General features: G+C 41.3%; 17 protein-coding genes across 24 annotated transcripts; 10 read left to right on the forward strand and 7 right to left on the reverse strand.

Moving 5' to 3' along the window:
• Positions 1-8,558: 8,558 nt before the first annotated feature.
• Positions 8,559-16,853, reverse strand: LOC308110217 (B-cell receptor CD22-like). Of its 2 annotated transcripts, XM_080464387.1 has the most exons (11): positions 16,770-16,853; positions 15,102-15,461; positions 14,778-15,002; positions 13,360-13,707; positions 13,036-13,272; positions 11,922-12,191; positions 10,698-10,730; positions 10,538-10,616; positions 10,391-10,445; positions 8,809-8,963; positions 8,559-8,714 (listed from the first exon to the last, which is right to left on the reverse strand). In XM_080464387.1, exons 1-11 carry the CDS (start codon positions 16,822-16,824, stop codon positions 8,660-8,662), a joined length of 1,872 nt encoding a protein of 623 aa, XP_080320513.1. In that variant the 5' UTR covers positions 16,825-16,853; the 3' UTR covers positions 8,559-8,659. The 2 variants fall into 2 exon arrangements, with proteins under 2 accessions (XP_080320513.1, XP_080320514.1); XM_080464388.1 differs by lacking the exon at positions 10,698-10,730 and having other exon boundaries at positions 16,770-16,852.
• A 3,528-nt stretch (positions 16,854-20,381) lies between these two features.
• On the forward strand, positions 20,382-45,031 carry LOC308109240 (uncharacterized protein). Of its 7 annotated transcripts, none has more exons than XM_080462683.1 (16): positions 20,382-20,532; positions 34,141-34,223; positions 34,376-34,468; positions 34,683-34,742; positions 36,305-36,490; positions 36,904-37,020; positions 37,183-37,228; positions 38,538-38,628; positions 38,710-38,851; positions 39,373-39,477; positions 39,811-39,898; positions 41,056-41,089; positions 41,414-41,488; positions 42,387-42,489; positions 43,596-43,735; positions 44,435-45,031. In XM_080462683.1, the coding sequence occupies exons 1-16, from the start codon at positions 20,487-20,489 to the stop codon at positions 44,562-44,564; spliced, it is 1,539 nt and encodes a 512-aa protein (XP_080318809.1). In that variant the 5' UTR covers positions 20,382-20,486; the 3' UTR covers positions 44,565-45,031. The 7 variants fall into 7 exon arrangements, with proteins under 7 accessions (XP_080318809.1, XP_080318807.1, XP_080318808.1 ...); XM_080462681.1 differs by having other exon boundaries at positions 20,399-20,532; positions 36,278-36,490; XM_080462682.1 differs by having other exon boundaries at positions 20,399-20,532; positions 36,904-37,038.
• Positions 45,032-46,142: 1,111 nt separating this feature from the next.
• LOC308109538 (histone H4) lies at positions 46,143-46,454 on the forward strand (the record flags this gene model as incomplete). Its single annotated transcript, XM_080463147.1, has 1 exon — positions 46,143-46,454. The coding sequence occupies one exon, from the start codon at positions 46,143-46,145 to the stop codon at positions 46,452-46,454; it is 312 nt and encodes a 103-aa protein (XP_080319273.1).
• A 1,818-nt stretch (positions 46,455-48,272) lies between these two features.
• On the forward strand, positions 48,273-48,647 carry LOC308109536 (histone H2B 1/2-like; the record flags this gene model as incomplete). The annotated part of the gene is made up of 1 exon (XM_080463145.1): positions 48,273-48,647. The coding sequence occupies one exon, from the start codon at positions 48,273-48,275 to the stop codon at positions 48,645-48,647; it is 375 nt and encodes a 124-aa protein (XP_080319271.1).
• A 1,011-nt stretch (positions 48,648-49,658) lies between these two features.
• On the forward strand, positions 49,659-50,045 carry LOC308109531 (histone H2A; the record flags this gene model as incomplete). The annotated part of the gene is made up of 1 exon (XM_080463137.1): positions 49,659-50,045. The coding sequence occupies one exon, from the start codon at positions 49,659-49,661 to the stop codon at positions 50,043-50,045; it is 387 nt and encodes a 128-aa protein (XP_080319263.1).
• Positions 50,046-53,662: 3,617 nt separating this feature from the next.
• On the forward strand, positions 53,663-54,268 carry LOC308109530 (histone H1-like; the record flags this gene model as incomplete). The annotated part of the gene is made up of 1 exon (XM_080463136.1): positions 53,663-54,268. The coding sequence occupies one exon, from the start codon at positions 53,663-53,665 to the stop codon at positions 54,266-54,268; it is 606 nt and encodes a 201-aa protein (XP_080319262.1).
• Positions 54,269-55,846: 1,578 nt separating this feature from the next.
• LOC308109301 (histone H3.2) lies at positions 55,847-56,257 on the forward strand (the record flags this gene model as incomplete). Its single annotated transcript, XM_080462782.1, has 1 exon — positions 55,847-56,257. The coding sequence occupies one exon, from the start codon at positions 55,847-55,849 to the stop codon at positions 56,255-56,257; it is 411 nt and encodes a 136-aa protein (XP_080318908.1).
• A 1,355-nt stretch (positions 56,258-57,612) lies between these two features.
• LOC308110057 (histone H2B 1/2-like) lies at positions 57,613-57,987 on the forward strand (the record flags this gene model as incomplete). Its single annotated transcript, XM_080464100.1, has 1 exon — positions 57,613-57,987. The coding sequence occupies one exon, from the start codon at positions 57,613-57,615 to the stop codon at positions 57,985-57,987; it is 375 nt and encodes a 124-aa protein (XP_080320226.1).
• A 2,619-nt stretch (positions 57,988-60,606) lies between these two features.
• LOC308110375 (histone H2A) lies at positions 60,607-60,993 on the forward strand (the record flags this gene model as incomplete). Its single annotated transcript, XM_080464628.1, has 1 exon — positions 60,607-60,993. The coding sequence occupies one exon, from the start codon at positions 60,607-60,609 to the stop codon at positions 60,991-60,993; it is 387 nt and encodes a 128-aa protein (XP_080320754.1).
• An 823-nt stretch (positions 60,994-61,816) lies between these two features.
• On the forward strand, positions 61,817-62,128 carry LOC308109440 (histone H4; the record flags this gene model as incomplete). Its single annotated transcript, XM_080463001.1, has 1 exon — positions 61,817-62,128. One exon carries the CDS (start codon positions 61,817-61,819, stop codon positions 62,126-62,128), a length of 312 nt encoding a protein of 103 aa, XP_080319127.1.
• A 1,229-nt stretch (positions 62,129-63,357) lies between these two features.
• LOC308109535 (histone H2B 1/2-like) lies at positions 63,358-63,732 on the forward strand (the record flags this gene model as incomplete). Its single annotated transcript, XM_080463144.1, has 1 exon — positions 63,358-63,732. One exon carries the CDS (start codon positions 63,358-63,360, stop codon positions 63,730-63,732), a length of 375 nt encoding a protein of 124 aa, XP_080319270.1.
• Positions 63,733-67,642: 3,910 nt separating this feature from the next.
• On the reverse strand, positions 67,643-68,236 carry LOC308109534 (histone H2B 1/2-like; the record flags this gene model as incomplete). The annotated part of the gene is made up of 1 exon (XM_080463143.1): positions 67,643-68,236. One exon carries the CDS (start codon positions 68,234-68,236, stop codon positions 67,862-67,864), a length of 375 nt encoding a protein of 124 aa, XP_080319269.1. The 3' UTR covers positions 67,643-67,861.
• Positions 68,237-69,431: 1,195 nt separating this feature from the next.
• Positions 69,432-69,842, reverse strand: LOC308110112 (histone H3.2; the record flags this gene model as incomplete). The annotated part of the gene is made up of 1 exon (XM_080464203.1): positions 69,432-69,842. One exon carries the CDS (start codon positions 69,840-69,842, stop codon positions 69,432-69,434), a length of 411 nt encoding a protein of 136 aa, XP_080320329.1.
• Positions 69,843-71,460: 1,618 nt separating this feature from the next.
• On the reverse strand, positions 71,461-72,084 carry LOC308109529 (histone H1-like; the record flags this gene model as incomplete). The annotated part of the gene is made up of 1 exon (XM_080463135.1): positions 71,461-72,084. One exon carries the CDS (start codon positions 72,082-72,084, stop codon positions 71,461-71,463), a length of 624 nt encoding a protein of 207 aa, XP_080319261.1.
• Positions 72,085-75,692: 3,608 nt separating this feature from the next.
• Positions 75,693-76,079, reverse strand: LOC308109533 (histone H2A; the record flags this gene model as incomplete). The annotated part of the gene is made up of 1 exon (XM_080463142.1): positions 75,693-76,079. One exon carries the CDS (start codon positions 76,077-76,079, stop codon positions 75,693-75,695), a length of 387 nt encoding a protein of 128 aa, XP_080319268.1.
• A 1,037-nt stretch (positions 76,080-77,116) lies between these two features.
• Positions 77,117-77,491, reverse strand: LOC308109537 (histone H2B 1/2-like; the record flags this gene model as incomplete). The annotated part of the gene is made up of 1 exon (XM_080463146.1): positions 77,117-77,491. The coding sequence occupies one exon, from the start codon at positions 77,489-77,491 to the stop codon at positions 77,117-77,119; it is 375 nt and encodes a 124-aa protein (XP_080319272.1).
• A 1,824-nt stretch (positions 77,492-79,315) lies between these two features.
• Positions 79,316-79,627, reverse strand: LOC308109539 (histone H4; the record flags this gene model as incomplete). The annotated part of the gene is made up of 1 exon (XM_080463148.1): positions 79,316-79,627. One exon carries the CDS (start codon positions 79,625-79,627, stop codon positions 79,316-79,318), a length of 312 nt encoding a protein of 103 aa, XP_080319274.1.
• Between the last annotated feature and the right edge of the window lie 64,552 nt (positions 79,628-144,179).

Below are 144,179 nucleotides of genomic sequence, written 5' to 3' on the forward strand. Positions count from 1 at the left end.
GGGTTACATACAAATGTTGCACTCATTGTCAGCTGTGTTGTCTTATTTGCGCCATATATCTTTTGTTAAACCTTTTACATTCAAAGCACTCGGGTGGCACTGGCTGACTGAGCTTGTCCGGGAAACATAAGTCAGCAAAATGGAAGCAGGCGTACAAATACATCGTAAATCAGCGAACATCAAGCACAAAATAAAACTTGAGATACAAAGTACTTTGACACATTTTGAGCAGGTAGAAAAACTGACAAACATATGTCAATAAATACAAAGTATTTTCAAAAAGTTTTAACATTGATCTATAAATAAAATACATAAATAATGACAAAATAGAGAATTCTGAAAATATAGCATAGGTTCAACAATGTAAATAATTCTTGTCAAACTATGTACAGGTTCAGGCCCTGGGCTACCCGAGGTCTAGGTGAGAAATTCGATAAAATATATCAAAAAATTACTTACGTAACTTTATGAATGCATCCTAAATTTTGGTTTGTATAGCAATTCTTTTGAGGATTTTTATTTTTATTTGCGAGAATTTAGATGCTTTGAGGCTCCATATGAATTTTATTTGGTGGTAAATCACAACAATTTTTCTTTTATCCATTAAGGTTGCAGACCCCTGGTATAGGCTACGTACAGATAGAGCATTTGGACTTCATGATCAAGTCTTCCTCTCAACTGCCTTAAAGCTATCAGAACCTTTGCTTTATAGCTTTTCTGGAGGAAAACTCACCAACGACGTCCTTGTAATCTGTCTGTTGGAGAGTTGTGGAGAGTTTCAACAAACTCCTTCACTGATGCGACCTCCGCGCCCTCTAGTACCCCATGCATCTGGAGATTGTTTCTTCTGCCTCTCAATTCCTTTCAGTTTTCCCTCCAGTTTTAGGCCACATGGTGACGCTGTATAACCGGAGAGTTCGGTTTTCCCTACGGTCCAAGAAACATGAACCGGGGGTCCCTAAGCAAGACCTTCAACTTTCCTCAAGTGCCGAGTTGTCTGGCTGCTACCGATTGGTCAATTCGTTGAAAATAGGGGATTAGTAAAAGTACGGTTCTTCTTCTTCTTCTTCTTCTTCTTCTTCTTGTTTTGGTCCTGTACTATTTGCTGAAGAACAGCATTAGCTGCCGCACTCCACATTTCCATTTCATCGATCCGTGTTGCCACTTCACAAATCTTTTTGCTCCCCTTCTGCATGGCCAACATTTAGTCTTGAGCTGTTGGCTAACATCTCGCCTGAAGTCCAGAAACTCTTCTCTCATATCACGGTCTTGTTTGAACTGAAACTGAAAGTTGCTAATCTATTTATTGTTAACTTCAAACCCTGTGCGTGCTGCAACGTTTGTTACATTCAGTTTTTCAACATCTCAGACTTTGTGTCTGTGACCTTTTTGACCAAAACTTAATTTTTTGCATTTGTGTTTTAAGACTGGACAATATGTTTTATAACTTGTTCCATATTAAAGGTATTTTTCTCACATTTGTTACATCTGTGACTCTTATTTATCATTTTCCAGGTGTCCATGGTCGTTATTGTCACAGGTTACTATGAGAGGAGAATCTGTGCCTTCATCAGATCAACAGTTGCTGTTTCTTGCACTTACTACAACGTGGCAAGAATTTACAGTCAATCCGTGTACTGGTTCCGTTCTGAAAGCAAGGAGTCAAACCGCTCCAAGGACCTGAAAAAAGATGTCAGATATTTGAATCGTGTCCATTTCTCTAATAAGTCGAGAGTCCACACTCTAAAAATCACTGACTTGAAAGAGAGTGACTCAGCAGAATATCGCTCCACATTTGAAGCAGGTCATTTCAAATGGGGGACTGATTTACCTGGAACAACGCTGACTGTCACAGGTAACAATGTGCACAACCAACACAAACACTGGGGGTGTTTTCACTGATGACTCACCGTCACTGTGATCATCACTGGTTCATGTACAGATTTGCAGGTGCAGGTGAGCAGACTCTCAGGCAGCCAGACGGACACCTACGCTGAGCTGCAGTGTCACAGCAGCTGCAGTCCTCCTGGGAATCTCTCCTACTTCTGGTTCATCAATGGAAGAGTGATCAGCTCCATCAATTCAAAGACGTACAGCGGCTGGGTTCGTGTCAGGGACAACATCTCATGTGCTGTGGGGGAAAATCCTCAACATCTGCATTGCAGCTCTCCTGCAGTGTGTGAGTTTCCATCATTGTGTAGCAGAAGTGGACGGGTCAAACACAACCACACACACTCACATTCACACACACTGGCAGTTCAGGGACACCAGGTAGTTTCAAATTCATGTTTTTAGACTGTGGGAGGAAAGTGGAGGACCTGGATCACATGCACGGGGAGAATATGCACGCTCTTATTTTACTTTTGGTAAATATTGGAATTTGTCTACCATGTGAAAAGTATGAGGTTGCAGGAAAATAAACAATATCCAATCCAACTTTATTTATAAAGTCGTTTTAAATAACCAACGAGAACCAAGAGAAAACAAACAGCACAATAAAATAATAAAGAATAAATAAAATGATAACATACAACAAAAAAGTGCATAAACAATATGGCTCACACACAAAAAAATGTGCTTCTTGTCTGATACCCCTGATTGTCTAGAAACATTTCTGCCTTGTAGAAGTTCCATCAGAGCAGAGTTGCTTTTGCAACCACAGTGTTTTGGCCTGGTATCGATCCAGCAGGAGCAGTCTGCTGTAACAAATTCTAATCTATTCTAATTCTAATCACAAAACTGTTCTTCCGCAGTTGCTCATCATAATCCTTTTTTTATTTTCCAGATGTTCTAGAGTGTCCCTCAGTGTCAGTCAGTCCCTCTGGTGAGATCGTGGAGGGAAGCTCAGTGACTCTGACCTGCAGCAGTGATGATAACTCAACAGCTGAGTACAGCTGGTACAAGGACAATGAATACTTATCAAATGCATCAGGACAAAACTTCACCATCACTGACTTCAGACCTGAACACAGTGGAAATTATCACTGCGAGACCCAGAACAGCAAAGGACGACAGATCTCCACCTCACATGTGATAATATCTTCAGCGAACAAAGCAGGTAAGTCATTTTAATAACCTCCACCGACTGTAACCACTGTATTAAAGACGGTCAACTGGCTTCACATGGTCTTGATATTTAAACAGTCCTGCAATCGCTATTGCAAACAGTTAATCAGCTTACATTTACATTCACCTACAATATGGAAATAAACTATTTCACTTATACTTCTCAAAGCTTTCCTGCTTTGCAACTTTTCTTCACAACTGCCTTAAACTTTTGCGCTGTGCTCCATCCCACTACCACTGTGCTGAAAACTAATACTTGATTACAGTAAGCGGTGGAATTACGCTATTTGAATCACTGGAGTTCAGCTGCAGTTTTCAGTTTGCGGTGCACACAGACTGTTTCAGATAAAAGAAAAAAGCGATTTACAACTTTGTATTGGATGTGTATCTAATGTGTAAATAGTATTATTGGAGTGTGATGTGTCACACCAGCTGAGCTGTCAGCACTGTGTCGGACGGTGTAATAATTCATTCACTGGAGGTTTTGCTGGAGGTGGACAACACTTAAGATCAACTTAATTGCAGTTGTTATGGTTAAAACAGCAGCAGGCACATTTGTTTCATGTCCATAAACCTCCTTTGGTCCAGTCTGCAAACTGCAAACTTCATGTCATGACTTAGTTTAAAGTTAAAGTGCTGAGAGCTCACATGAGTGTGGTAAGACCGTGGAGAGCAGTTTTTGCTTTGATCCGTCCTCACAGATTCTCCTATTTTCGCCCAGCCGATAAAAGACAGCCAAAATCTTTGACGTTCCGTCTCCATTGGAACTATGAAAAACTTCAGCTCTACATTCTTTAAGGCTTTTGCTGAACACCCATTAATGCAACAACTCCTGAGCATACTGATAAAACTAAGAGAAATTTAGTTTTCCGAGAGCTGAGAGAGCCGACGACTATTGTTTTCCCCCAAACATATATGGCGGCCAACGTTGCCCGGGAGGGACTTCACCATGTTCCCGGATGTCCGACTTCTCAAATACAGGAGAAAGCAAAGGAAAGAGAGAGAGAGGGAGGGGAAAGAAATATTTTACCTGCAGTTTTTACAGTTTGACTCCTGGTCAGCCAACATGACAAGCTGCTGTTGTGCTGCACAGAATTACTTTTTCTCGTAGTTAAATTCAGCTTTACAAAGTGTTCAAACAACTTTCTCTTTCTCCAATTTCTGAGGTAAAATGTTTTCTCCAATTGTGAGGCGGGTTTCTGCTGCTCTGCAGCCGGGTGGGGCTGCTCATGTGACCAACGGTTAGGGAGTAAAAAAACCCCGGATGAAAACAAAACTGAGTTAATTTTTTAAAAGAGTTAAATTCACACATTAATTTTGGAAGTACTAAAACTTTTTCATGCCACACTTTTGTCTTTTTTATGTGTTAAAAAAATTACGTTTTGCTTATGTGGCACTCTTCCACCTCATTAGCAGTCCCAAAGCGCTTTACACTGTTAATCACATCCACCCATCAATGGAGGCGACTACCATGCAAGGCACTTAGTCCATCCAAGGACACCTCATTGGAGATGGGCGTTAAACCAGCGACCTTCTGATTGGGAGACAACCGCTCTACCAACTGAGCCGCGGCCACCCTAAAAAAAACGAACAAACCTGAAGGTCATATATCACATAAAATCCTGATGACCCTTGTTTTTGAAATGTGACAAAATGTGGAAAAGTTCAAGAATCAACACTGTTGCAAGCGTCAGGCCACAACAGCTTAACAAGCATGACAATATCTTTTGTCAAGTAGAGTTTGATCATTTAAAAAAAAAAAAAAAGGTTTGGAACAAAATCAAATTAAAAGAATAAAAAAGTCAAATTAAAAATCTGTGCAAATGAGAGTATTCTCCTCCAGATCCTCCAAAGCTTCCCATTGGTTCAGTGAGTCCTTCTGGAGCGATAACTCTAACCAGAGAAATTACACCGGATATTTACAGGATGAAGACACAACTGAAGCACCTGGACAGATTTGAACTATTGTTAACTTTAGACGTGAACACAGTCACAATTATTCCTGTGAGGCTCACAACAGCCGAGGAAGACAGACCTCCAAACTTTTAACTTTAAACTGTTGTAACAAGTAAAAACTGAAGCTGGTCTGAATAAATTGTGTCACTGATGAAAAGACAATAGTGAGACAATGTTTTGTTAACTTAAGAAACCTGATTGTTTCAGAGACTGATGAGACTAAAATAGACAGAATCATCTGGTAAACTTGTTTCTTGATCTATTCTCACTTCTGAGACTGAACTCCTTGATTTGTTCTTTAGGGACGTCATTAAAGATGATGAATATCATCCGGCTGATTCTGGTGGTTCTGATGCCGATTGCTCTGGCCGTCCTGTGTCTTTGGATGAAGTAAAACAATACAACAATATTTATTTTCATCTTCTTGCACAGATCTTTAGTTTTGAAGTCACAACTTCATATAAACAAAATATGCAAATTGTTGTTTGCTTCAATCCAGAAAGAAGAAATCCCGGAGCTCACAAACTGAAAACAATGAAGGTGTAGAGATGATCAAGGTGAGATGTCCTGGTGACAATATTTCTTTTAAATAAATTACAAGAACTGTAACAGCAAGATGGAAGGGATAAGCTCATGCATTGATTTCAAACCAAATAATCTGTACAGATCTAGAATGTTTTCAGTGATGATATGTTGGTGAATCAAAGTGTTGAATTGAATTTCACCTTTTCATCTTTCCTCATCAGCTGGACTCTCATCCTGTTTGTGAGAACACTGAAGAGGAGCAGAAAGACCAGCAGTAAAATACAAAATGGGGTGTCAAAATCCTTGTAAGGGGTTCAATTCTTCGATGAGGCAGCAGTTTTTTCAAGAATTCATTCATATGTGTTTATTATTTTGTGTTTTATTCTTTATTTTTTGATCGGCATCCCCAGTGGGTGCTCAACCTTTCCAGTGGAGACTCGAGCGTCCATGGAAAGCTTTGTTTCCCCTGCTTCCCTACTGAAGTTATTCTAACTTGTAGAATATTCTAAACGGGTCAGTAAATAAATTCCAGTGTTTGCATCCAGTCATGCTGACTATTGGAGACCTGGAGAAATGCACTCCATTCATTTCACGCTTTAGGCGTTTCTAGAGGGTTGTTAATACTCAAAACATCTTTGTTGGGGCTTCTGGTGAACTCCTCCAAAGTCAGCATCTGTCTGTCCGTTAAGTGTGTTTATACTGAAGAAGGTCCCAAAGTGAAAGTAAAAGGCATTGATTCAGATGAAGGATGAACTGAGTCGTTAGCAGTGGCACCGTTCTACACTGTAGTGTTTCCAGATATACTCTCCATAAGGGAAAAATACACAGATGCCTGTAGTCAGATTTACATTAGCTTGAAAACGTGTTTTGCATGTTTTAGTGATTCTGTTTTGATAGTTTGGTTGTGATTACATGATTCATTATCATTTAAAAAAAAATATATAATGTCATATTTACCTTTTCAACCCTTATTTCAATGTCGAAATGAGGCCTATTTGAGTATTTGAGTTTTTCTCCAACTCTTTTGAGTAGTTATTTTCTGTATTTTTCTGTATGGTTGGTTGTTCTTTGTTATACCTAAGGTGGCGCCCGGCATGGGACACGAGTCTACTACCTTGAGATTGTGAGTCTCATGCTCTACCAACTGAGCTCGCCAGGGGCACCTATTCAAATCAATCAATTTTAATTAAGGATTTTACAATATTGTTTTGCAACATTCACTCATTTTCTTCTGCTTATCCATTTCCGGGTCACGGGGGTGACAGTCTGAAAACTGTCACCCAGATCACAATGCACCATTTAAGAACCTTCCTGCAGGTGGTGAGCCCACGGGAAGGTGGCGCCCGAAAACTAAAGATCTGTGCAAGAAGATGAACATAAATGTTGTTGTATTGTTACAAGAAAATGTTTTATTTCTATTGACTCTACTTTTTGATATTTGATGATAAAACTATGAATGTGTATGAATGTCCATTGATTAGATTTCAACTCAGTCAATCAATAAATCAATGACTCCAGAGGTGTGGTGGTAGCACACTCACCTCACAGCGAGAACGTTTGAGTCTGGGTTGGGCCTTACTGCGTACAATTTGCACGTTTGACCTTTTTGTGTGTCTGGATTTTCTTCAGTTGCTCTGGTTTCCTTCCTCAGTCCAAGATAATGTGCAAGGTTACTGAGTGACACTGTCCGGAGGTAAGAGAGTGTGTGTTTCGCTGTGACAGACTGGTGATGTGTCCATGTTCAGGAATGAATATGCAAACCAAACACACAGAACTAAGTGTCAAAGCAGCTGCTGGAGCAGATGTAGGGGGTCATGAGATGGAGACACGCGCTTCAGATATTGAAAGGAAATAATCACATATATTTAGTCCATGCACGGCACAGCTTTGAGCCACGAACGACACGCGCTTAGTTCATCGGACGTTGACATGTTGACTCCAGTGGAATTTCTTGAAGAGCTGCTGTGTGACACTTCAAGGTGTTGAACAGTCTCTCAGACCACCACCGCCTCCAGTGCTGCTTCTGATTGTGCCTCAGGTACCAACATTAGTTGTAACTCCTGCTGTCTTTGTTATCTTCCTTCTGCTTGCCTCTAAAATGAAAACATTTCTTCTCTGGTATTTGGCCAACTGCTTGAAGCACACATACATGTATTCATGTGAATGGAGAGAAGAAATGAGCCTTGAGTCCACCCAGAGATGTCCTGTGGTCCTGTAGCGGCTTTGTCTGGTCATTGAAAGGCTTTTTCTTGTTGAAGAGTTTCATATGAACATTTTATGTGCAGTGTCACCGTACGGAAACAAGAAAACAACCACCAACTCTCCATCCTTCAAACATCACAACTCCTTTTTCATCTCTTTAGCATTAAAACTTTTAAAAGTCTCATAGCTCAAGCACATGTGTTCTGAGAGTGTTGAACAAGTTGATACGTTCAAACTTTCAAAACTGTACATTCTGAAAAAAGAACATGATATGATGAAAGACATTTTCCATGAATACTAGTTCTCAGTAGAACAGCACTGGGAACCTCACGGCTGTGTCACTGCAATTTTAACAGAAAAAAAAATCACCAGCTTAAATAATAATTTGATAATTGGATTTATCTACATAGTTGATCTTTAGCCTGATTTGCGAACATTGCAACGGCAGCTTGGTATGACTGTCTGCCTCACTTACGTCTTCTCTTGCAGGAATGAGGAAGCATTTTTATCTAATGAAAGCAGCCGATACTTCCGGTTGTATATACAGTACTGACATTGAAAACATTTAAATCTTAACTTAGTTTTTCACTGAAAATCATCCCCCATCTAATTTATTTATATATATAGATAATTTTTAGGAACTTCACAGCAAGGTACCTGCCTGAGTCTGAAATGAATTCAGTATTTACAAAATAACTATCACTGTAAAGCTGTTGGATTTTCTTTTAAAGAGTTCAAATAGATTTCTAGGTCATCCTAAATGTTCACTTCCACAGTGTTCACATAAAATGTCAGGTTGATTTCCTGCATGTTTTCCCATTTAGTTCACGTTTTAATTGAGGTTGCCGTCTTCATGGAAATGTGATGTTTGTGTGCTGGGATGAGGGGCACGGAGTGATGGTTGATTCAATCATTGCGGTTTGCGGATTAAACTGTAAATGTCCACAGATTCTTCACTTTTCAATCTGGGAATTAAAAAAAAACAAAAAAACACACTTTATGGATAAACTGACAGAATTAAAGGATTTTGTCTGGTGTGTGCTGAGGGGTTTGACTCACCCCGCGGTACGACTGTGAAATTTGACGGACGAGTATGCGGTATCTTCCTCCTCTTTGCGCGTTTGTCTGCCAGATGGTGGAATGATGGAATGGACAGGGTCTTCCTGGTTCCGACGAAATGTCACGCTGCCGTAGTTTAGTTCACCCGGCTCCTCCTGACGTGCAAAAAAAGATCAAACTTGTTTTTGTCTGTAACTCAGCATGAACCATTCAGGAAAATAAATTGAAGTGGTTGAGAGGGGACTGCTCCCTCTACGATTATCAAAGCTTTTGTCTGCATAACTTTAATAAGTCTTACAGATGGAATTTATTTGACAATATTTGCTGTATGCACAGAAACTTTCTGAACTAAACAGCCTGATGGGAAGTAAAACCTTTGACTGCTTGCTGAATGCTGAAATGCCATCATCTCTTGCAATAGATAGAAATAACACAGAGAGCGTGTTGCTCTGAGTGCAGTTCTCTTGTGCACTGCATGTGAATCCGTCCTCACCACCTACCCGAACCAGGGTCTGTATCCCTACCCTAATCTGTCTACCTGTCCTATCCTTTTCTCTTCTCTATCCTCTCATCACAACCGTAACATCAGAAAGCCGCCACCTCTGAGTCTGGTTCTGCAGGTTTCTTCTTGCTTGAGGGACTTTTTCTTTTCCACAGTTGCTTATGCGAGTTCATGTGGATTTGTTGGGTTTCTCTCCGTAAAAAAAGCACCCACTAATAACTGTATTGTATTTGGTGCTATATAAATAAAGTTGAATTCACTAGAATTTAATTTTGAACAGTCATATCCTGATGTAGTGGGCAGCATGGGACTCAGTGTGATAACATCTGAGCCCATTCCAATGATCATTAAGAGACATCAATCCAAAGGGTCGTGCTGTAGAAATACAGAGATCCTGAGCCAGTTCCGGAGTTCAGGTAGGTTTCACATTCATATGACGGACAGCATGAGCCATTGTGACATCATAACTGTGGGTTTCCAAATGAACATCGGCTTCCTGATATCACTGATATGGTAAATTCGTTCCCTCAATTCCAGCAACTGGGATAATTTAGAAGAATCAAAAAGTTAAAACTAACACATTCAGACGTGCAGGAATGTTAAGCTTAGTCTGCTGAAGTTCAAACTGAGCAGTATGATGGAAAAAGTGGCCATCGGCTTCAACCTGCAGTCTGACTTGATCGTCTCTGAAAACCAACACAGTAAACCTTTGAGACAATGAGCTGCAGCAGCAGAACAATACATCAGGTGTGACTTCTATCAGCTAAAAACACGAACATGAAGCTTAAATTCACAAAGGATGCAATAAACTGGACAAAAGAAGGCTGGAAGAACATCATCCGATGTGATGATTTGATTTCTGCAGGAAGAATATCATACCATTGAATTGGTATTTACTTAGTTCACTATTTGGAATAAACACCATGACAGCAGAGATCCACCCTGCATTGTGCCTTCATGAATACTGTTCTTGTGTCGAAATCACAGAAAATTCATGGTGAAGGAAGAAAAAAATTGGGGCACAAACACTTTTCAGATTAGTTTTTGTTTCAGAAAGACTAACGTGTCGCCTTTCCTTACCTGTACTCTGCTGCCTGGCGTCTCACGCCGAGTCCTCTTTAATGACCTCTTTCTCCTGGATGGGACGATGAATGAAAAGAAGACTCATCACGTTGAATCATTAAACAAATGTCTGAACTTAAAAAAGGTACACACTGAGCCACATACCTAATCCACAGGAAGGCAAACAGGAATATAGCAGCCAAAAGAATGAGAGAGACCAATCCAGCGAATAATAACATAACATCTGAAAAAGAGTGATTACAAACTGTTATTTAATAACTGATTTATGACTGTTACATCAATAGATATTTCAAAGAATACTTACAAACTTTTTCACTGGTGGGTTTTGCCAAACCCCCTGAACAAACAGAAAGTGAAACATGTTTTGCTTGTCCTCATGAGGCTACAGATGTAAGATTCTTATGAGTTAAATGTCAAACGTGAGCTAAATAAACCGGGAGTTCAGGAGCTCCTTTCTGATAGCAAGAAAAAACATGGCTGGTGTCGTCAATACAGATATGATACTGATATGATGACACAACTTTGTACAAAAGCCTAATTATTAAAGGAGTGGAATGAGATTAAACAGGCATCACTGTCTTTCACTATTATCAAGGCAAACAGTTTCCATCTTCTTCATTTCAGCTCCGAGTATGACTGTGTGTTCAATCAGCCGCCATCCGAACAAACACATCTCAGCCTCTGACTTTACAATGTTGGACATTTATAAAGTCATATCAGCATCACTAATCACTCCTGAACGAGAGGAAATTATTGTAATAGAATTTATTTTGAGGACAGAAGCGCGGGTCGATATGTTAAATAAAGGGTCACAATCAATATTCTGACATGAGAATCAATCTAAAAGGAAACATTCTTGGTATTTGAAGTGTCAACATTTTGGTATTGATCTGCGTGTCTCAAACTGGTGATGAGGAGTCTCATGAAAAATGTCTAATAATACCACTTCTTTTGTATGTGAGGTGCTAGTTTCTGATTACTACTCTGACATGTATCATGGAGCTACACTTACTGAGGTTGATGTGAGCTTCTTACCTGTTACTTTAGTTTCGTTTACATATAAACAGCTGTCTTTCTTTGTCTTGTGTCCTGCTCATTACTTATTGGAAGCTGTGTAATGAACCACTGCTGGGAATTGCTGATACTCTTTGTTTTAGCAGGTGTAAATGTAAATATTGTCCTACAATAATGTCTGAAACAGACTGTGTGTGCCACAAACTGAAAATTGCAGCTGAACTCGAGTGAATCAAATAATATAACTCCACCACTTATTAAAAAAAAGAAGCTGTAATGCAGGAAAGCTTTGAAAAGTAGAAGTGAAATTGTGTATTTCCATAATGTAGGTGATGAAAACGTGATAATGTGGGATAGAAGCTGATTAACTGTTGTTTTTTTGTGCAAACAGTATTTATTTGATCATATATTTGCAATAGCGATTGCAGGATTGTTTAAATATCAAGACCATGTGAAGCCATTTGACCGTCTTCAATACAGTGGTTACAGTAGGTGGAGGTTACAAATGATTTACCTGCTTTGTTTGCTGAAGATATCATATGTGAGGTGGAGATCTGTCGTCCTTTGCTGTTCTGGGTCTCACAGTGATAATTTCCACTGTGTTCAGGTCTGAAGTCAGTGATGGTGAAGTTTTGTCCTGATGCATTTGATAAGTATTCATTGTCCTTGTACCAGCTGTACTCAGCTGTTGAGTTATCATCACTGCTGCAGGTCAGAGTCACTGAGCTTCCCTCCACGATCTCACCAGAGGGACTGACTGACACTGAGGGACGTTCTAGAACATCTGGAAAATAAAAAAGGTATTATGATGAGCAACTTTGGAGGAATATTGTTGTGATTAGAATTAGAATGGATTAGAATTAGTTACAGCAGACTGCTCCTGCTGGATCAATACCAGGCCAAAACACTGTGGTTACAAAATCAGGGATTTATTTATTTTTTTTATTTATTATAGCACTGTATTAATTGCCAGAGGGTTAATTCCGCCCCGAATTGACTGGAGTACCCAGAGGAAATCCACGCACACACAGGGAGAACATGCAAACTCCACACAGAAAGGGCAGATTGAACCACAGGCAGTCTTGCTGTGAGACGACAGTGCCAACCACTGCAGCACTGTGCCACCATGTGACTTTAACTTTTGCCGTTGTGGCAGTGCATATTTCTATAAAAACAAAAAATAATTATCACTATTTAAAAAAACTTTTCTTCAACTTGAAATGAAACCAGCTGCTTCATCTCGACTTTTACTATAACACTGTGTGAAATGATCATTTTATCTGCAATCTCAGTATTTTACGATATTTTCTGCCTTTGTTTTTATATTTCTCTGTGTTTTATTCTTTACGCAGTTTGTGTAAAGCCCTCTGTGGTATTTTAGAGTGTTTTATAAATAAAGCATCATAAAAAAATTATAATATTTTCCCAAAGTAAAATAAGAGCGTGCATATTCTCCCCGTGCATGTGATCCAGGTCCTCCACTTTCCTCCCACAGTCTAAAAACATGAATTTGAAACTACCTGGTGTCTCTGAACTGCCAGTGTGTGTGAATGTGAGTGTGTGTGGTTGTGTTTGACCCGTCCAGGAGGTCACAGTGTCGCTTCTGCTACACAATGATGGAAACTCACACACTGCAGGAGAGCTGCAATGCAGATGTTGAGGATTTTCCCCCACAGCACATGAGATGTTGTCCCTGACACGAACCCAGCCGCTGTACGTCTTTGAATTGATGGAGCTGATCACTCTTCCATTGATGAACCAGAAGTAGGAGAGATTCCCAGGAGGACTGCAGCTGCTGTGACACTGCAGCTCAGCGTAGGTGTCCGTCTGGCTGCCAGAGAGTCTGCTCACCTGCACCTGCAGATCTGTACATGAACCAGTAATGATCACAGTGACGGTGAGTCATCAGTGAAAACACCCCCAGTGTTTGTGTTGTTTGTGCTCATTGTTACCTGTGACAGTCAGCGTTGTTCCAGGTAAATCAGTCCCCCATTTGAAAAGATCTGCTTCAAATGTGAAGCGATATTCTGCTGAGTCACTCTCTTTCAAGTCAGCGATTTTTAAAGTGTGGACTCTCGACTTATCAGAGAAATGGACACGATTCAGATATCTGACATCTTCTCTCAGGTCTTTGGAGCGGTTTGGCTCGTTGCTTTCAGAACGGAACCAGTATACAGATAGACTGGGGTTTTTTTTTTCAGTGTAGAAAGTGCAAGAAAGATCAACGGTTGATCTGATGAAGCCACAGATTCTCCTCTCATTGTAAATCACTCTAGAACAGTAATTATTACGATGGGCACCTGGAAAATAAAAAAATAGGGGACACAGATGTAGCATGTTAGAACAAGTGAGAATCCATTTTGTCCCGTATTAAAATGCTCAGTGTGGTCATTAGTTCAGAAATTTGCAGTGCTGTCAACTCCCACACACTGAGTGTGATGAACTGCAGGTATCAGTTCAATGCCAAACTTTCACATTAAAAGATTAAGATTTAGATGGATGTCCAATCAGAGGAGACATGAGAAGCAGAGCCTCAGTTTTTCACATGAAACATAATGAACAAATCATATTATTACAAATATTATTAAAATAGTATTGCTTGTACAATGCATGTGCCATAAATTAATTCATGTGTGATTCCAAATATTTTTAATCATCAAAAATACAGAATCTGTGTATTTCCATTTATAATAGTAACAAAAAACATTTACAAAAAAATTAAATAAACAAAGCCAAAGCCCTGGAAAGAAAAAAAACAGATGAATTTGCTGAAACTACTAATCACCTTTTTCTTAAAAAGAGTCTAAACTGATAAACTTTTCGAACGAGTCACAGTGTATTATATAGAAATGGGCTTTTTTAATTAATTTTTTTAATATTTTTCTTTCCTTTTCTTTTGTTTTTCATTTGTTTCATCTAATTTTAAATTGTTCATTCGTTCGAAATAGATAAATGAATAAATCAAATCAAAACAACGATAACAGTTCAATCAGTTAGAAATGACTCAGTGACATAAAACAGTTAAAACAAAATGTCATCAGTTCTGAATTATTATTGAGAAATTCTATAAATTAAACATAAGCTATAGTTCTGATGTGGCACACTTTTATATAAACAATAGATAAGCTTTATAAGCTGTGTTATTTTCGGTTTAAATAAGTGAACAACATTTCTTTCAGGATAAAGTGAGCAAACACAAGTTTTTGGTCTAAAATATCAAAGACACAAATCATCGATATTGAAAAATGATATGAATGTCACAATTGTTTCCCCGCCCTCTTATCTGACTGTTACTTTGAAAGTAGTTGTGTATAAAGCTGTGATGTGGTGATGTTATAGACTGTGGTGAGAGAAGACAGAGGAAACTCACACACTGTAGGTGAAACTGCAGCTTCGTGTCTTTTCACAACACAGGAAACACTGTCGTCAAAGATAAAGGGGCCAGAATATTTAGAGCTGCTTGATGAGCTGATTTTGTCTCCATTTCTGTACCAGACGTAGGTGGGACTGTCAGGTAATAAACACCTGCTGGTACATTGTACAGTTGCTGTAGAGCTTGTTGGTGTTGAGATGATCTTCACTGTTAAATCTGGTTCTGTGGAAACAAAAGAGGAACCGTCATCAGAGGAACATGCAAACACACGTTATATTGATCTGCACATGCTGAAGATTTGAAATCAATGAAAACATGAACCTGTGACGGACAAATCCACTCCAGTTTGAGCAGTAAATGTTCCACCTGGTTGGTCGGTGATGAACCTGATCTTGTAAACTGCTGAGTCAGTCTCTCTCAAGTCTCTGATTGTGAGGTTGCAGCTCTTCGAAGAACAATCGTACGACATTCGACTCCTGTTCTCTTCTTCTGTTTGCAGATCCACAGGTTCTCCTTTGTGGTCAACTTTAGTAAACCAGTAAGTTCTGGCGACTCCACCAGCGTTTAGATTAGAAATGTGTGGATGTTCGTAGGTGCAGCGGATTCTCACAGTGGCTCCTTGTGAGGCACAGATCTGAGTGGAGGAGTAGGTCACTTTCCAGTCACTGCCACCCTGGACCACTGGAACCCAGAGACACCAGAAAACACAGAGACAGCACATTCACAACAGCAGGAGGGCACAGAAACTCACATTTACACTCAAATATCTTCATCGTTACTGGATCTAAGTCTGTTTTCAAGGAATGCTGCTTCACTATTATCTGAATTTTCTTCTTCTAATATTCTTCACACTGGATCATTTCTTCTTTCAACTTCTACAATCGATATCTTCTAGATCAGGGTTGTCAAATATAGGCTGGCGGACAGAAGCCGCCCACCAGAGGGTTCAGTCTGGAATGAGGAATTAAAAGTGTAAAAATGATCAAATTAACTCACATTTTTAATATTAATATGCAGATTTGAATCGCATCAGTGCCAAATCTTGACTGTGATAATGGATTTGTGGAAACATGTATGGAGAAAGAGTGATGAATGGAAACACATGTTTTTTTTTTTTGTTTTTTTTCTAATCTCACATATCACATTGTGGACGTTCGATAAGTTTTTACAGCTCAACCAGGACAAGACTGAAGTTCTAGTCATGAGTTCTGAGACTCAGAGAGACAAACACCTGAATTACACACTTTTTACTATAAGTTGCTGTGTTGATTGAATTTTGGCAAAGTGCACTAGGAAAGGTAATAAACTACTGAACCAACAAAATCATTATGTATATCAATCTTAATAGTATCTGGCAATACATAAAAAACATACAAAAGGAATCAAATCAGTTTTGTTACTAATCTTTAATCCAAAACTCTAAAAACCAACAAATCTCCATCCTGCAATGTTTTTTATTTCACTTACAGTATTTTTCTGTGTTTTCAGTAAGCAGGATGAATACTGAAATATATCAATAGGACTTTAAAGGCCTAAAATCCTGAAAATAATTTAATATTTGTAGTTTTCATTAGCTTTCAAGATTGTTAAGTGATCTATACAGACAGTTGAAAAAGATTGATTTATGTTGATTTGGTTGAAGGCTTTTTTTTGGGACTTTACAGTATTTGCCACGGGCAAGATGAGAGGGTGAAACATCCATGTCAGTGGATCTTTAGCCACAAGCTTTAACACAGTCAAAATGATCACTAAATATCAAAAACAAGTTATTCAGAAGAAATTAACAGAAATGGCCCAGGAGAGTTTAACGGCTCAGCAAAGTGACAGCAGCTGCACATTTCCAGGACTCTGTTCATGTCTGGTAATAATTCTCTGAAGGTCATCAGACATTCAAAGAAAAAGAAATATAAATGTCCGATGTTGCAGGATATGCATCACATTGCACAGCGGCTTGAACTTCAATAAAAATACAAATAAAAGTGAAGATACCTGGTAAAGAGAGAAGAAGGACAAGAAATCCTCTCACTGCTGGAGATCCACTCATAGCTGCTGCTTCCCTTGGAATACTGCAACACAGTGGTCACTCCAGACAAGTTAACATGACAAGAGGAGGGTGTAGAGTTTGCACCTTGGTTTGTGGTTGGAAACTGTGTTTTTACAGAAAAGAGGCAGTTGCATTAAAATGTCTTCCTTCCTCTTCACACAAGAATAGATGGACACCAAAGCCCTGAGCTGAAATGAGGAACTTATCCTTACTCGTGTTTTTCACACAGTCTTATCTTTATTCTCATGAAGTCAAGTCGTTGTGAGGTTTTTTTTTTTTTTTTTGCAGAACTTCCTCAACAATTGATGGTTTTTATACTAGAATTGTCTAAAACTGTAGTTTGCATAACATGCTCAGAAAATACCCCAGGCTCATACTTGCAGATAAAAATCAGATGTTCATGTTTCTGTTAAAACTGTTTCTGCAGAAGAGCAGAAGTGTCAAAGCTGATAGTCTGTGGTCTCATTATAATAAACACGTCCAAGCTTGTGAATGCAACTTGAAGTAGAACATGAAGTTGAAGTTCCGACTGTCAGTTTGTGGAGCCCTAACGCTCTCCTTAGTCGTTTTTGGACAATTTTCAAAACTATTTCATGTAACTTTTTGCTGCGTTAAAGTTTGTGTCATGCATTTTTGCAATAATTGTTCTTTTTTAGTATTTAAAAGAAAATCCACTATCTTTAGCTGTAAAAAATGTCAAATTCACACTCGCGGTGCATTTTGCAGTTTCTCTTGTGTTTCTCTTGGTCAAAAATATACCTGCAGAAAAACTGAACAAATGTTAGTACACCAATATTTTATCTGCTTTTCCCATGAATCACTTCCATATGTTCAATCCTTCTCAAAAGCACAAAAGATGAGGTCATTATTTTTAGGACTTTAACGTGTTAAATGCTATGTATTTCAGTATTCAACATGTATATCAAAAACCACTTCAAAAATATATTTTCTCTACAATATGGAAGAGTAAAATTGAGCTTTGGTGATTTTTAGACTCTTGAATATGTCAAAGATTAGAAACAAATTTGATTTGATTCCATTGTGGCAGGACAGCTTGTGTGGCTTCTTGGCCTCCAGAGCGAGGCTGTTGAGAGCAAAAGCCTCCTGGTAGGGTGACCCAAGGTGGACAGGTCTGGAGGGAAGGCTAAGACAAACACATCCTCCAGTCTCACCATAGATACAGAACACCAACAATCATGTACTCTGCTCAGAGAAGGGTGATCGGGACTCAGCCCTGGAGTCAGGCTTCTGGGTTGCTATTCGCCGACCGGGGCTTGGTGCACGAGGTAGCTCACGTCTACTGGTCAGGCACAACCGAACAAGCGACGTGGCAGAGCTAGCTGGACACACCACCCACCAAGTCCAACATGGGGGTGTGGTGCACTGCTCAAGCAGTGTAAAAGCCACCTAGTGTCTGGGCCCCTGCAGCAGAAACTGGCTCTTGGGATGTAGAATGTTACGTCATGGAGGAGGAAGGAGTCCGAGCTGGTGCAGGAGGTTGAGATGAACCAACGACATATAGTTGGACTCAACTCCATGCCCGTGACGTGCAGTCAGTGGGGGCATGAGCCTCAACAGTCTTCATGGAAAGAACATATTTAATAAACAAATTAAAAAAATAACTATATCTATCCAGTGGTGTGCACTATAAATTAATATTCTAATCAACCTAAACAATTTTGGCCGTTTTTTCTAGAAATTTCAGATTCTTGTGCAGTTCCTGTTCAAGGATGATGACAAATTGTGCACACACTGTAGGGAGGGGCTGACTGAGCCTCACTCTGTCATGCCATTCATTGAGAGTGTGCACCTGTATCCCCGTATGTCACCAGTCAAATGTGTCAAAATGCAAAATCAGGTGTGAACCTTCTGCCTTTAGGTATTGTCACAATTTGCTGCTGCTGCAGTTCTACTGAAGGCCAGACTCTTAGAGTACCTAGTAGAACCACCTTGTGGTAGAATGTGGAATTATAAGGACAATTGAGCTGTGACAAGCTGTGTGTGTGTGTGTGTGTGTGTGTGTGTGTGTGTGTGTGTGTGTGTGTCTGTACGCGTATGATGATTATATTCTTGTCGTCTCCGGCAACTTCTCTGTCAATCAGTAGCTTTTGTTTGGCTCCTTTCCTGTGCCTCGCTCTTACATTGAGCTTTTGTCCAGTGAACCTCAGCTGTCATGAAGCCTGCATGTCTTCCAGAGAAAGGTCATCAATTGGTTGTTGGATGAGATGGTTCCGTCTGGGTGTTCTTCATGATTAGGACTGTTCTGCCTGAGGTTAACCACTGTGGGACCTGCATGGTTTCAACCCGCATGTATGGATCAGATCAGGGCCTGGGCCTGTCCAACTCTTCATCTTTGACACTCTTTCTTGGAGTTCTGCCACACAGATGTTCACTGGTGCATTCTCTGGGAAGTTTTGTGGTCAGTTCTCAGACAAGCCTTGTCTGTGTGGAGGTTGCATGTTCTCCCCATGCATGCCAAGGAAAATGGACAGCAGGTGGAGAGTTTCTCACTAAAGATGTGTGGGTGTGTGGTGTTGAATGCAGATGGGAGGCCTGCATACAGGAGTCTGACTCTGGTGTTGGATATATGACAGATAGGACAGGCTTTATAATGAGTATTTTTGCACAGTCAAACCACTCTGTTTCGTATCTTTATCTGTGGAGGATTTTCTTTTTTATTTAAATGCAAAGAAATTGTTGTTGTGAAATTCTGAAAGCGTTGAACAGTCTCCAATGCTTCCTCTGTTTGTGTCTCTGACAACAACATTAGATGTATCTCCTGACGTCACTGTTCACATCCTTCTGCTTGTCTCTGAAATGAACTCAACATTTCTTCTTGGTATTTGGCCAACTGATTAAAGCACAAGTACATGTTTTTTGTGTGAATGGGGAGAATGAATGACACCCAGAGATGTCCTGTGGTCCTGTAGCTGCTTAGGTCTGGCCATTTAAAGGCTTATTCTTGTTGAAGGCACTGACGTGTTTCACGTCAACATTTTATCTGCAGTGTCACAGTAAAGAAGTCTGAAACAGGAAAACAATCGTCTCTCTCGCTTACAACATCCTTCAAGCAACATAACTCCTTTTTCGTCCCTTTAGCATTAAAACTGATCTTTTAATTTCTCATAGTCCAGGGTAGTACCGTGGAACTTTTACGAGTACGAGTACCTTGTGCAGTGTTGGACCTGATACCCAATACTGGCATAGGTGTGGGTGAATCTCTAATAATGATAATACATGACAATAATGATAGTGCTAGTAGTAGATTATGTCAGTGGAACAGTTATACTTGTATACAAGCTTGAAAACATAATAGTTTGGAGTACTTTTTTGGAAGTATCTATAGTTTATCATGACAGTATCATGAGTATTCATATATGTATGATAATTTAGAATACATAATGAATCTAAATTGCAGGCCGGACCCGTAGATGACTCTTCATTAAAACAGTTTTATTTTAGTGCTCACAGTCGGAAGTGAGTGCATTTTATTGTGGCGAAATCTCACCGGAAATGCAGTCTGTCCTAATTAAAGGTAACGGACGGCTGTGGAGCCCGGAGCCGGAGGTGGGGCACACTGAAGTGTGTGGCCGGGGTGGCGGTGTCAGGTGAGCGAGGAGCCGTGACGGAGCAGGTCGCCCCGCACCACACCGGACGTCCCGATGAAGTTTACCCGAGATATCTGCAGGCTGCTCGGCTTAGGAGGCGGTGAGTCCGGCCGTTTCTCTCACCCCACCAACTTCCACTGTTTACCGTTCATTCATTATTTATTACATTCTTTAGTTGTTTGTGGTTGTTTGCGCATGTTTAAGGCTTAAAGGGATTCATATGACATGTGAAGGATCTGGTTATTTTTATATTTCGGAATATTTAACCTACATTCAATCGTAATTATACTCCAGTCCTATATAACACAATGTAAAAATCATAATACTGGTTTTCATCCGGAGCTATGTTTCCACCTTGAAAACCAGAGATTGATATTTAATATGACTGACTTAATTAGTTATTTAAAAAAAAAAAATATATAAAAAAATTTATTAATTTATATATGTATATATATGAATGTTTTGCTTCCTGTTCCTAAAGTCAGGACTAAACTGAAAAAAAAAAAGCATTCAGGTTTGGGCTCCATTTGCTTGGAATGAACCACAACAAACCTGAAACTGTTGAAAAAGAGATTTGTAATCGTTTTTTTCTGGTTAAATTCAGGTAAATAAAAAAGTCCAATAGCGAATACACACTTATACACAACATTCGTCTGGACAGACAATGACGTCCAAGGAGAATATGGACTGGGAGTCATGACACTCTGGAGGAAAAACATTCTTATTGTCCATCTACTTGCCCATGTGAAGAACTGCTTATAATAGGAATTAATTGAAAAGTTCATCTATGGAGGTTCCTGAACAACCGTTTCAACTAAATCAAATAGCAAATTGTGTTTGTTAAGCGTCTCAGGCACTTTACACTGTGCGGTGCACTGAAAGTTTGCATTTTACATCCATGTATCCATTTTCAACATATTCAATCAGCCTCCCAAACCCTTTACCCTCATCTGAGTGTAAACCGATCCTGCAAGATCATTGTCATAGTGAATCACAGTGTCTTCTCATACGAGGTGGCATTACAGCGTCTCTGGGTAAACATTGTCAAACGAGCCACTGCTCAGTGTTTGAATCCCTCGCTGCTGTTCCTCTTCCAAGAAAATTACAGGTTTCAGTATCTGTCAGTTCGTCAGTGATTCTGTGTTTTTGAAGACACTGATGTGTTGAATGTGTGACACCGATGGATCTGGACTGAACGGCCGTATTTGGGTGGAGAAGTCCTGAGAGCCTCCGTAGGGATTCATACAGTTCGCTAAGATCAGTTTCTTTGTTGTCTGGTTGTTTTTGAATATTCCAGATATCACACTCAGTGTAGGAGTGCTAGATTAGAAAAACAAAGGTTGAAACAAGTGTGGGAAATGCAGTTTCTCACAAAAAACTCAAGTTTGAGCTGTACAGTACATCAACAACTCTAAAAACAGTAACTCAGAAACACACCAGCTGCATTTCCTGTGGAAAGTTTACATTTCTGACAATACATTTATGGTAACCTATAATTTTAGATGCCATGCAGTATGTATTTCTGTCCCAGTGATTTCACAGAAGTTTGTAGTTTTTTGGGCTGCTCCTAAAGCATTTTGAATGGAGTGAATTTGATGATCAGTAACTTTGCTAAGCCTATACCAGGGTATACTTACAGTCAAATGACTGCAGGTATTAAAAGCAGCCAAAGCTATTTGACAGGCAAAGTAGCTGCTCAGCAGCCACATTAGAATGGACAGAAACTGGTTTGACCGCAACAGCAGCTTTTATCTCCATGGTCAACCCTGGATGGAAAGATTTCTCACAGCCTGAAAGAGAGGTGGGACTGAAATATTACTGATATCACAACCATAACAGCTGTGAGGCATTTCTACAACAGAAGCTGTATGATGTTTGACGTATACATTATGAACCATGAAACTACAGCAGGATAAACAGTTTAGACGTGCTGCCCAAATGCAAACTACTTTCGATGTAAAACATTAGATTTTCTTGGAAAAGGTCCTTTATTTATTTATTTATAAAACAAAAGTCGCAGTGTCGGTGAACCTCCTCTTGAAATCTTTTCCACATCGAATGCGATAGAAGCACTCATCTCCTGATATCAATTGCTCCCATTGAAAGAGAATGCAGCAAACAGTTTCCTGTTGTTTTTAAGTGCATTATTTTGCACTCCATCCAACATTGTGGTGAAGTCTTTTTAGGGAGGACAAGCTTTCCCACTGTGAAGCATCAGATAATCTTGTCATTGTTCAGTCTGTGAGAAATAACCAGCGCCGAGAGTGTGTTTGGTTTTCCTCACATAAGACGTGATAAACATGTTCTTCTGTGGTCACGTTGTGTCGATTGAGAGATACAGGGATTGCCCAGGTTGACAAGTAAAGCAGTCAATAAAAATCAAAGCAGATAGCTGATATATTTCCGGTGTGCTTATAATTTTAAGAGTAATGAAAACAATGCAATGTCCCTCACATCAAAATGGGATTTCATTTGGATTTCTAAGAAAATTAGCTCCATATTAAAGTTACCGTGACATCCTTCCTCACATTATGTTGCACTTGTATCATCCTCCACTTGTGCTGCACAGCGCGAGATGCCCCACTCTCTGCTCTAACAAACGCCTACGTCCTAAATATTGTCTCTTCCTGTCATCTTCCTCTTCCCCACATAAATTAGGTTTATTTCACATTAGTGTGAGTTTCCTACCGTGTTCATCATACCTCGTGTCCTCGGACTGTCTCATTGGGACACAGCGTCATTTTACAAGAACACTGACACTATAATGCACAGAAAGAATATTACAATTGTGTGTATCTATCTATCTATCTATCTATCTATCTATCTATCTATCTATCTATCTATCTATCTATCTATCTATCTATCTATCTGTCTATCTGTCTGTCTGTCTGTCTGTCTGTCTGTCTGTCTGTCTGTCTGTCTGTCTGTCTGTCTGTCTGTCTGTCTGTCTGTCTGTCTCTATCTATCTATCTATCTATCTATCTATCTATCTATCTATCTATCTATCTATCTATCTATCTATCTATCTATCTATCTATCTATCTATCTATCTATCTATCTATCTATCTATCTATCTATCTATCTATCTATCTATCTATCTATATGTGTGTGTACAGACACACTGTGCTGTTTTGGTCTCATCTGGACAGTAGAGCAATCGTGAGCTTATCTTTGATTTTGAAGTCTGTGGTTGGTGTCATGGTTGTGGGTCCACAGCTTCAGATAATCTACTGACAGCTGTCGGAAACATCAAGACGAGTCCGATTTGCTGCTACGAACTCCAGCCACCATCAAATAACCGGACTGCATCTAAAAAAATGGAGGAATGATGAAGTTTCACAACCACATTTTACGCCTACTACTTTTGTACCCAACTCATTTCCTGCAAATGAGAGGGCGGCTGTTGGTCGGATGGTAAAATGATTGTGTCGCAATCAGAAGGTCAGAGGATTCAATTCCCTATCTGACCACGTGTTGAAGTGTCTTTGAGCAAGACTCCATTATCTGTTAGCCTCATTTATATATTTCATGAAGGTACATTGATGATGCACATGATAACGTTTACTCAGTCACCAAAGGAGAGAGACAGTCACCTGGTGCTGTCGTCATCTTTTTCATAAGCATGTCAGACAGTCGGAGGTTTTGCAAACGCACAGATCAGGAATCCCAAATATTAACAACAAACCAATTTGAAGCAACGCACCTGTATTGTTTCAACAAAGCACCGAGCTCATCTAATATCAATCAAGTGGACAAGTGCGTCAGCTCCTTTGTTCACATAGGACGGGGAGAATCTTTTGATGAGTCACAGCAGGAAAACTTTCATTACCCACGTTAAGCAAGCTGTTTACTGTCTTGGGTGTGTCGCGTCTTTGTCGCTTAAAAAAAGCATGCACGCCCAAAGAGTACACATGACTCTGGGGATCAGAGGGTTGCTTTTTCCAGCATTTTTTTCCAGCTGATTTCTGAGAAGAAACAGCAAATAATTGGAGCGATAAACTAATAGTCAATAAATGATTGATTTTCAGCACTGGATCTTTTTTCTGTTATTAATTTGTTCCACAACATAAACGAAATGCATAGATAAAAAAAAAAATTGCATATAGATCTATACTCAATGTACACATGCCTATCTAGACATACTTAAACATACACATACATACGCATATAATACATATATATTCTAACTTGAATGTCTGAAAACTAGATATTTGTTGTGGGTGTAATGGAGACAAATAGCAAAGCAAAATCAAAAAGTCAAATCCGGGATTAAACAATTCACATGTCATTTGATAGGGGCTTGTTTCAAGAGTCCTCACACTGAATGAGATTTAAAATATAGATTATTGATTAAAAGCCTCTATTATTAATCAGTGTGTGACACAGTTAACTGTTGAGTTCCCTAACATAATCAAACATCATTATTAACCGAAGGAACAGAGCGGATGTTACACTGAAGTAGCCGGTTGTCTATTCCAGTCCATCATAAATCTGAACGGCCTGTGGACAACATGTCAGACTGTTGGAGAAAGAACAGTGAACAGTGATCTGAGGATAACGGAGCCTGTCTGTGCTGTGAAGTCGTCTGTTTCTTTGACGGGGCAACGCCCCTCCAGCCGTCCTGCACATTAAAGGAGTTTCCTGCGTGATCAGTGTGGTGAAAAGGTTCATTTAAATTATAGCAGCTAACGGTATGAGAACAACGCTCAGGGGCAGAAGGACATACTAGCAGCATGTGGCTGTTGGGACTCTATTCATCTCTGCCTTTATTTGTTTGAACAAACTATCAGTGAGCCTTTTCGAATGATGACAGAGGATACATTTACTTCCTGTACAGCTTTGATTTATGTTGATTGCTTTTCTTTTCTTTTGTCCCTGTTCTGTTAAACATGTGAATGCTTGAGGATCACAAGAAGAGCTTTTACTTTTCAATCTGTGAAGTAAAATTGTCGAACATCATGTAGAAGAATAAAAAAAAATCGGTTTAAATATAAGACAATTGTCGTAATTACAAACATATTGGCATGGGACACGGATATCGAAAAGCAACAAACATGTATAAATGTGTGTGCGTGTGTGTGTGTGTGAGATATTCCATATATAATTCGATATAATTGTTAATATTGATTGACAGTTCAGACCAGATCAATGTTAACTTTTGAGTCATATGAAACGACACGAAGAATGTAAATGACTCTTTTTAAATAATTTTTCTGTTGACCTGTTCGTTGTGTTTATAGTGTTATGTTATGTTAGAAATAGACATGGATAGATAATGTTATAAATAGACAGACGGCTGACTTGGTGTGAACTGTGAAAGACATGATTGAATCGAGGAATGGAGACAACCATCAGGTTTGAATGTGGAATGGAGCAGAACTTGTATATATTGTGATGACATTATATAACTTGCTTTTCAAACAGGAAACACTCTGAGCTTGTTGCCCAGTAACCATGTCTGGAGTAGTGTGGGTAATCTATAATCTGATGGATTCTCAGATCAGTTAGTCTGAGATTTCTTGTTTGTTTGGTCTGAATTAATAAAGGTATTTCAAACCCATTTGGCAATTTATTTGTTGTGCTGGACAATTAGAGCAGGACTAGTTTCCTGGGAAAGCTTGGAATTTAATTAGAAGTACATAAATCTTTCGACATGGGAAGTTCATTGTCACTTTTGCTTTGAAAATAGCTTGCCTCTGTGGACACCCCGAGGCTCCGTGACGCTTCGTGTCAAAACAAGCAGCCTCTGCTAATCCAGTCGCATCCAAAAAGTTAAGAAAAACACTGCCTAAGAGGCATGTTGTAATTGTGTGTAGTTGACTTTTTCAATGTAGATCAGTTTACAGTGGTAACAGTTTGGATCCCTCAAGAAAAAGCTTTCGAAGCACTGTGTTGGATCTCAGTAATAGTGTTCTGTTGGAGTATGAAGCCTATGTAATGTCAATTAACCACTGATTACATAATCTAACCAAACCACATCAGAAAAGAAGTATGTGAAAAGGTTGTAATCAGAGTAAAGTCCTCCGGATGTTGTAGTTCCATTAGCCGAGGACCTTTGGAACAATCTATACAGTGCATTGTTGTGTATTACTTATACAAAACAGATCTCAGTGTTTCTTTGGGAACTGCACCAGATGCCAGAGAGAAGATGCCAGCACTTCTTGATCTTGTTTAAAAAATGGAAATGTCTCCCAAGGTTGACCTTCAGCTTGCATTTGGGTCTCTCTGTGTGGATCCTTCACAGAAGGGTTTCTGAAGGCATTTTGTCAATTTATTTATTTCCATGCACTTGGGGGGAGGTAGTTGTCCATAGCCCTCACCCTCGCTTTGTAGAGATTACTCCAGACCGTGTGTGAAATAAGTGGAACTTGTACTGTTTTTAAGTAAATACTAAAATGTTATCATTTAAAATTCTAAATTTAAATGACACACCCCATCACAATCTTTCTTTCGGCAAGGGAACGGAAAATAAGCCTGTAAAGTACTTGATTAATCATGAATCTTCTGGTTAGCCCTCACTTCTGCTTGTTTTCTCAACTGTACATTGTGGAAACAGGAAGGCACTTTTTTTAAAATAGCGATCTACTGATATAGATACCGGTATCAGGTCCGATACTGCACAAAGTACTGATGCTCATTACAGATTCCCATACATGATGTCGTGCGTCAGCTCCGTCCCCTACTATTCAAAGGAGCACGAGTGATGTCCTCGTTTTGGAGATTCTTTAATGTTATTGAGAATGGCAGAAGTAAGATAGACTGTAAATTAAAGAAGTGGTATCAGTTCATCCCTAGTTGAAAACACTCGTTTTTGGCTTGTAATATAGTTGTGTGTTCGGAAGAAAGCAAGTAACCACAAGGGTAACCGGTCCAGCAGACCTGACAGCCAGATGTCACAGCATGTGGTTTTCATAAACAGTTACACATGTTTGAGTCATTGTGGAGTAACCCCACTTTGAAAATAAAACATATCACCGTGACATCAGATATGACCCACGGTTTTCACTGAAACGAAAGAAGTGCCAGCGAGTTGAGGCCTAACAGATCAAGCATCGGCTCAAATGTATGCGACGCTCCTCGACATGTAGAAACCTGCCTTCAAAGAGGCTTTCAAAGCCGATATAAACAATTCCATTCTGTTAAATCTGCTGAATAAATATGACAGACCTCAACTGGATAAAGGCCATTTCTGGATCTTCCCAGCATGCCTGTTTCCACAGAGGAGTCTCTCAGCCGTACAGCAGTCACCACGTGACAGCACAAACATAACCATTTAATCTAATCATGCTATCGGACAAACAGCAGAACCTTTCTAAATAGATCCCTTGAGGAATTCTGCTCATGTTGATGGAGGCAGCCTGGATTTAAGCTAAAACAGTCTGGGATGGAAAAAGTTAAATACCCATGACTGTATTTTCCCATTGTTTCCGTATCTTCTGTATAAATGTGACTCTGTTTACATTCTCATAACATGGAGAACGTTGAGTGCTCATGAATGTTGCCTTATTATCATTAAATGTCGTAATTTGAACTTTTACCAGCATATTGGCGGCTGTGGCTTCGGTTGGTAGAGCGGTCGTCTCTCAACCGGAAGCTTGCAGCTTTGATGTGACGAAGTGCCCTTGAGCAAGACACTGAACTGCGGATGGCTCCCAATGGATAGACTGAGCGCCTCGCATGCCAGCTACCGCCATCGGTGTGTGAATGTGTGAAAGTGATTAACAGTGTAAAGCTGCTCACATGGTGGAAAAGCACCATATAAGTGAAATTCATTGAACAGTTATTACCATTACCACAGCCCACATTCATGAACCTGGACTGTAAAGCAGTTGTGGAATTTCTTGTTGAAAAGTAGTCAACATAAGAAACTTTAAATACAAGATACTTCATAACTTCTGAAAACTTGTGGTAGTTGTTATGTAAGTGAATTGTCTCTTGTGGGTCGTGTAGAACGCATTTCTGTCTCAATCTTGTAATTGGGCCTCGGCTAAATGTGGGGTATTCTCTACAAGCGAGCCCCCCCCCTTCTGGTTTCCAGTCTTTTGGTCACGGAGCTCTGAGTGAAGTTGTGTTGCGTTGTAATGCCAGATGAGCAGATTCAGTTTCTCTTCATTCCAGAGGAGTCTGAACAGACGGGATATTCATGGACAGTTTTCTTCTCTCGCTTTTCAGCTGTCAACATCTTTGCTTCTTATCTTTCATTCATCAACACATGCAATCCATTCACCCGCATCACTTGATGCCATTTCACTTTCGAAGAAAAGATTTTCTACACTCATTTATTGTGATTACAACATTCTTTGCAGCCTGTGTTTCTTATTTCAATGCAGATAATCTCAGTCACACTCAAGCTGTTTCCCTTATGTTTTCATTGGTTGAACGTATTACAAAGTTATTAACTTTAATTGAGTACAGCAGAAAAATGCAAAACATTCACACAGAATTAGTGTTTTATTATATGCAACATAATTCCATAATGAAATAAAACTGACTTTAAAGAAGCCACATTGCACACACACTGGGGCTGATTCGTTTTTCAAAGTCAGTTAATCACAGTATGAGTATGCATTTTTCCTGCACACGGTCCCAACCTGCTCCCATGACAAACACTTGAAAACCTCAGTAATAAGTTAGTAAGTAATCAAGTGAAAACACATTGTTTTTTTGTTTATGTTTCAGAAAGGTTTGTGTTTACTCTACAAAGTTTTGAATGTCTATTCACACGGAAACGGCAGAAATGCCTTACTGTGAGGCGAGAGTGCTAACTACTCCACCTTAAGGTCTCTCCAAAACTGAATTATTTCAAAAGTGATTTACCACAACCGGGGGGATAGACAATGTTTTGCAAAATACCAGAGGAGGGACTCTGTGAGTGACTTTTATTTTCTGAAAATATTGATGCCAGCCTACATCAACTTCCAACCCTTTGCACACATCTCCTGATAGTCCATCCATCCATCCATCCATCCATCCATCCATCCATCCATCCACCACAACTGGCCCCTCTCAATGTGGAGGAGTAGTGACTCGACTTTGATTTTCCCCCGGCTGGCTGAGCTCCCCACTCCATCGCGGAGAGTGACACCCTGTGGAGAAAACGTTTTGGTCCCTTGTCCGTGGGATCTCATTCTTTTGTTCATGATCCAAAGTTCATGATCATAGGTCAGGGAGGGGATGTCGACCGACCGGAAAACCGAATGCTTTGCTTTATGGCTCAACTCCCTCTTAACCACAACAGTCCGGAACTGTAACTGCATGAATACAGCCGCCTGTCCAGCTCTCACGATCAGCCACATGACTGTGTGGCCAATCTCACACTCCCTCCTTCAATCACTTGTGAATAAGACCTTGAGATACTTTTACTCATCCTCCGGATATTCCAGGCTAGTTAAATTAAAGAACTGGCTTTTGCAGCCAGGAGAAGATCATTAGAGCTTTTTGTAAAAGGGACAGCAGTGATCTTTTGTACAGTCCAAATACACACAGACAGTTTCACAGCATCAGTATCCCTGCTCAGAGTCCAGGCTTGGGGGACGTCACCCTCCCAAAACCGTGTTTCCCTGACTCTTTATTGTGTGACTGAGTTTGTGTGTGTAACAGTGTGTGCAGTAATGTGTGTAACAGTGTGATGGACTAGTGACCTGTCCACGGTGTTGTACATGCTTACTTCACTCATAGCAGTTGGGATTGGCTCCAGGGCCTCCCGACCTTGAGCTGGATAAGGCAGTGTAAAAGATGGATCCAGAAGACATCCTGTCGGCCGTGGTGAATACGTATAGGTCTTTGTGGAATGCTTTCTTATGATGTGGGAACAAGAGTGAAAGTACATTTCTGCACTCTCGGGGCCTTTTAGATTTACCATTGCTGCATAGGCAAGGCAAAGCAATGCACATGTATTTATAGAGCAGCATTCAAACAAAGTGCTTTACAAAGAAATCAAAGAAATGAACTAAATACAGAAAAGCATTACAAAGAAATCAAAGAAATATTAATACAATAAAGCTCTAAAAGAAATGAAAGAAACACATTAAAACAATTAATGAAGAATCTTAATCTACAGATCTTTAAGTATTTTACTGAGTGTTTCCCACAACCACTGACCATACGGCCTACTTATAAATTGTGATTCATTGCATGTTCCTGAAATAAACTGTGATAAAATTAAGCCTGTGGCAGAAATGTCATAAGACAACATGTTTATGTATTGCCAAACAGGATAGTTCACAGTTTGTACCATTATATGTTGAAATATGTACTGTGAAAATGTATCTGCCTAGCAGCAGAAGCCTCTCTCGACCTTGAGGCTATAAAACTTTCTACCTCACAAGATCTGGCGGTTTCAGAGTGTTTCACACAGAAGGATGATAAAATAAGACATTTCATGAAAACAAGATCACTCCCCAGCATGCCCCACTGACTAAGCTCCTGTCATGGCAACTTGAGTGCTGACTGACTCTTTTATTGCAATGAGGACAAGCAAATACACACTTCTCCCAAGACGACGCTTCTAGTTTCAGTGAATCTGAAATGATCTTATCGCAATTTGGGAGTTATACCCTCAATGATTTGTGTTGTGTAAAAATTCTGCAAAATTCACAAACTTTAGCTCTTTTTTCCCTGTGGCTCCGAGCACTTTTGTTGCGTAAACAGAACTCAAAGCCCAACAAAAGTTTTGTATTTTCACTTGAAATCGCTGTCGTGTAAATGGAGTCTTAGGACTGACCTGTGATTATGATTTTGAGCTGGTACTTGTGTAGAGGCTGATCGTGTAACGTTTACATTTGGCAGGATATTAACAAATAATGTCTCCGCCAAACCATATTCTGCTTTCTTGGCCAGACTACTCAAACACCCATTATTTAAGGTTGGCGTGTATGCAGACTGTGCTCATGTCCTCCACGAGGCTAAAATGTAACCAGTGTTGGTTAAAAGTTACCAAACTGATGTGAACGCCTCCTTAGAAGCGGCTGTTGCAGTATGTTGCAGTATTTAAAAGACTCCATGTCATTTTCTTTGTGTTTGTCCAACTTCTGTCATCCTTCATGTGCAACAGCTTAGAATCAAAGACACTTGCGTCCCTATAGTTTTATGGCTTGATGACCAGATGTATTCTCCAACATTTTTCACGTCTTGGTTAAATCATGTTGAGTCAGGTTTTGTGTCATTTGAAGGTTGGACAAATCTCCAAACTTTTGCCTTTTGTTCTGGATTCTCAAGTTGAAAAATGTCGACCTTTTTGTAAGACCTTTAACATACTTTTCAGCAGCGTCACTGATTGACGCTTGATTTTTGAGGCCAATAGTCGCCATCAATTTCAATTTGTGCTCGTCAGCTGGGTGAAATTTTGTTGAGGATTCTTTAACACATTCTAAATAAGAGCTGCTACTAATGAACACTTTGATCATTGATATCCCTCCACTACCCATCCATCCATCCATCCATCCATCCATCCATCCATCCATCCATCCATCCATCCATCCATCCATCCATCCATCCATCCATCCATCCATCCACTATGATTACATGACTCAATCTGGAAAGACTCTGAGTATGTGAGCTTGAGGTTGTTTTTGGATTGAACCTACCTTGCTGTAGGTTGGTTTTAATTGTTAATTGTTAACTGTATGTAAGCCAGATGCCATTCAAACTGCAAACTTTGAGCAGTCTCAGCAAGACTGTATTGATTAACCAGTGTTGTAGATTTGATCCTGGTGAGGGAATTTGGTCCTGCTGTTGCTTGTTAAATACAAAGAAATCTTTGTGTGGAGATCCTGTTTTCGGTTCTCCGCTGTTACTTTTTAATGGATCTGTTAACTGTTCAGCTGAGCGTAAAATGATCTGATAGCGAGTGTCTGGGCTTTAAAACATTGATTTACTTTGAACTGGTTGTGTGGTTTTAAATATCTTTTAAATCATTAAACAGAGAATTACTCAGTCAAAATGAAATCATGCGCAAAACTGTGAAATATTTCTTAAATGCTTCCAGGCGTTTCTGTTGGGAGGCCTTCGGATATTTCAGGCATGGTGAACTTTTGGCCACTATATCTGATGAGGCGAGGATGGATTTGATTCTGAGATGTTAACGATTAATCGTTTTCAAGAAAATCCCAAAAACCTGCAAAGAAAAAAATGTCCCATACAATATTCCATGAGAAGCAGCTCATGGAGGAGATCAAATGAGATGAGCATCTGTTGCCATAGAGACCACGAGGGGGCTGCCGTTAGCCATCTGTTAGCACACTACTAACTCTGCTCCCCACTCCCCGCCCCCCTTTTCCACTCTCAGCCCATCACATGCCAACTCACTCTAATGGTGCGTTCAAGTAACACAAAAGAATGGGAACCAACAAAACATCATCATTAAATCTTAACATTGCAAGGTGGCGTTGGCGAGGGTATGTGCTCTACTGAGTGCCCATTCTAGTCTTCACAATTTACATTCAGGTCCTCACTACAGAAGGTAACAATTGATAAAAGTGCTTCAAATGAAAGTTTTCAATTGGAATTATTAAGGGACAAAATAGACAAAGAGTGGCACACACCATGAATTTAGAGCAGCGGTGTCAAACACAAGGAGCGTGGGCCAAAACAGGCCAGCATTAGGCTCCAGTCCCGCCCAATAAAACACCAAGCAAATGGTGAAACTTCAGTGAAAACATGGATTTGTTTAAACACCTTTCTTAAGAGTAGCGAACATAACAGAACATTGAGACCTGAGGTGAGATCAGTGATACCGCCATGAGAGCTAGCGACCTTGTTGCTATCAAACTAGCCTCAGAGCCAGGCTGTCAGGGTGAGTTTGTAGAAACATGCATAATGCAACAGTTATAGGAGACGTTTTTGGACATTTCACTGTATTTTGCACCACAAGGTTTAAATAAAATTTGTTTTATGTCCAGATTGTAGCCATTTTCTGGATTAAGTGTTTGGCTTTGTGAAAATATCTATATTTTCCTCACGTATACTCTGCACCACAACAACATGGCACTATTTTAATGAAATCGGCCTGTATGTGGCGCCTGAACTAAAATGTCTCTGACACCCCTGTGTTAGGACATTCACCTTCATGATTATAGAATATCAATTAAGTGCACCAGGCTGTGCAAAACACCGATTAATGATCAACACTCAACGTGATTTACAATATGTGAAGACATTTGTGTTGTTTCATTGAGTCTGTTTGATCATGTTTAAAATCGGTTCAGCCTTTAATAGATATTCCGCTGTTTCAGTTTCAGATTCCGATTTATTTGCTTTCTACGTTCGATAACTTTATTCCACCTCCATGGTATCATATCTAATGTCGTGCTTGTGGGAGCTGCTCCATCCACTTCGTCTGCAAACTCAAACAAACTTATGTTTCCAGCAGATAATTCTTCTGTCAACAAACCTAATACATGCAAACCCTCATTCAATACACTCTTCTGCATGGAACCGCACTCCTGGTGTGAGTTTTAGGCTCCGTTTACAGTACACCATTTATAGTGTCTTCATGTGAAAATGTAAACCTTTTGTTGAGTTTCGCATATCGAAGGACCATTTTAGTGACCTTCAGAAGCAAAAGATTCATCAATCTATGAAAGTCTGTGTCTGAAAATATGATAAAGGTTTTGAAAACACATTCAAAAGATGTGCAGAAATTTCAGCATTAAAAGCCGGCATGTTTCCTTTGCAAGTAAATGTAAATCTAATGAAAGTGTGTTGACAGGTGGACCTGGAGAGGAGAAGATGGAGGTTCAGGATGGAGCTCTCGACGCAATGGACAGAAGAAAAGATCAAGGTTTATCTCAGGTAGAGTGAAAGATGACTCGACCGAGTCACTCTGGGTCAAATAGAAGAGGCTTTTTCTGGCTGATTATCGAGCCCAACGACAAGTGATGTGGAGCTTCAAATAAAGGAGACGTGATCTGATTGTAATTTGTCTAAGAAGTGATACGTTCCAGCGTCTGGAGCAGGCCATGCTGAGCAATGAGGACGCTTTGGACGAAGAGGAGAAAACAAGGAGGAGAGCCGAAAAGAGGCGAGCCAAAAGAAAAGTCAGTGAAAACTCACACAGGCTCACGCAGACACCAGGTCACATCTGATGACTCAAAACAAATAACAAATTGGGTGTGATTGTTTCATGACCACACCTCTGTGTTGCCTCATTTCACCACCACCACCTCCTCCCCTCGTTGCCTCCTGACATGTGTCTCTGACATGTGTGTCCACATGCGTCCACAGCCATCGTGTCTATGTCTCTCCTTCCAGAGGCAGAAAGAACGCAGGAAGCTGGAGAAGAGAGAGAGGACGGAGGACGCTTCGGAGCAGGTGCCTCGCTTCCTTCTTCCTTTCTTTCTCCTGAAAGTGCCTGGTTTAGTTTGATTCCTTCAGACAGGTGAGCCGTCTGTCACACAGTTTATTATCAGTTACACCAAGTACTGAAAAAGACGAGTAAATCTCCCGAACATTGAAGTATTCATCTGAGCTGCTGCTTGGGCGGTCCAGCCCCATGAAACCGATGTTCCTCTGTGTGAGTTCACCTGTTCCTTAAAGTATCGGAGAATGATTACCATTAGAACTTCGCTTCGGGTGTCTGAAGCGAAACCTCGCTGAACTACAATGTAGATTTAGTGTTCGTTTACACCGCAACATTTTCAAGTGAAAACGGAGAACTTTGGTTGCGTGTTGGTGTCTGCTCACACCACAACGGGGCTCAGTGACACTGAAAACACCACTTTTCGAGAATCGCTCCCAAGGTGAAACTTTTCGACAGCGCTCCGTCCGAGGACGACGCAACTTTTTAGAAACGATGATGCTGCGCATCAAGTCCTTAGTAAATACTTCATCTGCACGTGTGCGAGTAGCTGGACAATAACAACAATGTCATTAACAGAGTGTCATGACTCTCCTGGAACTTGGTTGTTTTATAGTTGACAGTCACCCGGAATAACAATCCAGCTTAAGTCGTCTGTCCGTACGACTGTCCGTGTACTCTCCATTGTTAATGTTCATAGCGTATTGTTCTCTGTGCCAATGTGCATGCCTGTGTTCGTGGCTGAAACCTGCTAACAGAATTGTTTTCAGTGTTTCAGGTGTTTCCGTGCGGACGGACATAGTTTACTGCAGCATGTATGTTTTCCAGATATGTGGCGTTTATGTCGTTTAAAAAAAGTAAATGGACGCCTACCAACACTGAGCACCAAGGCTATTTTGGATTTTCTAGAAAGTGATAACCAAGAATCCTCAGGAACGATAAATAATTGGTGTCATTTTTTCAGTATGGGAGAATGTTAAGCATTTTTCTACTGAACTCTATTGAAGTTAACACCTGAAATCTTCTTGTATTCGCCATTGTTAATGTTTATAGCGTAGTGTTCTCAGCAAGCGTGTGTAGACGCAACATTTCACTTTAAACGTTAATGCCTAATGCTAAAACAGAGTGCCTTTTTTCAGATGCTGAAGTAATGCCTGGCCATCTGTGTCTTATCAGACAATAGAACAATTCCATTCATTATTAAACCTGCTGAAACCGGTATTATACAGTCTCGGACACCGATAAGTCCGGAAAAACAACGATCTTCCCCAAATTCTTTTCCACTCCTTAAACATCTCACAGGCTGGAACTGATGGGGCGTCTTTTCTGGCTGGCAACAAGACATTATTTTCCAATTAGGCCAATTGCGTAAAGCCCTGCCTATTGTCATGGGTTTTGCCAACACCCGGAAGAAAACTGTTTCCCTGATTGATTAAAAAAAAATTTTCTATAAGATAAACTAAAACCAAGAGTGCTTGCCAGTTACGATGATGCTCGAGGTTTTAATTTGATTCCCTTGCCGAGGTGCTCTATTCAATCTGGTCTTTAGTTTCAGTCACATTTGAACTTGCGACAGGACGAGGAGGTCACCGGAGCGGCGTTAGAGACGGACAGCGAGGAGGACATGAAGGAAAACAATGATGAGAAACAAGAGTGGACTTCTGCTCAGTCCAGAAACAGATGCAGCTCACAAGCTGTCCCGGCTCTCCTGGACACACAGAACAAGAGCGATCCGTACTTGACCAACAGGAGCCCCGAGGAGGTGGGTTCACACCTGACTGGCTTTTCTCACTGTAAACTAAAAAATATCCAACTGATTGAGGTAAGCACAACACAGCGGGTTGTTGGTTTGACTGTCCTGTAAAGGAGAAAAATGTCCAACTGGAACAATATTTTGCTACGATCTCTACGATGTCTGATGATCCAAAGCTGGAGTAAACCCAGAATACATCTCACCCTGTTGATATCAGCAAATAGCTTCTTATGGCACCTTTGCTCCAGAGTTCGGAGTTCTTCGTTCAAACACAAAATACAAATACAGTGGGAAGGTCCCGGTTCCCACTTCACAGTGCTCACAGCACAGTGTCGCTTAATTTCTGTTCCAGTGTATTCGTAGCGTCACATCAAACAAGAGGGATGAAAAATGTTGTCGTGTTTTGTGCCGTCGTGTCTCAGGAACCGGAGTGGGACATCAGCTGTGCATTTGTAGCGAACGCTGCCAGCAACATCAGGCTGAAGGTTCTGAAGAGCAGAACAGCACAGAACAAAGAGAATGAGGCCGGGGGCGCTCAGGTGCACGCACGCACACAGGCACGCACGCACGCACACACACACACACACACACACACACACACAAACACACACACTGGTCTCTCATAGGTCAACTCAGCTGCTGCTCGCTATTTAGTTACAGATGTGAAAACCAGAGAAATCACCGAACTGTTTTGTTTCCAGATGGAAAGTACAGAAGAAATGAAGAGGAGAGGAGAGTCTCTGGCAGGTGCTTTCTTTTTCATTCCCTTTAGAAATAACATGTGGTTTTATAAGACGTAGAGCCCGCCAACATCAAGTTGAGGTTAATTCTAACTGTGGTAAATGTGAACCAGGACCGTCAACCGAGGTTGATGGAGCAGCTTCAGAATAGCGGTTAGAACTTTTGTTCAGTGAGAACATCCCAGGAAGTTCCCATCTGAGCTTCAAGAACGGTGTAGAGTTTGCATGTTCTCCCTGTGCACTCGAGAGTTTCCTCTGGGAACACTGGCTTCACTCCACAGTCCAAAAACTTGCATGGACCTGAAGTTGAAGTTAGAAGTTATATTGTCATATGTACAAGTGAAAACATGTTTCCCTGCACAATGGGATTCTTACTCTGCTGCCCACGGAGAATGCCAACATTGAAAAGTAACTAAATACAAAATAGTGGATTTAAAAAGAGTAGAGTGAGAGAGCAGTGCCATTTATTTTTAAACATTTAGCACACTTTGCAGCACAACTGATCTCATATTGTTTGCTGTATTTGAAAATTAAAAACAAGATGACCCGCTTGATTTCCCTGAGTTTTAGTTACAAGGAGCCACTACAGAGGAGCTAAAGAGCCACATGTGGCTCTAGAACAACGTCAATAAGGAAAACTACCGTAATTGGTTGAACATGCAGAGAAAGGTTCAAGGTTTGTTGATAAAAATCAGACGTCAGTGTTGTTTCTGTGAAAAAGGTTTCTGCTGAAGAGCAGCAGTGTCACATCTGATAGTCTGTGGTCTCATTATCATAAACTCTGATAACCTGGAAATGTTACGAAAAGAACCCTCAACCACCTTAATCGTGGTGAGAGTTTATCTTTGTGTGTGTGTGTGTGTGTGTGTGTGTGTGTGTGTGTGTGTGTCAGTTGGTTTGGTCCAATCAGACCAAACCACCAAGTAAATTGTAAAAACTACAAAAAAAAACCCCATTCATTCAGTGGGAGATTATAATAACATACATGTAGAAGGTTGCATAATACACCAACTGTAGAAGAATTTTTATGGGACATTTCATTGTATTTTACACATGAAGGTTTCATTAAAATTGGCTTGGCGTTACTATTGTTGTCATTTTTGGGATTAATTGTTTGGTTTTGTGAAAATATCGACATTTTCATCACTTACACTCTGCGTCCACAACAAAGAAAATGTTTAAAGTTTAAATTTAAAGCTTATTATGGCACTATTTTACTGGTTTGTGGCCCCTAAACTAAAATGAGTTTGACCCTCCTGTGTTAGATTCTCAAAAAGTTCCCGATAAGTGTAAAAACATGTAAGATCCTTCTCCAGTCCAGGGCATCCAGATGTTCGAGCAATGCCAGTACAGCCAGGCGGTGGACATGTTCACTGAAGCCATGTTGTGGGACCCGAACGACCACAGGTGAGCTCTCTGATCGCTCCCCCAACACTTCCATGTTTCCTTCGCCGCTGCATCACTCTCATCCATCTTCTGGTCTTTCAGGTTCTATGGAAATCGGTCGTACTGCTACTGGTGTCTGGAGCATTACTCCTTAGCACTGAGCGATGCTCAGAGGTCCATCCAGCTGGCTCCCGATTGGCCCAAGGGACATTTTCGTAAGGGCTGTGCTCTGATGGGGTTAAAGGTCAGCACTTCATGCAGAAAAGCAAATGATACATTGAACCAAGAAGCAATCATTTAAAGCAGGGGTGTTCCAAGTTTGCTTTGTTTTTCACAATATGAGATGTTATTGTTATTTATATTAGCCGTCTGTATCCTTGGGCAAAAACAAATATGTCTTCTTGAGTTAAATTAGATTATTTCAATTGTGAAATATAAATAATCCAGGCATCATCATCTATTCGCATTTCTGTTTAAAACAAAATCACACAGAAACAGTGAAAATACTGGAGAGCTACAGAGATTTATGTTCGTGTTCAAAAACGTGCATTTTTCATATAAATAAAACATTCCAGTTTGATAATTATCCACTGACACCTCTATATATTCATAGTCTTGAGCTGTTGTTTGTTGTGTGTGTGTGTGTGTGTGTGTGTGTGTGTGTGTGTGTGTGTGTGTGTGTGTGTGTGTGTGTGTGTGTGTGTGTGTGTGTGTGTGTGTGTGTGTGTGTGTGTGTGTGTGTGTGTGTGTGTGTGTGTGTCACAGCGATACCGCGAGGCGGAGAAGGCCATGGAGCAGGTACTGAGGCTGGATCAGCACTGTCAGGAAGCTTCCAGCAAAGTCTTCGCCTGCCGGGTCCTGCAGCTCGTGGTGAGGAGCTTCACTTTCCTCACAAGATGCTTCAGTCAAGTTCGTACCTGCACATGAAAGCAAAAGCAAAAAAAAAATAAATCATTGTTTCTCTCCACTCTCAAGGGGATTTATTTACGTCTTTGATTGTAAGAGCTGCAAACATTTTTTTTTTCCCACTGCCTGAGAATGCTATAAAGAGACCAATTCTGTAACAAGTAATTTGGAGCTCAAATGTGCCAAAAATGAGCACGAGGAGGTGTGACTCTGTTCACCATTTGTCCACCAGACAGTCGGAGCTGAGCGTGTTTCACATATTTTACTGTTTACCCTTTTCTTTTATTTAAATTGTAGGCCATGGGGTTTGAGGAGGAGCAGAGTAAACACCTGCTGGACAAGTTCTCTACCATTCAGGCAGTCATCGACTCACCCGAGGCCAAAAGTAAGGACTCGCTATGATACTGCTTCTGTCCACAGGAGGGCAGCATTGTGATTGACTGAGAAACCACAGACTGTTAATGTGTCAATAAAAACCTTAAAATAACACTAAAAATGAGATCAATTGAGGATTTATGACATTACATTGAATTACCTCCATATAATAAGTACCTAAATACAAATAATTGTTGGAATAAAAAATTTCAATACACAAATAAAATTAAGAAAAGAAATACACTATAATTTGCCAATACATACACTGGTTAGGAAAGGACAGAATAAAAAATGATGGATAAAAAAAGACTTGTTCAAAGTGGGTATTGGGTGGAGATGCACTGATACCACATTTTAAATTGTACAAGTACCAGTACTAACCTTTAGTGACTTGCTTCACTTAATACTTGCTGGGATGTTTTACAAGTAAGAGTACTCCGTGCAGTATCAAACCCGATACAGGTATCAGTATCGGGTCTCCACTTCAATTTGTGATTTTAAAAAACAAGAGTGCTGAAGTGGAGCCAAAGTTTCCCCGGGTGGAGGAGTCCAGAGTGTCTGAGAGTGATAGGAGAATGGAGGACAAAACAAAACTCTGCTTTCCAGCTGGTGTGATTTCCAGTGGTAGAGTGAGACGTGTTACCACCCAGAGACTGAAGGTGGAGCTGGACCACATTGAGAGATTATCTCAGTTGTTCTGAGAGCAGCTTGGGGTAATCTCTAAGGAGCTGGAAGATGCTGCAGGGAGCAGGAAGGCCTGCCTGCTGCCACCACAACCACATGTGGACTAAGTGGAAAGAAGAACCAGATGGATGAATAGAAACTAACACATCCTGCATATTAAGTTACAATGACACAGAGATAAAAACACAAGACAGATGTGAGAGACTGTCATAATTCAACTGTATATGTTAGTATATTTCAAAGGGATTAAAAGACTTGAGCAGTAAAAAGTAGAATACATCAAACTCCTTTGGGTCTCATTTGTAGTGAAAACATGAAAATACGTTTAAATATTGTTGATACTGTTTGGGTGTCTGCCTCATGCTGCAGCCTGTAACTGGAATACTGCTTGTAGTTGGGAACATACCAGTTTTCTGTTTATAAAAATCATTTTGGCAACATTTGATTAATACTATTTTATTTCTTTTCTGATCTGACTTGTAGTGAGGAAGACGATGTCACAGCAGGAGCACACGGGGTAGGTTGTCTGGCTTTATGAACTCCGCATCGAGGCCCCGTTTACACAACCACACATTCCGAGTGAAAACACAAAACGTTTGTTGCATTTCGGGTGTCCATTCACATGTCACCGCTGCGTGACGCCACTGAAAAGGCAACGTTTTGAAAACAGTCTGACTCCATTCCCACGGAGACATTTCTGAAACCCGGTCTCAGCCTCTTCCAACCATCTCATCGAGGAGGCCAAAACCCACAAGGAAGTAATTCACGTTGTTTTTGTATTTGTTTTTAAATCATCTATCCGATTTTTTTTCCCCTCTTCTGCCACTTTTCTACCTCGCAGAAGCTGCCGCTCTCTCTGGGTTGGAAACATCACAGTGGAAGTTACAGAACAAGACCTCTGGGATCTGTTCAGGATGTAAAAACAAGCCTTTCTACATCTACGGCCGAATCTGTTCTCATTGTGTGGAAACGCAGCAGTCACAGTCCTTTAAATGTTGTTTGAACGAATAAGGAAGCAAGACGTGGTGTCAAATACAAAGAAAATGGTTGTTTTTTTTCCTGCCGTTAAGCAAAATAGAGCAATTACAACAACTGTTATAAAGAAAAACTAACACACAAACTTAAGGAATACTAGTAAAACCAAGATGTGATGTTACCGTAATTAAACTGCAACTCATCCAAGACTACAAACTCAGAATTCAGATCACCATAGCAACCGGCAACCGGCAACCGGCACCCACTGACAGGAAGACACACGGATATAAGAACACACACAAAGTCATGTTCGATCGACTCCGTCTGGTTCCGTGTTATATTCTTGACGTCTCCGCTCCGTTGACAGTGAAATAGTTTCTATCAGGTGAAAGGAATAGTCAGTCAGCTGCTCTCACGAATACGATAAGGTTCTTATCACTTTGTCGTCTGTCCCTACGGATGTCCGCGTACTCGCCATTGTTAATGTCCGAAGCATATTGTTCTCAGCACACGTGTGTGTGTGTGTGTGTGTGTGTGTGTGTGTGTGTGTGTGTGTGTGTGTGTGTGTGGTTTCATTACAAAAACAAACAAAAGCCCCAACTCCTGACCCAACAGAATGTTGGAGTGTAAACGAGGCCTGATTAAAACTGATTCGGTTGGTTGTAGAGGGACTATAACCCGCGTTCACTAGCGCACTGGTCCAAATCTAAAACTTCCTTATACGTTATTCTGAAGCACAAAACGGTCAAAAAGATTAGGTGCCAGGATTGTACATGATATATTTGTTTCCCACTGATTTTGCTGGACATGACAGACCGTCTCTGGTTATATGTTGACAGGTTTGGTGAGATCGAGCATATCCGAGTGCTTCATGAGCGCTTTTGTGCTTTTGTCAACTTCAAGAACGCCAACATGGCCGCCAAAGCCCTTGAGAAGCTGCAGGTGGGTGACATGTATTTTGCTGGTTATGGTCAGTCTGTTTTGGAAGGTTTGCTCATTTTGACGAAGTTTCCTCTTTAACCAATAGCTGTTACGACAGATACAAGCTGAAATGTGTCGTCCCCCCCCCCCCCCCCCCCCCCCCACACACACACACACACACACACACTCAGTGAGAAAACCTCATTGAGAGGAGTGACAGTGCCGCTGGCATCTCATTACGATGCCTCTTGGTCACAGCCTGACCAGGGCCCTCAGGTGGGCCCAGGGCCCTCAGAGCAGATTGATTCCTCCTCGGATGAGCCGAAGGAATTGTTGCTGGACGGAGATGTCTGAGCTTCTCTAATGTCCATTTTGCCACATCTGCACCATTCACTCCTCGCTGTCTTCACTGTTCTCACACCTTGGTCTATGCTAATAAAGTCTATGAGTTGTCTTCTTGATCCTGAGAACTTTTCATTACAAGCTGGTCCAGGATCTCATCCTGAGCCCTCTGTTATTTTTCCTCATCAGGTTCTCATTAATGAGAAGGCTTTTAATAGCAATTTCATAGGTTTGAACAAAACACAGGACTTAATGGAGGTTGACAACCTTATGGGTAGAAAGTGCTTTGAGACCAATGAACCAATAAAGCTCATAAGTAAAATCCATTTTACTCCATATTTAAAAAGTCGTAGAGACTATGTGACATTATTTTCAAAATGTTATTGTACGATCTTAAAAAAAAAACCTCGCGAGTGATTCTTGAAACTGGGAGTTCCCTTCAGCAGCAAACACAAGCCTACTGCTCTCACCTCTCTGTCCTCGCTACCCTAAATGTCATTGACAGTGGTCCGCAACAGAACCCTGGCCATTACAATACTGTTGAACATTTCGCCTTCAAGTACATGGAACCACTGTGCTGCATAAGAACACACTGTTAAACACTGTTTTTTTTTTTCATCTTAAGTTCTCATTGAAAACAACTGAACGACTGTCTGTCATGTACGGTTGCTTGTGAAATAATCCCAATGATGTTTATTTATGTTGTAGTCCGAATGACACAATAGTATTTTTGATAGAAAGCTTGATCAAATGTTTATTTATTTATTTTTTGTCCTCCATGCCAGGGGGTGGAACTAAAAAGCAGCAAGCTCATAATGAGGTACCCAGACCGCTGGGTCCAGCGGACCCCGCCCGACACAAAACGGACCACCTCCAGCCTCAACACCAACACTGACGGGACTCAGACCGGTGTGTCTGCCACAGGGTAACGAGCGACCTCCCGAGAGTGTAAAACTATGACGCTGCGCTTGTTTGATTGAGCCACGATTACAGGAGATCATTTTTTTTTTATTTACACGCATGTGATGCAGGCCCCGTTTACACGACAACATTTCAAGTGAAAATGCACTGTGGTTGGATTTTTGGTTTCAGAAAAGTTTCTCGTTCACTCGGCCACATTTTGAAAACAATGTTTGTTTTCAGGTAAATGACAGACACACTGAAAACAATGTAGTTAGCATGTTGGACCACTAGTTGTTGGTTGTTTTTGTAATGCAAACCACACAGACGTGTGCAGAGAACAACACGTATTAAACATCAACAATAGGATTACACGTACATTCGTATAGACAGAAGATGAAGTTGGACTGTTATTACGGTGACTCTCGACTATTAAACGACCAAGTCCCAGGAGAATGTGGACTGGGAGTCATGACACGCCGGAGGCAAACATTCTTCTTATTGTTTATCTACTGAGCGTGTGCAGAAGAACTATTTACTACGGCGGCGGTACACATGCACAGTGTGTCAGAAAAGTCGAACTTTCCCCTGTTTCCACGGAGTCGGCCCTTGAGTTTTTACCGACTCCGAGCACTCCGACCCCCAAAACGCAGCCAAAGTTTAGCATTTTCACTTGTAAACATCGTCGTGTCAACGGGTCCACAGAAACTTCTCCTTCGCGCAGGTCCAGACGGCAACCACCTGTTTTAGCCGAGTGTTTCTACTGGCGGACCACAGGCTGTTTTTATGGAGACAAGTGTCGCTTCAAACACGTACCTGACCAGCAAAGTCAAGACAAGAAACCCTCGCAGTAACCGTGTCACTTTGAAAAAGACCGGCGAAGGAACAAGAAGCACAGAGATCAGACTGGAAGTCGTACGACACGAGGAGGACCTTCGAGAGCGGAAAAGAGAAAGAGAGCTGTGATACTTACTTGATGGGGGGGGGGGCATCGTATAGATCCTCATCTCAGGACGACAGCTTAGAGATGCTTCCAGAAGAGTCAAAGCCACTGATTGTCTTTTTTAAGGACCTTTTTCTAAGGAGACTGCAGATTGGCTCCACTACATCAAATTATGGGGAAAAAAAGGAGGAGGAGCTCCCAGTTTCCAAAATAACTTAGTGGCTCAGTTGTTGGTTTGAGCGAAATCACAAAGATGAACAAAGTTTGGTGCCGTCCGTCACACATTGTAGTTATTTTTCTTACCTGTGAAAAGTACGACGCTATAAATGTTTGCATGTATTTGCTTTAAATAATAAATCACTAAACTGAAAAATTTTCATTCTTTGCCATCTGTTTATTTGGTATTGGTGGGATTTTACTGAGAGTAATTTATGAAGAATTTAAATAATTAATTGAAGTAAATTGTCATTCACTTATTCATAATTACAGTAAGGTAATTGATTAATTACTTAATGTTAATACATTATTTATGAATTGTATTTATTCATTGAAATAAATGTATTTATTAATTAACAATCGCAGGGCACCAGGGAGAAACAGCTCATAGACATTGGCTGTTTCTCAATACAGGTACTTGTCCGTACTTGCATTCTGGAGTACTCGTGAAACATCAACACTCAGAGACCAAGTACTGATCCAATTCTAGGTACGTATCTCACTGAGAAAGCATGAAACTGTGCGTACAAATGAAATTGAATAACTAATAAAATGTAATCCTGGCAGCGCCACTGATCACATTCATCCATTCTCACAGTATGTTTTCAAACTATTGATGAACATTTGTTGAACAGACAACGCCATCTCGTGGGCCCTAAAAATAAATGTAATAAAGTTCATGAATCTTCATTTGGCCATCCCTCCTCTAGAGTATCTATATTCTAGAAACACCTCTGAAGCTGTGACAACAACTCAGGACCACAAGTCAAGAACTGCCTACTTCTGATATCTTGTTTTATCACATTGGATCTAAAATCACACAAAACCCACAAAATAACAAAAGGACAAAACATTGTTATTATTACTGTGGAAACCATGAACCTATTTGAGGGACTGTTTTTCACAAAGAATGCAAACATAAATTATGAATTCCAAAATCCTATGTTTAAACTTTTGCAATTCGACACTATTTACAAATGTATTACATTGAGCTATCACAAGTTAATTGTGTCACTGTTAAAAACACTTTCTGTCCAACTTCAGACAAAGATCCATCTCAGTCTGACATTTTGATTGTGTGTTGATCCTCTTGGTGTCCAGCAGGAGGCAGCGATCCAACGACTTTCTCCTCCTTCCCGCAACACAACACCACAGAGGAGATTGGTCACATGTTTATGAGACCCTGTCTTCTCCTACGTCCTCAAATGTGAGAGATAAATGCGTGTTGGTGCAGCAGAGACTTCATTCGGTACATCTACTGTAAGCAGTGAAAATGAGCGGCAGAGGAAAGGGAGGAAAAGGACTCGGCAAAGGAGGCGCTAAGCGTCACCGTAAAGTTCTCCGTGATAACATCCAGGGAATCACCAAGCCCGCTATCCGCCGTCTGGCTCGCCGCGGTGGAGTGAAGCGGATCTCCGGTCTCATCTACGAGGAGACCCGCGGTGTGTTGAAGGTCTTCCTGGAGAACGTCATCCGTGATGCCGTCACCTACACCGAGCACGCCAAGAGGAAGACCGTGACCGCCATGGATGTGGTGTATGCTCTCAAGAGGCAGGGACGTACTCTGTACGGCTTCGGAGGTTAAGCTGCTGCAGCATCCTCGCAACAACCAAAGGCCCTTTTCAGGGCCCCCTACACTTCCTAAAGAGTTTGTTCTGTTAAACTACATATATAATAGTTCTCGGATATACTAACCATCTAGATTAGATGGAGAATTGTGTGTGTGTGTCCTAAACATGGAAATTTCACACACCTGCAATAAAACAGCAGGAACACAAACTCCCCAAAGCCCCCACATGCATCAACTTCACTTGCCATAATATACTTCATTGTCATCTAAAGTGACAGGCTAAAAGCATATGAAGCAGGAGAAAATGGTAGAAACACTTTAATTAAATGTGGATTTTATTGTGCTAGTATCATTTATTAATACCAATGTAGATATAGATATTATTGATATGCCCAAAACTGGTTTGTGTTTAAAAATCCAATGTTTAGATGTACAATGTCATTTAAATCATGGTAGTACCTACGGGCACACATATTCATAATACATTGTTTAGAACGGACAGTTGGAAACAACCAAATCACTTCATGCAGAGTAGAAGTACTCGGAGCAATGTCTTGCCCTGAAGTGATATGTTTTTTCTGATGTCAAGTAAAGTCGGACTACTTTTTCTATATGAGTAACAACCAGAACCAAAGTGGCCAAACAATATAAAAAGCCAGATTCAAACCAAATATTGACAGAGAGTCAAAGTGTGATCAAAATGAACACAGTATTCATTTGCACATATTTGATACTGGAAAATGTGTTTAATAGCTCACTAAAGGTTACACCTTTATTACAGTTTCTACATTGTCTATCCCCTCTGTGGATGATTTCTGCAAATTTCTGAAATGACAGAGCTCTGCTGTCATGGCTCTGCAGGAGGCCAGCGAGGCTTACCTGGTGGGCCTGTTTGAGGACACCAACCTGTGCGCCATCCACGCCAAGAGGGTCACCATCATGCCCAAAGACATCCAGCTGGCCCGCCGCATCCGTGGAGAGAGAGCTTAAAGCTTCAGTCTGCTGCTTGGAAAACAAACAACAACAATGGCTCTTTTAAGAGCCACTACTGTGTCAGAGAGCTGCTTTCTCACATCTGTTTCATGGTCTCATCGGTTCATACAACATTAAAAAAACAAAACACATCCACACACAACAGATACAACAGTGCAGCATATTTTGTGCTGTTTAAAGCAGTAATTGCAAAGTGGATGAATGATTTCTTGTAAATGGTTTTCCGGAGTGGTGCCGGGGGTGGGAGCAGTCCTCGATAATGAGGGTGGCTTTCTTCACCACCAAGGATATTTTACTGGTCTGATTTATTTTGTGGGATTTTTGTTTTGGTGGTAGTAGTGATGAAATGTTCTGTTAAAGAAATAATTTTCATTGAGTGTAAACATGCTTGTTCAGATTTCGTTGTACTGGTGTTAATACCGGACATAATTTATTAATTAACTTGAACATTGTATTCAGATATATTTAAAACTCTTTCGCAATATTTATTTGTTATATTATAATAAATTATAATATATTATACATTTCAAAAGTGATTACACACACAATGTATTCCCAAATATTTTTTTTAACATTTCCAGACTTTAAAAACAAATTCATGATTACTCGTAAATATTTAATTCGGTCGACCTATTTAGTTTCGCGCTTCTTTGCACAAATTATTGGAGTTGGCGGGCAGTCTAACGTTCAGATCAACGAAAATAAGATCCCTCCCTCTCAGCGGAAGGACGACAACCAATCATAGACAGGGGACAGCACAGCCTTATCTGCATGCAGCCTGTATAAGAAAGACTCCGTCCACCTACTGATACTCATCACCTTGTTCTGTGAGTAATCATCATGCCTGAACCCACCAAGCCTGCCCCCAAGAAGGGCTCCAAGAAAGCCGTGAGCAAGACCGCCGGCAAAGGAGGTAAGAAGAGGAGAAAGACCAGGAAGGAGAGCTACGCCATCTACGTGTACAAGGTGCTGAAGCAGGTCCACCCCGACACCGGCATCTCGTCCAAGGCCATGAGCATCATGAACTCGTTCGTCAACGACATCTTTGAGCGCATCGCCTCCGAGGCGTCTCGTCTGGCTCACTACAACAAGCGCTCCACCATCTCTTCCAGGGAGATCCAGACCGCCGTGCGTCTCCTGCTGCCCGGTGAGCTGGCCAAGCACGCTGTGTCTGAGGGCACCAAGGCCGTCACCAAGTACACCAGCTCCAAGTAAACAGCTCTGCTGCTCCAAACCCAACGGCTCTTTTAAGAGCCACACAATTAATCTGAAGGTCATCTCCGGTTCTTGTGCTACCTATTACTGTGATCATGACTGTTTTAGTTTATCCTACAAATTGGTACAGTATGCAATGACATAAAATATGCCATCTTGATGTAGGCACTATAGTAGAAGCACACACTTATTTGAATTAGGCATTAGACTTCATATAAATATCACCAAATATTGAATAATTTACTGTCATAATTTTGAACACTGCACTGTTAATGCTGATGGTGGGAGGAAAGACCAGTCCAATCTCGATTTTAGATCATTAGTGTTTTTCTCCTTCAAAATCTACTCCTAATGCTATTACTTATGTGAATAACTGAACAGGAACATGTTAACACTACATACGTGTGTTTGGGGGGGGGCAGTTTAGCGTCACTGTTCCATTTCATCTCTTATCGACATGATTTAACTGTAGTTTATACACCCTATACAGATTGTAATTTCAGAAAATAATGTCCTGATACTTCAACACTACTCAATCAGGAAAAGAGAAGGTACATGGATTAACTCCTTCCACACTGATTTTGATCCGTTAACTGTGGCTCCACGCCAAATTGAACACATCAGTGTGAATGACGTCACGCTGAAACATATCTCTGATATCGTGCACAATGAATAACTTCACAATTTGGCCAATGAATGTGAGCGATGGCCATTAGGAACCTTGTTTTTCAAATAGGTTTTGTGTTCTTGTGGACTGCAGTAGGTGGTAAAACGTGATGAGTTTAGTAGTGCCTCGAGGAGAAACCCGCTCCTCAGTGCGAGCTTCTGATTGGAGGAAAGTTGGTTCAAACTAGTGTCTCTGACGCTGAGCGCGAGTCAGTCTGCTGGAAGCTGCTTCTCTCATTGGTGCGTCACGGACTGGCTCGCGCCCTCCGCCCTTATATAAAGCAGACTTCAGCCACACAGCGCTCCAGTTTGACTGAGAATCAACTCGACAAACACTTTGACAAAATGAGCGGCAGAGGAAAGACCGGAGGCAAAGCCAGAGCGAAGGCCAAGACCCGCTCGTCTCGTGCTGGACTCCAGTTCCCGGTGGGTCGTGTCCACAGGCTGCTGCGTAAAGGAAACTACGCTCAGCGTGTGGGAGCCGGCGCTCCCGTGTACCTGGCGGCGGTGCTGGAGTACCTGACCGCTGAGATCCTGGAGCTGGCTGGAAACGCTGCCCGCGACAACAAGAAGACCAGAATCATCCCCCGTCACCTGCAGCTGGCGGTGCGCAACGACGAGGAGCTCAACAAGCTGCTGGGTGGAGTGACCATCGCTCAGGGCGGCGTGCTGCCCAACATCCAGGCTGTGCTGCTGCCCAAGAAGACCGAGAAGGCCACCAAGGCCAAGTAAACTCGGACACTGACCAACAAAACACAACGGCTCTTTTAAGAGCCACGCATGTCTCACAAAGAGCAACAGATCCTCTAAACACGGAGTTCGTAGCAGAATATAAAGTTGCTGAAATGAGATGATCTACATTTTAGTGTATAGCAGTATTGCACACTTTAAAAAAAAAAAAAAAAAAAAAAAATTGGATTCATGACTCGATGCATTGGTCTCTACCATATACTCCATTATCAAGTTGTTAATCCTTATGAATTTGTATGACCTTTTACAAGTGGTTTCTATGTATTCCCTTTGGTTTATTCGTTAAACCTCTAATGTACAAGACAATTGCTCAGAACAAATTAGAGCAAATATTTTTAGGATGGAGCAGCATGCATGCATATATAGGTGAGAATCTGAAACAAAGTATCTCTCATTGCATTGGTATTTGATATCTATACAAATATGTAATTAATGTTGCTGCTTAGATCCATCCCCGTACTAGTACAGTCTGTAATGATTGCATAACTGGGACTTTTGGAGTAAATCCAACTTTCAATCATGTAGTTTTTGGTCAATTTCCAATTTTCAAATGCTTTTTATTTTGAAATGGCATAAGAATACCTGTGCCCTATTCACAAAGCATCCTAAGGCTAAAAGTAGCTCTTAATGATTCAGTGACGCACTACCGGCTCGATCGTGCAGGAATAATGTTTGTTGTCGACCTCATCAAGGATGAGCTTATTTCTCCCACACAGCGAAGCAACGCAATAGCGGCTGAGATGAAGGTGATTACAACACTGCGATTCCTGGCTACAGGGAAGAAGCAGCAGTGTGGCGGTGATGACTGGGGTCAGGAAGTTTTAGGCTAAGGCCCCGTTTACACGACAACGAATTTGAGTGTATCCGCAAAACTTTCTTCACTTTTGGGGGGTCCTGTTACACGGCACCAGTTTGCGGATGCACTGTATCCTCAAAGTTTTTAGTCCGGCTCTCCAGGTGGAAAGATTCTTTCACGGCCGCTATTCCCTCCTGCAGAGACTGTCCGGAGGCAACAGAGCCTGTTACTGCGCATGCACATCTCTCCTCCTCCTTCCCGCTCATTCAGTTGTAAACAAACATGGCGGCCGAGTAGTGGTACGACCCGCGGTCTATATTCTAGTTTTATCGTCCAGATCAGTAGTTTAATAGTTGTGACTCACCCCTGATAGCATCCGATGTGTCATCAGTCCATATAGCGTATTGTTCTCTGCACACGTCTGTGTAGTTTCATTACCAAATCAATTAACAGTGCGCTCCAGTGGCCTGGCATACTATCTACATCGTTGTTTCTGTGTCCGCTGCTGCTGCAGTGTAAACGCACTCCTTTGTTTTTTTAGAGGATTAGGTGTTGTCACGTGAAATGTTGTCGTGTAAACAGGGCCTAAGTTCGGAGCTCACTGAGAGACTCTGAGATGCTTTGTGAATACAAGCACTGCATAGTAACTGAGTTAAGTAGTAGTAGCCTGAGATGGTCTACTATCACTGGGACATGGAATGACCTCAAGACAACTGAAATATTGCAGTTATTCCCACATTTTTTATTTTGAAGTACAACATGATATTGTAAAAATATAAGTAATATTGACTTAATATGGTATTGAAAAGAATATTGGAATTCCCACCCATACGATATTTAAATTAACCCGTAGTAGCTTTTATCTTGAATAAATAATTATTTTAGATGAGTTCTCAAGGAGTCATGGTACTGTGATTGGAGCGTTTATTTTTAAATCAGTTAGCGGACATAGTACACTGCATGCTTGATCATTGATAGCAGACGACAGTCGCTGTGCAGGGTTGCTTGACTTTATTTTTGAACCTGCGGGCTGACTTCACCACAGTCAAATACGACTTTATTTTAAAAGATTTTTTTAATTTTACAGTAGTCTGCCATTATCAAGGAACAGATGTGACAATGACACCAAATTAATACAGTTTGAAGTATTAACTCATCTTGAGATGGGAAACGTGTTGAAAAAGTAATAAAATGAAGTATGCACTGCTATGAGATGCATATTTACAGGAAGCAGAAGTGAAAAGTGTCAGTTGTGAGAATGTATTACGATGACAGTTCATCGACACATCACTAATCCGGAAGTGTTTTCTTTTTAGGCCACATTATATTAAATAGAATACCTCTGTCCTCCGCATGTTAGCCATGATCACATCAACATGAGGCCTCGTTGCAATGTGATAATAAAGTGCAAATTCATTCAAATCATGCATTTGATGCAGAAACCAATGGAAACCATGTGGGATGAGGAGAACCGTACCCTGATCAGTCGGAGAGGGATTATGCTCCACATAATCTGAACTCAGTGACACTGGATTGAGTGTGTAAACGTGTTGCAGGTGACAGATACACATTTCTATCTTTGGGCTCAGGTAGATGATTCAGAGCTGTCCTTAGTGATGATCTTAGATGTTAAACAGTTCTTCATATCGTAACTCTTTATCCAACAATCAGGATTACTTTTACAAAGAACAAAAAAAATCTGTCCTTAACTTTGGCTGCTTGATTATGACTGCAGAATAATGTGTGAATGGAGACGGTTATTATTCAGAAATCGATCACTTTATTAATCCCTCAGGGAAATTCTGTGACATGGCTCCACACAGACACTATTAGGCACAGAATGAAACGGTTTTAATAAAGTTAAACAAGAAATATTAATGTCCATTAACCCCCCATCCTTGCACCATTTGTGTTAACCCTAAGTAAATAAACTAAAGCTAAACTAAACAGTTCAGAAGGAAGAAATTAACTGGTTTAAGATTTTACCATCATCAACTCAAAACCATTCAACACAGATTGAATCTATTCCAATATTAAGAGGAATTTGATGTTGTACTGTGAACACAACCAGCTTAATTCCTTCAACACTAATAATCAAGCTTTGTTTTTCTTGTTTATTGTCTTATGTTAAACCTCAAAATGATCACGTTGACAACAATGTGGTATTCACTTTAATTTATTTTTCCTGTCGAAATTAAATGTTTAAAGTAATAATCTGAATGAGCTCTCCCTACAGCTGATGTCAGAAACGAGCTGGCTGCGCTCTGCTTCCGCCTCCATCAGTGTGTTTGCTGCTCCTACAAAATCATCACTTTACCACAAAGTGCTCATCAGCGGTGGAAAGTTTCTGCTCGGACTCTGTGAAAAAGCGTGTGCTGAAGCTGTAAAGTGTGTTTTAGTGGCTAATTACTGCGTGTGAAGGTATTTTCTTGTAGAAAAGAGAGGCACAAGTCGCTGAGCAGCGCTGAGTTCCGGGCTGAATGTGTGACTTTTGAAGGCTCCAGTAAGGAACTGCAGAGATCCTGAGGAGTGAATGTGAGCTGAACATGAAGAGACAGCAGTCCGCTGTGGGCTCCTTCAGTTTCAGTCTGCAGCGATGCTCACAAAGTCATTTGAAACTCTTTTTTCTCCGCACAGAAAACACAAGTGACACCGTTCAGCCTGCACACAGAAGCCGGGAACTGGGTTGAGTCTCCACGGTTCTCATGGTGTGTTTAAGTCCCGCCTGCTGCTCGGAGATTTTCATCTGCGCTCGGACTCTCGTTGTTTGTCGACTAGAAATCTCAGCTTGTTATTTAGAAGAATGGCAGAAGTCGCTCCAGCCGCCGCTGCCGCTCCGGCAAAGCCGAAGGCCGCCAAGAAGAAGTCCGTCCCGAAGAAGGCCGGCCCCAGCGTGAGCGAGCTCATCGTGAAAGCTGTGGCCGCTTCCAAGGAGCGGAGCGGCGTGTCGCTGGCCGCCCTCAAGAAGAATCTGGCTGCCGGAGGCTACGATGTGGAGAAGAACAACGCCCGCGTCAAGACCGCCGTCAAGAGCCTGCTGGCCAAGGGGACTCTGGTCCATACCAAGGGGACCGGGGCCTCCGGCTCCTTCAAGATGAGCAAGAAGCCCGACACCAAGGACGCCAAGCCCGCAAAGAAAGCGGCTCCTAAAGCCAAGAAGCCCGCCGCCAAGAAAGCTGTAGCAGCTAAAAAGCCCAAGGCAGCAGCAGCCAAGAAGACAGCAGCTGCTAAGAAGTCTCCCAAGAAGGCCGCGAAACCCGCAGCGGCCAAGAAACCAGCAACTAAGAGCCCCAAGAAGGTGATGAAGAAGAAGGCCCCCGCAGCAAAGAAAGCACCTGCAGCCAAGAAAGCCCCTGCAAAGAAGGCTGCTAAACCCAAAGCCAAGAAGACGGCAGCCAAGAAGAAGTGAGCTCTCACTCCAACCAACACTCAGCAAAGGCTCTTCTAAGAGCCACCACAGCTTCAGTAAAGAGATCAGTCCTGATCACTATTCCTGCTACACTGCACACAATCATGGTTCCTCCATGTCTCCTCAGGGGGACTCTTGTTTATCATGTCGCTCTCCACCTAAAGTCTTTGGGACACAGTGTTGGAAGCTGTTCTGACAACTGATTCCAGCTGCAGCTCAACTCATTGAGAGCTTTGAAACTTGAAAATACTTATAGTAATTACATTAGGTTGAACTAATATAAAAAGTAGGGTAATAACTTCAAATATTTCACTTATCTAGAAAGGAGTGGAAGTTCCACTGATAGAAGTTATGTGGTCATTCACCTTTTCCTTTAAGAAAATGCAATTACTTTTCAGCATCACTTTAGACTACATTTTTATACACGTTTAGCACAATAAAATGCAGCACATAGTTCTTTACAGGATAAAAAAATTAAAGGTCCACCCATCTGCCCTTGGATATAAATGTGCAATTGCTTTTCAGGGTTTTTCTTTTGGTTTTATTTTCATTCCAGGCATTTGACATTTCAAACATGCAAGCACATTTGTACATGGATGTAGCTATATCTATCACACACACACACACACACACACACACACACACACACACACACACACACACACACACACACACACACACACACACACACACACACACACACACACACACTCTGTATTGATTATTTATATATATAAAGATTAAAGGTCATATCAATGTTTGTAAATGGGTACTGGACACATGAACTTATTATTGAAATGGATTTCTAAAATGACTTCTAGTTGTTACACGAGGCAGAATTTATATTAAGTGTTGCTTCTCAAACAACTTTAAAGTTCCACAGTTGCTCAGGAAATTATGACAACATGAGCCTCTGTTATGTTACTATGTTTGCTCCTGTAATCCTTCCACAACTCCCTTCTAAATCCTCACAAACTAAAGCTCAAGTTCAAATTCAAATCTGTTATTTGTTTTAAGAACATTTTAGTATTATTTTGATGATGTAAACTTGTTTCATGTACTGCTGCCAGGACACACTTGTAAAAGAGATTATTCATCTCAGAGTGGTTCTCCTGACTAATTAATTGCAAAATCATTTCTTTTTTAAACCGATACTGAACAGAAGAACATAACTCTGTCACTGGTTTACCTGCAAACGATTGGCATAATTGTTTTTCTTTTTAAATAAAGTTTCTAAACAAAACAAACACTGTGAACATGTCATTTCCTGCTTTGAGGTAATTTAATAAAGTAAACACAGCGTGTCCAGAAATGATTTTTCACTTTAGTCCACTTTAGTTTAGTTTGTTCATCACACAGCAGCAGCTTGCAGGAGAGGGAGAGCTGCTCTCACTTTACGCGGCACTTTCAACTGACTGTCCTCCAATCAGCAGCTCAGTCTCAGCTGGGGCTTCTCCTCGTGACGCGTCTGACCAATCAGACTGAGTGACGTCACCGCGTCCCAGCTGGTCTCACTGCTTAAGAGCAGCGAGTCTCCGCTCTGACTCTACTTGTCTTTACACAGAGAAAGCAGAAAGAATGGCTCGTACCAAGCAGACCGCCCGTAAATCTACTGGAGGCAAAGCTCCCAGGAAGCAGCTGGCCACCAAGGCTGCCCGCAAGAGCGCCCCGGCCACCGGTGGAGTGAAGAAGCCTCACCGTTACAGGCCCGGTACCGTGGCTCTCCGAGAGATCCGTCGCTACCAGAAATCCACCGAGCTGCTGATCCGCAAGCTGCCCTTCCAGCGCCTGGTGCGAGAGATCGCTCAGGACTTCAAGACCGACCTGCGCTTCCAGAGCTCTGCTGTCATGGCTCTGCAGGAGGCCAGCGAGGCTTACCTGGTGGGCCTGTTCGAGGACACCAACCTGTGCGCCATCCACGCCAAGAGGGTCACCATCATGCCCAAAGACATCCAGCTGGCCCGCCGCATCCGTGGAGAGAGAGCTTAAAGCTTCAGTCGGAAAACAACCACAACGGCTCTTTTAAGAGCCACTACTTTGTCAGAGAGCTGCTTCCTCACACCTGCCATGATTCATATGACATTCTATACAAGGCAAACAACTGATAAACTGTATTGTAGTTTAAAGCAATAATGCTTTCTTACATGGTGTGAAGGGGTCCCTAATGAGGGTGGCTTTCCTCACCATCAAGGTTATTTATACTGGCTTGATTTATTATGCTTGAGTTATTCTTGTGGTGATTGGGATTGAACCAGGAAGACATTATTGGAGTGATCAGTAAACCAGTGTTAAGTCCTCAGTTTCCTGAGCAGGTGGTGATGTTCTAAGTTCTGAGCTTTTATGTCAGATAAACATTTAGAAATTTCTCAAAAGCTGATTCTGTTAATTCCACTCCAGGAATCCCATTAAGAGTAAACGTGCTTGTTTGGATCTTTAACCAAGCCTGCTCCCACTGCACACCACCACCGGACAATATCACTCCACTCCAGCTGGACAAGAAGTGGTGCAATAATGATAATCTATAAGAACGTACTTACAGTGTAAAATACATCCACCCCCATATTCTGTACATGTCCACACTTATAGGCACCGTGTACAATATGATAAAATATGCACACGGTGCCTATAAGTGTGGACATGTACAGAATGCTTTTATCTGCTATTTGTGCAATACATCCACTCCCATATTGTATGCATATGTGTACATGTCCACACTTACAGGCACCGTGTGCATATTCTTCTGTTATATTGTATTTTTACCTGCTTTTTTGTGCAATACATCCACCCCCATACTCTGTACATGTCCACACTTATAGGAACAGTGTGCATATTTTTCTATTATATTGTATTTTTATCTGCTTTTTTTAGTACCTGCTATGTGTGCTTCTTTCTCTGTACTATCCTGCTGTACCACTACAAATTTCTCCACATGCGAGATAATTAAAGGGATATCTTATCTTATCTTATCTTTGTTTTATTGGTGTTGATACAGAACATGATTTATTGATTAACTTGAACATTGTATTCAGACATATTTAAAACCATGTTGCAATATTTAGATATAAGAAATGACTATAAAAAGTGATTACACACAATGAATTCATGATTACTCGTAAATATTTAATTCGGTCGACTTATTTATTTTCGCGCTTCTTTGCACAAATTATTGGAGTTGGCGGGCAGTCTAACGGTCAGATCAACGAAAATAAGATCCCTCCCTCTCAGCGGAAGGACGAGAACCAATCATAGACAGGGGACAGCACAGCCTTATCTGCATGCAGCCTGTATAAGAAAGACTCCGTCCACTTACTGATACTCATCACCTTGTTCTGTGAATAATCATCATGCCTGATTCAGCCAAGTCTGCGCCCAAGAAGGGCTCTAAGAAAGCCGTGAGCAAGACCGCCGGCAAAGGAGGTAAGAAGAGGAGAAAGACCAGGAAGGAGAGCTACGCCATCTACGTGTACAAGGTGCTGAAGCAGGTCCACCCCGACACCGGCATCTCGTCCAAGGCCATGAGCATCATGAACTCGTTCGTCAACGACATCTTTGAGCGCATCGCCTCCGAGGCGTCTCGTCTGGCTCACTACAACAAGCGCTCCACCATCTCTTCCAGGGAGATCCAGACTGCCGTGCGTCTCCTGCTGCCCGGTGAGCTGGCCAAGCACGCTGTGTCTGAGGGCACCAAGGCCGTCACCAAGTACACCAGCTCCAAGTAAACGCTCTGCTGCTCCAAACCCAACGGCTCTTTTAAGAGCCACCCAACTGTTCTAAAGGTTTCCTGTTCACTAACTTAGCATTTGCTTTCATCACTGAACAAAAATGTTTTATAATTGTTAAGGCAATTTGTTCAATTGTATTTCCTCATGTATGCTTCATCAGAATCTTCCACACTGACATTTACCTACACATCTCATTAACCAGACATGTGGCTCCTCAATTTTAACAGCTAATTACCAATCGAAAGTTTTCAACGACACATTTATTGACAACTCTTGAACAGGTTTTATTCCAAAAGAAATATATACAACAAATGGGGCAAAGTATTTCATGTCATAAATAGGGAAGAATATATTTAACTCATTGCCTCTTCCTCAGAGTTCAATATTGGTCTATGGCCCAGTTCACAGGGAATTTTTCATTTTCAAACATTTATCCAGCACTTTCTTGTCTTAATTTGGCACTACTGCATATGCTAGTTTTATTTATTTAAATTAACTGTCAGTATTAATGCTACCTACTGCCACCTGCTGGTAATTTCTTGATCAGCCAACACATTTCAGGCTCATATGCTCACCAGTATCAAATCATTGCCTGTAACAATTTTTTAACCAATTGAATTAAGTTTGGCCAATTTTCAGTGGCACACCTGATGATCTCACGGTACACTGATGTGCCGTGGCACACTGGTTGAAAATCACTGGGTTAGATTGTCTCTGGGTTTAGCACTGCCTTGAGGAGAGCTGTGAGTGTGAGCTGATTAGCTGATCTGTGCGCACAACTGTGACCTTTAGTCAAAATCCTAATAGTTAATGTTGAGCATAAAAGTTATTTCTTATTGACCTTATTCTACTCCGCCCACTTTCAATTCTCCATTCTTCTGGATTTTGTGTCAGCATTTCCGTTTACTGACATATTGCATTGTGGTGAATGGTAGCCCAGTGTTTTTATCTTGTCTATAAAACTACCATTACACAAAACAAACAGTGCTGCTGCCAGGATATTAAAGTGGGGAACACATGAAAAGTGAGCTAGGATGATTGGACGGCATCATGGTGGCTCATCCTTCCTTAATTTTGAGCTGAGAAGACAACATGAGAAAGTGAACTGTGGTGACTTACAATCAAGTCTTCGTCCTGTCATTAGCAACCCACGGAGCAGCTATTATAAACTTTAAGAGTACTGAGGTGTATCAGTATCTACATAGTGATAAGGTGGGCCGTGTGCTGTCGTCCAGACATGAAGAACTCACCTTTTTAAGGCAGACGAGTCCCAGCCGGTCAGCTAATGCCGGCCACCATGCTAACCTCTCAGAGTGGGTGAAGCAGAGCAACCAGGGATCTGTGGAGGCTCCAGCCGGCTCGCCACGGAGCACCGATCCACACAAGCAATGTATAAAACTCTCAATTCAGAGATAGGTTGTCGATCCCTTCAACATCCACAGCAAAGTGTTACTTAGCGAGCAACGACACAACCCCACAGTGGGCCTACCCACCAAAAGTTGTCAGACAAAGTGATGCAATATGGCGGTGCTCTGGTTTTATCACGGAAGAAGGTAAATAAATTGTTAATTTGCCTGTAATATGTAATGAATAATACATGATGCACATTTTGATGTAAAATTATTAAAATACTTGGTCATTTGGACCTGACTAATATAATGATTTGCCACATTTAGTACTAGTGATGCGTCTGTCATAAGTGAACCCACGCGAAGAGCTGGCTCTTTGAAGTGAATGACAGGGGCTGGTTCCCGTCCTTTGGAGCTGATTACTTTTTTCTTGTCCTCAATTTGTAAATGCTAAACATGATTGGTCTGAACTTGCAGCTTTTGTCTAATGACAAGAATGTCTAAAATGGAAAAAAAAAAAAAGGACAGAGGCCAAACTGCTTACAAAAGAGATATAAATATTGTGTTATTTGATATTCAGCTTTACTTGTATTAGTTTTGTGTGGAGCAATGCTTAAAGGACTTTCCCTTAGGGGTTAAGTATTTTTATTCTATTCTATTCTATAATGTCAGAATTGTTAAAAAAAAAAATGGAAAAGGAAGATAAAGCTACTAAAATCAGGAACAAAACAGCTTAAAATGTCATTAAATGTTTGCCATCCTAAATTGTTATTGACACTTCATAAATGCAACATAAGATACCGTTTTTGTACATTTGGCTCAACACAAAGTTGAATGAAATGTAAAGAACATCACCATGAACAATAAGGAAATTCACAATTCATCCAATAAATGTAAGTAAGTGAAGTTTATTTACATAGCACCTTTCCCAGATAAAAATTACAAGGTGCTTTAAAGTACCAAAAGCAGAAAAATAAAACAGGGCGGTGGTTTTTCCAAATGCGTTTTGTGTTCAAAAGAACTTCATGATAAATGAGTTTAGCGGTGCCTCGAGTAGAAACCCGCTCCTCAGTGCGAGCTTCTGATTGGAGGAAAGTTGGTTCAAACTAGTGTCTCTGACGCTGAGCGCGAGTCCGTCTGCTGGAAGCTGCTTCTCTCATTGGTGCGTCACGGACTGGCTCGCGCCCTCCGCCCTTATATAAAGCAGACTTCAGCCACACAGCGCTCCAGTTTGACTGAGAATCAACTCGACAAACACTTTGACAAAATGAGCGGCAGAGGAAAGACCGGAGGCAAAGCCAGAGCGAAGGCCAAGACCCGCTCGTCTCGTGCTGGACTCCAGTTCCCGGTGGGTCGTGTCCACAGGCTGCTGCGTAAAGGAAACTACGCTCAGCGTGTGGGAGCCGGCGCTCCCGTGTACCTGGCGGCGGTGCTGGAGTACCTGACCGCTGAGATCCTGGAGCTGGCTGGAAACGCTGCCCGCGACAACAAGAAGACCAGAATCATCCCCCGTCACCTGCAGCTGGCGGTGCGCAACGACGAGGAGCTCAACAAGCTGCTGGGTGGAGTGACCATCGCTCAGGGCGGCGTGCTGCCCAACATCCAGGCTGTGCTGCTGCCCAAGAAGACCGAGAAGGCCACCAAGGCCAAGTAAACTCGGACACTGACCAACAAAACACAACGGCTCTTTTAAGAGCCACGCATGTCTCACAAAGAACAATAGATCCTCTTTTACGCCTGATTTATCTTTTGAATATGGAACTCCTTGGTACAGTGAAAACAAACTATCAACTCTTTCTACTAATGTTAGCGCATCTGCAGCCACCTTTTAATAGTAGCTGGATATGGCCTGTAGAATAATTTTATTTAACACCAATCCTGTACATCGACTCCAAATACTGACATCGTGGTTTAGACGCGTGATTCAAATAGTGCTAATAAATGTGTTATACATTGTACATCAGCTGCAGTGGAGTACAAGAAAAAAAATTTCAACTTCCCATTTGTCACCGTCTCCACACCAACACAGTAAGAATCAGATATACTTTATTCATTCCTGGAGCACATTTGAAATTTCCACATTCGTTTCAGTTGAATTTTACTCTCAGGACATGACAGGGTAGTTTAAACTGTACAGTATCATTAAACACCGAAATTGCGTAATGTTTGTGTACTACAATGTCGATAAGCTGCAGTGGAAAAGAAAAAAAAGTCTTTGTACATTGACTTCAGATTAACTATCAACCCGATGGGCTCAGTAGAGGGATACATTCACCGCAGACAAATAAAGTGCGTTGTTGGTGTGTTTTATTAAATGTTCAACAGTACAACAAGTTAGAGGGAAACAGTGACGACCAATCAGAAAGGAGGACAAACAAACGCTGCTGGTGTCTTCTCCTACGTCCTCAGATATGATGTATATGTGCGTGTCAGCGCCACAGTGAGTTCATTCAGTATTTCTACTGTTAGAAGTGAAAATGAGCGGCAGAGGAAAGGGAGGAAAAGGACTCGGCAAAGGAGGCGCTAAGCGTCACCGTAAAGTTCTCCGTGATAACATCCAGGGAATCACCAAGCCCGCTATCCGCCGTCTGGCTCGCCGCGGTGGAGTGAAGCGGATCTCCGGTCTCATCTACGAGGAGACCCGCGGTGTGTTGAAGGTCTTCCTGGAGAACGTCATCCGTGATGCCGTCACTTACACCGAGCACGCCAAGAGGAAGACCGTGACCGCCATGGATGTGGTGTATGCTCTCAAGAGGCAGGGACGTACTCTGTACGGCTTCGGAGGTTAAGCTGCTGCAGCATCCTCACAGCAACCAAAGGCCCTTTTCAGGGCCGACCACTCTATCTTAAAGAGCTTTTTCCTCATACTTTCAGCGTGAATTAATATATATTTATAATAGTTTAACTCTATGCCATTATGCTGATAACACTTGATATAGCATAAAAAATACTTTGAGATGCCTTGTCCTGGAGTGACTTCTGATTCCAACGGTATAGCACAAGCTCGTCGGTTTGTGGTCAGTATTTGTACAGGAAAGAATAATGGCCAGAAAACGGGACCTAAATGAGCATCATCTTCAACTGAAATCAAAGGGCATATTGACAAGCAGTTGGTAAATAAAGTGTGGCTGTCTGACATGAGAATACTGTATTTGCACACATCTTATCACTGGACGATCATTTGAATCTAAAAGTCTACACTTATTTTAGTTCAATTTGATGTAGAAGATACAGCTGTCTTAAAACATGAACAAAAATGGTGCGTAAACTTGTTTCACATATTCACATTCAGACTTTAATCACATTAATAACAGCCACTCACATAATCTACTAGTCTGTTGACCTGTCACAGAATTAATCAATCAATCATGGGTTGAAAAACTTTAAACTTTTCACCACATTATGCAATCATGTACACATTCTCTCTGATCTGAGCTCATCTCCTTTGTTAGATTTGAGTGTTTTCTGATTATGGGAACACCGTGAAGCACTGAGCCAGATCCCAGCTCACTCCTGACTTCAAACACCTGCTGCTTTGGTCAGGAACACTCCACTGATGCGTCACATATATAAATACTACACTTATCAATGTTTCATACAGCCAATGTGTTCTTATTTTCCCGCTTATACATATATTCAGATATATTTAAAACTCTTTCGCAATATTTATTTGTTATATTATAATACATTATAATATATTATACATTTCAAAAGTGATTACACACACAATTATTCCCAAATATTTTTTTTTTAACATTTCCAGACTTTAAAAACAAATTCATGATTACTCGTAAATATTTAATTCGGTCGATTTATTTTCCCGCTTCTTTGCACAACTTAGTGGAGTTGGCGGGCAGTTTAACGGTCAGACCCACAAAAATAAGAGCCCTCCCTCTCAGCAGAAGGGGTAGAACCAATCACAGACAGGGGACAGCACAGCGTGATCTGAATGTAGCCTGTATAAGAACGACTCCCTCCACTTACTGATACTCATCAACTTGATCTGTGAAGTATCAAGATGCCTGAACCCGCCAAGCCTGCCCCCAAGAAGGGCTCCAAGAAAGCCGTGAGCAAGACCGCCGGCAAAGGAGGCAAGAAGAGGAGAAAGACCAGGAAGGAGAGCTACGCCATCTACGTGTACAAGGTGCTGAAGCAGGTCCACCCCGACACCGGCATCTCGTCCAAGGCCATGAGCATCATGAACTCGTTCGTCAACGACATCTTTGAGCGCATCGCCTCCGAGGCGTCTCGTCTGGCTCACTACAACAAGCGCTCCACCATCTCTTCCAGGGAGATCCAGACCGCCGTGCGTCTCCTGCTGCCCGGTGAGCTGGCCAAGCACGCTGTGTCTGAGGGCACCAAGGCCGTCACCAAGTACACCAGCTCCAAGTAAACAGCTCTGCTGATCCAAACCCAACGGCTCTTTTAAGAGCCACACAATTCATTTGAAGAGATTCCTATTTTGCTGAACCATACTGACGCTTATGGTGAACATGAAGTGAAACTTGTATTGCGCTATTGGCGTCCATAAACTATTGAGTAAGTCCACGTGTCAGTAAGTACCAGTATCACTCGTACACTTGACTCCTTAAACTGATTCCGGTTGAGTCGTTCATCCAAGTGATACTGGTCTCTTGTTACTCCACATGTGTCGTTTTAAGGTTTGTTTCAACTAGGAACTACGTAAAATACCAGGTATACAGAATGGCAAATGTACAGTATTTAAAGTTTAATAACTTCCTCAAATTCTGATACTAATGAATTTCAAAAATAGTTTGTGATAATGGAAGGGAGAAATTAATTCACTGAGATTGTATTAAATGCAACACCATACATGCTGCAGACTGACCGATTGATTCAGAGGTGAACTATTTTTTTTCAAGTTCTAAGCCGAGTTGGGCATGCGAGCTGACTTGAGCGTGTGCGGCTATTGGCACAAACGGTGCGGCCGCTCATGCCAATGGCTGCTTTCAGCAACGCAAAGAGTAACAGCACTGCTGCTTTTCCCACAGGACGCCTAAAGTGGGTAATGTGATATATCTATACAGGTGCAGTTAGAGTAGCAGCAGCACAACAGTGATATTTCTGTTTTCCTCTGCAGCTGGACGGCTGTAGCGAGATTGTCTTTGTGAACAAGTTAAGGAATATGATGACGTGTGAGTCACCGTTCAGTAAAGTGACTCCCAGGTTTTGAACGATTGTTAAAACACATCACTTGTTCACATGTCGCTGATGTATTATAAGCAGATCATTTGCCTGCTTTAAAAAAAAAAAAAAAATCACATGAAGAAAATTTTTTTATTTGATATAACTCGGGATGCCCCGTATGAGCACTTGCATTTGAGTACTCACCAATACCTATTAAATATGCCAATAAACAATTATTTAGATTTTATTTTGAATTTTTTTTGGGATTTTTCACTGTAGTGATGTGTCACTGCAGTGCAAACACAGATTTAATGCAATTGTCATGTACTGACATTCAACATTAGTGCTTTTGTAAACATTCATCAACAATGTGGCGTGCTGAGCGGTATATGCTGTATACACTGTATATGCTGCTGCAAGGGCCTGACATGTACTTTCGACATTTGGGCCAGAATAGGAAATCACACTCTGTGAGCTCTGAAGACAGTCTAGCTGAGTCGATACTGCAGGGGACTCGTCAGACTGCAGCTATGAAGTGGGGGCTTGAAATGGAATCAGATGCCACCTGGGAGTATTGCCAGATGAAGAGGGTCAATCACTGCCCCTGTGGATTTGTAATCCACCCTGATGCCCCTTGGTTGGGGGCATCGCCAGATGGGTTCATTTGTTAACCTTCAGAGCTGTTTCACTTTGGTTTACTGGAAATGAAGTGTCCAATGTTAAAAGCTATGTTAACCCCCCCATATCTTTAAATAAGTTCAGGCAAACTGGAACTAAAACAAACACATGCTTATTGTGCACAAGTACAAGAGCAAAGGCTCATAACATGAATGAATCGGTGTGATTTTGTCATCTCAGCTGAGGAAGATGAACTAATTCTAAGAATTTACAGAGACACTGACATTTTAGATGTCAGTAAAGACAAAAGTGGACAAGTTTTATTTCCATGTCTAGATGCAGAAACCATGTAATGTGTTAATTCCATCACTATGCAAAATGTCAGTAGTTTTATTATGAACTTGTATTCATTTCTGAATAGTGTTTTTTGCGTGTAGTTTGAGAAGACTTCACTCTTAAGGAGCAGGGATGAAGGAGTTTGACATGGTGCTCTGTGCAATCAAAGACAATATGTGTGTCACTGTAACTGCCATGAAAGTCACATGGAAGACTGACCTTCACAGCTGCAGGAGACATCCATGCACAGTAGGCTGTAGAGAAAGTTGGCCCAGGTCACCGTGAATCAGCTCACTGTTACACAGTCAATATTAAATCCGTGGCCCAGCTCCCCCTGGGTACAGCCAGTGTACAGTCGTGATGAATAAATGAATGAATAAAGCTTCATTTAGCCATCACTAGTTGACAGGTATGTTAGTAAAAGTTCATCCATCAGAAGCAGTTTCTGGGGGGAGAATTATTTAAATATAATAAATTTCAGGATTATCGTCAATGTTTTTCACACTGTGTGTGCGTGTGTGTAGGTGTGTGTGTGTAGGTGTGTGTGTGTGTGTGTGTGTGCGTGTGTGTGTGTGTGTGTGTGTGTACTTACAGTTGGTCTAGTTAAAGGGCTTTCAGTTGTGCTGGTGGCATAGCTTTTTCTTGCTCAGGTGACCTGAACAATTTTGGATGTAGCTGGGCTCATCAGGTTCCCAAACACCATCAGATGCTCATAATTTAAGTGTATATATATAGATGCGATAATAAATTATTTTATTTGGAATTTGTTATCATACAAGCTCAACATTATAAGGAAGATGACAGTGATACAATGGGATTAGACTAAAACAGACAATAGCTGCAATTAATTACAGTAACGTCAAATCTGGATCTTACAACTATTAATAGATTTGTTGTAGATATCTTACTTGGTGTAAAATCAGTTGTTCTCTGCAGGTGAAGCAAACTGCCGGATTCCAAATGAGCTCTGCAGATGTGAAACTGTTCCATTCAAACAACGATGACATGGCGCTTGCAGCTAAAACCTGTTTACCCTTAGCAGTTACATGCATTTGGAAATGTTGGCTGCATACCTTGGTATGCTGACTTTCAGAAAACCCTATCCTGTTTATTTTTTGCAGCCACTGCGCACGAAGACCAGTGTCCTTCAGGAAGCAGTGGAAGCTCAGCTCGCTGTTATAACGACTTGAAGTGGCACACAACTGTACTCATTAGAGCCACCCACCATTTCCTGAAATTTAAAAGCATCCATGACATTATACTTTATCTTCTTTTGTACAGTGTGTTGATGTTTATTCATTTTACCGCCGGAGTGACTGCAGTAGGAAGTGTACCGGAAACAGTTTTGCTGATAACTGGTGAAGTATGTTACCAGGCTTGTGCACAGAGCCTATTCTGCATTGTGCTGCGATTTCAAAGGCTTCACTAAGTTACTTGTGTTGTAAGTGGGCAATAAGATACTGATACTTTGATTATTCAAGTTTAATGGCTCATTAAATTGCAAAATCCAGATTTCTTTAAGTGTTTTCATGATTTTTTTCCCCCTTTGCTTTATTAATTGAACCTTATCAGAATTTGGGAAAAGTTTATTGGTAAAAAGAAAATATTTATCACAATAAATTATTTTACTCTAAAAGCTCCCATAAATTGTAATGTCTGTTTTTTTAAGTGCACAAAACTATCACTTTGAACAAAATGTTATTTCAGGTAGGAGTGTTCAGGATTGGAGCAGCATTCATGCAAACAGGAGAGAAGTATTAATCTTGATTTTGGTGCTAGTTTACCTCATGCATTACATACAGCTGGGTGTTTTGGGAATTGTTTTAAAGCTTGTTTTGCAGTTCAGATACCCATATATAGAGCTAAAATATTTGAAATATGGTTATGATTTAGACACTTTATTTTCGTTTTTATTTCAAACATGTTAAAAAAACAAGAAAAAACTGAACATCCAATTACATAAATATAAAAGGATCAACACCATATGTGCCCGTGACTTCCACATGTACAAATAGTATGAAGACGTACTTATTTAATCCTACCCAGTCACATCATTGCGGTTCTTAATTTACAATATAGCTAAATCACTCTCAATGCATTAAATCGTACAATATACTATACGATCAACATTGAAGACATCTATTACTCAAACGGTCCGTGACGCACCAATGAGAGAAGCATCTTCCAGTAGAGTGAACCGCGCTAAGCGTCAGAAATAGACATAAAATAGTCCGCGTGGCTTTTTATCCGCTTCATTAAACTTGGAGCATCACTTTGCATTTCCAAAGTGTAAAGTAGAAAACCTAAAAGGAAGCAAAACTACCTCATGACTTAAAGTAGTGGACAATCATAAATGGAATCTCTCCAGATGAAGTGGGTGGCTCTTAGAAGAGCCGTTGGGTTTGGAGCAGCAGTGCTGTTTACTTGGAGCTGGTGTACTTGGTGACGGCCTTGGTGCCCTCAGACACAGCGTGCTTGGCCAGCTCACCGGGCAGCAGGAGACGCACGGCGGTCTGGATCTCCCTGGAAGTGATGGTGGAGCGCTTGTTGTAGTGAGCCAGACGAGACGCCTCGGAGGCGATGCGCTCAAAGATGTCGTTGACGAACGAGTTCATGATGCTCATGGCCTTGGACGAGATGCCGGTGTCGGGGTGGACCTGCTTCAGCACCTTGTACACGTAGATGGCGTAGCTCTCCTTCCTGGTCTTTCTCCTCTTCTTACCTCCTTTGCCGGCGGTCTTGCTCACGGCTTTCTTGGAGCCCTTCTTGGGCGCAGATTTCGCGGGTTCAGGCATCTTGATCCTCCGATACTTTGCAGCAACGAATGGTCAGGAGTAGCCAGAGAGACTGTTCTTATACATGCTGCATGTAAATAACACTGTGCTGTCTCTTAGCTGTGATTGGTCCAAGCTCAACGAAGGGTTGGGGGGATTTTCTTGTTTCCAGGGGAACGTTTCCTTTGTCTGTTAGTCTACGCGCCAGTTGTTAGAAGTGGTCTTTCTCTCGTCTGCAAATTGAAATATTCTTTCACCCGAGAGGCAATGTGAGCAGAATTAGAATAAATCCAGGGAGGATTTGTTGCAAAGAGAATAAAACAGCAGTGAATTGATCCTCAGGTGCTTGATATGAAGTGTGGCCTGCAGTTTCCACATGCTGAGAAAAGCTTCCTGAAGTTTATAGACAAAGAAAAAACAGACGAGAAATATAATCAGAATGTTCATGTGTTGATATTTTAATTAGGAAGTGTTCTGAAGTGATGATAATTATTTGGAATGCGGAGTCAGAATAGATAAACAGTTGAATAATTGATTTTTTTGTTACAGGGATTAATTTTCAATTTACATTCCAATCAATTTTAAAAAAAAAAATAGGTGACTTAATAGATTTGTTATTCAGTAATCGGCACCAAAGTACCATCCAATTGAAGATAGTCAACTATCAAATATGTGGCCTATGCTGTAAATGAAAACATGCATCTTATGAATTGTCCTTTAAACAATTCAAGGATCACAGTTTATAGAATAAAAACACATGCACATACAGGCTATTCTTTTTCAGAGTATTGCACCCTTACATCTTTTGATACTCAAATACACTGCATGCCTTTGTACGTTATTCACATTTGATTGCACTTCACAAATTAATAGTTTATGTACAAAGTTGTGCATTAGCAATTTGAAAACTGAAATAGCTGAAGGGAAGTAAAGTCAACTTCTTTAGAATAACTTTATGAATTAAAAGCTAAAGTTCGAATTGGACGTTGTATTGGTGGCGACAAGAGAATGCACATGAAGACAGCCGTGGAATAGCTGACCCCTACTGGGCGTATTCATTACTTTTTCTACATCCATCTACGTAGATACTTTAGTTAACGTAATGAAAGTTAAATTATATGAACATGTTTTAACATATTAGAAATGTGAGGAAGCAGCTCTCTGACAAAGTAGTGGCTCTTAAAAGAGCCGTTGTGGTTGTTTTCCGACTGAAGCCTTAAGCTCTCTCTCCACGGATGCGGCGGGCCAGCTGGATGTCTTTGGGCATGATGGTGACCCTCTTGGCGTGGATGGCGCACAGGTTGGTGTCCTCGAACAGGCCCACCAGGTAAGCCTCGCTGGCCTCCTGCAGAGCCATGACAGCAGAGCTCTGGAAGCGCAGGTCGGTCTTGAAGTCCTGAGCGATCTCTCGCACCAGGCGCTGGAAGGGCAGCTTGCGGATCAGCAGCTCGGTGGATTTCTGGTAGCGACGGATCTCTCGGAGAGCCACGGTACCGGGCCTGTAACGGTGAGGCTTCTTCACTCCGCCGGTGGCCGGGGCGCTCTTGCGGGCAGCCTTGGTGGCCAGCTGCTTCCTGGGAGCTTTGCCTCCAGTAGATTTACGGGCGGTCTGCTTGGTACGAGCCATTCTTTCTGCTTTCTCTGTGTAAAGACATGTGGAGTCAGAGCGGAGACTCGCTGCTCTTAAGCAGTGAGACCAGCTGGGACGCGGTGACGTCACTCAGTCTGATTGGTCAGCAGCATCACGAGGCGAAGTCCCAGCTGAGACTGAGCTGCTGATTGGAGGACAGTCAGTTGAAAGTGCCGCGTAAAGTGAGAGCAGCTCTCCCTCTGCTGCAAGCTGCTGCTGTGTGATGAACAAACTAAAGTGGACTAAAGTGAAAAATCATTTCTGGACACGCTGTGTTTACTTTATTAAATTAACTCAAAGCAGGAAATGACATGTTCACAGTGTTTGTTTTGTTTAGAAACTTTATTTAAAAAGAAAAACAATTATGCCAATCGTTTGCAGGTAAACCAGTGACAGAGTTATGTTCTTCTGTTCAGTATCGGTTTAAAAAAGAAATGATTTTGCAATTAAAAATTGTATTTTATTGTTTCTTTATTTTTGTTAGCCTTTATTTAGTCAGGAGAACCACTCTGAGATGAATAATCTCTTTTACAAGTGTGTCCTGGCAGCAGTACATGAAACAAGTTTACATCATCAAAATAATACTAAAATGTTCTTAAAACAAATAACAGATTTGAATTTGAACTTGAGCTTTAGTTTGTGAGGATTTAGAAGGGAGTTGTGGAAGGATTACAGGAGCAAACATAGTAACATAACAGAGGCTCATGTTGTCATAATTTCCTGAGCAACTGTGGAACTTTAAAGTTGTTTGAGAAGCAACACTTAATATAAATTCTGCCTCGTGTAACAACTAGAAGTCATTTTAGAAATCCATTTCAATAATAAGTTCATGTGTCCAGTACCCATTTACAAACATTGATATGACCTTTAATCTTTATATATATATAAATAATCAATACAGAGTGTGTGTGTGTGTGTGTGTGTGTGTGTGTGTGTGTGTGTGTGTGTGTGTGTGTGTGTGTGTGTGTGTGTGTGTGTGTGTGTGTGTGTGTGTGTGTGTGTGATAGATATAGCTACATCCATGTACAAATGTGCTTGCATGTTTGAAATGTCAAATGCCTGGAATGAAAATAAAACCAAAAGAAAAACCCTGAAAAGCAATTGCACATTTATATCCAAGGGCAGATGGGTGGACCTTTAATTTTTTTATCCTGTAAAGAACTATGTGCTGCATTTTATTGTGCTAAACGTGTATAAAAATGTAGTCTAAAGTGATGCTGAAAAGTAATTGCATTTTCTTAAAGGAAAAGGTGAATGACCACATAACTTCTATCAGTGGAACTTCCACTCCTTTCTAGATAAGTGAAATATTTGAAGTTATTACCCTACTTTTTATATTAGTTCAACCTAATGTAATTACTATAAGTATTTTCAAGTTTCAAAGCTCTCAATGAGTTGAGCTGCAGCTGGAATCAGTTGTCAGAACATCTTCCAACACTGTGTCCCAAAGACTTTAGGTGAAGAGCGACATGATAAACAAGAGTCCCCCTGAGGAGACATGGAGGAACCATGATTGTGTGCAGTGTTGCAGGAATAGTGATCAGGACTGATCTCTTTACTGAAGCTGTGGTGGCTCTTAGAAGAGCCTTTGCTGAGTGTTGGTTGGAGTGAGAGCTCACTTCTTCTTGGCTGCCGTCTTCTTGGCTTTGGGTTTAGCAGCCTTCTTTGCAGGGGCTTTCTTGGCTGCAGGTGCTTTCTTTGCTGCGGGGGCCTTCTTCTTCATCACCTTCTTGGGGCTCTTGGTGGCCTTCTTGGGGCTCTTAGTTGCTGGTTTCTTGGCCGCTGCGGGTTTCGCGGCCTTCTTGGGAGACTTCTTAGCAGCTGCTGTCTTCTTGGCTGCTGCCTTGGGCTTTTTAGCTGCTACAGCTTTCTTGGCGGCGGGCTTCTTGGCTTTAGGAGCCGCTTTCTTTGCGGGCTTGGCGTCCTTGGTGTCGGGCTTCTTGCTCATCTTGAAGGAGCCGGAGGCCCCGGTCCCCTTGGTATGGACCAGAGTCCCCTTGGCCAGCAGGCTCTTGACGGCGGTCTTGACGCGGGCGTTGTTCTTCTCCACATCGTAGCCTCCGGCAGCCAGATTCTTCTTGAGGGCGGCCAGCGACACGCCGCTCCGCTCCTTGGAAGCGGCCACAGCTTTCACGATGAGCTCGCTCACGCTGGGGCCGGCCTTCTTCGGGACGGACTTCTTCTTGGCGGCCTTCGGCTTTGCCGGAGCGGCAGCGGCGGCTGGAGCGACTTCTGCCATTCTTCTAAATAACAAGCTGAGATTTCTAGTCGACAAACAACGAGAGTCCGAGCGCAGATGAAAATCTCCGAGCAGCAGGCGGGACTTAAACACACCATGAGAACCGTGGAGACTCAACCCAGTTCCCGGCTTCTGTGTGCAGGCTGAACGGTGTCACTTGTGTTTTCTGTGCGGAGAAAAAAGAGTTTCAAATGACTTTGTGAGCATCGCTGCAGACTGAAACTGAAGGAGCCCACAGCGGACTGCTGTCTCTTCATGTTCAGCTCACATTCACTCCTCAGGATCTCTGCAGTTCCTTACTGGAGCCTTCAAAAGTCACACATTCAGCCCGGAACTCAGCGCTGCTCAGCGACTTGTGCCTCTCTTTTCTACAAGAAAATACCTTCACACGCAGTAATTAGCCACTAAAACACACTTTACAGCTTCAGCACACGCTTTTTCACAGAGTCCGAGCAGAAACTTTCCACCGCTGATGAGCACTTTGTGGTAAAGTGATGATTTTGTAGGAGCAGCAAACACACTGATGGAGGCGGAAGCAGAGCGCAGCCAGCTCGTTTCTGACATCAGCTGTAGGGAGAGCTCATTCAGATTATTACTTTAAACATTTAATTTCGACAGGAAAAATAAATTAAAGTGAATACCACATTGTTGTCAACGTGATCATTTTGAGGTTTAACATAAGACAATAAACAAGAAAAACAAAGCTTGATTATTAGTGTTGAAGGAATTAAGCTGGTTGTGTTCACAGTACAACATCAAATTCCTCTTTTAATATTGGAATACATCCAATCTGTGTTGAATGGTTTTGAGTTGATGATGGTAACATCTTAAACCAGTTAATTTCTTCCTTCTGAACTGTTTAGTTTACCTTTAGTTGATTTACTTAGGGTTAACACAAATGGTGCAAGGAGGGGGGTTAATGGACATTAATATTTCTTGTTTAATTTTATTAAAACCGTTTCATTCTGTGCCTAATAGTGTCTGTGTGGAGCCATGTCACAGAATTTCCCTGAGGGATTAATAAAGTGATCGAATTCTGAATAATAACCATCTCCATTCACACATTATTCTGCAGTCATAATCAAGCAGCCAAAGTTAAGGACAGATTTTATTTTCTTTGTAAAAGTAATCCTGATTGTTGGATAAAGAGTTACGATATGAAGAACTGTTTAACATCTAAGATCATCACTAAGGACAGCTCTGAATCATCTACCTGAGCCCAAAGATAGAAATGTGTATCTGTCACCTGCAACACGTTTACACACTCAATCCAGTGTCACTGAGTTCAGATTATGTGGAGCATAATCCCTCTCCAACTGATCAGGGTACGGTTCTCCTCATCCCACATGGTTTCCATTGGTTTCTGCATCAAATGCATGATTTGAATGAATTTGCACTTTATTATCACATTGCAACGAGGCCTCATGTTGATGTGATCATGGCTAACATGCGGAGGACAGAGGTATTCTATTTAATATAATGTGGCCTAAAAAGAAAACACTTCCGGATTAGTGATGTGTCGATGAACTGTCATCGTAATACATTCTCACAACTGACACTTTTCACTTCTGCTTCCTGTAAATATGCATCTCATAGCAGTGCATACTTCATTTTATTACTTTTTCAACACGTTTCCCATCTCAAGATGAGTTAATACTTCAAACTGTATTAATTTGGTGTCATTGTCACATCTGTTCCTTGATAATGGCAGACTACTGTAAAATTAAAAAAATCTTTTAAAATAAAGTCGTATTTGACTGTGGTGAAGTCAGCCCGCAGGTTCAAAAATAAAGTCAAGCAACCCTGCACAGCGACTGTCGTCTGCTATCAATGATCAAGCATGCAGTGTACTATGTCCGCGAACTGATTTAAAAATAAACGCTCCAATCACAGTACCATGAATCCTTGAGAACTCATCTAAAATAATTATTTATTCAAGATAAAAGCTACTACGGGTTAATTTAAATATCGTATGGGTGGGAATTCCAATATTCTTTTCAATACCATATTAAGTCAATATTACTTATATTTTTACAATATCATGTTGTACTTCAAAATAAAAAATGTGGGAATAACTGCAATATTTCAGTTGTCTTGAGGTCATTCCATGTCCCAGTGATAGTAGACCATCTCAGGCTACTACTACTTAACTCAGTTACTATGCAGTGCTTGTATTCACAAAGCATCTCAGAGTCTCTCAGTGAGCTCCGAACTTAGACCCTGTTTACACGACAACATTTCACGTGACAACACCTAATCCTCTAAAAAAACAAAGGAGTGCGTTTACACTGCAGCAGCGGACACAGAAACAACGACGTAGATAGTATGCCGGGCCACTGGAGCGCACTGTTAATTGATTTGGTAATGAAACTACACAGACGTGTGCAGAGAACAATACGCTATATGGACTGATGACACATCGGATGCTATCAGGGGTGAGTCACAACTGTTAAACTACTGATCTGGACGATAAAACTAGAATATAGACCGCGGGTCGTACCACTACTCGGCCGCCATGTTTGCTTACAACTGAATGAGCGGGAGGGAGGAGGAGAGATGTGCATGCGCAGTAACAGGCTCTGTTGCCTCCGGACAGTCTCTGCAGGAGGGAATAGCGGCCGTGAAAGAATCTTTCCACCTGGAGAGCCGGACTAAAAACTTTGAGGATACAGTGCATCCGTAAACTGGTGCCGTGTAACAGGACCCCCCAAAAGTGAAGAAAGTTTTGCGGATACACTCAAATTCGTTGTCGTGTAAACGGGGCCTTAGCCTAAAACTTCCTGACCCCAGTCATCACCGCCACACTGCTGCTTCTTCCCTGTAGCCAGGAATCGCAGTGTTGTAATCACCTTCATCTCAGCCGCTATTGCGTTGCTTCGCTGTGTGGGAGAAATAAGCTCATCCTTGATGAGGTCGACAACAAACATTATTCCTGCACGATCGAGCCGGTAGTGCGTCACTGAATCATTAAGAGCTACTTTTAGCCTTAGGATGCTTTGTGAATAGGGCACAGGTATTCTTATGCCATTTCAAAATAAAAAGCATTTGAAAATTGGAAATTGACCAAAAACTACATGATTGAAAGTTGGATAAACTCCAAAAGTCCCAGTTATGCAATCATTACAGACTGTACTAGTAGGGAGATGGATCTAAGCAGCAACATTAATTACATATTTGTATAGATATCAAATACCAATGCAATGAGAGATACTTTGTTTCAGATTCTCACCTATATATGCATGCATGCTGCTCCATCCTAAAAATATTTGCTCTAATTTGTTCTGAGCAATTGTCTTGTACATTAGAGGTTTAACGAATAAACCAAAGGGAATACATAGAAACCACTTGTAAAAGGTCATACAAATTCATAAAGATTAACAACTTGATAATGGAGTATATGGTTGAGACCAATGCATCGTCATGAATCCAATTATTTTTTTTTTTTTTATTTAAAGTGTGCAATACTGCTATACACTAAAATGTAGATCATCTCATTTCAGCAACTTTATATTCTGCTACGAACTCCGTGTTTAGAGGATCTGTTGCTCTTTGTGAGACATGCGTGGCTCTTAAAAGAGCCGTTATGTTTTGTTGATCAGTGTCCGAGTTTACTTGGCCTTGGTCGCCTTCTCGGTCTTCTTGGGCAGCAGCACAGCCTGGATGTTGGGCAGCACGCCGCCCTGAGCGATGGTCACTCCACCCAGCAGCTTGTTGAGCTCCTCGTCGTTGCGCACCGCCAGCTGCAGGTGACGGGGGATGATTCTGGTCTTCTTGTTGTCGCGGGCAGCGTTTCCAGCCAGCTCCAGGATCTCAGCGGTCAGGTACTCCAGCACCGCCGCCAGGTACACGGGAGCGCCGGCTCCCACACGCTGAGCGTAGTTTCCTTTACGCAGGAGCCTGTGGACACGACCCACCGGGAACTGGAGTCCCGCACGAGACGAGCGGGTCTTGGCCTTCGCTCTGGCTTTGCCTCCGGTCTTTCCTCTGCCGCTCATTTTGTCAAAGTGTTTGTCGAGTTGATTCTCAGTCAAACTGGAGCGCTGTGTGGCTAAAGTCTGCTTTATATAAGGGCGGAGGGCGCGAGCCAGTCCGTGACGCACCAATGAGAGAAGCAGCTTCCAGCAGACTGACTCGCGCTCAGCTTCAGAGACACTAGTTTGAACCAACTTTCCTCCAATCAGAAGCTCGCACTGAGGAGCGGGTTTCTTCTCGAGGCACTACTAAACTCATCACGTTTTACCACCTACTGCAGTCCACAAGAACACAAAACCTATTTGAAAAACAAGGTTCCTAATTGCCATCGCTCACATTCATTGGCCAAATTGTGAAGTTATTCATTGTGCACGATATCAGAGATATGTTTCAGCGTGACGTCATTCACACTGATTGTGTTCAATTTGGCGTGGAGCCACAGTTGACGGATCAAAATCAGTGTGGAAGGAGTTAATCCATGTACCTTCTCTTTTCCTGATTGAGTAGTGTTGAAGTATCAGGACATTATTTTCTGAAATTACAATCTGTATAGGGTGTATAAACTACAGTTAAATCATGTCGATTAGAGATGAAATGGAACAGTGACACTAAACTGCCCCCCCCCAAACACACGTATGTAGTGTTAACATATTCCTGTTCAGTTATTCACATAAGTAATAGCATTAGGAGTAGATTTTGAAGGAGAAAAACACTTTAGTTTATAGTGGTTTAATGATCTAAAATCGAGATTGGACTGGTCTTTCCTCCCACTATCAGCATTAACAGTACAGTGTTCAAGATTATGACAGTAAATTATTCAATATTTGGTGATATTTATATGAAGTCTAATGCCTAATTCAAATAAGTGTGTGCTTCTACAATAGTGCCTACATCAAGATGGCATATTTTACGTCATTGCATACTGTACCAATATTTAGGAAAAATTGAAACAGCTGTTGTTCACAGTAAGTAATTATAGGTATAACAAGAACCAGAGATGACCTTCAGATTAATTGTGTGGCTCTTAAAAGAGCCGTTGGGTTTGGATCAGCAGAGCTGTTTACTTGGAGCTGGTGTACTTGGTGACGGCCTTGGTGCCCTCAGACACAGCGTGCTTGGCCAGCTCACCGGGCAGCAGGAGACGCACGGCAGTCTGGATCTCCCTGGAAGAGATGGTGGAGCGCTTGTTGTAGTGAGCCAGACGAGACGCCTCGGAGGCGATGCGCTCAAAGATGTCGTTGACGAACGAGTTCATGATGCTCATGGCCTTGGACGAGATGCCGGTGTCGGGGTGGACCTGCTTCAGCACCTTGTACACGTAGATGGCGTAGCTCTCCTTCCTGGTCTTTCTCCTCTTCTTGCCTCCTTTGCCGGCGGTCTTGCTCACGGCTTTCTTGGAGCCCTTCTTGGGGGCAGGCTTGGTGGGTTCAGGCATGATGATTACTCACAGAACAAGGTGATGAGTATCAGTGGGTGGACGGAGTCTTTCTTATACAGGCTGCATGCAGATAAGGCTGTGCTGTCCCCTGTCTATGATTGGTTGTCGTCCTTCCGCTGAGAGGGAGGGATCTTATTTTCGTTGATCTGAACGTTAGACTGCCCGCCAACTCCAATAATTTGTGCAAAGAAGCGCGAAACTAAATAGGTCGACCGAATTAAATATTTACGAGTAATCATGAATTTGTTTTTAAAGTCTGGAAATGTTAAAAAAAATATTTGGGAATACATTGTGTGTGTAATCACTTTTGAAATTTATAATATATTATAATTTATTATAATATAACAAATAAATATTGCGAAAGAGTTTTAAATATATCTGAATACAATGTTCAAGTTAATTAATAAATTATGTCCGGTATTAACACCAGTACAACGAAATCTGAACAAGCATGTTTACACTCAATGAAAATTATTTCTTTAACAGAACATTTCATCACTACTACCACCAAAACAAAAATCCCACAAAATAAATCAGACCAGTAAAATATCCTTGGTGGTGAAGAAAGCCACCCTCATTATCGAGGACTGCTCCCACCCCCGGCACCACTCCGGAAAACCATTTACAAGAAATCATTCATCCACTTTGCAATTACTGCTTTAAACAGCACAAAATATGCTGCACTGTTGTATCTGTTGTGTGTGGATGTGTTTTGTTTTTTTAATGTTGTATGAACCGATGAGACCATGAAACAGATGTGAGAAAGCAGCTCTCTGACACAGTAGTGGCTCTTAAAAGAGCCATTGTTGTTGTTTGTTTTCCAAGCAGCAGACTGAAGCTTTAAGCTCTCTCTCCACGGATGCGGCGGGCCAGCTGGATGTCTTTGGGCATGATGGTGACCCTCTTGGCGTGGATGGCGCACAGGTTGGTGTCCTCAAACAGGCCCACCAGGTAAGCCTCGCTGGCCTCCTGCAGAGCCATGACAGCAGAGCTCTGTCATTTCAGAAATTTGCAGAAATCATCCACAGAGGGGATAGACAATGTAGAAACTGTAATAAAGGTGTAACCTTTAGTGAGCTATTAAACACATTTTCCAGTATCAAATATGTGCAAATGAATACTGTGTTCATTTTGATCACACTTTGACTCTCTGTCAATATTTGGTTTGAATCTGGCTTTTTATATTGTTTGGCCACTTTGGTTCTGGTTGTTACTCATATAGAAAAAGTAGTCCGACTTTACTTGACATCAGAAAAAACATATCACTTCAGGGCAAGACATTGCTCCGAGTACTTCTACTCTGCATGAAGTGATTTGGTTGTTTCCAACTGTCCGTTCTAAACAATGTATTATGAATATGTGTGCCCGTAGGTACTACCATGATTTAAATGACATTGTACATCTAAACATTGGATTTTTAAACACAAACCAGTTTTGGGCATATCAATAATATCTATATCTACATTGGTATTAATAAATGATACTAGCACAATAAGATCCACATTTAATTAAAGTGTTTCTACCATTTTCTCCTGCTTCATATGCTTTTAGCCTGTCACTTTAGATGACAATGAAGTATATTATGGCAAGTGAAGTTGATGCATGTGGGGGCTTTGGGGAGTGTTTGTGTTCCTGCTGTTTTATTGCAGGTGTGTGAAATGACCATGTTTAGGACACACACACACACACAATTCTCCATCTAATCTAGATGGGAAGTATATCCGAGAACTATTATATATGTAGTTTAACAGAACAAACTCTTTAGGAAGTGTAGGGGGCCCTGAAAAGGGCCTTTGGTTGTTGCGAGGATGCTGCAGCAGCTTAACCTCCGAAGCCGTACAGAGTACGTCCCTGCCTCTTGAGAGCATACACCACATCCATGGCGGTCACGGTCTTCCTCTTGGCGTGCTCGGTGTAGGTGACGGCATCACGGATGACGTTCTCCAGGAAGACTTTCAACACACCGCGGGTCTCCTCGTAGATGAGACCGGAGATCCGCTTCACTCCACCGCGGCGAGCCAGACGGCGGATAGCGGGCTTGGTGATTCCCTGGATGTTATCACGGAGAACTTTACGGTGACGCTTAGCGCCTCCTTTGCCGAGTCCTTTTCCTCCCTTTCCTCTGCCGCTCATTTTCACTGCTTACAGTAGATGTACCGAATGAAGTCTCTGCTGCACCAACACGCATTTATCTCTCACATTTGAGGACGTAGGAGAAGACAGGGTCTCATAAACATGTGACCAATCTCCTCTGTGGTGTTGTGTTGCGGGAAGGAGGAGAAAGTCGTTGGATCGCTGCCTCCTGCTGGACACCAAGAGGATCAACACACAATCAAAATGTCAGACTGAGATGGATCTTTGTGTGAAGTTGGACAGAAAGTGTTTTTAACAGTGACACAATTAACTTGTGATAGCTCAATGTAATACATTTGTAAATAGTGTCGAATTGCAAAAGTTTAAACATAGGATTTTGGAATTCATAATTTATGTTTGCATACTTTGTGAAAAACAGTCCCTCAAATAGGTTCATGGTTTCCACAGTAATAATAACAATGTTTTGTCCTTTTGTTATTTTGTGTGTTTTGCGTGATTTTAGATCCAATGTGATAAAACAAGATATCAGAAGTAGGCAGTTCTTGACTTGTGGTCCTGAGTTGATGTCACAGCTTCAGAGGTGTTTCTAGAATATAGATACTCTAGAGGAGGGATGGCCAAATGAAGATTCATGAACTTTATTACATTTATTTTTAGGGCCCACGAGATGGCGTTGTCTGTTCAACAAATGTTCATCAATAGTTTGAAAACATACTTCATTGCCAGTCCTTCAGCCTCTATCTTCAAACCAAGAGCACCATCTGTGGAGTCAGAAAATAAAGAAAGTGGTTCGTGAAGCTTCATGAGTCGAGCTCAGTGAATACAGATGATCTCAGTGTTAAGATACTTCAACGGGAATATTATGTAATAGGTCATAGATCATGGTTATTTTCACAGTGCAGTGATACCATGACTCAAATTTGAGTCGACTGATGCTGTGCAGTGATTTGTCTCAGGCTCCTTGAATAGGAACCACGGTGTGTAGAACAAAGATTTCAACACTAAAAAGAATGATGTTGCCAAGGGAGCTTACAATAAACAGAGACCAACACAAAATATCAACAGCTCGGCTTTTCCTTTCAGCAAAAACTCTGGTTCTATTTTTCTGATAAAGAGTAGTCATTGCAAGCTTCAAGAGAGTGAGTACGAGATCAGAGCACTTAACAGGCAATATACCATACCAAATGCCTTGAAGGTTGCTGGTATTAAACGTCTTCTTGAAAAGCCAACCGTTGATCCAGGTGCTTTAACAACTTACAGGCCAATATCCAACCTTCTCCTTATTTTAAAAATTCAGCTATGCATCCATTTATATGTAAACGTTCTGTCTTTTCAGTCAGGTATTACAGCTCATCACAGCACAGATAGAGTTCAAGTCAAAGTTGATTTTCCCTACAATCTTCTCATGGCCTCGGACAAAGGACTGGTCTCTGTTCTTGTCCAGTTAGATCTCAGTGCTGCATTTTATACTATTGGCCATAGCATCCTACTACAGAGACTAGAACACATCATTGGAGTTAAGGATACAGCATACAATCATATTTATCAGGTTCCATTTCGTTAAACATGAAGTTCCATCAGGTTCTGGGATAGGACCCATACTTTTCATCTTATCTATAATCCTTGTAGAGAATATTATCAGAAAACACTCCATTAACTTCTATTGCTCCCACTACAAGCAAGTCTGCAGGACTGCTTTCTATCACCTGTAACGTCTCTAACATCAGAAACATGTTGACTCGGAGTGACGCTGAGAAACTAATCCATGCATTTGTTACATCCAGAGTACACAATTGAAATTCCCTGTTATCGGGATGTCCCAATAACTGCTTAAGAAGTCCTCAATTGATTGAAAATTCTGCAGCAAGAGTACTGACAGGAACCAGCAAGAGAGATCTTATCACTCCAATATTTGCTTCTCTTCCTTCGCTAGAATAGGATTTAAAATCCTTCTTTTAACCAAAGCTCTTATCAAGGCTCCATCATATCTTAAAGATCTGTTCATCACATATCACCCAAGAAGAACACTTGGTTCTGGGATTGCTGCTTACTGGAGGTTCTTAGGTTTTCTAAAACTATGGGCGGCAGAGCATTGAGCTATCAGGCTCCTCTCGGGTGGAACCAACTCCCAAATCCAGTTAAGGAGGCTGATATTGGAGTATTTTAACTTGATGTTACAGAGACAACAGCTTTTAATTATTCTGTGAATTTTGCCATAATTTTGTGAGCACAGTGATACTCAGAGACAATAGGTGTCAATATGTAAACAAGGACCCCCCTGCAGCCTGGCAAACTGGAGCCCGCCTCCGAGGACAGGAGTCCACTGTGATTGGCCGGGGTGGTCAAGGGTCACAGGGAGGACCCGGATGGCGGAAATCTGCCTCTCTCATTCGAAACTGTGGGTTTCCTTAGTTTCATTCCGTCTTTCCTGCCTTAAGTTGGCGAGGGCACGGTTGTCCTGTGCAAGCTACCATGTGGCGAGAATGTCTTTGTTAAATAAATAATTGTCAAACGCTTCACTATCTCAGGTCTGATTTCCATAGTCAGCCACAGCTGTGGAACGTGCAGAATCCTGAGAGCATTAAAATATCTAACACTGACATAGTCTCTACTTTTAAGGTTAGACTTACAACGTTTCTATTTTCTGTTGCTCATTTCTTATTATCTTTGCCCTACGTTTTCCTCTCTGTCCCCTAACCCAAGCTATCGCTAAGCCTGCTTCTGCAGGTGATGAGATGACACGATCACAACAGGATGTGGAAATGCACAAGAAGCGTTCTTTGTGTTTCTTTCTTTCTTTCTTTCTTTCTTTCTTTCTTTCTTTCTCTTCCTCCCTCTTTGATATTCACAGTTGGTCTAGACAGTTTGTAGGCCATCAGTGTTCACATCCGTGTGTGGTTTTCTGTGGGGATTTCATCCTCTGACTGCGTTGAAAAACAATTGCAGTCCCAAAGAAAAAGAGCAAGAACAAAAAAAAAAAAAAAACGCTAAACAATCAGTATTTCCCCAGTGTGGGACAGATGAATGGACTCCAGGTCCCCATGTAGAGCTTTATGTGCCTGTTTATCTCTCCAAATAATAATCGAAGAATCGTTTGCCACTCGGTGGTGGAGCTGTTGCCAAGGTGAGCAAACCACTCTACAAGCACCCATCAGTACACAGCCTATTATGTTTCTAATCAGAAAAATACAAAGAGCGTACAGGTGTAACTATTCAAATGAGGTATTGTCATGCATGAGTGTGATACACTATTGGTTCTGTTAACTGGCCTCTTCCCCATGAAAAAGCCCAACCACTTTCATGACAGTCCTCATGAAACTCTCTTTCAACAGGTGGGAAGGACTCTTTGTCCAGTTCATTGCAGAAACCCCATTCAGCATCAATGAGCCCATTAACTGTGTTGTTTTTTTGTGCTCCGTTGCGGTTACATCACGTCCAGGGTTGTATGAGATGACAGAGGTCTGAGGTAAACATTCTGTGAGTAAATTTGGAGAAAATAGGAACATACACATAAGCTGTACACCACCACCAGAATTAACTTGACGTCTAATTCTGCTCCGCTCATAGTGTAAGGTGTCTAAACATCATTTAGTGCCCTTCTCCATTGTTATTACCCAGCATTCATCCCTTCAATTGCTAATACATGATCGGATCACTAATCTGCAAAAAGGCCAGTGCAGGAGTTACAGCCAAATTTAATTCTGATGTTGTTAATCCTAAAATAAATCTCCACCGCTTGTGGTTTAGCTGATCAGCTGCAACACTGGGTGGGCTGGGGAAAAAAAACAAAACATTGCTTCTGCCAAAACAACATTTTTTGGTTGTGAGAATTGTGTTCTTGAAGGGAATATGTAATTGTAGAACGTAAACAACCAAAATAAAACTTCATTCAACAACCTCCCAACCAAACTCATAAACAAACTACAGATCATTCAGAACTCGGCCCTCCCGGATCATCACACCACATCACCCTTTGTTCTCATCCAACTCCACTGGCTCCCTCTTCATTACCGCATCCAGTGCAAAAACCTTCTCCTCACCCACAAAGCGCTCCACAATCTCGCCCCCACTGACTTCTGTGACCTTGTGGCAGAGAGGTGATTAAGCCCCTGATAGGAATCAGGAGGAGCCGCCGGACACACGGGGGGACAGGCGGAAGACAGGCTGAAAAGCCTGTGTGCAGACGTGGTGTGTGAGATTGGTTCAACTTTAACAAAACAATGATTTCTGGAACTCTTGACTCCGTGCCTCTGTGGGGGAACCCGGCGGTGGCGTGCTCTACTGCCACAGACCTCCTCCATGAACACACTCCCTCCTGCACCCTCGGCTCAACGTCTGCTGGACTTCTCATCACGCCTCAGTATTTTGGTGCCCGAGCCTTAAGCTGCTCAGCTCCCAGACTCTGGAACTCTCTCCCCCCTAAACACAAGACAGTCAGACTCCATCACATCACTAAACCCACCTGTTCAGACTTGCTTATTCACTTTAATTGGACACTGCGTGCTTGACTTGACCTGTTTTTATGTTTTTTTATGTTTATTTTTTATGATATGAAAATTAAATCTATTATTCGTTAATATTATTAAGGACAGTTTCACGTACGGAGTGAGATAAGAGATTCAACCCACTTCCTCCAACGGAGCCACAGTTGATAGAGCATTCCAGCAGCTTTTTGAAATTACTTTAATATTTTAGCTTTGGCATTTGAGGCAACGACAGGTCTTGCATTTGAGTACATTGTTGAATGTTTAATTCCTTATGCCCTCAAACATAGCCTGAGGTCCTCTGACGTGTCTCTGTTAATGGTACCTAGGACAACATTAAAAATGAATGTCCAGCCATGTCGATCTCTCACTGAGTTAGACAATGTGTTCTCAGCCTCATCCCTGTCCTTTTAAAAAAATTGCAGCTTTTACAAAAAAAAAACCTCCTCTCTGTTTCTGTTTTATTTTGATACTCACCTGTCTTGTCTGCATCACCGCACCCTGGTTCTTCCTGTATTATTGTGTTTGAGTCTGCTTTTTGGTTGGCCACCATCACTGACGTGTACTTCTTCAGGGCTTTTAATTTGAAGACACTTAACGGCATGATTGAAGAGACAAGAGAAGGCCATTCCTCGGAGGCATAAATCCCCACGGACCATCCATGAACAACAAACTGAGTTAAGTCCTACTCTACTAGTGGCCTACCATGACCTCCCTGCAAAATTAATCTGAATGAAACAATAATGTTTCCTGAAAAATCAATATATACATTGTGGCTCTTCAGGCGGCTTAGGGTTCTGGCCTTGTTCTGGACACAATGATGGATAAGAGCTCCGTGTTTCTCTGTCTGTGAAGATCTATACTTCATTTTCATCTGCTTGATATATACACCAATAGCTCATATCTATGCACTGTACCACAAAGCACTAATGGTGGCTTCAGGTTCAAACAGCTGTGAAAGCAGTGCGACCATTTACCTTCAGATAGGGCTGGTGATGGTCACTAAAATGGATTGTTTCATTACAAAAACAAACAACAGCACAGACGGGTGGCCTGGCATGCTGACTACATTGTGTAAACATCTTTTTCATAACGGCGCCGTGTAAACGCAAAACCTTTCTGAAATGACAATGCAAAAAGCGCTATATAAAATCCATGCATTATTATTATTATTTAAACACAAGCACAGTGGAAAAATTGTCACACCTATTGCTTTTACACATTCAATTTACAAATGTACGACATGTTACAATACCCCAAATAAAAAATCGGACCTGTTTCATCTGTGGATGGCTGACACATTCAGCAATTTGTTTCTTAACTTTCCCACCACGGTTGGTTTAACAGAGGCTATTCATTTGAAAATATTTTGTTTCAGCATTTGGTAAGCAAATACATGCTGATTTGAAACATGGTTGCTAGGCAACATGCTTACACACCTTTAGCCAGATCTGGAGAGTCCTTCCTGTCAAGAAGTCTTATCCTGCCTTGTGCAGTGGTATTTCCCATTATCCAGAGAATCTCGAAGGATTTAATTATAATAATTTCACGGCTCAATTTTGTGTGTGTTTTCAACAAAAATTGCAATGCCACAGGATCATAGGTTAGAATGTTATATGTGCATTCTGGGAAACCATATGACAACACTGTATGATTTTGTCATGGCTGACTGACTACAACGGTTTTGGTTGTTGGCAGTTATGTGTAAAGCAGAAAACAGTGTTTTATTATTGTGTTTATTCAAGCAAAAACATCCCTTTAAATTGCCCACGGGATTTTGAAAGGAATTTGTCATGTTTTCTCAACAAAAAACAGTGACCAGATCCATCTTATTAGAAGTTATTAACCCTAAGCGGCCACATAGTTTAAAGCATAACAAGCATTTGTTGATTTGTAGATGAGATGGAAGCTGAGCTCCACTGAGGAGGAAAAAAGCAGGAGTAGAAAAACTGAAAATTGTGACAAAGGAGTACAAGACTAATGAGTTTCTACCTCTCAGAGGCTGAAACAAAATTTATAGAATCTCAGATGTCACTGTTTGATAAGAGATTGTAAAGATGTCAAAGAGGCATCAACCAATCAAGATCATATCCTTGACATATTGAGACATATTGAACCGCCACAGAGCTAATAAGACCAAGTACAAACACAGTTTTGTTTTGTTTTGGGTCTTTTCTGAGTTGTCACATAGACAGGATCACAGTTGGGTAGTTTTGGAAAGCGTGATCAAAGAGTGTTGGAAACAACAGGTCTAGTGCGCACAGAGAGAGATATGAAATCAAAAGAAGCAAGTGCAGGCATGAGAGGGAAACATGTGCAACAAGCAGGTAGCATCTGTGCGTTTTTTGCACGGATGATTTGATGTAACTGGGAAGCAGCAGCACAAGAAGCAAAAAGCTTTGAGGGTTGCAAATTTGAAACATACCTGTGGGAAATTAGTTTGTCAACACATATAGATATCATAGATAAACACTTTGAACATATGACAGGAGGTCTATTAAGATGTTTCTGCTAGTGTATGAAAAGCTCAGTGAAACAATACAGTCATAAATCAATGGATCATTGTTAAGTGACTGTATTGGGTTATTTTACAAGTCTGTTGAGTTTGTGTTCGCTTGTCTGTTGGATGACAACACTGTGATTCATCTGCAAATTTGTGTGGAGTGGACCCTCATAGGGATGATTTTACCAACAGGTCGCAGCTGGTTCCATGTTCAAAAGAGCTTACGAACTCTGTCACAGGATTTTATTTTGCAAGTTTAATGATCGGCTGCTAATGTAATGGAACAGTTCTCCAACAAAGGGCGGACATGCTGTACGCTGGAAGCGTTTGTAACAATGCAAATGGTTACAATGGTGTACATTTCGTCACATGACTATTTAAAAAAAAAAAAAAAACATTTTCAATAAACTCAGAGAGTAATATGACCTTTACATATTTTGCTGTGGTAAAGAGTTCCTTGTCTAGACACTTGCAGAGATGACTCACCTCTGTAACATAAATCAAGCTTTTTAAGTATGCACTCAACACAATTTATGTATAGCATTGTATGTGTGTGTATATGTGCTTTAGTGCTTTACTTTGGTTTTCTTAAACCTATGCAAAAAACTTTGAGCGGGTTAATTCTTGGGATGTACATGTGATCTCTCGCTTCCTTGATCCCCACTGGGAGAACCAATGCTTCCGATTGACAAAGTACCACTATAATATAACAACATGTATCCATTATAATGTACACATAAGTTAATTTAGTATAAAAAGCTTTACTTATCACAGCGATTTCGCGCATAACTCTTTGCCAATCATAAAAGAGGTTTTGTAAGTGACGACACTGACAGATAAATTTATACTTTGACATAATTGACAAGTGTTGTACTACAAAATTGCATTCAATAGCAGAAAGGTTCAAATATTATTTTTTTTGTACATGCAGTGAATACTGAGGGGTGAAGCAGATATTTGTGGCAGTACCGGGGCTGACCAGCAGGGGTCAGTGCAATGCTAGAGTCTGCTTAGATATGCAGCTGCTGAAGCTAAAAGGCTTTCAATCAACGGTGGTGTGGATGAAACACACACATGCACAAACGACGGGCCTGTCCATCATGTGCACACTCGACAGGGTAATAGTGTCAAGCCGTGGGGACACTGACCTGTGTACACACACACACACACACACACACACACACACACACACACACACACACACACACACACACACACACACACACACACACACACACAGTCTTCAATCATTCCTCACACACTCAGTCTCCACCTCCCCCTTGTCAGACACTGGCAGACAGACACAGACACACACGGCAGTGCTTCTCCTGGTTCGGTCACTGGTGGGTTGGCACTTGATGGAGCCTTTGAGCGAAGAAGCAATGAGCAGGTCGAGAGGTTTGACCGAGCGAAGCTCCCAATCCATTAGAGGCTTGCCATTTGTCAGTGGAGTGAGAGGCTCACTGTTAACAGTTGGAACAGACTGTTTTATATTGTTCATAACAACCACAAAAAAATGGATCTCAACGCAGTTGTTTTTTTTAAGTACATAGGTAATTTATGCATCTTAAAAAAAAAATCCATCTCCACTTACTTTTTTGTGCAGAGGGCATCTTGGCGGTCTCCTAGTCGAAGTCCCACAGGACCATATGGAGTTCGTTGTTGAATATTGCTGCCAAAGAAATGATTCATAAAGGTTTGTGTTTCTTTTTTTGTCATAGGGATGCATCGGTACCAATACCAGTACCCCGAAACTCTTTAACATGCATCATGCAGCATGGCTCAGAGTAAACTCCTCCAGGATCCACTTAACAGTGAGCGACATTGGGCTAACTCTGCTGGTCTAAATGTCACTACTGCTTAAGTTGCTGGTGTTGTACGAACTATCCTACTATTTTGCACAGCAATCGTAACAAGTCATTTGACAATGAATATTGAGCTCATCAGTCTGATCTCGACAATGTATTATTTGATGTTGAACAGCAGAGGAGCTGTTAAAAAACTTGGTTGATACAGACATGGATGGAGCGTTTTCTTGAGGGGATGTGATAGAAACAGTGACAAAGAAATGACTGACATTCTCCAGATTGCTGTGGGGAGACACTGGCCTGGTTTTGAACCGTCAGCAGAGAGCTGAAAGAAAAAGGAAAGGCGTGAGATGGAACAGCTGCATCGTAATGCAGTTAAATCAGAGATGAACAGCAGAAAAAAGTACATGTTTACAAGTTTGTTAGCATTTTTGTGAAAATAGCCAGCATCTGATCAGTCACTTCGATGACTCTTCAAGTTATTATAGTAAGTGGTTACAGTTAATGTTTCAAAAAGTATTACAGTTCCTTGACTATTTTATACCTGTTATAAAGTAGCTAATTTGGAAATGACCTGTTACTTTACATCCCTCAGGTAACCCAAGTGTGAATAGAGTTTACATGTGTAGTGCATTTGACCAACCTCAGACTGAATACACATGATTTCTTCAAACAGGATGGGACAGTCAATTAAACCCTATCTCTGCAACTTCAGTAAATAAGCTAAGTCTTATGTGTACATAGCAACGGTTTCAAAACGATGTCGATTTACATGGAAACAGCAGAAACCTTGATAACAATGTAGTTTTTGTGTTGGTCCATAGGTTGGTGCTGTTAGTTGTTTTAATTATGAAACCATGTGAACAGAGAGCAATATGCTATAAAAAAATTAATAAAGGGAGAACACAGACATCCGTAAGGACAGATGACCAAGTTGGTTTGCTATTACTGTCAGCTATAAAACAAGCAAGTCCCAGGAGAATATGGACTGCCAATCATGACACTATTGTTATTGTCCATCTACCAAAATTGTGTTTGTACTTATGTATATGTAACCATATCTGTCCATCTTCTATCCTGCTTTATTTGATCAGGGTGATAGACACACACACACACACACACACACACACACACACACACACACACACACACACACACACACACACACACACACACACACACACACACACACACACACACACTAACAATATAACCCTAAGAGCTCATGTTTGAATCTCGGAGTGAAAATAATGCATGCACAAGGAGAACATGCAAACTCCACACAGAAAGGCTTGGATCAGACCCACAACCATTTTGCATGAAACAGGCTTTTGAATTTGGGAGAGAACAGCACCTTGAAGCTAATTGGTACAGTTTTGGCATTTGAGTGTCAACTCACAATTGCTCAGTTCAGTTTCACAGATTTTCCCTTTTTATTCGCAGTTCTTATAGTAACTGAATTGCTAGGTATTTGATTAAGGATGTATTTCTCCCTCTCCTTTCCCATGTCTTCCCTCATATTCATTGTCTAGCCCCACTCTTATGTCCCGAATAACTGTATGTCCCTGTGCTTGTTAAACACTCATGTAGTGTGTTGGGTGTGTTCAGTCCAGGTCATAAGGCTGCCCTTGTTTGCCAGGGGCACCAGATGGTGCGTCTGCAGGAGTCAGCGTGCATACAGCTCCTCTCCCCCCATCACGTAGGACCAGTGTCCACCCTAAGGCCCACCTTGCTCCAACATAACCATTTCGCACCAAACTGAGGGTTTGTTTCTGAAAGTACAATAATGACCTCACCCACACAATGTCGTCAACAGATTAGAGTAAAATAAATTAGCAGGTGTCCATTTACTGCAACCTATTTGGTGAACGCATCGATTGATTATTTTCAGCAGCACGTTGTTTGTAGGTTGTGCAGATGAGTTTAGGAAAAGAGGTTAATTAGGGACTCAATCAGGAAAAGCTTTGTGAAGCAAGACTACACAGACCAGTGTGTTTGTGAATATTTGTGATTATCACTGGGTACATTCTAATTCAATTCAATTTCATTTCTACAGTGCCAAATACAATGCAGTCACTTCAAGACACTTTTACAGCAACAATTCCACATGAGCAAGCAGAGCAAGCAGAGAAGACAGTGGAAAGGAAAAGCTCCCCTTTTAACAGGAAGAAACCTGCAGAACCAGACTCAGAGGTGGAGACTTTCTGCTGTTCCCATTGGCCGATAGAGGAAAATAGAGGACAGGACAGACAGCCAGATTGTGGGAAGGGATTCAAACCCTGGTTCAAGTTGGGGGTATGCGTTCCCTGTCATACCAGAATATGTCCCAGTCATTTTTTTATGATCTGGTGCAGCACACTTTGTTCTTCCTCTTTAATCTCCATTTATAAAGCTAAGTTGTTGGAGTTGACTAGAAATTACAGGTCAGACAAGTGCAGACTGCAAAATGTCAAAACAGACAGGATCACAGAGGTGAGAGGACAAGGGGAATTACAGGCATGGAAAGAACAGTTGAAGGTTAAAGAACGAGGCGTCATTGTGTGTGAAAGGAAGACTGGTTGATATTTTAGCCGAGAGCAGACTTGAGATTGGTCCTTAGAACTTAGTCTATCAGGTTCAGGCTCTCTGTCAGTTCACTTTCACTACCGAGAGACCACAAAAAGATAGAAATACATAAAGCAATAGTTTCGAGGAGCTATTCATGAGAATATGTAGAAAGAATGGTAAAAACTGTTGAACCTCCTGATTGTCAGTAAAAAAAGTATACATTTAAAGCTGCATAGACATGAGCAATGTTTTTGGCCTTAAATAGAGATTTTTTTTTTTTTTAAAGAAAAAAAGAAAATGAGTTGGTTGAGTTATGTTGACGAGAATGCCCAGAATCCTCTGGTGTGCAATCAGAAGACTGCCGGCGGCGCGCCCCTGCCTCGTCCAGCTGTTTGGCGCTCATTTATGCTAAATGCTACCGAAGGGCTGGCACGCGATTCGACTGAGGGTTCAGTCAGTGTGGAACGGCAAACTCCTGCTGAGCAACTTCATCACCACAAATACAAGCGAAAAGAGTGTGGAGTTTTATTTGAATGCTAATTGCCCAAATAGTTCAATATTTATGAAGTGTATCTGCCCTCGCACTGGTGACAGCTGTAGGCCAGCAACAGCATATTTTAACAATCATTGTAACATCATGTGTTCATTCTGATGAACGCAATATCTCAGGTACACCTTCAGCACTTTTTAAAATCAATACTATTTGTGCCACTTTTAGGAATAAATGTTTAACAATGGACGATGACAGTGGCCTCATGTTTTCTTTTTTCAGTTCTCAACCTAACAGAAAAGCCTTGGGACTTCTGAGTAACGTCCAGTAGCTTTGTTCAGACACTTTTTGAATCAGCTGTTATTAAATGTTTGTGGTGTTTAATTGCTTTGTCTTTTGAAATGAGTGCTATTGACAAGTACTTTTCTTCAAATTACACAAATGTGTTCACTTACTGGGTGTTACATGCAGAGGCTATGTTTATAAGTGACAATGTTTTCAAGGTGCATTTTCGGTGACCATTAAAATGACAACGGTGCTCAGAGCAACTGAAAATGCAACTTTTTGAAAGCTTCCAAGATGAAACTTTTCAAAAGTTGCAAAAGATGCTCCCACTCCATCTCCATAGAAACCGGGGGAAACGCAGCTGTTTTGAAATGTTGCAACTGTGCATGTGCACCACGACTGTGATAAAAAGTTATTTTGCACATGCGTGAGGAGATGAACAATAACAACAACTGCAGAGTGTCATGGCTCCCAGTCCATTTTCTCCTTTTATTTATACAACCTATTGCACCAATGCTACCTCAGCTGAGAAAGAAATCTATAGCAGCTGTTCATTGGGCTGACTCGGGCTTTTATTACGTGGTTCTCTGACTTGTCCAGTCGACGCGTAAAGTAATACATCAGCTGTCTATAATGCCTCACACATTGGCACACAAGTGGACACAAACAATTGACTGGCACTATGCCACCTAGGCACTCGAAGCAGCAGCCTCAGTGCATCATTACAGACTACTTTGAGCCTTGGCATACTTAGGTGGGCCACAACTGAGCAGTTTATAATGATGTGATGTAGGTCTTTAACTGTAAACACTTAAAATAATAAAAAAAAGTACATAGGACACTTTGTAATCAGCATGTTTGTCTAGAGACAACAGCTCTACAGCTCAATTTCTGTTTCAACTGTAACTGTAACTACCAATTCTATTCTGACAATTTTGAGCACATTGCTCAAGTGGTCAATACCGGTTGGGACACACGATACAAGATGAAGACTTAAATTATTGTGTGCATAGTGGTCAAGACATAATAACAAACAATCATAAAATGCAACCTTGCTGCCAATATCCTGCTTTCTATGTTGGCATAATTCGACCAGGTTGCGCAATCACCGGTCCAATTTCTTAGATTTACAGCAGGGCAGGAAGGCAAGAGAAACACAGTGAATACAAGACTCTGAGGCATGGCGATGAGCACACACTCAGCTTCATGATATCTCCACAAATCGGACTAAAGCCCTGTGCACCCAGTATAATTGCCCAATAAAGTATCATCACAAGCACAAAGGACCATACGTTTGCTCATTTGCTGATAGAGAGATAGTCACTTGTTGTACACTATGAGTTTTTTTCTGGGGGGTGCTCAGAGGTCTCTGGATTTCCTGGAGCTCTCTGGATGACGAAGCAGCACTCTGTGCCATCGTACCCCAGTCAGGGGCCACTAATCTAGGCAGCACAGCCAAGGAGTAGACTTTGGACCTGGTCCAGCTCATCCAAAGTGAACAAAGAGAAGCATTACGTATGTGGCATACTAATGTTTGTGTGTGTGTGTGTGTGTGTGTGTGTGTGTGTGTGTGTGTGTGTGTGTGTGTGTGTGTGTGTGTGTGTGTGTGTGTGTGTGTGTGCGTGTGTGCGTGTGTGCGTGTGTGCGTGTGTGCGTGTGTGCGTGTGTGCGTGTGTGTGTGTGTGTGTGATATAAGCTGCATAATATATTGTACATATAACATGATGAATAATACATGTGCCAACACACAGGTATTTAGCTGTCATGTGGATAATGTGTATGTTGACAGATGTTCAATGATAAACACACACACGCACACGCACACACACACACACACACACACACACACACACACACACACACACACACACACACACACACACACACACACACACACACACACACACACACCTATTGGCTGCAGTGCTGCTGAGTGCAGAGCAACTGCACCACTTGGCCCAGCAGCACGACGGCAAAGCATCATTTAACCCTGTGTGTCTGTGTGTGTGTGTTCCACTGTCTGCAGTGTGTATTGGTGCTCACTGACTGTATGCATCCATCCAATTAGTTGGACCCTGAAGCTTTAGGTGTGGTGCAAACTTTAAATAAGTTGTCCATTTGATCATTTAGGTGTGTTGAACGAGGACTTTTGATCAATCCGAATACACAATGAGATAAGGAGAATTCAAAGCCAACATGAGGGTGTTCATTACATTAGTCATATAGTCTTTTCATCAGAGAAATTATCTGCTTTCTTTAAAAGTCATCATGTTATCATAGCAGCTAAGCAGAAATAAATGGGCAAAGTGAATCGCTCATTTATCAACCTCTTATTTTGTTGGGCTGTAGTGTTTTTCCTTTTTTGGTACAAATTTAGTACTGCTACATTTTTGAGTGCAAAACTCCATGAGAGCCCTGGAAATGGGAACGGTCCCACTTCCAAGTAAGAAAAACATGTTCAAACTTCTAAAAACTGCTCCAAGACACAGGTCTGACCACTTCTGTTCCGCTTCAAATTAAGAAAAGCACTTCCTCCCCAATCGCTTTGTACATAAGTGTGTGAAAAGTAACTGCAGCTTCTTGATATTATTCTATTGCCATCTTAAGCCCTGCTTACACAGTGTTTCAAGTAAAAAAAGCATTATTTTCAGAAAAAGTTGATGAAAACAAAGTTTGTCTACATTCAGTTTGTCTACTTTCAGTGTGTTCACATCAGACACACTGAAAATGATGTAGTTAGCATGTTGGGCCACTAGTGAGTGCTGTTAGTTGTTTTTGGAATCAAACCACACATATGCAACAAGGAGAACAATGCACTGAAAACATACAAAATAAAGAAAAACAATGTCAAAGATAGCACGCAACATCTATTGCTAGCATGGCTAAAAGCAGACCTGAAAGCATTCAAAAAGGACTTTAACACTCAAATGAGAGACAAGCTGGCTAAACTCAAAGATAGCATTGAGTAGAAGTTTGCGAGAATGACGACAGAAATAGGAGAGTAAAACAAGAAGTTAAATCTGCCGCCCTGACACGCACTGCAGAGAGACATGGAGCCATGAAACCAATATTACTGCACTTGAAAATACATTAATTAACCATTAAAGACAAACCATTAGGAAGTGAGGTCCAGATGGAATAACATGCACATTCCATACAGGAGGGAGCGGAAGCAAAAAGTGGCTTGGTGGTAGAGTTTTTGGAAAAATGTTTCACAGAAGAGGTTTCATTGACACTTTTTGAAAAAAATAAATGAGAAATTACCCATTGTTTTTAATTTGATGGCTTCTACTTTTTGGGTGAAAACATACCTTTGTAGCCACTTCACTGGAAAGTATAAATGGTAACCTACTTCTGGCAAAGCTTTGTCCTTGAAGTGAAATTATCTGTCAGCCTTGTATTAAATAAATAACAAGTTGCAGCAATTAATTTAGCTAATTGATTTTGGGATGTTTTCAAACCATTCGAGGATCCCGTGCGGTAACCATGCGTAACTTATCATCACTGTGTCATCTTCATTGAAATCTCCTGTGAGGTGATGGTTGTTGTCCCGTCTGTCGCTGAGACTCCTCCCATCCCCTGCTGGCCAAAAGTGCCACCAGGCTAGGGAGGAAATATGAACAGACAGATGGACAAATAGATAAACCATGAACCATCAGGACCCAGAGAGCAGAAAGGAGATGAATGAAGTCTCATACTTAATTATCCATGTAATGGTCTTCGAGTAGTACCATTATGGAGAAAAGGAGGGAGAGCGTGAGAGGCGAATACATAAAATAGCACAGAGGTCCTTGCGAGGAGGAAGGGGCGGGACTTCCAGACAGCTATGCTAATTTCACTCATATATTGCTTTTCCACCGCAACAGCAGTCCTCAAAGTGATTTACACTGTTAATCACATAAACCCATTCACACACAAATTCACACGCCAATGGAGGCGGCCGCCATGCAAGGTGCTCAATCCATTCTGATTGAGAGACGATCAAAAGAGCCACAGCCCCCCCCCCCCCCCCTCCCAAATGGATTGACGAAGGAAGTGCACATTGGATAGACTCGACATTATACTCATGAAATATGTAGATCTTCAAAACCACTATTTTTCCTTTCATTTTGCTTAAACCAATCTGAACTGCAACCTGCTTCCATTTCTTTCAAAGAAAGATGCCCACACTCGGAGATTTCCTCTTGATACTCCAATATCACAGTCAGATTACATTCTCACCTTTGCTTGAAGCAGAGTAGCCCAGATCCTCAGGAGGCTCCACTTGGGGTAAGAAGTAAACTGTATGTGGACATGCTGGAGCCTCATACCAGAAGGAAAAAGCATGACGTTTGGTGAATCACTGGAGTGGAAGGGGTCAGCCATTATTGCGGAATGCCCTTCTAACACTGCAGTCCTTTGAGGGAAGACAGACATTAAAGTACATTTTCTGCCATTTTGATGATATCGTACAGGGACCTAAGGTCAACAAGTTTACAGTTTTCAAACCGTACCGAGGTACTGTTTACACCACAACGTATTGAAGGGAAAACACAACATTTTTGTGAATTTAGTGTCTGTTTACATGACTCGGGGATAAGAGCCACTGAAAATGCAACTTTTTGAACATGGCTTCCAATGTGGAACCTTTTGAAAATGCTCCTACTGTCTCTGTGGAAACTGGGGAAAAACACAGCTTTTGGAAAATACTCAGGCTCTGCCTTAATGAATACGATGGAAAGGCTGCTACTGAGCATGTGCACCTCAGCCGTAATAAACAATTCTGCACATCTACAAGTAAATGGACAATAAGAAGAACGTTTCCTCTCGAGTGTTATGACTTCCAGTCCATGTTCTCCTGAGACTTAGTAGTTTTAGAGTTCACAGTCACCGGAATAACAATCCAACTTGGTCATCTGTCCATACAAGTGTCCATATACTCATGATTGCTAATGTTCATAGCAAATTGTTTTTGGAAAACTACATCGTTTTCAGTATTTCTGTCATTTCCATGGAAATGGACATTGTTTTCCAAACATTGCAGAGTAAACGTGAAACTTTTCTGAGACATAAACACAAAAATGATGTGTTTTCACCTGAAACGTTGCGAAAACAGGACCTGATTTGCAATGTCAACATACGGTACTCAAAAATCATTCTGCACATTTTTAAGTTGATGGGCAACAGGTTGAAGATGTAACTGGGTATAAACAGATCACTTTTAGAGAGGCACAGTCATGGACAAGAGTTGTCAGACAGCCACATAACTCCAAAGAGTAAAACATATTCCAACATTATTTACATCTTTGCCATCATTCCGTGTTGCTGTTTCCATGTAATCATGCAAAGACTTTACACAACTTTTTCATCAGCTTGCTAGGACTGATTTAAGACATTGCACTTTCATGAATCTTTTTGAGAATCTTTTTTTATATTACTTGATGTAAGGATCAGTGATTGCAGTACTCTATTAAAACCCAAATCGTATTTTTCTGTCATTGTAGAAGTGAAATATCGCCAAAGAACCATTGTTTCGTTGTTAGTCTTCATATATTGACAAGGGGATTAGAGATTAAAGAGATGTAGGGCTGTTATCACCAACAATGAAGGAGAGGGTTAGAAAAGAAAGTAATTTACAAGAGATAAGGATGATTTTTAAAGTCACTAAGCATATTAGAGGAAAAGTAGTCAAGAAATCAGTATATGGCTTAAGGATGACACAAAAAAATGAAATTCCTCAATATTATTCTAAACATTTTTAAGGGTATTTTCATACTTTCTGCCATCTTCCACAGTTGAAATGAGAAGAGACAAATGATGCAGGGATCATCAGTCAAATGGCTGAAACCTTTCATACTGTAACCATTACAAACGACATTCTCCTCCACACATCTGTCTTGCTTCAGTGTACCAGAAACAGAAGATACTGACGCCCCACACCGTGTTTTGAGTGCACTTTATGAGAGTGATAGCTGACCTTTAAAGCGCCGATGCGTGCACAAGAGATTTTGGGGAGGAGGCTTAATCGCCCTTGTGGTGGCCATTGATTTTCAGTCAGACCGGCATTGCTAAAGGTGTATTTTCTGACTGATTACTTCATGGGAAGCGAATCTCATTTGTACAGTGTCGAGCAAAAAAAAAAACTTTCAGTGTGGTTTAGAATACACAAATAGCTTTTGGCTCATATGTTGCCAGAAAGGTCAAAGTATTAAGAAAATAATTTTCGGGATTGACAGATTGGACAAGCTCTTCTGCATTGTGGCAGTATTTGACCCGTATCCGGATACAACCTCGTTCTTCTATTGTGACATGAACAATCACATTTCTTAAAGACACATAAACATCAAGGCCATGGCAGCTGGTGCAGAACCACAACTGGTTTGATACGGGACTGGAAGTCCATCATCTGCAGAAGTCCCCCTGCTGAGGCTGTTCAATGGTCCATCAGGCCCAAAATATCTAACATCTGTTAACATCATTCTGCACAAAACCAATGTTCTGAGTTTTCTGTGTGGAGAGATGTCTGTGAGCCTGCCTGCAGCTTGCTTGCTGCTGATTGGTTAATAGGGATCCTGAGGTGAGCAGGAGTGAGGTGCAGTTGAGCAGGTATGGGTGTGTCACAAGCCTTGGAGAGAGACAGCACAGGAGAAGGTGACAGAGGCAAGACGGTGATGTGTCAGACAAAGATTCAAGGAGTTCTGCATGGAAGTGCATGAACAGCTCCTGTTAAGAAATTGCTGACCAATCCATTGATCGATCCACATGAGCGATGTTTAAAACTCTTAATTCAGAGATAGATTGTCAATCCCGTTCAGTGGCGGATTTTGCTATGGCCGAAGTGGGCACCGGCGCAACATACAGTCTTGTGACTCCGCCCCCTGTCTGCGCAGAGAGCTGTCAGCTCCTGCAGTTAAAACCAACATCGTAGCTCAGACACAAGCTTTCTCTTTCATTACTGAAACAGTTGAGAGAAATGTATTTCTGAAAACAAATAAGCAGTGCAGTTGAAAAGTTAAAACGCCGCTTTGAATGATGCGTTCAGGTTCATCACGTAAACCCACCCTCCGACATGCTAACAAGCTGCAAGGCTCATACAGTAGCGTCATGTGCGCCAAGAAGGCCATTCTTCACGATTGCCAGGGGGGTCACCCAGGGCCACCCAGGTCCACCCAGGTCCACCCAGGACCACCCAGGTCCACCTGGTCCACCACTGATCCCATTCACCTTTCAGAACAAGCTGCAATGACACAACACTGTAGTAGTCTATCCCACCGGAAGTTGTCAGACAAAATGAGTCTATATTGCGGCGCCCCAGTTTTGGTCCAGAATAAGGTCAATCTTATGTCTATGTTCTAGAAAGCGTAAGGCCACATCAGCGTTTTCAAGCCCTCTAATTGGATCGTCAAAGGTTATTTGCCAGTGCAAGCTGACTGAATCCTTAGTGAGCTGCACTAGCAAAAATAGAATTGAGTTGATTTTATAGCTGTTTTGTCAACCTACAATGGCTGAAGGAGAAGAAATGGTTTTGGTTGTAGATTTATTGTCAAAGCCATTTTCAAGACGGACTTTTCAAGACGTCCCTGAACACATCACTTTTGGCATGAAGCCGGACCTCAAGCACTACCTGTGACTTCATGGAGGATTATGGATTGTGTTATTTATCAGACACAAGATTTCAAGACCACGAAAAAAAACTGATGTTTCTGGTTTGTCACCGTCCTCGACCTCCAGATGTTTTGGGAATAGCAGGAACATGTTCTGAATGCAGCCTCCTCCAGCTGAAGTCAGAGACACCGAGCACTTTGGATAATCCGGTTTATGAACAGAACTGACTGTCATGTCAGTCATTATTGATTTTGGAGGAACATCTCCCACTGATCTCCTTCACCTTCTTCAGTGAGTGCTCTCACGCAAGATTCTGAGTGAGAGCATGAGGCGGCTTCAGTGGTGACAGAAAAGGACATCTTGATGGAACTGAAATGCACAGAAAATCTGTATAACCAAGTTATTGAACTCTATTTGAACACACAATCCATGCTCCTTTCTTTCCTCAATCAATCAGGACTTTTGGTGAGAAATCATTTTATTTTCCCAAATTTTTTTGGAGGTTGTTACTGATGCTTTTTTATGCAGCTGAGCTTCAGTGGGAGAGTTTTTTCCCCCGAAAGTAAAGGCATTTATTGTGGCTACATGAGTTTCTATCTGTGATGCTTCGTCTCTTTATACTGCAATTCTGTATTAAAACATGGTTTTTATGACCATAAAAAGTTAATGAGGAATGGATTAATTGAGACCGAGCAATAATGAAGGGCTAGGTCTAAAATGTACGGCCGCAACTGCTTCTAATGCACACAAACAAAATATCCTGAGGTACGAGTCAGGTTTGTTTGTATGACAAGCTCCAATTTGTATTAAGTTTGAGTTTATTTCATGATAATGTCTTTGTTTTGGGGATTGCGGCTGACTTTCAAATTTCATATTGTAGCGCTGACATGCAAAACATTATGTTCCATCATTCCTGTGTGCGCACTAACGACTACAAAGGAGCAATGACCAGCAGCATTGTAACAAACAACAGAAACGTAGAACTACAGCAAAATACCCTGCAGCGCCCCCTTAGCCGTATTATTGGAATTACTGCCGTGGACTAAGGATGCAGAAGAGTTTCGGGGCTCACACACCAGCGATGCTACATGCTAAACTTGAAGTATGACTGATACACACATTAACAGTGAGCCGGAGCGCGTGGCAGCAGAGCTTCATTCCTCAGTCTACAGTACGCTTAGGTCAGTCTGTAGATAGATTCTACACACTGCCTTATGCGTACTCGAGGCTTTAAAGGCTGTTGAGGGTGTGCGTAATGTTGACGCAGAGGCTGTGCAGAGGTGGGCAGCGGCAAAGCATAGCCTTCACATATCGTTTGCGTATTAAGTAAAAATTAAGCTTTATGGCTTTTAAGAAGTACTTGTATCGGAACTCCGTAAGTAGCTTTTTTTTTTTTTTTTTTTTTTAAGTGGTATCGATGCATCCCTAATCATGGCTTTCTGTATTCGTGAGAGATTACTAGGTGCTGCACATCATTACGATGAGCAATGCCTGATATAATGCTGCTTTTTTGTACACTGACAGTAGCCCATAAAAATAGTTCATGAATAATCCTCATTAGGAATGATTATGTGTCCTTAATGAAATGTCCATCGCCAACTAGCTGACCTTCCTCTCATGTATGTTCAGGTATGCAGGTCAGGAGAAACGCCGATTTCTGAGGGCACAGAACGAGCTCAGAATTTTACCATTTCAACTCTTGATTTCATGTTTTTCCAGCTTGTTTCTATTCAAATTTTCCAGTTTTTCCTTCAGCACTCCAGCTTTTCTTGAATTTAAATCGAGTGCACAAGTTAAACAAATATTTCCACTTGGACAGTTTCTCTTGTGCCCTGTCTGTATTTCTAACTCGGTGAAGAGCATGTGTAAATTTGGCACCTTTGCCCTTCACTGCAGCGCCAGTTTAAAAGGCTGCTTTTACCGAATGCTCGGTTGCATCAGCGTGTCATTTAGAGGATCACTCGGTGATAAAAGCCTCGTCTGGTTGTGATCTCAGACTGGCGGAGCGAAGCGGCTGCATAGTCACGAGGGAAAAGGTGACCTTGTGAAGGACAGCCTGCTGCAACGTTTCCTCAGAGGGCCTTTATGTACAGTCAGCGCTTTGAAGTTGACGTATGGAATCATGTTCAGTTTTCTGTCAAATGGGTTTCCTCCTTCAAGTAGTCCTCTATTGATATAAAAATCTGGCATTTTAAACCTTGTTTACACGTCAGCACTTTCAAGTGAAAACTTCCCATTACGTTTTGGGTGTCCGTTTACACACCAATGAGGCTCTGAGCCACTGAAAATGCAACTTTTTAAAAAATGGTTCCCAATGAAGAACTCCTCTGTTGCGACACCATCTCTGTGTGGACCAGAGGTGTCAAACACATTTTAGTCCAGAGTCCACATACACAATCATTTCATCTTGACTGACCTGGACTAGTAAAATAGTCCCATAATAACCTTGTTTTCAAACTTCAAACATTTTCTTTGTTGTGGCACAGAGCATATGGGATGGAATTGTCAAATTTTGCAAAAACCAAACAATTACTACAGCACAAATCTAGAATCCCAACATAAATCCAGTTTTAATGAAACCTGATGTAAAATACAGTGAAATGTCCAAAAATTTCTGTTGTTGCAATCTGCAAACACCCTGACAGCATGGCTTTAAGGCTAATGTTTATACATACAGTATATATATATATATATATATATATATATATATATATATGTTACTTGAGTCTCCTCAGAGGAAACTCAATGATCCAGTCCACAACAAGTTATAATCTTGTGATGATGATATCTGAGCATGTGAGGAGACCATACGTGTGTTTCAGTGATGTTTGCGATCATGAGTTATAGTCCTTTCGAGAGCCCGAGTGCATTCCTGCATGCTAATAGAGGAGTTTCAAGCAGCTACGTGGGCCATTACGATGGAGGAGCAATCCTCAAACGGCATATTTCTTCGATTCAAAAGCAAAAGAACAGCGAGTTAACATCCCTCAGCTGCCTCGGGGACGTCTGCACTAAAGATTCATCATATCAGCTGACTGCCAAGGTCAACCGTGACTGACGGCCGCTGCCATGAATCAAAAGCCAGACTGAATCCTAAAATTACAGGGAGTCGGATTTCTCCATTTCCTTTCTGCCCTCTTATGTGATCAATCAACCATCAATAAGAGGCTCCCATTTGGAAAAGAGTATTGTTATTCCAGTGGTCTAACAAGATGGTTAGTGATGTCTTCTCTTTGGGGATGTTGCCACTCAGGAATTCATAAGTTGTGCCACCGGTTGCTCCCAGTTTTTACAAGTTAGTCTAAAACAATTATGCATGCGTTTCATGCTGCTTGCTGTATTCCACGAGTCCTCCTCTCCGTATTCCATACGGACTATCACTGTTACGCTCGAAGGCCTGATGTGGAAAGAGACAAGCGGGGATTGGGCCGACGTGACAAAGGTGCACAACAATCCTCCTGGGTGGGAATCGCTCCGCTGGTGTCTTAGAGGGCTCTTGACCTCCCTTGTTCTGTTTGCACAAGAAACGAACAAGGTGAAATTCAATAAGATTTTGATAAACCACGCTGTCACCTCCACTGTGCTTCTGTGTTTCTCTGAGCAGCTGTGTGCGGGATAAAGAAGAGGGGAGATACAGTTCTTGGTTTGAATGTGCTGTCAATATAAAGCAGCTTCAGCGCTGTGGCCCGGTTGTTTTACTTCAATTATGATTGCTCTGGGAAAGTTTACAAATGCTGGAGTCCTGAGGATTTGGAATATTGTTTACAATACGTGAAAAAATGTATTCTCATGAACTCGTGTGTAATTCAAAATCCCCTAATTCACTCGTAGTTTAACTGTTGAAGGAAACTGAAGCGCCAAGAGAAAATGCTCAGGGATACAGGGATAACATGCAAACTCCCCACAGAAATGCCTGAAAGCCAGGAATCAAACCAGGGTTCTTCTTGCTGAGGCTGGAAACCACTACACCTTCCTACTTCGTTATCGTGGAACAGAGTTTTTGTTGCAAGCATATCCAATGTGCCAATAAGAAAATACACACACACACACACACACACACACACACACACACACACACACACACACACACACACACACACACACACACACACACACACACACACACACACACACACACACACACACACACACACACACACACACACACACACACACACACACACACACACACTAATCAACAACTGAATCAACAGAAAATTTGTATGAAGAGAAATTCAATATAAATGAAAATTTATCTCAAGCAAGTTTGTTTGAGGAAACGGGGAGTATAAACACAGAAAGTAGCTTCTGGAGTGTGCTCCAAAGGACCTGCAGTGACAATGTTTTCCATCATATGAAGTCAAATTGGAAACTTGACAGAGAAAAAATTATTTTATTCGAGTGGAACTTTACAGGTTTGACCCGCAACATACCAAATAGCCACTTTGGCCTCACCGAACAGGGAAGAAGAAATATAATAGCAGTCAGAATTTTCAAAGAAGTTTACCGTTGTGTTAGTGTGTGAGTTAATTCCGGGGCTAACATTCCTTAAAAAAAAATTGAAAAGGTACTATTGACATGGACTTTGCACCAGATGTTGGTAACCCATGTACGTAATCCACGTGAGAGAAATAAACTCATGGAGGTCCAAATTGTCTGCTACAATGTGAAATGAGTTTTGAACACAATTGATTTTTTTTCAAATACATTTCAGGAATGAAAATGCAAAACCTTCGTTTTGTTTCGGGTGTCTGACATGACAAAGGTAGTCGGAGCCACTGGAAATGCAACTTTTAAAAATGAACATTGTTTTCAAACTACTGCCATGTAGTCTTGAAACATTTCTGAAAGAAAAATGCAAAAATTAAGTTTATTGACTTCTTCTAAAGGCCTTTACATACATTGCTCTGATTTGTTTTGGCCCATTCTTCCACACATTCTTTAAATTTGATTCAAGTAGCAATTCTGGTCCCTTTCTCTAAAACCACTTGGGTGTTTCCTTATGCTGTTTTGTGTTTGCCATCATTGTCCTGCTGAAATATTCACCCTCATTTCATCTCCTTCATCCCGACAGGTTGCAGCTGATTTTTGTTAAGCTTTTATCAATCATTCCCTGCACAGGGAGCAGGGAATGGCGTTTGAGTCCACTGTGAATCAAACACATTTGCCATTTGTCATGTGTTGTGTTGAATCTGCACCAGAAAACTAAACTTTCACCGGCTATGAGTTACCGGTAGTTGTGTTTTTAACCACGGTCAGAGTCTCACACATTTTGTTTCACTGATTAGAATTTTGCCCATCTGCAAGAGTAGAGTACCATCACAATGCTGCTACACTCATTTTATTTTAACAGAGACTCCACAATGAACATCTGCAACATAACCATCAACATTGACTATCCCCTTTTGCCAGTTCTGATAGGGATGGTTTAAATCTTTTTAAAAAAAGCTGGGAATTTGAATCGAATTCTCACAATTGCAAAGGAAGATTCAGATGGGATTTGACACTGACGTGTTTGGACAGCATCAACGTTGGGTTGCTGTTACGGGTGACTCTCAACTCTAAAACTACCAGTAACCAGGAGAAAATGGACTGGGAGTAATGTCACTCTGGGAACAAACATTGTTGGTATTGTTCAGCGACTCACGTATGTGCAGAAGAACTATTTACTGCTGTTGTGGTGCACAAATGCCTTGTAGTAGCGCTTCAGTGTTTTCAGTGGCTGTGAGCACTTCTGTTGTGTAAAGGCACAAAAAAAACTGAACAAAACTTGAAAACATTGTGTAAATGGGGCCTTAGTCTATTTTATATACGCAGAGTGAAAAATGCATACCAAACTGGGAACTTGATAATGGTAAATTGAGTTTAAAAGCACTCTAAGGCCCTGTTTCACGTGACAACACCTAATCCTCTAAAAAAAGGAGTGTGTTTCCACTGCAGCAGCGGACAGAGACAACGATGCAGTTAGTATGCCAAGCCACAGGAGGGCACTGTTGCTCGATTTTCTAATGCAACTGCACAGACGCGTGTGCAGAGAACAATACACTATAAACGTGAAGAAAATGAAGAGCACCCGACATCCGCATGGACTGATGACACATCGGATGCTATCAGGGGTGAGTCTCAACTATTAAAGTACTGATATGGGCGATAAAACTAGAATATAGACCGCGGGTCGTACCACTACGCGGCCGCCATGTTTGTTTACAACTGAATGAGCAGGAGGGAGGGGGAGAGATGTGCATGCGCAGTAACAGGCTCTGGAGCCTCCGGTAGTCTCCGCAGGAGGGAATAGCGGCGGTGAAAGAATCTTTCCACCTTGGGAGCCGGATTAAAAACTTTGCAAATACAGTGTAACCGCACACTGGGGTCGTGTAAACAAACCCCCTAAAAGTGAAGGAAGGTTTGCGGATACACTCGTATTCGTTGTCGTCTAAACGGGGCCTAAGAAGCGATCGTAAAATCATTCATAATTATGTGCCCTGTAATAAACTCATTTTGTTGTACTTAATCTGCCATTTTTCATTGCATGAATTCACCATCTTTTCTCCGATTCTACCAAGTATTTCACTAAACTAAATTCCCCGACATGTTGCAGCAAGTTATTTTCTCTGAGGACATTTGAGCCACTTTGTCTGATTAAAAATTTGGCAAATTAACAGGTGCCGCTAGGTCAATAACCTTTAAATTGACAAATGTCTAATGCGAGCTACCTCACTTGACGCGAGTCTCTGAAATGCAACTATTCGTCATTCAACTATCTGACCTGTACAAAACTGGTTAACCCAGAAAGACCTGTTAAAGCTCTGTGAACTGTGACATACAGTACATGAGTGTGATCAAATGTTTTTTGATATGCAGATGAAGTCTGTCATGTCTTCAGCATGCACTGGAACAGAGTGGTTGACATGTGAATCCGCTCCTCAGGCTGAATCCATGATAGTCTTACAGAAATTAGTTCAGCTGCAGATGAATGACTGACAGAATGAGCTTAAAAATGACTGAAATTACTGTTATTTTTTCTCATGGCAGGTTTTACTCTAATAGTGAGACAATCAACCAGCAACTGTGATTCCAGTGATTGCTAAACGGTGAACACTGGAGGCCGCCATTGTTTTTATTGTAAATCTACTCGCGCATGTGTAAAAGAACTATTTACTACTGCTGTGGTGTGCATCCGCAGTAGCAGCATTTCCATAAAGTTCAGCTTTCCTGCATTTACACAACAATGGAGTCTGAGCATTTTGGAAAAACTCTCAATAGCTCCAAGCACCATTTGCTGTGTAAACAGGGCTTTAGTGGTCACTTTATACTGGAGGCAGAAGGCACCTTCATCCGCCTCCCCGAGTTAGATGGAGCTTCATATTCACTCCCTGCAGGTGTGTGTGGTTTCATATCTCTTTATGGTTTTGGCATTGTAATTTCATCTGATGCAAATTTGTGTCACTTTAATATTAATGCATTTGGTAAATACAACTTCAAATCTCGCCCGACAGTCAGCTGGACCATTTTCAAACTTAAGTGAATTACAGTGTTAATACGCTACAATTGCTGGTGACTACTTTCTTTTTTACTGAAATGGGAATAAATCACTAAATGGTGCAAATTTGTAAATGAGTTGTCGTCTATATCACCTATCAAGCTTGCTTAGAGCCAGCAGGATTAAAAAGACAGATCTTTGGCATAATTCCCAGATGTTTCCTTGGCTTTCCTGACTGTGGAGTACAGTGTGTTTGGACGCTGCTTGCTGACTTGCATGTCACTGCCCCTCATTGTTGAGCTTTTTAAAAATTGCAAGTGGTCTGAGGAGAAGACGCAGCCTCTGCTGAAATGCCAAGAAGTTGGCAGGTTTAGTCTCGAAACCTCTCAGCAACTTGCAAATGAACTTTCAGGTGTCTGTATTTATCAAGAAGCCCGTCAGGACTTTTGCAGGGGTTTGGACTATGAGAGAGCAATAAAAACCGATTTTCTTTCAGGGTTGAGGCTTTTCAATCATTACGTTACACTTGCACTCATGAGACTGGTTGGCTTTCTAAAATGCACAATATGCAAGTTCTTCCCGTTTATGATTCTCTTGAGAGAAAAAATTTGACAAACAAATGGTATTATATGTCAAAGTTTAATGGGAATTCGCCAGGACAGCTACAAATTCTGGTGGGGTTTTTAACATCTGCTGTGAAAAGGGGCACACTCGAGGAAGCTGGTCATCACCAGATTAAAAAAAAAAAAAAAAAAGTCACAAAATGCTGTACATAAAGAGGGAGCGTTAAAACAACATAGTAATTTTATGAAATTAAAAAAAAGTGGAAAAACCCATTAACCAAATCTTTCTTTCTCTGTTCTGCGCAGACTTGAAAAACTATAAAAACAAAAAAGAAGAGGTGGTCTTTATTATCCTGGTTTCCTAATCTTTCCATATTAGGGATTCACCAATACCAGTGTCAGGTCTGAAACCGCATGGTGTACTCCTACGCATAAAAGAACCCCAATACAGCCAGTTTTACATGACGTCATCAGCGTCGACAGCAGGTAGACCAGAGAAGACAAGCGATGTCGGCGGTTTTATAAGTTAGCCGGAGTTCAACTTATGTTCTGCTAAAGTATCAAGAAGAGATGAAATCTAGTTTCCTCTACACCAGCAGCTTAATCAGCAGACATTTGTACCAGCAGAGTTCGCCCGATGTCGCTCATTAGTTTGACTGCTCAGTAGATTTTACTCTGAGCCATGCTACATGCTATATGCTAAAGAGGTCCAGGGCTCACTCGACCAGCGATGCTACATGCTAAGAAGTTCTAAGGCCTACACACCATATTACATGTAATTAAAGTATGACTGATGCACTCTGCAATCCTGGTTCCTCAGTCTAAAGTCAACAGGACGCAAAGAGCGTAGCATCTATCTACGCTATGGCCACCGCGCAGTACGTGGCTGAGCATCAGGGTACGGTACGGCAAAGCGCCCCCAGGCCCAACTCCATTCCCACCACAGAAAGTACAGTTAAAATGTAGGCAGGGTTGTGAACGACGCGGAGACGCGTCAAGCGAAGAACACGAAAGCGGCTGGCGGGGGCAATTCCGGGGCGCTTTTTTCTTTTACTGTCTTACAGTCTTTAGGCCTGTTATACTCTTTGTTTTAGAGGCGCTCGGGCCTTTGGGGTGAGTTGATTCGTTGTTAAAGATAAGGAGCTCTGCACTTTTCATATTCTCCAGTTTCCGTCACTCTCTACTTACATTTTGATGACGGTGCTCCTGGTACCTGGCATTGACCACAGATTGCCTTTGCTCTTTATTATCACAGTAAAACCACCAGTTTTGTCCACCAGATGTTGTTTGCGTCAGGTAGGGTGAAGAGGGCAGAATGAGAAGAGCAGGAAGTTGATCTCTCCTCCCTCAATCGCGGTTACTGACTTCACAGAATGGTACACCCCCGTGAAGAAGGATAATGAGGAAACAGGCACGTTTCCTGCTGTCACATCTCGTGTTGTGACGAACCTTCGAGCAGAACAAATATCATATTTGATTAGTCGGTGAGAAAACAAACCTGACTTACAGTATCATAATCGCTGCAGAAGATCTTTGCAGCAGCATCAATCAAAACGTTGCGAAAATGGAAATGAACTATATTACTAGAGTATCATACACGTTGTGCATATTACATGTCTTGGAAATAAGAAATATCAAAATACATTTAAGCTTAATACGGATGGTTAAATCAATGGAACGGCTAACGTTTCGTAAAGATCCATGCTGCATCTGTGGGCAGGTACTTGCAGGAAGACACTGAGCCACGCGTGCGTCTCTAAATATACCTGCTCTGCTGGTAGCTTAGCGATAAAGCTAACATCTAAGTACAACCGAGCTTCCCGAAGCTTTTAAACCTCTTGCAAATGTGAGGCGCTGTTGACACAAGGTTTTGAAGTGAAAATGATAAATGTTTATTGGGTGTGGGTTTCCATGACAACAGTGCTCTCAACCACTGAAAATGCGACTTTAAGAAAATGCTAGGACTGTATGGACGTGAAAATGCTGCTACGCATGTGCAACACAGCTTTAGTTAAACGGGTTCGGTGTTTCCATTCCTCAACACAAGCAGTGAGGGGTCTGCTGAGGCCAACCATCACAATGAATAGATCAGTGGGGATAATAATAAACAGGCCAGCGTACAAGCATCATTTCTTCCTCAGTCGGAAGAGAGCAGCTCTTTGTTCTTGTCAGTGACGACTTGCTTCGGTGTGAGCTCGGGATTTGGATGAAGGGGCTTCAAGTAAAGGCTTTAAATCTGTTTGTCTTTTGAGGCCTCCTAAATCTAAAAGCTGTGTGTTGACAATCAGTCGATGTGCCCTTATTGCAGGAGGGATGTGGGCTTCTTTTTCATATGACACACAATTCACTCTCTCAATCTCTTACAGCTCTCAGTGAAGTGAAAAAATAATCATTTACAGTTTTTTGATTAAGGTTCTTCCAGTGTGGCTTTATCGTAATTTGATTTGCATTGATAATCTCTTCAGAATCAGCATAAAAACAACTGACACAAAGGAATTTCATATATTCAACATCAAATGTCTGATGACGGTTCCTAATATTTTCACTTGCAGATCCTCTGAAGGCAAGTCATTTCTGCATCCGTCTGATTATTGACATACTTCTGTTGTAATTGGACACAACTGGTGAACAATCTGGAAGAACATTCAGGTTGTTTTGACTTTGCTGGAGTTTATTCTTCAGTGGCAGAGCTGAATATTTTCTATTGGATTTCGATTTGGGACCTTTCAAACAGGCATCTTTTCCCTTCCAACCACTTGTTTGCTCTTTCTGCTTTGACTTGTTGTCCAGCTAAAAACACCCAATGGTTTCCATCAGCTGGTGCCATATTTATATTCTACCTTATTTTACTCTAATTCCCTTTATGAGATTGAATCATTCCTACTTTCAGTACCAGAAGCAACAAAGAGGTGGCCCCCACAGCATGTTAGAAACTCAACAATGTTTTACTATGTACTTCTTTTATAGGCTTTGTTTCACTGATAATAGTTTCATGACTGAAATTGCTTACGGCTATTGAAACTACATGTCCAGGAACTTCTGGGTTATCTTCTTTTAGGCAGCAACCTTTTCGATGCGTTTGCACCTCGTCTTGACAGTAAGGCCATTTTGTTTTCAAAGAAGCAGCTCATTTTGACAAAGACATTTGTTAGATCTTTCTGTGCGATCACTGTAACAATCTTTCTAATGCATTTTCATTTTCACACTTATTTTGATACCTGTATCAATGCTCCTGATAATGTTCTAGTATGCTATAACTGAGAGGATGCTTTTCACTTACAACACATTGTAACACCTCTGGAGTAGTTACATTACCAAGATCAGTGCTCGGATGGACTACTAGAGCAGTAATGAGTGCCACGTGTCGTAAAAACCACAGACCAGAGAATGAGTTGAATTTGCCGGCATAATTTATAAAATGATAACAGAAAAACAGTTGACATACAATTGACAAGTTTCAATTTCCCTTTTAGAGAAGTATCACCTTTTCTAATCTCCTTTTAGTTCAAATTGATTGGTTTATCATTCCGTTTTCTTTTCGTGTGACACCATGACTTTCCAAAACTGAACTTTTCCACAATATTGGAAGTTTCTGAGACACTGCATTTTGGGTTTTCACTATCTGTAAGCCATAATCATCAACATTTCAAGAAATAAATACTTGAAATAGTGCATAAGCCTATATCATACATGGGTTTGACTTTCTGAAATGAGGGACGAGAAAATATTGAACATTTTAATGATATTCCAATTTTTGGAGACCTACCTGTAACTATGCTGTTGCTGGAATGGATGGATTGTGAAGTAATGGCAGGCTTTGTGTGACGTCAGTGGATTGCCCTGCTCCCATCAGACATTTGAGGAAGTCGAGCCAGCATAACCATGGAGCCTTTTCCCCACCCAAATAAATCCTGACAGGCCGCTGTCCTTGGTGCTGATCTGAGAATCTGTTTTCTGCCCACACTCTCTCTCTCTCTCTCTCTCTCTCTCTCTCTCTCTCTCTCTCTCTCTCTCTCCGCTCATGGTTTCTCTTCCGATTCTCACTTCCTTCTCTCGCACGTGTACTGTTTGACTCCCACCCCCCTCTCTCTCTCTCTCTCTCTCTCTCTCTCTCTCTCTCTCTCTCTCTCTCTCTCTCTCTCTCTCTCTCTCTCTCTCTCTCTCTCTCTCTTCCCGTTAAAATATTCATCCCCGACACCTCAAAGGGCCTCTCTGCCCTCCCACCTGTATCCTCTCCCTCCCCTGTGGAAACACATCGACGGGAGCAAAAACACGTGAGAACAAGTGCTCGTTCAATATAATAACACTGAAAAAAGACGTGTAACTTTTCTTCGTTTCTCACCATATTCATTTTAAAAACCTGAATCCAGGAGAAGCGGCGCGTGGCTCGGACGCACGGTGATCCTCATTTATTTACTTCACTGAGATGAAATCGATTTTTTTTTTTTTTTTTTTTGCGTAGGCTCAAGCGCCCACTGTGCTGTTTCTTGGATGCAGCCTGCATGTTTTTGAAGTAGATCTACTCGGGAGCTCACCACCGCAACAGGCAGGTGAAACTCTCCGCGCGCGCTCCGACGCGGTGCCGCGGAATCAACTATTTGCGTTTGCACGTCTTCACTTGAGGAATTTCCTGAGTTTGTAGAGATGAATCCCGAGAGGAGCGTGTTAGGTTCGGATGAAGGTGATTGATCTATGATCGATTTCAATCTTTTAATTGGGGATTTCCCAGAGGTCTCCGTTTTTTTGAGAAGCTGCTGGGATTTGAATTATTTTTTTTTGGACAAGGGGATCGAAGTCATGGATTGAATGTAGGAGATACCCCAACTCGTGTCTCCTCATATTATCTTCCAGTATTTCCGGTGTGACGACACCACCGACCTGCCACCCTGAGCCGCCTGTCACCCCCTCAACAGCCCCGCGATGCGCCGCGCGTCAAACCAGCCGCGCTCATGGAAACATCACTCTACCGGTTAAGTTGGATGCGGCTCCCAGTCCCCGTTCTCACTGCTGTTGCGATCACAGGAGTTTGAACCAAAATAGACTGGAAAAGGAAGATGAAAGACACGTGGATTCCAGAGGCGCAGCGTCAAATCTGCGTTTGATGCGCGCAGGTGTCCACACGGCCAGGTTGTTTCCTCTCTCTTTTTCCTGTTGCCGTCTCAGTGCGTGAATGAACCTCGCAGATTTCTCGTTGAGAAGTGAAATCATTTGAAGAGGAAACGACGTTCAGCGAGAGTTTTTTTTTTTTGAAAATCCTGGTTGGATATTGGCTTTGGGTTCGAGGAGGAAATCGCTCGGATAACACAACCTCTCCAGAGGAGACGCAGCAGAGAATCTGGAGTTACAAGAGAGGAGGATTTGCAATCCTAATATTTGCGGATTAATCAGCTTTTTTCTTCTGCTGAAAATTGGAGGACGCGCACTTTGATGTCCGAAAAGGTAAAAAAAAGAAAAAAAGTTTCATTTAAACATCCTGATATATTTTCATCCGCTACGAGTCAACTAAACGAGAATCACCATGAAAAAAACGTATTGCGATGACATGGAATGAAGTTTGTGTTTCCTCACATTTAGAATATTGATCGCGGTTTATAAGCATCCGGATAAAATGCTTTCAAAAAACTCAATCTACACCGAAAAACTTGAAAGGGAATTCTTTGCGCACAGAAAATACCACACATTGGAGCTTTTACGCACAAATATTGCGCATATGAATTTATTTATTACGTGATTATTCTTTCCTCACTAAGTGATGGATCTAATGAGTGCAGGGCAGGTGTCAGAATGGTATTATAGGTTTCGAATCTCAGTTAGGGAAATACACTGGAATAACTTAAGGCGCTTTTCGATGAGGAGACACTGGTCGCTCTCCAAATACGCAGCGGATAATGAATTTCTATTTTCTCCACTTTGCTCCGGGTCAACAGGTCCCCTCTAGAAAATATTGGCAGATATGAACCCTTCTCTCTCTCTCTCTCTCTCTCTCTCTCTCTCTCTCTCTCTCTCTCTCTCTCTCTCTCTCTCTCTCTCTCTCTCTCTCTCTCTCTCTCTCTCTCTGTGTAATAACGCATCGATCGCTTCATGCCTTTCTTTGGATTCACTCAACATTGATGAGGCAAATCTTGTCTGCACTGAGGTCTGTACTTTTGAGGAGGGTCTCACCTGCAACAGGGGGCGCTCTTTGAACTGTTTTTAAGCTTCTGACACCCCCCCACCCCCAACCTTTATTTCAAAAGCTGCTTTTTTTGTTCTTCCCCACACTGCTGCAGGTTGGATTTTTCGGATCACTTGTTGCAAGGCCTTTCTATAATAAACTATAACAGAAGCATAGTGTATGGCTACGATAGATGTATTACAATTTAAAATGGACTCTAATATATTAATTTGTGTAAAGTTCCGTGTGGAGGCGTATAATTCGCTCAGACATCGTTGGATATTGACTGCAGGTTCCCTGAAAATCAAATAAAATACAAAGTGAAAAGATGCCAAAGCAATGTGAATAACATTTCCACAGGGAGGACGTTTCATCTCAGGAATAATGGCAGAAATTGTAATAATTGGCTCTTGTTTGTGCTCCAACTGTCTAAGAAAGGATGGGATTAGTGACAGCAACATGAAATCTGTCGAAGCCCTCATACATCATATTATCTATAATCTGCTGAATCCTCTGCACATTCATCTTGTCGTTAACCTCTTATGAAAGCAAACGTGCTCAGAACACTCCTGATCTTTACCTACTGTGCGGTGGTGTACCTTTACGATCGGTGAAAACCTCCCGGGGTGTTTGTGGCTGGTGATGTGCTTTCATCACAGCGCTGTGGCGGTGGCCTCAGGCCAGGCGTTTCATTCCTGACTGCCTCGCTGAGCCGCATGGCTCCAACGCCATTGTCTGGAGCGTTTCTCAGTTGTGAATATGTGAAACTATATTTTGAGGGAAGAATTTTAATAGAATTTCACTCTTCGTACTTGGTTGTTTGCACAGTTAACAGTTAGTTTTTCAGTCTGATGGGAGAAATTTAAAGCATTGTCTTCAAATTATATATTTCAAATTTACAACAAGCTTCAGTACACGACCACAAGTGTAACATATTGGATGACTCTAAGGTTTATGGACAGACTCAATAAATCTTACACTAAATACAACCAACTAACACATTCAATTCAATTAAATTTTATTTCCATTGTAACAAATACAACAGTCATCTGTAGGCACTTTTACAAGAGAAGAACCCAGTAATTCCACATCAGCAAGCAGAGGAGACAGTGGTAAGGAAAAACTCCCTTTCAACAGAAAGAAACCTGCAGAACCAGACTCAGAGGTGGGGACTTCTGCTGTTCCATTTGGGGTAATGGGGTGGGAGGAGAGATAAGGATGGACGGATTGTGGGTAGGGATTCAAACCCTCGTACCGGTAGGGGGCGACACCAGCATTGAAGCAGCAAATTGTCAACTACAAGAGAGAACCAAATGTGAGTGACAGGTAATACTGAAACATAGAGAGTGAGAGATAAAAGAAGCTCAGTAAAGTTCTCCCAGTGGTCTCAACCTATTGCAAAATGGTGCAGGGTGGCCTGAACCATCCCTAACTGTAAGATTTATCAAAAAGTCTTAATTCTAACCTTTGCACAGTTTCAACATTTCCAAAGTTTCTTTTCTTTTTTCTTCTCTTTTTTAACCACAAAAGATGGTCTAATTCAGCTCTAATTTTGAAACCAGATTCTATTAAACTCTCTTGCTTCACTCTTTTTTTGTTTTGATTGATTCATCTTTCTCTTTAACGTGACCCTTTTTTTCTTTACACTTTTAATACTTCAACTCAGCAGTTTCGTGACATAAATGAATGAAATGCCGACTCAAGGTTATTCTCCCAAATCAAGGTGGCTTTGCGAACCCCAGGTTGGAAATCACAGGCGTTTATGACGTTTGTCGGGTCCTGTGCAGCGTTTGCATGTTTTCCTTACACCTGCATGGAGTTTCACCACATATTTTTGTTTCTTCCCATTGTAACAAAACCTATTCGAGACTAATTTGCAATGGTTAAATTGCTCGTCTGTTTCTGCAAAGTTTCACAATGGAGTGGCTCATGCTTCTCCCCCAGAGGATGGCTGAAAGAACCCGGCCAATTACATTTTTTATTTTATAGCCCAGTCAGTGCTTATAAAATAAATATTGCAGGGACAGTATTTCTGGTTTGAGACTGCATTTCATGTTCATACTTAAAAACATGGAGGGTACACAACAAGGTACGACTGCTGGCACACTTCAACTGAAATAGTGGCCCTTAGTTTGAGGTTGAAATTGGGAAATTGGTGCAGGAAGCAAGGCCAGATGTTGACATTAAAACCCAATCTGTATCACAGTTTTAAGGCTGATTCTTCAGAGGGAATCAGGCTGGCAGGAAGTTCAGTTGACAAGAATGTGTGTGACGCGCCAAGGTCGGTGTGCCTCATTTTACCTCTCAATGAACATTTTGAACCGGCAAACAATCTAATGTTTTTCATCCCATGTACAAAATTGTCATGTGGGTGCTCATTGTAGATTTTGAAATAAATTATCATAACCTTTTACAAGTATTTATGACTTTGGAAGTAAGTTACAGTATTTCGCTCATTGGTATCAAGTTGAGGAGACTACAGTCTTGTCAATTGAATGAAAACTGGTCAACAGAGTATGACCAGTTTCTGTGGAAGGAATTGCTAAGGTGACCTGGGAACAGATTTGAGTCTCCCTGGATGAGTTAATGGGAAATATGGTTGAAATGATGGATGGATTGATGCAGAGGCTTTAGGAAACTCATTTTAGCTGTAAACTGTACAGCCTCTTCAATGGTTGGACGGACTCCTTGACAACCCAACACACAACATCAAAGTACAAAGAAAGTCTTTCTACTCGCCTTCTACATTTGGCTGCTGTTTCTTAAACAAGTTGGCTTTGAGCAAGTATGTTTAGAAGTGCTGGAGACTGAAGACGTCAGATCATGAGGGAAACTGTTTAGTTGTGGAGACCAGCGAACGTTCACACTGTGAACCAGCAACACGCCTGCAGCAGAAACGCAAGTTGTGTACGTTGTGAGATGATGACTACGAGCTTTGCTATGCAAGACTCAGAGGACGGCGGGCTATAATATCACTATACAAACATAGAATCGGCATCTGAGCGAGCAACGGAGAGAAAGTGAGCAGCATAACAAACAGTTCCTCAAGGTCATCATACCGCCTGTATAATCCGCTTATCCAGTGAATCAACGGGATCAGGCTCCATTTCTCTGTCCGAGGTGGTGAGACTGAAGGGGTGGGGGTCCCAGGCCAGTTTCCAAGAATCAATCACAGTTAGTGGATCAAGTATAATAACAGCATAGCGCAAAATGTATTATTGGTGAACAGGGTGCCTTGGGGTTGTTAGCACATGTGTGCATTAACACCGTCGGTGTGACTTGTGTTAGTTCTTGTTTACAGCTGTTCAGACTGTTATGGTTTGTGGCTTTTGTTGATGTTGTGGTTTCTGTGAAGAAATAGCTTGCCTTGCACTAAATGGGACACACTACAATGTTTTCGAGCGATAATGGAAAACCTCTGCTGCGTTTTGGCCGTCTGTTTACACGACAACTGTTCTCTGAGCCACTAAAAATATACCTTTTTGAAAACGGCTCACAATGAGGAACCTTTCACGAACACACGGTGTAAACAGGGAAGGAAAACCCAACTGTAGAGCTGGATTCAGAGGTGGAGACGTTCTGCTGTTCCAGCTGGGGTTAGGGAATAGTTACAGAGAAAAAGACAAGACAGACACACAGATTGTTGAGAAAGATTCAAACCCTGGTTCAGGTAGGAAGTGACACCAATTATGACAAAGCTGACATGCAGGGTAGATTGCACACCATTGCCAACAACTTTGGACTTCAGTGTCTTGCTTAAGGACATGTGGACAGTCATCCAGCCGCACGGCTTAAACAAGTCAAATCCATGGAGGCCCCGCCTCACAGCTTTTAGCAGCACATGATGGATGCCTTCCTGACATCTTTGGACTCCAGGTCACATGATAGCCCTGGAAAGGGTCTTTGCTTTTATGCGTCAGTGCATTTTTAATAAATCACCATCAAGCGAGTGAGTTTTATGTGACAGGTGGGTGCAACTTCTCTCAAGAATACCCAAAAGAACACAATATATCAAGCAGAATTTTCTTTCTTTCCAATGCAAATATTTCAAATCAATCCCCCAAAAAAACTTAATGGATTTTGTTGACAATATCTATGTTGTGATTAGCTAAGGGGAATACAAGCATTTTAAACACAACGCTTTCATACGGTATCTAGTTGTCAATATACATTAATAAGTAAAACTGAACATCTGAGCAGACTACAGTTCCTTGTGCCACAGATGGATGAATGCACCACTATCTCACTGTGCTGGTTGAGGTGGAATTGCATTAAATAAATTCTCTGTAAAAGCGTAGTCTCTCCCCACCATTGTGGCTGTCAAACCCGTCGAGTACAATGTCAGAACATATAAGATCATTCCATGCGAATGAATTCCCTTGTGGGATTGAAAGAGGTGGTTTTGAAGGTCCGTAGAGTTCACGAAATTATTTAAGGATGCTTAAATCTGGTGATTTCTGAGATCATTTGAGGAAACTGTGGCTGTCATAGAGGCTGTTCAAGTTGAATTTGTTTCCGGATATGGCTGCACAAAGGAGTTATCTTGGAATACAGAATGAGGGAGCAGAATCGACCCTCTGCGTTGTAAATTATACATAACCCTGCTTAAATCCTTTGACCTAATGGCTCCCAAGACTCTGCCAGCTGCATCATTACAGATGCAGCACATTGTTAAACATATGGAATGACTTCAGTCAGAGCAGAATATATCCTGTGTTTTTTGTCCATTTTCTTAACTCTGTACAGATGTAGTGGAAGGGAAATGAAAAGGAATTGCATTATTTTTATATTGCCAAGTGCCATTTTATCCTGTCTGTACATCATTTCACACACGTCTTTGAATTTGAATGACAGCACTGCTACTAAAATGACCTCTGGGAGTCTCTTGACAGAGAATCTAAGGCGGAACTGTCACCAAGGTGTTGATTTAACTTCCCATTGGTCTCTTGAATGTGTAAATTCATGCTTTTAGCATGATTTTATGTGAAACTTCCATCTGTCCCTGTCGTTGAGCTTTGACTTTCCACTCCTTTTACCTCTTCGCCCAAGAGAATTCACCAAAGACTGTTTACCTCTGTGTCAAGGTGGATATTTCCACAGTTCTTTGGGGGCACACTACTGTCGGTGTGTGCAGTTTGGCTTTGCAAGACCTCACTTGCCTCCTGGTGTTTTGGAAACTCTTCAAGAAAAGTGAAGCTTGCCAAACACTGTTTAGAAACTACCTGATCTTGGGTCATTTTTTAACTGTCCCAATGTTCAAGTGTAGTTATGGATTTCCAATACATGCAGGGATCCATGAAAACCGAGGACTCTCAAAACATCAAGACAACATTAACAGAAGGAGGAATCTGAGGTTTACAAGTGGGAGCCAAACAATCACCTTTACTAATGAAAATCTGATGGGAATCACACCGGGGAGATGACAGTTTGTTTACCTACATGCTTTTCCGTTAAATAAAAATCAACATGGAAATTGTCTGAGCCAGCTCTCATTTATTCCTTGAACCAGTCTCCTTTTTTGCAACATATCCCAGTTATACTTATTAATAGAAATATTATGTTTTCTTTCAATAGTGTCTTAACCTCTAACGTTTCAAGTAAAAATGCATCATTTTTGCATTTCACGTTAACACAGCAATGTTTGAAAACGATGTGCCTTTACATGGAAGTGGCGGAAATGATGAAAATAATGTAGTTGGCATGTCAGGCCACTAGTGGCTGCTGTTGTTTGTGTTTGTGATGAAATCACTCACGTGCCCACAGAGAACAATATGTTATCATTATTAACAGTGGGAGTATGTGGACATTTGTATGGACAGAAGACACAGCTAGATTGCATTTTCAGTCTTCTTTTTTTTTTTTTTTTCATCGACACCAAGATCTACATTTAAATGAGAGAAATATGTAAATCACTGCAATGAGTCAGGAGACCACCTGTTCAGAAAGTTTATCATTGATATTCAATGAATTAATTAAATGGCAGAACGATGTGCTTGAATGCAAAAACACTGAGTAAAGTAGTTAATTCAAACTGAAGTAAGACAAATGACCGATGGAAACCTCAGTTTTTATTTTACCCTGGGTCAAGTTGTGATTGTCACAGCTTGGATTCAGCACTATAAATGCTGGATAGATCCATCACATCAACTGTTTGTTTTCAAACAATTATTTAGGACAGTGCAAGGCTTTCAGTGTTGTGCTGACTTTACTGCCAGGTCAGGTCGTCCACGTGAAGGTAGGTGGAATAGCAATGGGTGCTCTCATGGAGGACAGTGTGTTCAGTATCAACTATGCATGACAATTTGTGGTTTTCCCCATTGTGCGGCACACAGAGTTTGGCGATGGGGAGCCGCTGTCCCCACAAACAACCCTCAATCACTGCCAGGCTTCCCGCGATCAATATGTTCTCATAACTCGGGGCACCTGACCCTGACCGCAGATCATTATTGCCCTCTGGAGACGCAGGCTGACACACACATGGACATACTAACACAGACACACTCGCTTGCTCATGCACAGGTGTTGTTACTGCTCTCCAGTTAGGTTCCAAAAGACTTTAAATATCCTTACAGTCGGCAGAGAAGGAGGGGAGGAAAATTGTGGCTACACACACACACACACACACACACACACACACACACACACACACACACACACACACACACACACACACACACACACACACACACACACACACACACACACACACACACACACACACACACACACACACACACAGAGTAAAGACTTTCCCACTTAAAATGCATTGTTTTTGTTTCAGAAAAAGCTTCACGTTTACACACCAACATTTTGAAAATGCTTGCTCACACAAAACTTTATAGAAATATTGAATAGGATTTTGTTTCTATGTTGGGCCACCAGTAAGTGCTGTTGGTTGTTTATGTAATAAAACCACACACACACGCCCGTGTGCAGAGAACAATATGCTATAAACATTAACAATGGTGGGTATAAGGACATTGATTAGGACAGACAGCCAAGTTCAATTGCTATTCTCAACTATGAAACTATCAAGTCCCAGGAGACTATGGACTGGGAGTCTTGACACGCTGGAGGCAAACATTGTCCATCTATTCTAGAAAAATTATTTACTAAAGCCGTGGTGCGTATGCGCAGTAACACCATTTCACAACAGTTGCATTTTCCACCATTTTTATAAAGACACAGACGATGCGTTTTTCTAAAAGTTGCATTTTCAGTCGTTCCAAGCACCGCTGTCGTGTAAATGGACACTCAAAATGCAATAAAGGCTTTCCGTTTTCACTTGAAAACCTTGTCTACCGTAGCTTGTTCTTGCTTCTGCTGGAGACACAGCAGTTGATAGAAAAATGCTGAGGTCGGTTTCAAATTACACATGATTGATGCGATGGTGAGATTAATGGCTCAGAGCATATCCAGAAGTGCAGCAGAAGGATCTGTTGCTAACATCTCAAGGCCTGATCCGCCAATGGTTTTTATGTCCTAAAATAGGTAGAAACTTGGTATTGCGTGCACACGCATGAGGAAGCTGATCTACCTACAGAACATGGTGCTGACTGAGCATTGATCATTAGATAATTTATACGTATTGTGTGTTTTGTTTTGTGTGACCTATCTAATATGATGCAGGTGGTCATAATATTAGGGCTGATCGGTGGAAATTTGGACTTTGAGGGGGGAAAAAATGTAACTATGAAAAATGACTTTGAGAGGGAGAGTATGGAGAGAAAATCAACAAATCTGTAGCTCTCCCAATAAACATTTAATAACACTGTTTGTGTGAGTGTTTGATATTCGTTGAGGAAAAGCCATTCCTGGTCCGTCTCTGACCCGGGTGCAATAGGGTTTGTGAAGTAGTGTTTTCTTGCCCCCCTCATTTCTCTATTTAGAGCTTTGTTTCCCGTTTGTTGGGGCCATGTTTCTGGCACACGCAGACCAAAGATACTCTCCAAGAGTCAGGTAGAGAACAGCCTGAGACAGTTTGTCCTCATGGACTCAAAAACACAGAGGTAATATCAGCTATGTTAATTTTTAATATTCTTTCTTCGTTGAAAGTTTTCATCTGGGAAACTACAATAATTCACAGAGAGTACAATTAAATAATTATCCAGCGAGCTATTGGTATGAGTTTCCACTTTGCTCTTTATGCAGCATCAAGAGCCTTTTTTTTTATCAATTCATTCAATAAATGAGCCATAATGGATCTCAAAGCCATTTCAGAGTTAGGTCACAGAAATTGAGTAATTGGCCCTGAGAGGTGAATAAGATTAAAAAGTAAGATGAATCTTCCTTTGTGATGGCTGAGAGTGTGTTTTAATGGGATTTATTGGGTTTCATGCAGACAAAAATGACTGATGGCGCCAATAAAGGAAAGGGAAGGATTCAGCTTGTGATGGTTCAGTCCATTTGCGTCGTCAGTGTTGACACTGAAACCATTTGTTTGTTTTTGAGGTAAGATTTATTTGTTCCCTGAACTTTGTTTCCATGAGATGACAGCTGTCTTTTTTTTTTTTTTTCTCCCCGTTTGTGCTTCAGTTTTCTGTGTTTTCCCACTGCCGATGCTCAGTGGTGTAGTTATTCCTGGAGAAGTGGGTATATTCTTGATTTGCGTCTTCTTTTAAAGGATGCAAGAATTTTCTTCTTGGAGCAGTGGCATGTGCAAGTAATGTTTCCTGAAATCTGTCCATAGTATTGGCTCATTGCTCCCAATGGATTGAGAGCTCCTTCCATGGCAGCGTCTATTGGAAGGTGAACGTGTGTGTGAATGGGTGAACGTGATTGACAATGTAAAACGCTTTGGTACTGCTCACACAGTTGAAAAGTGCTATACATGTAAAGTCCATTTACCATTATAACATCATTTTGCTTATCCAGTGTCTCCTGTTGCCACTGTGGTGTCATTTCATGCCTTGTGGATTTTCTTGTTAAATTTCGTGTCAGTGTTTCTTTAAGTTATTGTTTTTTTTTGCTATTTAGCCACTCGTTGTGCTCCCTCATGTTAATCAACCCCACCCCTGATTAATTCCAGATCTAAGTTTGTGTCTGTCAGTCTTTCTGTTCCCACTCCTGTGAATCTGTCTATTCTGCCTTATGCTTTCCTTTCACTGAGACATTTGGTGTTTTGTCTTGTTGGTTCATTTTGTTCAGTTCAATATTTTGGATACATAAAGATCGGGCTGACTTGAGTTTCTGCATTTGAGTTCAGTTTCTGAGAGCCTGGCCGTTATATTTCCAGGTTGTCCATGTGCTTCTTTTAGTTAGTATCATATCACATAAAGAGTAAGGCTAGGCAAAGTTTTCAGAAGAAAATACTTTAATGAAATGCAAATAAATGCAATGAATAACACATTTAGAATATTTTATTCCCATTGGACGCTACTCATTTACTCTAACAAGGTTTATTACAACACCATTTAACTGTTTTTCTCACATAACCCAGTAAATACTGTCAAATTGGATGTTGAACAGACATTTGTGATATTTGGATTTCCACAACACAACATGTGTAGGAAACACTTTTCTTCATCCACACAGGTCTCGTTTGTGAAAGTCCTTTTCTTCTACTTGTTCCCTCAGTCCAAAAATACCTTTGTTAAATTTTGGTTCGTAATTTGACTCTTGCTGTTCAAATAGATGTTTCTCCCTTTAATTGTTGCATTTCCTTTTATGTGATTACTTGCAACAGCCTGATGAAAGCAGCTTCTTTGACCTCTTTCCGGGCTTGTGTGCTGCTGAAAGACAAGCATCTGTTTGAGCCGGCCGAGAAACCCAGTGAAGTTCGTGTGGATTGAAACGACCGCATTGAATCACACACGTTCACTTATGATCTGAGGAATTCCTCCATAACCACAACCGTCAGCGTAACCATTTGTCGGGATTTAGTTGACTTGATAATTTACTTTTTCACTCGGAAAACATTTATAGGTTTCTGCTGTTTCATAAAAGGTTTCTTTTTCCATTGAAAGCTTTTAGGTGTTGCCTCTCCAAAAGTCTTTTCTTCCACAAAGAAACAGGTTTTTTAGCACCTCTGTCGTTAAAGCTACCAACTCGGTGAGCTATGAAAAAAGTGTACATTTACCAAATAGTTTCCAAGTGATCGCAAACATATGCTGGGTTTTGCAGTTTCCTCACATGGCTCGCTAACGTGTCGCTTGCATTGGGAACATACTCAAAAAATCTGCAGAATCTTTTATACTTTGGAAAATGACTTTGTCATCCCATTTCTATCAACGACAAAGTGCAAGAAATGAGCCTTCACCATGTCAGCCTTCGGCAGAACGGAATCCTTGTCCAGCAGCTTCTACACTCCTTTCATGAGCTCCATTCTGCTTGATACCTTTTGACAAAATGATTGCTGGACTGGGAGGGACCTCATATTGTTATTATAAACAATTCTATAACATATACACACTTGTTGCTCCTTCATCTTTTGCAAGACAGGGGCTCTTACCAAGAATTTGTTTGAGGACTTGCACAAAAACTCAAAAATGTTGTACAATTTGTGCAGCATTCCCACCAATTCAGTTTGATTCCGAGCAAAGATTGTCCCTAATTCCACAGTTTTCTCCTTTCTTTCTGTCCCTAGTCATAAGGAGATCTGGGCATAGTTCCATAATTAACATGTATGTCTTTTGATTGGCCGTATGACCCCAAACAGGATAAAGCACTATTGAAGAAGAATGGATGTTCTGAGACTAACTACAGTTTCTCTTTTTCTTTGTAGCCAGTGGTGGTGTGTCCCTTCTGAAGTGGGTATACTCTTGGTTTTTGCCTTCTTTAAAAACAGCGCAGAAACACACTTTTTTTTGGGGGGGTGGGGGGATGGTGGCAATACTATTTAACGGTGGTATGACTATATAGTGGAAATCCATTCATAGTATTTACGCATTGTGATGTAATTTTGGTATGATTTATTGGTTAGCAATATTTGCGTCACCATGACCTGCCCTACTCTGCCTCTGATTGGCTTGTCAGCCCTCACGCAGCACAGTAAACAGACATTAACCAATCAAATCAGTGAATGCAGGGAGTACGAGCCAATCAGAGAAAGAGAGTCATAGCTTCGTCATCCTAGTGGAAAAAGGTATTGCCGAGTGGTGCATCGTTGAATATTTGGAAGTGGGTTTACGCAATGCTGACTATATGCTGTATACCTGTGTAATCTCTCGACTACACCACTATTTGTTATACCACTATATTCTGATCCCCAAATTGTTCCCAATGGGTCGATCGAGAGCCTCGCATGGAAGCCGCCGCAATGTGTGTGTGAAGGTGATTAAAGCACTTTGGGGACTGCTCTCTCCCTGTGGAAAGGCACTATATAGATTAAATCCAATATCTGTATCATACCATATAAGGTTAACATGTTCATTGCTATGAACGTAAAGCAGTGCTCTCTTGCGGTGGAAGATGCTGTTACATGACCCTTGGAAGAGAAAGTTGATTGGTCCAGTCTGAAGCCTCCACTGAAGACGTCCCAGGCTTGGTGTTAATTGTGATTTGAGTCTTTGAGTGTTAATCCAGCCACAGCGGTGGCTTGGAAAATGCACCAATATGCAACTGTGCGCTTGTATGGAGGTGAATATTCTATTTTGTGTGAGGAATGAGATAAATGTGTTGCGCATAACTGATTAAAGAGTAGGAAGAAGCCCGACATTTACGCTCCTCCAGCACTGCAGTAATCACACGCAGACGCATGCAATATTGACTAGTTGTCTCGCATCCGCGCATTAATCAACAGGATTGATTAGAGCGGTGCATGTGTTAGCCTCTGGAGGACTTCTGCAAGCTAATTGATAGAAAACACTGCAGGAGAGAGATTATGGGATAAAAGACCGTAGTGCCTTGCATATATTAATACTCCATCAGATGTACATGCCACTGCTCTCCATGATATACTGTACCATCTGCACAGCTGACTAAGTTTGGCCAGAAGATGCTTGGTTACTACCTTTGTGAAGTGATTGCTTCATCTGTATATACAGTAGCCGGGATGCTGCATCTGTGTGGAGCAGAATGGAAGCCCATCTGTTTCTTGTTTTTTTTTTTTAATCAACATGTTTCGAGTACTTGTGCCAAATGTAAAGGGTGCAATTTTCAAATTAAGATAAATAGGGCATTTTGGAATTAAGATTTTAAAATTGATGGTTTAAGAAGGACCAATACACCACTGTGTAAGTCTGCAAAAGCACTGGTATTGTAAACACAGCTCAATGCTAGATGCAGACAGTCGTAAAGCCTTCATCCAATTAAAGAATGAAGAAGCAATCCTGGTCTAACAAACACTCCAGTGAAGTTTAGTGAAATAATAACTGATCACTGCAATCTGGCTTCCATTATAAGCCCACTGTCATTCTAACCTTTTATTTACAGTAGCGGTGCCATAGTTGTGTCCACCAGTTTTTCCCAGCATAGCTCTCATTGTCTCCAAAATAAGACGTTGACCTTCAGCTCCAGCTATGTGTCGTGTGTGATATCCCCCTCAGATACAATGAACACACCACAGTACACCTCTGTGTTGTTACTTTGAATGTTTGTAGGATACCAAAGTCGTATTATCAGAAAACTGCCAATCACAGGGTCATTACTACAGAGAAAACCTGGTAAAAACTTTGTTGCTCATTATTTCCATGTAGTGTACAGCCACAGATTAGCTTTGAAGTGTAGCATTCCAGAGTGATGCAACACAATGAGGGCACCATGCAACACCGATGAGATGCAACACAAACGCAACAGAATCACCATGTGTAGTAAAAGGCAGGAAGAAGCAATAGACTACACGGGACTTACAAACTTTACAAAACTATAGTAATAAACTCATCCAGAATTGTCTGGGACCTCAAGTTTAACAATGAACATACCTGTTATGAAGCTTACTTAACTGAGAGGACAGTTAATTTTCATTAGCCTGTCCTTAAGTACTTTGTTCTCAACTTATTTATTGTGACAAGACAGGTTTTGTATCAAGTTGTTGTTTGTTTCATGTTAGTTTTGGTTACCATACTGAGTTTTTTTTGTTAGATGGGAATATATCATTTTTTGATGGCTGCATATTTTGGAGTGAAAGTGTGAATTAGTCAGCGTATCCACACTGTGTGTGTGTCCACTGCCACAGGAAATGTTTGAGGCTGCTGCACGGCGGCGCAGTGGTTAGCACTCTCGCCTCACAGTGAGGAAGTCTGGATTCAATTACCAACCTTTCTTTGTGGAGTTAACATGTTCTTCCCGTGGTTGCGCGTTTTTCTCCGGGCCCTCTGGTTTCCTCCCATAAAATCCTGGTGAAACAAACCCCTGTTTTTTTTTTGTTTTTTTTTTAAAGAGACGTCTTTGATTGTCCACTGCGATTGGTCTCCGGTGCCTGTTTTACCTGATCAATCACTTTTACATTACCACCTCGCCTGAGGAAACCCCTCCCAAGAACTCAACAGCACCTCTCCCCTCCGATCCATCCCCCTCAATCCTGCAGCATCCTCACATAGCTCTAGTTTTTCTCCCACATCCGCCCGCTCCTGTCTTCATATTTTCTCCCCCGTCCCCTCCTTCTTCCTCTTCTCTCTATTTCCTTTGCACCTGTAATTAATCCTCGCTCGCCCCCGCTCTAATATCCATGCGGGCTGCAATACCGCCAGCATTGTTTGCAGCTCCCACTGTTTCATGGCGTGTGCGTGTGCGTGTGTCATATCTGCCAGTTTTTGCTATTGTTTATGTTTATGGAGGCACATGATTGCACTTATCCTGTTACTGTGTGTGTGTATGTGTGTTTCCCTGTCATTCTGCACCTGCTTGTCAGAAGCGGTTACTCTGTCGGTGGCAGCCAGCTGATAATTAAAGCAGAGTCGAGCGCAGAAAGACAGAAGATGAGCACCGAGAGGGAAACGATGGAGCTGTGAAGCAAAAGACACACGGCCTTCTGAGACGGCGACACTTTGCATGCTGGAATCTCAGCTTTAGTTATTTATCTATTTTTTTCACATTGGAATTATCCAAATCATTTTCTAATAGCTTTCTTATAGTGCTTTTGCTTTATTTATTGTGATCATGTTGAGAAAAAGAAATCCACCCACCTCTACTGGCAAACAATATCATGTTATTTTTACTTCTGAACCATCTTTGAAAAGTGTTCTCATACTTCTCTTGTCTTCTCTTCATAGTGTGTTAACAAGGCCCTGGTACGTTAAAAGTGAATCGCTGGGATCTGGAAATGTTAAGAGAGTCAGACAGGTCATACGCAGTGAGACAATGAAGTTATTTGAAAGAGAAAATGAGGAACTGCCTATTATATTGTTTTTGTGTTGGAAAAATAATACAAAGTGTGAACACCTAAAAAAAAAATCACAACAGTTTGAGTAATCAAACCTTTAAATGACTTGGGAAGCTTTAACCTCCAATCATTCTCTGGTACTCCATTTGATCTCCAAGATTCCCATCATGTCATGAAAACCTCACATTTGAAGGTTAAACTGAATTATGCTGATATCAGGAATTAGTTTCTGTCGTACTTCACAGTAGCTTCCATTAGTCGCTGGCCACAGAAAGTTTGCGCTCCCTATGTTGTAATGCTCAGTATTAATAATCACGAGTCAGTTGGTGCTGCATTGAGCCAAGAGGTCCAAAATCGGTGTGAACGTGCTAACTACAATAGTTCATAACAATATTTCGATCTGCACCAAATGCCCATCAACAAGAACCAAAGCAGCTTCATTGTGTTTAATTAACTTTTCACGTACAACATGTAAATGTCTGGATTCTTTCTATATTGTAATGCATGAAACCATACGTTGTTGGGTTGAAATTTGGAAATTTATATTTTACTCGACCAGTAACTCACTCACTCATGCCCATGAATGCCATCAGGTTTGTAGGGCAGCAGCGAAGGATATCCACTCTTGTCTGTTCCAGGCCAACTTCTGAATGTTTCCCTGGTGTATTTAAGGGTTTGAGCTCCCCTTCCACAGTCCATGTTGTTCTTGGCTCATGCCCATTTGTGTTTCTCTTCTGGTGTCCAATATAGGGCTGTGCGGGTGATGCTGCCCTGCTCTTCCCTTGTGACACATCTCCATTGCCTTAACATGATGATGGTTTTCATGCTCTCTTGGTTACATCGGATGAGAAGTTGCTGGTTGGAGATGGTCTCAGGCCAGAAAATGCACAGGATCCTTCAACCAATAATACTGGGTCCTTTCTTACAGATGTAAAGTCTGTAGTCTAATGTGTGACAATTGAAAACCATTTCAGATGAGAACACAACAGAGTATCATCTGCATACAGGTATACTCACCTGCTCTGCTTATACACACGTAGATCACAGCAATTTTAGTTAAAAGGAGCAACAAAACCTTGTTCATGTTGGTCTCAAATTTGTGGCCCTTGTCCCCCTACTGCTGACCCATACCTGATAATAGATGTTTTGTTTTCTCCCCTCAGAATTAACAATTTAAAAAAAAGCAAAAGGAGCAGCAGCACAAAACAAATTGGCACTAGTTCATACAACACCAGCAACTTAATCACCAGAGGCATTTGGAACAGCAGTGTTAGCCTGATGTTGCTCATTAGTTTAACTCAGGGGTGACCAACCAGTCAGAGACCAGGAGACACAGAAATTCCGGTGGTCGTACAAAGAGCCACAATCATATAAATTGGGCTTACAAATAAACCCTGTCTTTCACACAAATACAAAATGGCATATTGAAAATACATACATAATGAGCAGTTAAAATAATATTTCTTATTTAACTTTACTTTTAATTAAATTAATATTTAACTTTACTAAAAATGTTTCATTCTGTGTCTAATCGTTTCCTTCTCTTTGGAGCTATGTGGAGACATGTCAAAGAATTTCCCCCAGGAATTAGAAAAGTGATCTGATTCTGATGTATGATACATCTCCATATGGAATTACAAAAGTTAGACAACAGTTGGCGAGGTGTGGATTTACAGCATTAACAGGAATAATGTCATCGCTTCAGCCCACACAGCGGTGCAGGGACCGTCTGCAAATTGCCAAAAAGAGAAGACAAATACTACAACTTCACTATCAAACCGAATATTGTAGTGGGATCAAGTGAAGTGATTTTGGTGACACTGCAGTGAATACCAGTCATGTTATTAGGTATTTTTGTGGTATCTGTCTTTGCTTTTGCTGCGGTTTGTATTTTGCAGATGGTCCTTACACTCTGGTCACACTGCTGGATGCGCAGAGATAACGATGTTGCTTCTGCTGCTCCAAAGACAACTACTTTTGACATAAATGAGCTTGTAGCACATTGTTAACCTCGCACCGATGGGAAAGATGCATAATTTGTGTGTTGATGACATTTTGTTAAAGAGTTATTGATGCTGGAACTTTACCGAGCCACTCTCAGCTGGTCTGTGTCTGCGTTTAATCCACCAATTAACTCAAACTTCTTCACATCCCTGTTGTACGTGGCGTATCTAAATAGTTTTTCTCCCACCGTTAATATCTTGTTCAGGCAGGTTTTGTGTGTGACCATGTGAGTGGGATGTTGCGGTCACGCTGCTGTGCACGGAGTGATGCGTTTAAGTACGAGTAAAGAAAATCCGAACTTCGACTTTCGCACAAGAACTATTCTTAGCTTGAAGAGCCGCAATCTGATAGTTTCAGTTGACGGATCTAAGAGCCACACACACTGACAGGCAAAGGGTTTTGCCACCCCTGATATAACTGGAGGATCCAGGAGGATTTTACACAACAGTGATGCTACACCCTATTCACAATTAAAATATGACTGACACACTCATTAACAGCGAGCTGGACCGTGTGGCTCTGCATCTCGATGCCACCACTGTGTCTACAGTACGGGCAGGACAGTGCACTGATGCTACTCCACACTGTATAGTCACGGCTGTTGGAGGTGTGCATAACGTCAACGCAGAGGCTGTGTGGAGGTGGTACGTGGCAACGCCTCGCTTTTGCGTATCGTTTGCTTATATGAATTAAGCTTAATGGCATTTAATAAGGACTTGCATCGATACTCGGTATCGGCAAGTAGCTAAAGGTTAATACTCGTACTTGTACTCTTCCTTTGAAAAAAGTGGCGCATCCTTACCAGGGAACACATTTCTTAACAGAGAGCATTTAAAAGTGAAGCTGAGATTGGATTCAAAGTAGGGTTGTTCAGTATACCGGTACTGTATTGGTATCGCGGTACTGACGCCTTTAAAACGATACTATACTGGTCCGCTTTTTTTGTGTAGTATCGAACGTATCGAACTACTTGGTGGTATCGGTATCAATACCAAAATGTTGGTATAGTGACAACACTAATTCAAAGTGTTGTTCAGTTATTTGGATCACATTCGAGGATGTCCACTACACGTTGTTGTTTTAATTGAGCCGTTTTAGGTGAAAGGAGTGGCATTTTCTTCCTTCCACCGACTGATGTCCCTCCTCGTCATCACCTGCCGCATGATTTCACTCAACCCCAAAATTCGTCCCGGTGTCCTTCCGTTCCGCACGTTGACCTTTCGGCCTCTGCCTCTGCGCTGATGTGATAACCCGTGTCAGTCAGCGATTGTAGATCTTTCCCTTATCACCTCTCCGTGGTTAAATGGATCTAGCTCACAGGCAGAATGATACGGCCGCTTGTGATTTACAGCCAGAAGCAGCTCCGTGCAGACCTGCGGAGGGACTGCTTTCAAGCGGAGAAATCTGACATCTGCTGTGAAAACTGTGCATCTCTTATCAAATTTCCATTTATGGGTATCTTGCATGTCGCAATGTCACCACTTTTTGAATATTGAGGTTTTTGCTAAAAAGATCTTTCAGTATCTTTTTACAATTTGCATCTGGCAGAATTTACATACACATTTAAAGCGACTCTGGGATAGTCCATATCCTTCCCTGCCGGTCTCTTATAATTCAGAGAAGAGATTTGTGCTTATAACTCTGCAGTTATATATCTGATTAAAGCATATTTTGATTATGTCTGAATGGATGATGCCGTGTTTCTGATGGGCAGTTCTTTTAGGGCAACATCATCACTCATGTTGATAATAGAATGATGGATTTTTTTCTAAAGTATCCACAGTTTGCTAATGTTTACAATAAATGAGTGCTGGGAAAATAATCACATTTTTAATTGGTTGATTGGTTGCTCTGCAGTTATTGTCAACTTCATTGTGACATGCAAATTCAAAAATGATTTTAAATACATTGTATATCCAATTGTGTATTGTGCATTTTTATTTCACAGTTACTACAATATAAACAAAAGTGCAATATAATTTGCTCCAACAACAGCAACTACAGCAAAAAAAAAAGCTGTTCTTTAAAGTTAGAATGTTTTCTTATAATTCTCAACTTGAGAATGAAATTATGAAAATAAAATTTTTTTTGGTGCTGCCAGGGCATTCTTGTTTTTTCATATTCAATTCAATATTATATATATTGCTCCAATACAACAGTCCACTCAAGGCATTTTTTACAGAGAAAACCCAGCAGTTCCACATGAGCAAGCATAAGCAACAGTGTAAAGGAAGAACTCCCTTTTGACTTGGTGATTCCATAGGGTAATTCACTATATGTGAAATACAGTTTCTTTGTTATATTCTGTAACAATGAGTTTCTTTTCTCTGAGGTTAAACTTTTTGGGTGAACGTACCATTCCGGGGTGTTTGGTGCCCTGGAGTCATTTGCAGTATCAAAGTTTAATTTAACAGGGTTTTTTTTTTTTTTTTTTGCCACAATAGTTGCATTCAGTTCTAAAAACTGCTGTCATTAGATAGATAGGATGGATAGGTTCAATACCCAGTCTCCACAGTCCATACGTTGACGTGTCCTTTTAGCAAAATATTGAACCTCAAACTGCTCCCAGTGGATGGGCAGTGCACCCTACAGCCACTTCCATTGGCTTGGGGCAGTGGTGGCAGGCTAGAGAAGCAGACATGGGGGGGCATGGCTCGGTTGGTCGTCTCGAAATCGGAAGGTTGCAGGTTCAATTCCCATCTCAACCTGTCTACCTGCCAAAGTGTCCTTTGGCAAGACACTGAACAGCAAACTGCTCCCATCTGAGTGATGATCTCCATTGCTGAGTGAATGGGTGAATGTGATGAACCATGTAAAGCTCATGCAGCTGAAAAAGCGCTATATAAGTGAAGTCCATTTACCATTCACAGGTTCGAATCCCATAGCTGACATGCATAATGCAACAGTTCTTTGGACATTTTGCACCAGAGAGTTTCTTTCAAATTGGCTAAATATTTAGATTGTTGTCATTTTTGGTAGTGTTTGTTTGGTTTTGTGACATTTTCATCGCATATATTCATCACCACAACAATGAAAAACTAAACATTTTAAGTTTATAGGCTATTCAAGATGACATTGGCCTGTATGTGGCTCTGAAGTAAAAATGTGTTTGCCATTCCTGCTTTATGCTGCCCCCAATGGAATACGTGTACTGAGTCAGGCAACTGTTAACATGCTGCATGTAATTATTAGCTTTACATTCTGACTTCAAAAACTAAAACCTAACTAAATGTAGGTGCAGGGAAACTAATTTATTAATCACTGTTTGATTTCATTAATTGGAGACCTGAAGTGAAAACGCAATAAAGCAGCCATCAATTAAAGGTGTGAGAAATTGATAATGAATTTGTGTTGAATCGCAGCAGCTGCAGCTGCTCTGTTTATTAGATTCTGTTTGTTTGGCAGAAAAGAACGAGATCAGACGGAATATTTCTTCATGGAAATCAAATTAAAGTTCTTTCATTTCTTCCCAGGAATGCCGTTTGATGAATCCGAACCTTTGCGATAATCATCTGCGGCTGTGTTCAGTCCGCAGGTAATTAAATAATTGACTCGGCACAAACAAACTGACTTAAAGGTTTGGTTTCGAGTGTGTTATAAGAATACGTTCTGGTAAATCCTAAGACTTCACAGAAAAGTAGACTAGTAAGGGAGAGAAAAAAAAAGATCTAGAATGCTGAATAAATCATGCTATTTGTTGATTTTCTTTTGTGTTTTTGCTGCAGGGAATTCAAATACACCACCACTGGAAATAAAGTTTCCGCATATTTTTTCAAACTGGTGTTGCAAGAAAATAAATGGAGAATTGGAACTCGGATGGAATAACTGGCAAAATTACATGATTTGAGGTTATTGGCTTTCAAAGCCCTTTGCGCCCTCAGAGCCTCTAAGGACTGAAGCTGGTTCGACTTCAGAAAGCTCTGATTACATGCATTTTCTCTTTCTTCCCTTCAGGCATGTGTGTTTTGACAGCATACCTTTGACATTAATGATGTGGTATCTGGTATCAGGTCTGATACTGCACGGCTTACTCGTAAAAGCCCCCCCGATACAACCTGGCGAGTATTACGTGATGTCATCTGTCAGCAACATGAGTGAGAGCACGAGCGATGACAGCGGTTTTGAAGATTCTTGAATATTAATGAGAATGACAAAAGAAAGACCGATGGTGAATAATGTTCTGCCAAAATATCAAGATAAGGTGAACGATAGTTCGTACAACACCAGCAATTGAATCACCAGCGACATTTGGACCAGCAGAGGCAGTCTAATGTCCCTCAACTGGTTAAAATGTTCAGTGGATAGAGGGGGATTTTACTCTGAGCCATGCTATATGCTAAAGAGTTTTGGGGCTCACTCACCAGTAATGGTACATGCTAAATATGATTAAAGTGCGCCTGATACACTCATTAACAGCAAGCTTGTAGCATTGATGTGGAGGCTGTGCCGAGGTAATGCTCAATGTTAGTACTCGTACTCGTCCTTTAAATAAGTGCTATCGGATGATATTCACCTGTCACACTTTTTTGTTGTTTTCAGCAATCACAATTTTGAAGCCAGAGCAACATGATTAAATAGGAATGGATAAATAAATATATTTCACTTATTTAGCACTTTCCCACCGCGTAAGCAGTCCCCAAAGTGCTTTTCACTGTAACGCACATTAACTTATCACACACACAGAGGCAGCTACCTTGCACGGCACTCAGTGCATCCACTGGGAGCAGTGTGCCGTTCAGTGTTTTCCTCTGGGACACTTCAGCATTTGAACAAGTGGAGATGGGAATCAAACCTACAACCTTGCAATTGGCAGACAACTGCTCTACCAACTGAGCCACAGCCACATGCCCCGAGAATGTAAGGGTAGATGTTCCTTTAGCTACCACCGTGGACTCATTGAAGCCCATTGTTATTGCTCAACCTGAGCTCCTGGTCAGTCTGATTGAAAGTTGCTTTAACAACTACGACTGTTGTCCAGAGGTGCACCAAGCTGGCAGACAGCTGGAGAGCAAAGATCCAGGCCCCGTTTACACGACAATGTTTCGAGTGAAAACGCATCGTTTGAAATCGCTGACAAGTAAACGAGGCCTCAAAGAAGGAGTTTACTCTGCAGTGGGACCGTGATGATGACTTGTGGCACAGAGGGGGAAAAAACAACCCGATTAGGATGGAGCAAAGATGTCACGCTGCAGATGGAGGAGTTTGATACTTTTCACCTTTCTGACAACCATCCATCATGCACTCATGCACGTTTCAGACAGCCGATCCTTGGATCCGCATGCTTGTTTACAAGGGCGAGGTTAGCGGTTAATCATGAATTGGTGTTTATGTCCCTGCACAGCTTGAGCAAGTGCAGATTAGAATTCCACCGCTTGCTCCATCTCTTTGTTCTACCTCTGCAGGGTCTGCACACGATCACGTCAGACCACTCGCCTGGAAAATTTACATCAGTCGGCCAAATCATGTTCATCCCTTGTTGCTCTCCGAGCTTTGGCCAGTTTCGCTAGTTTTGAGAGGCAACATTCTCGTTGTTCCACCCCTTCTCAATGCACTTATAATGGCTGGCATCCACCCTCAGAAGCAGTGGTTGGAAAAAGGAAAATTACAAGGAAATTGGCTCTGGGGAGGCCAGTGGCCTCGCACCCAGACTCACACTGACCCTGGTCTCTGTCCACGTGAAGAGTTTGGCTTGTTATGGTTCGTTGGACCCGGCTGTCAGAACGGATTTGGCCCCAAAGAGGGTGCGGGGTGTTTTTCTCTGCCTTTCTCCTCTTTTCTTTTAGAACTCCGGACAGTGTGGAGGATGATAATTAGCGACGCTCACCCGCTGCTCCTTTCTGCCATAATTGCTGTTGTTTGTCACAAAAATGGTCGCCAAAAATTACAGTTGCAGTTATTTTTTGGGCTGTTTGGATGTGAATGCTGTACTCCTTCATTAAAACAATTTTCTCGCATTGCATTATGGGCATTGGCTCGTCAACCAATCGGGAAGCTTTTGTTCGATGAACAGACTCAATTTTAACACCCATTGAATGCGTGAAGTTTTTCATAGAAACATTCATACACACTTTTCAGAACTATGAGAATACATTAATAGTTCATCTCATAACAAGCTCAAATACGTCACCTCTGAATGCTCCCCAAGAACAAGTTTTCCAAGTCGAGCAATAACAACAGAATCGCACTGTCTCCATTGACTGCACTAGAACAATGGTTCATGCATACATTCCCATTTGTGTATATTACCATGTCGCACATTGTTTTCACTCTTTATCGAGATGGTAAAATCCATCAATGCCCTGCAGCACAAATAAAAACTCCTGATAAAAATCTCACATGTTTTGATTTCCCTGTAAAGGTATTTCCTTTCTGAGCTCAGTCGTAAAGGGATCCAGAATTCTTTTGTTGTGTTAATTATAGCTTGTAACATTGTGAAATGCAGATGACTTAACAGGAGCTTCGAGTCTTATGGGGCGTGACAGCGAGGGGTTACGAGTCGCAGGGACAAATAGCATTTCAAAGCAATGCCTCTTTTCAGGAGTTTGCTTTCTAATGGGAATTGTTCCTTTGTATTCAAATTTACATTCAAAAACGGTAAAAGACCAAACGAGCGTTGATGTTTCTCTCTCTCTCCTTTTTTTTTTTTTAACTCTACAGGGAACTTATTAAAGATAGTAACTGAGAAAATGAAAGGATTTTTAAAAATCCTGCCCATTTTCCTAAATGACCTTGGACCCCAGAGATCGTGTGTGTGTGTGGGTGTGTGTGTGTGTGTGTGGGTGTGTGTGTGTGTGTGTGTGGGCGTGCGTGCGTGCATGCGCACGCCAGTTATATGTACAGATGATGCAGTAGCAACATTATTTCCGTTGATTGTCATTCATTTGAAATCAGGTGTCACCGACAAAGTAAATTAAAACATACATGATGACAATCCAATTTAATTGTTGAATATAAACTTAGGAAAACGCTCATTATTAATGAATAGACAAAAAAATGTAACCAAATCTTTAACTAACTTTGGACATTTTAGCTAAAGTGGACTAAAACAACTATAACTACCAGATCACACCTGTTTGATGGACTTCATACGCAAAAGATTTGCACATATAAAAACCTGTGCAAACTTTATACTTCACGCCACAATCATGTTGAAGCTGATCTACTGCGTTTGTGTCTGAAGTGCAAAATAACACACAATCAATTTTCATGCGTTAGCCTTCAAAAATATGGATTATCAAGCATGTTCGAATCCAATCATTGAAAACAAGCAATTTGATTTACATCTAAAAATAATTTTTAACATCTGCAAGGGGCCATTGTGAGTTTGGTGAGAGGCATTATCCTTCGACTTTTCGTCAGACCCATGACTTTTATTAGTATATTTTCTCTTTTCTACCCCTTTTTTAGCTCTTTCACTTCTTTCTGAAATGCATTTGAAGTGAGAACACATATTTTTTGCATTTTCCTTTTATGAAAAGTTGCACATTTACGGCAACATTCTGAAACCCATGTCTGTTTTCATGGCGATGTCAGAAACACTGAAAACAATGTAGTCAGCTTGCCAGGCCACAAATTGGCGCTGCCAATGTTTGTTTTTGCAGTGAATCCACACTTGAAAATAACCAATATTCTATGTATATATGGACACATGATGACTTGGATGCTATTAGGGGTGAATCTCAACTATAAAACTACCAAAATAGACTGTAAACTTAGAATATGAACTTAGAGTTATGCCATTTCAGAGGCCGCCATGTTTGTAATTGTCCATCTATTTTCCCATGTGCAGAAGAACTACTTAACACGGCGGCGGTGCGCAGGCTTCATACCAAATTTTGAGAAAAGTCGGGGGATTAAAAAAGTATGATTCATTCGTTAATTAGTTAGTTAATGGGATTTTTCCACTGATTGAGGCCCTGTTTACCTGACAATGTTTTCAAGTGAAAACCCAAAACGTTGAGTCTCCGTTGACACAATGGTGCTCAGATCCACTGAAAATGAAGGTTTTTGAAAGCGCTCCGACTCCTTCGTGGAAATGGAGCAAAACTGCAAAGCATACTTTGGACAGGTCACCAGTGCATCACATGGAAGTAGCATGTCTTTGGACTGTGTGAGGGAACTTAAATATCCATAGAAAACTAAGCTGACAGTGATGGAATGGCATATCTCAAGATATCCTTGTTCGGTGTTTTGGATTTTTTCTTCTTCTGGTTTTTCTCAACTTCAGTATATGAAAAGAGTAGCAGCAGCACATTAAGACCTGCAGCTCTGTTTGTTTAATACCTCTAAATGTCAGAACTCATTGGTAGGTACATTACATTTCATGGTGATAAAACTGTGTCAGATAAATCGGTTTACTGAGCAACTTTTCTCCTCTTTGCTGCTCTGATTGCTTTCCATTGTCCGATTGTGTCGCAAGTGGTTTGTCAGTATCTTAATTGTGTCCGTGCAGCAGTAAAGGAATCTTGTATGGGTTTTTTGTGACGCCAAATATGGTTGTTAGCACACCCACAAGGTAATCAATGGCTCCTGCATAGCTCCACTCCCACACAGACTGTTGCATCAAGCTCAGGCAGAGGCGTTTGAATGTCAGACATGATCCAATTTCATCAAGTGCTGGGACTCGCTTGCTGATGGCTCATGAGATCTGTCAAAGGGTTAAACTTGGGCCATTGTAATTGGAAAAAAAAAAAATGCATCAACAATTTGTGTGAGAATAAAGAAAAAGTTGCCTCATCATTTTTCAGCATAAATCCTCCGCATGTTGTTATTCCTCCTGTTGCTTGCATTGTTGTCCAGTCGTAAACATATGTCAACTCGAGCAGTGATAGTGAATGAACTTCATGGTAATAGCAGATGATTTTTTGTTCACTCTTAGAAGCAGTGATCACTTCCTGTAATGATTGCGAGGCTTTGAAATATCCATGAAAGCAGTGACATGCAGTGACTCAGCAGGTAACACATGCATTCAGTCTCTGGGTATAGTTAAACTTTTTCTCATGTGCAAAATGTTCACAGACGTTTCAATGGCATTTAGGCCCCTTTGAGCATTTTTTAAAGAGAAAACGTAAAACTTTCGTAAATTTTGAAAACTTCTCTCAATGTGGAACTTTTCAAAAACTCTCCAAATCCAGCTCGGTATAAATGGGGGTAAGACTCAACTTTTAAAAAAATGCTGCTACTGCGATGGCCCACCACGGCTGTAGTAAATAGTTCTTGTGCACATACATGAGATGATTGATGATAACAACAATGGTGAGTGTCAAGACTCCCATTCCAATTTCTCCTGGAACTTAATAGTTTTATAGTTGACAGTCACCGTAGTAACAATGCAACTTGGTTGTCTCTCCATACGAATGTCTGTGTCCTCTCCATTGTTAATGCCCCATAGCTTGTTCACTGTGTGCATGTGGTTTCATTTCAAAACAAACAACAACACCTACTAGTGGTTCAACGTGACAACTGTCTTTTTTTTGCCATTTTCACCATTTTCCATTTGTTGCTGAGTAAACTTCCCTGAAACGAAAACACAAAAACATTGTGTAAACGAGTCCTTACTCAGCAATGGCTGCTTCGCCAGACGTGTTCACCCTCCATCAGGAGTGATTTGAAGCTCTGCTTCTATCCTGAAGAATCTCCAGAACATAAACAGGAAGCTTGATTAAACCACCAACCTCAGGATTGGTCGACAATCTGCTCTCCTATGTGAACCACTGCTGCTCAGTGTGAAAGTATGAGCCCTGTCACATCTGAGAATAGTATAGAATAGAACTTTATTTATATAGCACCTTTCACAGATATAAGTCACCGGGTGCTTTAAAGCACTAAAAACTGAAAAAAAAAACAAACAAACACATAAGATCATAAGAAATACAGAAGTAAAGAAAACAAAAAATAGTATAAAAGTAATAAAATTGAACAGCTCCCGGTCAAAAGGCCTGCCTGAATAAAAATGTTTTTAACTGCTTCATAAAAGTATCACAGGAGTCAACAGATCTGAGCTGAAGGGGAAGAGCATTCCTCAGCTTTGGTTTGAGATCTTCAAATGCACATTCTCCTCGGGTTTTGAGCTTAGTCTTGTGTTCAGCTTGTCTAGAGGTCTTTGCTCCATATGCTCTCTGACCCTGATGACAGAGAAGTCACACTTTTAAGACCAAACCTTGAGAAATAGTATTTTATTTACTGTATATAGCTAATCCAGCACTAAATATTTATCATGGCTTTCATAAACACAGTTGCTGCATTCCAGATTCCCCTTTTACTAGCAACTGAGTCGTGTGGAAAATATATCGATGGTATAATTACACCATGTATAGATCATTGGCTTTTTTTGAATTGCCTCTTTTTTTCTGAGTGTCTCCATAAAATTGGAGTAAACACAATTGTTGGCTGATTAACCCAATGTGAGTGCTAACACTCGCCAGAGACAGAACAACACCAGGTAACGAGCAATGATTGGAGCAAAAGTATTCTGTCGTTCCAAAAGAGAAAGCACTACCGAGGTTTATGCAAATGCTTCAGAACACAAAGTGTCATGTAATCATTTGTTTCAGGTATTTAATTTTCTACTCTTTTCTTGAGGAAATTTGTTTATCTTTCTCTGTTTGTAATCTCCATCTGTTTGTAGCCTTGTGAAATCTTACAGTGCCTCTCCTGCTTTTCATTCTCGGGCAAATTCAGCATTTCATAGCCAGCATTGTCCTGAATCATAAAATATTGCTCATGTTTTTTTTTTCCCTTTAAATTTCCCATAACACAGCTGAGAAACCATACGACAACGGTATGAAGGCGCCTTGTATTGTTGCAGTGATTAGCACTCCTGCCTCACAGCCAGGAAATTCTTGATTCGTTTCTTTGATTGGAAACCTTCTGTATTGAATTTAGATTTGGGGTTTTTCTTGACTTAACAAAGACTATTGATGACTTTTGCATGTCCCTTTCTGTGAATGCGTGTGATTTTGCCTCTTTCTGCGTTTACCCTGTGATGTCCATTGTATGCCATCCGTTTCAACTAATGTCATCAAAAATGACAATCGACTTGACAATTGTGTGCAGAGCGATTCTTGAAATTGTTCAGAAAACTTTGGCATTTTAGCTTTAGGCTCCGTTTACACAAAGAACGGAAAACCTTTTTTGCATTTAGAGTGTCTGTTTACACAACTGTGCTCAGAAAACTGCTTCCAAGGTGGAACTTTTTGAAATGTGGCGACTGTACATGCTGCCACGCTTGTAGTAAAATAGTTCTTATGTACGTTCACAAGTAGATGGACAATAACAGCATTAGCGGCCTCCAGAGTGTCATGACTCCCAGTCCATATTCTCCCTGGACTTTGGAGTTTTATAGTTGACGGTCACCTGCAATAGTAATCCAACTTTGTTGTCTGTCCAGAAAAATCTCAGCGTATTTGCAATTGTTAATTTTTATGATGTATAATTGTCTGTGTACGTGTGTATGTGTGGTTTTATTACAATAACAAACAACAGCATCCGCTCATGACACAACATGAAAACTTCATAATGTCCATTGTTTCTGCCATTTCGATGAAAATAGACATTGTTTTCAAAACGTTGCGGTGTAAACTGTGCCTCAACGCCACTCTTGTAAGATTTCTAAAATCAATGGAACAGCAATCTGCAGTGTACCTTTCCATTCGTCTATAGTCGGCATTAACATGCTCTTGCTCCACTAGCGAGCAGGCAGCAACAGGTCAAGTTGATTTTTCGCTTTGAACATCAGCAGTCAAAGATATCTGCAACCATGACCGTGGCTGTAATATACTAAAGACTAATAAACGCCGTCGTAAAGTTCTTGCTACTAGACAAATACAAGATCACTGAAGCCCTAATAATATATTAATGACCCAGGCCCCTAATAACCTGGTGCCTGTGGGATGCCGCTGTGACCTGAATAAAGCTTGTATAAAAGATGAATGCATCGATGGGATGGTTCGTCCGTAGGAGGCTTTTAAATCATAATAAGTCATGCACATGATTCAACTATGTTTGTCAAAGTTTTTATTTAACAATCTGGACCAATTTTCCTTTCTTCCTTTTTTTGGAGGTAAATGCCAGCACTGGCAGAGCTTGAACATCGTGCTCGCTGGTCACAGTGGATAAAACCTGTGGGTTGATTTGGCAGCCATGAAGCAGAGGAATCATCCTCGGCGGCTCATCAGGCGCGAGGCCAGTGAAAATCGAAATTATTTCAGTTTTTTATTGAAGTGGGGAAAGACAGACAAGCACACTTTAGGAAACCAGTACATACGTGCTGCTGCCGGCAGCCGAAGAGAGCGGGAGTGATATTGAAGCTATTACTCTCCAAGTAGATGGGCTGTTTAGGAAGACGAGCCTCTGAAGTGCCCGAGAAAATCAAGTTCCTCTTAAGACGGAGGGATAAAGGAGCAACAGATGTGCATGCATGCACGTCATGGGTAATGAAAGCAGAAATCAAAGTGACAATAATGGCTCCCTACCCAGACTTATTAACGATCATTAGGGTGGCTGTGATCAATAGATTTTTTTTATGATGGCAGTTCATCAGCAGGAAAACACTGGAATCACTCTGATAGTTTTAATCTGAATTTGCAACTCTACTTTAGATTTGTGGTAAGTTTAATTTTGTTGTGAAACTTCTTTACCACACTTTCTATTCCCTCAACATTTGAATGACTCAATCTGAGTCTGGTTCTATAGAAAGTGTCCACCCCTGAGTCTTGTTCTGCAGGTTTCCTAGTTGTAAAAGGGAGGTTTTTTCTTTCCACCCAGGTCCGTGCTTGCTCAAGAGGATATGTGGAGGTTTTCTCCAGAAAAACGGCTTGAGACGACTGTTGCCTGTTGCCATATACATAAAATAAAATTGAATAAACATAAATTTTAGGATCCAAAGCTGAACAATAGCTTTGATGCTATTTAGCTACTTTTAAAGTTTCACACCTCTATCATTAATCTGTGAGCTCAAGCATATTGGGGGATTTTGTGAAAATGTGCACGCTAAAGGCTGCAATAATCATACATTCTGTGACACGAGAGGCTTTTTCTCACGTGAGAAGTACTGATTGAAATTTCATGTTTAGATTTTGTAAAAAATGCAGTAAAAGTGAACATTTACCTGTAATTTTGGATAAAGTGAAACAGAGAATAAACCCTCCAGTTGTCAGGATTTAGAAGCAACTTTGCTGACAGTTGAGCAAAAAGAGCCCAGTTGAGATGAAATTGTGCAGTATGTGGCAGATTAAAAGGAGTTTGACTTCTCTGTTTGAAGGAGTTCAATAATAGTTGCTAATAATGAAATTGGACATTTTAACCAGTCGGCTATTAAATACTTAATACTGCAGTTGAGCTAGTTTGAATACTCAACTTCCATCAACCAAATGGAAATGTTGCTTTACAAATGTTGGATGTGAAAATAGATTATTTGATTTTTCATACACAACAATATTGACATGCATATTTCTGAAAAGATTATGGCATAGACTTCAGTTGACATTATATATATATATATATATAAAAACACTGTTTGGTTTGTCTTTCCATCTTTATCTGAAGTAACCAGTTTGGGCTGGAGCCTAGCCGAGCTGACACTTGGTGAAAGGCAGGACACACTTTTAACAGATCACCAGTCCATCACACCGTCAACCCAGGGACACATAATCACCCACAGACACTCTTACACTGACAGGCAATTTAGAGTCCGCGGACCTCTGATGGTACAAAAAGTGCTTTCCAAGAAGCACCTCAACAAAAGTTGCTACTTTCTGATACCCTGAAACACAGTAAAATCCGGGGCAGTGGTTGTGTAGCGAGGCAAACAATTAGGTGTTTGCACTTCAGTAATGTCAAGAAACTTTAATCTTGCTTTCCTATTGATTTATACTAACTTTAGAAAGCCAACGTGAAAAGCGTTGGAAGCCTGATCGCTGAAAAGTTGGACCATTCCATCACCAAGCCATGGCCACAGAAATACAGGATGTGCAGGTATATTGGTGCAAGATTGTAAAATTATGTTGACGTCTGATTTTTTTTGGAGTCGGAAGCTTTTCCATTGAACACTGATCTAAAACTCATTTTAATCGTAGGCGTATACTTTGGATTGTTTCACAGCAGTGTTATTGTTTCTTTCCACGTCACACCTTCACATTCTGATGTAGCAGCGATTCTGTGAGACTTATGAGGGCAACAAACACACTTATAGAAGTAATCTATCACGTGTTTTCAATGTAAAGATGGTGGTTGAGAAGCAGGCTATCATTTTTGCTGGATGCCACTGGTGCTTCTGACCTGCCTGTTCTGACAATCCCTTTGTCAATTATTCATGAGATCTGATTGAAAACTCTCAGAGATGCATATAAATGCTGTTTTCAGAAAGCCTTGGATGTGATTCAGAAATTGTCCGATCAATGTGCTACATGGGTTGCATGTTATGGTCTTGT

Source organism: Lipophrys pholis, assembly GCF_963383615.2.
Source record: "Lipophrys pholis genome assembly, chromosome: 5".
In the NCBI taxonomy this organism is placed as follows: Eukaryota; Metazoa; Chordata; class Actinopteri; order Blenniiformes; family Blenniidae; genus Lipophrys; species Lipophrys pholis.

Bases quoted from the DNA above. Each gene is read 5' to 3' on its own strand.
- LOC308110217 (XM_080464387.1), bottom strand. From the start codon at position 16,824: ATGAGTGGATCTCCAGCAGTGAGAGGATTTCTTGTCCTTCTTCTCTCT. The intron at 15,462-16,769 runs GTATCTTCACTT...TCTGGGTTCCAG, and splicing joins CCTTCTTCTCTCTTTACCAG to TGGTCCAGGGTGGCAGTGAC. The intron at 10,446-10,537 runs GTATGTGGCTCA...CGTCCCATCCAG, and splicing joins TTTGCCTTCCTGTGGATTAG to GAGAAAGAGGTCATTAAAGA.
- LOC308109240 (XM_080462681.1), top strand. From the start codon at position 20,487: ATGAAGTTTACCCGAGATATCTGCAGGCTGCTCGGCTTAGGAGGCG. The intron at 38,852-39,372 runs GTCAGCACTTCA...TGTGTGTCACAG, and splicing joins GTGCTCTGATGGGGTTAAAG to CGATACCGCGAGGCGGAGAA. The intron at 39,478-39,810 runs GTGAGGAGCTTC...TTTAAATTGTAG, and splicing joins GCCGGGTCCTGCAGCTCGTG to GCCATGGGGTTTGAGGAGGA.